Here is a 144,179-nt window from a genome sequence, read left to right as displayed (position 1 = left end):
TGAAGTCTAGCTAGTGCAAGCCTTAAACAGAACCAACACTCAAATAAATATCTAAATATTTAATCGACATAAAGAAACAAACATCGTCTCAACATGGAGTACGTATAATCTTTTTGCGGCTTTTCATGAAACCCAATCATGAATAATACATAGTGTGAAACACATCATGATTCACTATGGGGAAATGAAGTTGAAATTGTATCTGCTTGATTTCACTGCACAGCAAGTGAGGATTGCAAATGTGACCACAATTTGTTTTCCAACAGTATAATATCACTGCAGGCTTGCAACATTATTAAGTATTCCATTTTGATAGTTATGGGATATAAATGTAGTTTTCTCAAAGTTTGATGTTCACTGGCATAAAGTGATGTAGGACAACCCAACCTTAAATAACTTGCACCACCTTGTTCCAACATCTTGCTTCCAGTGCTGGCTTATTTCCTTTTGTCTGCATGGTGAAAATAACTTTCCTGTGAATATGTACTGTCACTCATTATAAAGGACATCACTAGCATTTCCAGGCAAGCTCAATACCTAAAACATTATGCTCTGAAAGCTGCAGTTTGGAGTCATTTTGTTGACTGCCAGAAAAGTTTGCACTACACTCAATAAAACATCTCCACTCTGATGTAACGTCTGATACAGCACTATCTCTTGCAAAGCAACTTTTGGGGGAGCCTGTAAATTTTTACAGTTCTATTCCTGTTGCTGTAATCAATGAAGTCAAATAATTCATTGCACCCAAATGACATAACTCATTGCATGATGGAGAAAAAGTTGTCAAAACATTATCTAAGGCTGACAATACCATTTTTGAAATGTCATTTTTTTTTTCTGTTGAATTATCCTCCATCTTCGGTCTCCCTTGGTGATTCAGATGCTGAAAACTCAAATAAATAGCCTGCTCTCCAGATCCCTGCCAATTCACGGGAAGCAGTAAGAATTAACCAGATGTGGTTCTCACCTATGATTCTGTTAGCCTGATATCAGTCATCAGGAAAATGATGGAATCCATTATTAAGTTGATAGCAGGGCACTTAGAAAATGATTGGACAGAGTCAAAATGGTTTTATGAAAGTGAAATCATTTTGAACAAATTTATTACAGTTTTTTGAGGATGTAATTCCTGTACCATGTGGGAAGTCCAGGAAGCTTTTCATGTCATGGAAAACCACATGTGCAGGAAGGGTGGTCAGCTGGAGGAGCTCGAGTTCTGGGTTTCAAAGCTTGAGCAGTGGCTGGTGTCACTGCAGTGCATCCGCGAGGCTGAGAGCTTCATGGATAGCACGTTTCAGGAGATGATCATCCCACAGCTTAAGTGTTTGCAGGCAGAGGGAATGGGTGACCGCCAGACAGAAAAGGAGGACCAGGTAATACAGGAGTCTCCTGAGTGTATCTCTCTCTCTAACTGGTATTTGAATACTGGCGAGGGAGATGGTTCATCTGGGGAGTACAGCCAGAGCCAAGGCCACAGCATCATGGATGGCTCAGCTGTATGGGGGAGGAGGGAAATCCGAAAAGCAATAGTGATAGGGGATTCAATAGTTAGGGGAACAGACAGGTATTTCTGTGATGCAGACGTGACTCTTGGATGGTATGTTGCCTCCCTGGTGCCAGGGTCAAGAATGTCACTGAGCAGCTGCAGGACATGGTCCATATCAGTACCAATAACATAGGTAGAAAGAGGGATGAGGTCATCCAGGCAGATTTTAGGGAGCTAGGAAAGAGATTAATAAACAGAATTTAAGAGCAGGGAGGTTATGCTTGAACTGTAGAAAACACTGGTTAGGCCACAGCTAGAGTACTGTGTAGCGTTCTGGTCACCACATTACAGGAAAGATGTGATTGCACTAGCGAGGGTACAGAGGAGATTTATGAGGATGTTGCCAGGACTGGAGAATTTTAGCTATAAGTACACAAGAACATGAGAACATAAGAAATAGGAGCAGGAATAGGCCATACGGCCCCTCGAGCCTGCTCCGTAATTTAATACGATCATGGCTGATCCGATCATGGACTCAGGTACACTCCCTGCCTGTTCCCCATAACCCCTTATTCCCTTATCGGTTAAGAAACTGTCTATCTCTGTCTTAAATTTATTCAATGACCCAGCTTCCACAGCTCTCTGAGGCAGTGAATTCCACAGATTTACAACCCTCTGAGAGAAGAAATTCCTCCTCATCTCAGTTTTAAATGGGCGGCCCCTTATTCTAAGATTATGCCCTCTAGTTCTAGTCTCCCCTATCAGTGGAAACTCCTGTCTGCATCCACCTTGTCAAGCCCCCTCATAATCTTATATGTTTCAATAAGGTCACCTCTCATTCTTCTGAATTCCAGAGTAGAGGCCCAACCTACTCAACCTTTCCTCATAAGTCAACCCCCTCATCTCCGGAAGCAACCTAGTGAACCTTCTCTGAACTGCCTCCAAAGCAAGTATATCCTTTCTTAAATATGGAAACCAAAACTGTACGCAGTATTCCAGGTATGGCCTCACCAATACCCAGTATAACTGTAGCAAGACTTCCCTGCTTTTATACTCCATCCCCTTTGCAATAAAGGCCAAGATTTCATTGGCCTTCCTGATCACTTGATGTACCTGCATACTAACCTTTTGTGTTTCATGCACCAGGACCCCCAGGTCCCGCTGTACTGCAACACTTTGCAATTTTTCTCCATTTAAATAATAACTTGCTCTTCGATTTTTTCTGCCAAAGTGCATGACCTCACACTTTCCAACATTATACTTCATCTGCCAAATTTTTGCCCACTCATTTAGCCTGTCTATGTCCTTTTGCAGGTTTTTTTGTCCTCCTCACACATTGCTTTTCCTCCCATCTTAGTATCATCAACAAACTTGATTACGTTACACTCGGTCCCTTCATCCAAGTCATTAATATAGATTGTAAATAGTTGGGGTCCCAGCACTGATCCCTGCGGCACCCGACTAGTTACTGATTGCCAACCTTAGAATGAACAATTTGTCCCAACTCTCTGTTTTCTGTTAGTTAGCCAATCCTCTATCCATGCTAATATATTTCCCCCAATTCCCTTGAACTTTTATCTTGTGTAGTAACCTTTTATGTTTCACCTTGTCAACTGACTTTTGCAAGTCCAAATGCACCACATCCACTGGTTCCCCTTTATCCACCCTGTTCGTTACTTCCTCAAAGAATTCCAGCAAATTTGTCAAACATGACTTCCCCTTCATAAATCCATGCTGACTGCCTGACTGAATTATGCTTTTCCAAATGTCCTGCTACTGTTTCTTTAATAATGAACTCCAACATTTTCCCAACCACAGATGTTAGGCTAACTGGTCTATAGTTTCCTGCTTTTTTTCTGCTTCCTTTTTTAAATAGGGGCGTTACACTTGCAGTTTTCCAATCTGCTGGGATCTCTCCAGAATCCAGGGAATTTTGATAAATAACAACCGCTATCCCTGCCGTTACTTCATTTAAGACCCTAGGATGCAAGCCAGCAGGTCCAGGGGATTTATCCACCTTGAGTCCCATTATCTTACTGAGTACCACCTCCCTAGTGATTGTGATTGTGTTAAGTTCCTCCCCCACCCCCCCCCCCCCACCCCATTCCCCCCCCCCCCCCCATAGCCCCTTGACTATGCACTGTTGGAATATTTTTAGTGTCCTCTACCGTAAAGCCTGATACAAAAAAATTTTTCAGAGTTTCTGCCATCTTCATGTTCCCCATCGCTAATTCCCTGGTCTCGTCCTCTAAGGGACCAACATTTACTTTAGCCTTTTTATATACCTGAAGAAACTCTAGCTATCTGTTTTTATATTTTGTGCTAGTTTACTTTCATAGTCTATCTTCTCTTTCTTAATCATTTTTTTTGTCATTCTTTGAGGAAAGATTGGATAGGCTGGGGTTGTTTTCTTTGGAACAGAGGTGGCTGAGGGGAGACTTAATTGAAGTGTATAAAATTATGAGGCGCCTAGTTGGAGTGGTTAGGAGGGATATTTCCCTCAGCAGAGAGGTCAATAACCAGCGGGCATAGATTTAAAGTAATTCGTAGAAGGATTAGGGGGGAGTTGAGGAGAATTTTTTTCATTCAGAGGTGGGTGGGGGTCTGGAACTCACTGCCTGAAAGAATGGTAGAGGCAGAAACCTTAATCACATTTAAAAAGTACTTGGATGTGCACTTGAAGTGCTGCAACCTACAAGGTTACAGACTAAGAGCTGGAAAGTGGGATTAGGCTGAATAACTCTTTTTTTGGCCAGCACAGACACAATGGGCCTAATGGCCTCCTTCTGTGCTGCAAATTTCTATGATCCTATGCTTTATATAATTCTACCTAGCTAGCAGGGTAGATAAAATGGAACCAGTGGATATAGTATGTTTGAATTTTCAAAAGGCGTTCGATAAGGTGCTATATAAAAGGTTGCCATGCAAGATAAGGGCTCATGGGATTGGGGGGAAATACATTAGCATGGACAGAGGATTGGTTAACAGACAGAAAACAGAGAGTAGGGAAAAACACGTCATTTTCCGGTTGGCAGTCTGTAACGAGAGAAGTGCCACATGGATCAGAGCTTGGGCCTCAGCAATTTACAATCTATATTAATGACTTAGATGAAGGGACCGAGTGCAATGTATCCAAGTTTGCTGATGATATAAAGCTAGGTGGGAAAGTAAGCTATGAGGAGGACACAAAGAGCCTGCAAAGGGATATAGACAGGTTAAGTGAGTGGGCAATCGGTGGCAGATGGGAGTATAATGTGGGGAAATATGAGGTCATTCACTTTGGTAGGAAGAATAGGAAAACAGAATATTTTTTAAATGGTGAGAAACTATTAAATGTTGGTGTTCAGAGAAATGTAGGTGTACTCGTACAGGAAGTACAGAGATTTAGCATTTAGGAAATGCAAGCAATTAGGAAAGCAAATGGCCTGTTGACCCTTATTGCAAGGGGGTTGGCGTGCAAGAATAAGGAAATCTTGCTACAATTGTACAGGGCTTTGGTGAGACCATACCTGGAGTACTGTGCATAGTTTTGGTCTCCTTATCTGAGGAAGGATATACTTGCCTTAGAGGTCATTATCATCATCATAGGCAGTCCCTCAAACCTTCGAGGCGGTGCAACAAAGATTCACTAGATTGATTCCTGGGATGAGAGAGTTGACCGATGAGGAGAGATCAAGCAGATTGGGCCGATACTCACTGGAGTTTAGAAGAATGAGAGGTGGTCTCATTGAAACATCTAAGATTCTGAGGGGGATTGACAGGGTAGATGCTGAGAGGTTGTTTCCCCTGGCTGAAGCATTTAAAACTCGGGGACACAGTTTCAAGATAAGGGGTCGGGCATTTAAGACCAAGATGAGAAAGTATTTCTTCACTCAAAGGGTTGTGAATCTTTGGAATTCTCTACCCCAGAGGGCTGTGGATGCTCAGTTGTTGAGTATATTCAAGGCTGAGATCGATAGATTTTTAGACTCGAGGGGAATCAAGGGATATGGAGAACAGACTGGATAATGGAGTTGAGGTCAAAGATCAGCCTTGATCTTATTGAATGGTGGAGCATGTAGGGGGTGGTCTCGGGGGTCAGGTTCACCTCTGACATTCTGAGCGGTTCGAATCGCTCCCACTCCCTGGGTTCTAGACTTTGGATTTATTTGGGAATGTGACAAAGTGCAAGAGACAACTGGTTTTGATGCAAAGAACTTCGATTTTATTAAGGGCAAGAAAGTACAATGTCAGAACTTGCAATCACAAGAATAAAGAACACTTCATCACACATTCAAAAGGGTTTACAGAAAATAATACACTACCCATCTCCCACCTCCTAATGCCTAACTCTAACTAGGTTGAAACTCCAGGGCAAACAGAGATCATGCTCACCAGTCCTCTTATTGTCAGTTGGCGGCGGTTCGCGATTTCGGGGTTCGCTGGACTCCGTAGGTTCTGCTTGCCGTACCCCGAACGTCGTAGAAGGCTTCTTGCTGCGTAGACTTTAGTTGGGTGGAGTCCGCTGATGCGGTAGGGCGCATATTGGACTTATAGGTGAGTACCCACTTTTATTTCCATCAGCAGTAGGTTTTAAAGTTCTTTAGGTAATGTTTCACCTGTTGGTAGCTAGGAACAGATTGTAGAGTGGAAACTTTCGAATCTTCGGTTTCTTCTTGAGGAGTTTTGTTCTTGGAGTTTATCGATCACGGTGGTTTCGATGTTACCACATTGGTTGTGGTCAGTTGCTGCCGCGATGGCGATGTCCAAAATTACTGGAACTACTTTTCTCTGCCTTGGTGATGTTTTTCCTTTTTCTTCGGTAGCAGAGCAGTGTAGCCCTGGAGTGTCGTCGAGGCTGAAGATGTTGATGCTCAGAAGAGCTGCATAGAAGGCTGTGTAGCCAGCTCTCTGGAAGGCTTGTTAAACTGCTGCATGGTCTCTCTCCTTTTCCCCTTCTTCCCCTCTCCTCACTCGTTAAAACCAGGGCCCCAGTTATACTTTGGGAGCCGTTCTAATTGGCGCGTCAAATCAGCCCCGATTCTTTGTCTTAATTTTGACGGGCTTGATATTTCTTTGCCATATTTTAGCGGGCTCATTAATGGTAATCTGTTTCGGATGTGTCGATCTGTCGAATTTGTTTCTTGATCGGGAAAATTAGTTTTGGCATTTGCGATGTCTGCCTAGGCCTGGGTTTTCCATGCGGCCAGTAACATTATGTATGCGCTGAATGGGTTTCCTGCTCAGAGCGATGGCTGGCTACCTCTGGGTTGATTGTTGCTATGTTAATGTCTCCCGGGGAGAAGAGTTTTTGAGTTTACACAATTCCCCAGACAATTTGTTTTAGCTTCAATACCCCAGACAGCTTCAATACCCAAAACTGGTTTCTTTGGAGAATAGTTATCCTTTAGTTTTCAGCCCTTTTCACACGGATCCAAAATGCCTTGTAAAATCCCAAATTCGATTAAAACTCATAAATTCTTCCATGTGCATTTTAGGACCCCAAACTTTCTGGCTGATAGTTCCAAATTGAATTTCCTTTCCAATGAGTCCAAACATTGGGGGGATTTCCCACAAATTTTGCAATCCTACAAGCAGGCTCGAGAGGCTGTATGACCTACTCCTGCTCCTAATTCTTTTGCTCTTACGTTCTCTCCAAGGAGATTCCCCAGGCTCCACTCAACAATTCTTGGTGAGCACCATGTTGTCCATCTCTGTGTGTACGCTGTGTGGTTCTGTGCATTAGTAGTCCGACACTCAGCACCCCAACACCAACAATAATTCTTCAAAGGAGAATAGTACTCTGGAGGACATAATCTCCTGGAGGCCAGAGAGGATTGATGGTCAGAGCCTTTGTGATTTCCCCTTTTGCTTCTCTTAACAGCCTGGGATACATTTCATCCGAGCCTAGGGATGTATCCACTTTCAAACCTGCTAAACCCCTGCTAACTTCCTCTCATGTTTATTTCATCTAATATTTCACACTCCTCCTCCCTGATTGTAATGTCTGCATCGTTCTTCTCTTTTGTGAAAATAGATTCAAATTATTCATTAAGAACCATACCCACGTCTTCTGCCTCCACACACAGATTATCTTTATGTTATCTTTCTCTAGTTATCCTCCTGCTCTTAATGTATTTATAAAACATCTTTGGGTTGTCCTTGATTTTACTTGCCAAATCATGCTCTCTCTTTGCTTTCCTAAGTTCCTTTTTAATTGCACCCCTGCACTTTCTATACTCCTCTAGAGTTTCCGCAGTATGAGCCCTCGGTATCTGTCATAAGCCCCCCTTCTTTTCTTTATCCTACCCTGCATATCCCTTGGCATCCAGGGGGCTCTAGATTTGTTAGTCCCACCTTTTTTCTGTAAGGGAACATACTTGCTCTCAACCCTCAGGATCTCCTCCTTGAATGCCTCCCACTGCTCTGACACTGATTTACCTTCAAGTAGCTGTTTCCAGTCCACTTTGGCGAAATCCCATCTCATAGCAAAATTGGTTTTTCCCCAATTGAGAACTTTTATTCCTGGTCTATCTTTGCCCTTTTCCATAATTACCCTAAATCTAACTGAATTATGATCACTAGCACCAAAATGCTCTCTCACTGATACCCCTTCCACCTGCCCAGCTTCATTCCCTAAAACTAAGTCCAGAAGTGCCCCCTCCCTTGTTGGGCTTGCTACATACTGGCTAAAAAAGTTCTCCTGAATGCATTTTAGGAATTCCGCACTATTATTGCCCTATAGATTTTGCGCCTCTCAGAAATGTGCCTACATATTTACTCTTCTATCTCCCTCGGACTGTTTGGGGTCTATAGTACACTCCCAGCAGTGTGATCGCCCCTTTTTTGTTCTTCAATTCAACTCATATGGCCTCATTTGATGATCCCTCCTCACAGCTGCAATTGTTTCTTTAATCAATACTGCGGCCCTTCATTTTTTACCCCCCTCTCTATTCCGTCTGAAAATCCTGTAACCAGGAATGTTGAGCTGACATATCTGCCCTTTCAGCCATGTATCAGTAATAGCTATAATATCATATTCCAAGTGTCTATCTGTGCTCTCAGCTCATCTGCCTTATTCCCTATACTCCTTGCATTGAAGGATATACCAGTTAGCACTCCCAAACGCCCTTATTGTCTATTTTCTAGCCCTTGTTTCCTCTGTCTTCCAAATTTACTTTCTACCTTTCTGCTTTCCAATTCTTGCTTTGCTTCTCTCCCTTCTGAATCTATTCTCAGGTTCCCACCCCCTTGCCAAGCTAGGTTAAACCCTCCCCAACAGCACTAGCAAACCCCCCTGCGAGGATATTGGTCCCGGCTCTGTTGAGGTGCAACCCGTCCAGTTTGTACAGATCCTACCTCGCCCAGAAAATGTCCCAATGCCTCAGGAATCTAAAGCCCTCCCTCCTGCACCATGCCTCCAGCCATGCATTCATCTGTTCTATCTTCCTATTTTTGTACTGACAAGCACGTGGCACTGGGTAATTTCATCCTTAATTAAAGAGTCTAAAATTTTCTTTATCAAAGATATTAAGGTAACTGGACTGCATTTACCCAGATTAGCTCCGCCTCCATTTAAAACAAATGGCTCCTACATTGGCCACTCACCAGTCCTCCAGCACACATCCACACTCAATAGAAACCTGAAATTAGGGCCAAAAAATTTGATATCGATAAAAATCTGCTGGTGCCACTGCAGGTAGGTGTTAACGGCTATTGAAATTGATGGCAGGACTGGTAAATTGGCGCTGGTGGCTAATTAACACACTGTGTAATGCTGTTCTGGCAGTGTTAGTCCTGGCGGGAGACCCTAATGTAGCATGGCTGTATTGTCATTGGCGCTAGAACAGCCTGCTCTGAAAGCGAGGCTGTCATTTCCAAATGCTGTTCGGACCCTTAAAGGGGTTTCTGAAATGAAAAAAAATTAAAATCACTTAAAAATAGGCAGTTTTTAGCCCTTACAGCCTTCTGAAAAAAACATTAAATAAAAAGAATTCCCAAATGGGTGTCTTCAGCTCTTAAATCTGAAATCACTTCTATTCCTAAAACAATGGAAGAAGTGCTTCAGCACCAACACAAATGGCTCAGCAAGCCAGGGAAGGGGCAGCACTCCAGCTTTGTGCAGGGGGTCAACACTGCAAGAGAGGTCCTCTACCCACAGGGGCCAGGAGGCCCTCCAGAGAGAACGATGTGGGACCACATCACCAAGTGTCGCCCCAACCACCTGCCTCCAGTGTCTAAAGAAGCTTCATGATCTCAGACCACTGGTCTAGGTCAGTGAATGAATCTTCAAAAGCCGCCTCCTACCAACTGCACCACTAGCCTCACACACTTTTCCATGCACAATTCCCCCCTACCGCCCCCTCCCCCACACCTCCTCCAATCACTCGCCTTCTGACAATCTATACCTAACACAAGGCACAACTCCCATTCCTAGCTTCACCGCACCTCCTTAGAGGAGATGATGCTGGCCATTCTTGGCAGCGGCATGGCTGAGCCCTTGGCCAGCGACAGGACTGAAAGGACACAAGATGTTGGTATCCTCATACGTTATCCTCCTTCTCACATGCACCTCTTGCTTTCCCGCCCTTCCCTCACCACAACTCCACCCTTGTGCGTCCTCATTTCACACACCAAAGAAATGCAGCCTGCCCAGCCAGTGGGTGACCAAGAAGAGGGAGAGGCGAGTGAAGAAGAAACACCATCACTCGATTTCACACTCCCAGCCACTAACTCCTCAAGATCGACCAAAAAGGCCATTTGCAGTGTCCCCCACTGAAAATCAGCAGCCTTCCACTAGCCATGCTGCAGCCACTGGGGTAGCACTGTATAGCATCAGTAGGATAGGCAAAGGCACTAAGGGAATGCATAAGGAGGATGAGTTGATTTATTGATGCCATATTGGATGGATGGATGTATAAAGTTGGATTGGAACATTTGCTTTGCAGTGGCTTTTATTTCAGCAATGTGGCTGAGGACGCTGTGATGGTCAGTAACAGAGGCAAGGTGAGGTGTGGGACAAATGCTGAAAGGGGAATTGGGGTTGTGGTCACTGGTACTGCAGACAGATGATTCCATCTGGATATCTCGGCCAAATAGGGGCTGTCTGGGTAGCATCCTTCCTTCTGCTTCCTCCTCTTCTGCATCTTCCTCTTCCCCATCTTCCTCTTCCCTCTGCGAGCAAATGCTGTAAAACTGAAACAAAAGCATAAAATGCTGGAAATACTCAGCAGTTCAGGCAGCATCTCAACCTGAGACATGAACTCTTGTTTCTCTCTACACAGCTGCTGCCTGACCTGATGAGTATTTCCAGCATTTTCTGTCTTCTGAGATGTCTTCCTTTACCATCCAAATCCATGCAAGCATCCAACACACTTAAAAAAAACTTTTAACATGTATTGAAGCCACATTTATTCAAGCCACTACTTCAATAAAATCAACAAATTCAATCCAAAAGCTTAATTGCAAACTTACCTGAAAGATGTGTGTGTCCGTTTAAGAAGTGCTGACAACGTCTCTGTCAGACTGCTGCACACTCACTTTTCAGAGCGAGCTTAGGACCCAGCACTAAACTCAGCGCTAAGGTCGAAGTTCACAGAGCGTGACGTTAAGTTGGCACTCTCCCCATTTGTATCTCCAGGGCCAGCACTGTTATCATCAGCAATGGCCCTCACCAAAATAGTGGCCAGCCAAGCCCTACACCAGAGAAGTACGTTAGAGTGGCTGCCACCATTTTTTGCCAGGATTCCAGTGCTAACAGGTGGCAGTAAATAGCCCAATTTTTGGGCCATAATTTCTGGGGCCTCTGCAATTTTCCTTTAACTCTTAGGATTCTATAACAAAAGCAAAATATACATGCTGGAAATCAAAAATAAAAACAGAAAATGCTGGAAATACTCAGCAGGTCAGACAGCATCTGTGGATAGAGCAACATAGTTAACGTTTCAGGTCTTTTTTTCGTCAGAACAGACAGAAGTTAGACTTCACTATCTCCATGTCTGGGGATCGGCTGCCAGCCAATATCTACTATAAGCCTACTGACAGCCATAGTTTTCTTGATTACACTTCCTCCCACCTTGCTTCCTGTAAGGACTCTGTTCCATTCTCCCAGCTTCTCCGTCTCCGTCGCATCTGTTCCGACGATGCCACTTTCCAATATGTCTTCCATTTTCCTCAACTAAGGATTCCCTCCAGCATGGTTGACAGGACCCGTGACCATGTCTGCCCTCATCCCTTCCCCTCCCATCAGAACCACGATAGTGTTCCTCTTGTTCTCACCTTCCACCTCACCAGCCTCCACATTCAGCGGATCTTCCTCCGTTATTTTTGTTGGCTCCAGCGTGATACCACAACTAAACACAACTTCCCCTCCCCTTTCAGCATTCCGAAAGGACCGTTCTCTCCACGACAACTCTAGTCCACTCTTCCATCACTGCAACACCCACTCCCTTTCCCATGCAAGCAGGAGATGTAACACTTTGTCTTTCACTTCCTCCCTACCCACCGTCCAGGACTCTAAACATTCCTTCCAGGTGAAACAGTGATTTACTTGTACTTCTTTCAATTTAGTATACTGAATTCGCTGCTCCCGATGTGGTCTTCTCTACACTGGGGAGACCAAATGCAGATTGGGTGATCGCTTTGTGGAACACCTCCATTCAGTCTGCAAGTGTGACCCTGAGCTTCTGGTCGCCTGTCACTTTAATTCCCCGCTCCACTCCCACTCTGATCTCTCTGTCCTCGGCCTCCTGCACTGTTCCAATGAAGCTCAATGCAAGCTCGAGGAACAGCACCTCATCTTTCAAACAGGCTCTTTACAACCTTCAGAACTCAACATTGAGTTCAACAATTTCAGATCATAACCACAGCTCCCATTTTTTCCAGTCAGCATGTGCTGTTAATGATGCTGCTGTTGTGGTTTTCAGCTCCTCTAGACCCATTTTTTTGTTTCTTCACTTGTCCCATGAACAGCACCTTTTACCTTGAACCATCATCCTTTTTATCATTTAATCGCTCCTTCCTTCCACCCTATCACAGACCTTCCTTTTTGTTCTTTCTTCCCCTTCCCCCTTTCCCTGCCTCTGTACTTGCTTAAAACCTGTAACTTTTGCCTGTCATCGACCTGAAACGTTAACTCTGTCTCTCTCTCCACCTACTGACCTGCTGACTGTTTCCAGCATTTTTTATTTTTTATCTGAGGAATATATGATGTATCCTGTCAGGCCCTGGTGCTTTGACTCTCCTTAACTTAAATAAGTTATCTAAAAATGTCCTTTTATCCATCATAATTATAAATCATCCCTCCTCTCAACCACTTCAGAATTCACCACCTGTCTGACATCCTTCTCTTTAGTAAAGACCGATGCAAAGTAAATATCTCTGTCATTTTTGATCACCATCGTCAAACATAGTCTTCTTCTCTCAGGGTTCCTATCTCACATTTAACAATTCTCTTTTTACTAATATATTTGTAAACCACCTTACTGTTCCTTTTGAGGTTTTATGCTGTTTTCTCTTCAGTCTCCCTCTAAGCTTTCCTTATCCCACTCTTAAGCTCTTCTTATTTTCTGATATTTTACTTTAGTTTTTTCATTATTATTATTAGTCCTCATCGTCCCTTGTCTTTTGTTTTAATTGGTTTTTCACCTCTTCATTTATCCATGACGTCATTAGACAACTAGTTCTCTTTTTATTGTAATATACATAGGGGGAGAAATTCAGGGCGTTTGCGCCTCTCATTAGCGCCGGGGATGCAAACGACTATTTGCCCGGGCACGGTGCCGCTAATGACTCCAGCGAAATGCTGGGCGATGCCAGCGACAGCTTCAGGGGGCGCGAACCCGGCTGTAGGCCGTTCCTGGGGCAAAATGTAAACGGGAGGAGGCGAATTGAAAATGAAAATATTGTCCAACTTAACGGTCGCGGCCTGCTGGATGTTGAATCGCGGGGTCCATGCCATGATCTTCCAGCCTGGCACTCCACTTGTGTGTTGGGCTGATGCCATGGAACCCTGCTCCCCGTGGCCCAGGTAGGTACCCATTTTTCCCCCACAGAGTCGGCAGCTTGGCCCTCCCCTGTCTATGTGGTAGCACCATGCGTCCCACCGTGTAGCGCTGCGCCTTTCACTGATCCCTTCTGCCCTGCTCATGCCCCAAGAGCAAGTAGCCCAAGATATTTAGTGCTCCACTTGCTCTCGGGGGTGGTAACCGAATTTAGGTAGCGGGGCGGGACTTCCGTGCCTGGCATAGGAAATCCCACCTCGCAGCTGTTACAGCCCCCAAACGGGGAGCTACGCAATTTCCTCCCCTTATTCTGTACCTTTAAGAACATAAGAATTCGGAACAGGAGTAGACCATTTGGCCCCTCAAGTCTGCTCCGCCATTCAATAAGATCATGGCTGATCTTCCATCTCAACTCCACTTTCTTGCACTATCTCCATATCCCTTGATTCCCGTAATATTCAAAAATCTATCGATCTCTGTCTTGAATATACTCAACGACTGAGCCTCCACAGCCCTCTGGGGTAGAGAATTCCAAAGATTCATAACCCTCTAAGTGAAGAAATGTCTCCTCATCTCAGTCCTAAATGGCCGACCCTTATTTTGAGACTGCGATCCCTGGTTCTAGACTCCCCAGCCAGAGGAAACATCCTCCCTGCATCTAACCCTGTCAAGCCCTGTAAGAATTTTGTACGTTTCAACTTGCAATCTCTTTTTAAAAAAAAAATCTCACCATGTGTGCCAATTTTCCCTTCTACCTCAACTCAGCTAGCTCACTCCGCATACTTCTTAATTCTGCGCTCATCCAGTCTGGTGTTCTAATCTTGAACTGAAAATTCCCCCATTGATAGTTGGATCTTAAACTATGTCATATTATGCTCATAATTGTGAAAGTGCTCATCCACATTTAGCTTAGCTGCCTGCTCTATTTCAGTACTTGTAACCGGATCTAGCAACACCCTCCCCTTGTAAGCGTACTAACATACTGCTTGAGGAAGTAGTGCTGTACACAGTTTAGGAAATCCAGTCCCTTTTCTCCATTTCCCCGTTCTCTGTCTCAATCAATAAGTGGATAATTAAAATCTTCCCCGGAACAATAATTTTGTTATTCTTACTCGCCTCTCTAATCTGACCTGACTACAAATCTCCTCTTTGATTGCTTTTCCACCATTTGTGTTCTATAGCATGCCCCTACTCACCGCTTTCTTTTATCTTTGAGCTCCAATCATATTGATTCTGTCTGTACCCTTTCCTTGTCTACATTAACTCTCTCTGGAGTATGTATTTCCTCTCTAACTAATATTGTCACTCCACCTCCCTTCCAACCTTTTCTATCCCTCTGAAATGTATTATAATGTTTATTTTCCATTCTTGTCTAGTTTGCAGTCAGGTTTCTGTCAGTGCTATTAAATCTAGATCTTGCTGTAAAATAATTGCTCCCCGTTCCTTCGGTTTATTTCGCAGACTTTGTGCATTGTAATACCTGTACATGCATTTTAATACTACCACTTTCCCCATGTTTTTTATTGTCTATGCTGCTCCTTCATTTCACTTCATTCTTTTACCTGTTTACTTGTAGTCAATTTGATTTTATTCTTCTACTCAAGAACCCTCTTGCTAAATTGTTTTCTGCATGAATATTATCCTCATCTATTTCTCCTATCTCTATTAGCTGACTCTGATTGTTCATATTTTCCCATCAGAGCTCCCCCTCCCTCCCCCACCCATTTAAAAACCTTCTCACTTCCCATAGAGTTGCTGGGATCGGGAAGCAAGGGACCAGGTGGTGGACTTCATGGGTGAGATGAGTGCACTGATGGGAAGATGGGCGAGAAGCTGCAGAGATCAGAAGGGATGATGACAGGAAATTAAGCTGGGCATTGACAGTCAAAGCAGCTTTGCAAATAGACTCAACTTTGGACACAAAGAAGTCATGATTTTCTTGCATTTGAATCCTAGGTAGAATGAGAGGTGTGGAGAACGCAGTTTGAGAAGTTTGTTTGTGGTGGAGATGGAGAATTTGGAGTTGCTTCTGCTTTCCAGGATGATTTTAAAGTAGTAAAAGCATATCTAACATTGCATCTGCTACCAGCTGCTGTCCTTGGCTGGAGATTTGCATAAATCCAACAACTCCTCAACCAGCACTTTCTGTTTTTATTTCAGATTCCAGCATCTGCTTTATTTTGCTTTTGAACTCTTGAACCATCATGTTCAACGGAGAATTTAATGAGACCTTTAACAGCATTTGATTACCAGATGATAATGTAATTAAGCTCACACCACTTGCTGCTGGGAAAACAAAGCTAATATGGGGGAGGTTTCTTATTTGGCGATTTCATATATTTTCCTTCTCACAATTAACCAGATACATCACCCAAACAGCAAAACTGTTGCTTCTCCCACCATGCAGGTCATTTTTAACCCAATGCCCTTTCTCATGTGAAAGTTAGCCCATTCCACTGCTTTCTCAATCCTCCGTTTCACAGCTCTAGCCTCTTTTACCACCCTCCTTAAGGCTCTCCACATCTAGCTCGCACAAATCGCAAAACCTAATTTCCTGCAACTCGTGCTTTCACCCTGCATCTCTGCACTCACAATATGGGAAAGCTCATCTTTGTGAGAACTAATGTCTATATATGCTCTAAAATGATCTATGTTTACTTCCAGCATCTGGTCATAAGAACATAAGAACATAAGAAATAGGAGCAGGAGTAGGCCATTTGGCCCCTCGAGCCTGCTCCGCCATTTAGTAAGATCATGGCTGATCTGATCCTGGACTCAACTCCACTTTCCTGCCCGCTCCCCCTAAACCTTTTTTCCCTGATAGCTCAAAAATCTGTCTGTCTCCGCCTTAAATATATTCAATGCTCATTCAAGGTCATTCAGGATCCCTTCAAGATAATTAATAGCAACTAACAATCCACCACTACCAACTATTTTTTTAAATTTCATTTAAGGGATGTGGACGTTGCTGACATTTAAGAACATAAGAACATAAGAAATAGGAGCAGGAGTAGGCCATACGGCCCCACGAGCCTGCTCCGTCATTTAATACTGTTAAGAATGGAAGAACTCAACAAGACTGAGTACTGTGAGCTAAAACTGATGTGACCTTAGTCTCTTTAATACAACTCCAGAGTGCCTAAGCAGCATGGCAGACAACCTTTTATATTCCCTTGCACGGGGTGTGCAGGTGACCCTTGGGCCTCCAACAGTTGTGCCCTCTGGTAGCAAGTCTTACACTGTTGCAATGTTTACATACATAACATCACTCCCTCCCCAAAGTCTTTGATACAAATTATTTACTAGTTGAGACGATCCGGGGCCCTACGCTCCCTGGTTGATCGTCTGAGTTCAAACTCTGGCATGGGTGAGTTGGTCGGACAGTTGCTGCACTGCATGTGGCTGGTCTGACAGGACTGTTGGGAATGGTGGGTTCATCCTCTTGATTGACAGCGAGGCCGATTGCAGGTTGGGTGTGTGTTGATGGGTCGATGATGGTGAAGTCCTCTTCAGGTTGTTCCTGGTTGTCGGTGAACAGCAGTTTAGTCTGATCCAAATGCTTTCTGCATGTTTGTCCATTCAATAGTTTGACTATAAACACTCTATTCCCCTCCTTGGCCAGTGCCAGCGACCCATTTAGAACCATGACCGTAATTAAGGGCAAACACAATGTCGTTAATGTCAATGTCACGCAATACAGCCGCGCGATCGTGGTACATGTTTTGCCGGTGACGCCGGGTTGCCACATGATCAGTTTAGATCTGGGTGGACTAGGGAGAGCCTGGTTTTGAGTGCTCTCTTCATTAACAATTTTGCAGGGGGAACCCCAGTGAGCGAATGGAGTCGCGTCCGGTTGCTGAGCAGTACCCGAGATAAGCGGGTCTGCAAGGAGCCTTCCGTCATGTGTTTTAAGCTCTGCTTGATTGTTTGGACAGCCCGTTCTGCTTGACCGTTGGATGTGGGCTTAAACGGGGCAGACCTGGCATGCTTGATGCCATTGCGGGTCATAAACTCGTTGAATTACGAGCTGGTGAAACATGATCCATTGTCACTGACAAGGACGTGGAAGAAACGATGGGTGGTGAACATAGCCCAGAGGCTTTCAATGGTGATATTGGATGTGCTGCATGACATGATTCATTACGCATTCAATTCATTTAGAGTAAGTGTTCACTACAACTAAAAACATCTTTCCGAGAAAGGGGCCAGCAAAATCTACGTGGATCCTGGACCACGGTTTGGAGGGCCATGACCACAGACTCAATGGAGCCTCCCTTGGTGCATTGCTCAATTGTGAGCACGTGTTGCACTGGTATATGCATGACTCTAAGTCCGAGTCAATGCCGGGCCACCAAACATGCGACCCGGCTATAGCCTTCATCATGACTATGTCTGGGTGGGTATTGTGTAGGTCGTGTATAAAAGTTTCCCTGCCTTATTTTGGCAAAACCACGCGATTGCCCCATAAGAGACAATCCGACTGGATGAACATTTCATCTTTGCATCGGTGAAACGGCTTAATTTCATCTTACATTTCCCCAGGAACGGTCGACCAGCTCCCATTGAGGACGCAACTTTTTACAAATGATAGCACAGGATCTTGGCTGGTCCAGGTCCTGATCTGGCGAGCAGTGATGGGTGACCTCTCACTCTCAAAAGCATCCATGACCAGAAGCAAGTCTGCGGGTTGCGCCAATTCCACCCCGGTAGTGGGCAATGGTAGCCGACTGAGAGCATCAGCGCAGTTCTCCGTGCCTGGTTGGTGGCGGATAACATAGTTATAGGCGGACAATGTTAGTGCCCATCTTTGGATGCGGGACGAAGCATTGGTGTTAATATCTTTGCTTTCTGAAAACAGCGAAATGAGCGGTTTGTGGTCAGTTTCAAGCTCAAACCGAAGTCCAAATAGGTATTGGTGCATTTTCTTAACCCCATATACACATGCTAACACCTCCTTTCTCGACCATACTTTAGGCTCTTTCAGCCTTAGACAGACTTCTAGACACGTATGCAACCAGTTGAAGTTTGCCCGATACATTGGTTTGCTGTAACACACAACCGACCCCGTACGAAGATGCATCACAAGCTAGTACTAATCATTTACACGGGTCATACAATACAAGCAACTTATTAGAACAAAGTAGGTTTCTGGCCTTCTCAAAGGCTGTCTCTTGAGATTTACCCCAAACCCAGTCGTCACCCTTACGTAGCAACATGTGCAACAATTCCAGCAAAGTGCTTAACCCGGGTAGAAAGTTACCAAATTAGTTGAGGAGTCCCAGGAACGAATGCAGCTCCATCGCATTCTGTGCTCTGGGTGCATTCTTGATGGCCTTTGTCTTTGAGTCTGTGGGTCTGATGCCGTCTGCCGCAATCTTTCTCCCTAAAAATTCGACCTCTAGCAGCAGGAAAACACACTTGGAGTGTTGCAGCCTGAGTCCCACTCTGTCTAGTCAACTTAGAACCTCTTCCAGGTTGTGCAGGTGTTCGGTGGTGTCACGACCGATGATTAGGATGTCGTATTGAAACACAACGGTGCACGGAACTGATTTCAGCAGACTCTCCATGTTCCTCTGGAAGGTGGCAGCAGCTGAGCGAATCCCAAAAGGGCACCTGTGGTATATAAACAGTGCTTTGTGCGTGTTGATGCACATCAATCTTTTCAAAGACTCAACCAGCTCCTGTGTCATGTAGGTGGAGGTTAGGTCCAACTTCCCCCCACCCCCGCTAATGTTGCGAGCAGATCATCCGCCTTGTAACGAGATTCGATTGATCGTTACCTTGTAGTCTCCGCAGATTCTGACCGTGCCATCGCTTTTCAACACCAGAACAATCGGACTGGCCCACTTGTTGAACTCGACTGGCGATATGATTCCCTCTCGTTGAAGTCTGTCCAGTTTGATCGCGAATTTCTCCCTCATTATATGTGGAACCGCTTGAGCCTTGTGATGAATGGGCCTTGCATCGGAGACTAGATGGATCTGCACCTTGGCACCTGTGAAGCTGCCGATGCCTGGTTCAAATAGCGATGGAAACTTGCTCAGCATTTGGGCGCACGAGGCATCATCCACTGAAGATAGTGCTTTGATGTCATCCCAGTTCCACCGAATCTTTCCCAGCCAGCTTCTGCCAAATAGCGTTGGGCCATCGCCTGATAAATCATGCACAGCTCCATTGTGCGTTACCTTAACTGCCGCACTGCCAATGACTGGTATGAGCTCTTTGGTGTAGGTGCGCAGCTTTGTCTGAATCGGATTCAGTTTGGGCCTTTGTGCCTTGTTGCCCCACAGTTTCTCAAAAGCCTTCTGGCTCATAATTGACTGACTCGCCCCCGAGTCCAACTCCATTGATACTGGAATACCGTTCAATTTGACTTTCAGCATGATAGGAGGGCTCTTGGTGGTAAAGGTATGTACCCCATACACTTCTTCCTCGGGTTGAGTTGCCTCTCTTGTTTGCTGTGCGTGATCCACGCCGGATCGATCATCCTCTGCCGACTCTGCCACATGGTGAGTCGCAACGCTCATGCACATTCGCTGAAGGTGCCCCATTGTTTCACAGCCTTTGCACACGTAGTGCTTGAATCGATATTGATGGGCTCGATGATTACTCCAGCAGTGCCAACATGGTGCTAATGGATTTGCATTCACAACCGATGGCGGACTCTGAGACATCTGCAGCTGCAGACGTGTAGGCCCTGCCATATGCAGTTCTGCCTGCTAGCGACGTTATTTTATGCACAGTACTTGCTGGTGAGCTTCGATGCTGGGAAGATACCTGTCTGTATTATCGTTCGTGGATATGAATGCCAAGGCTATTGTGATGGCCTTGCTCATGTCTCGGGATTCAGCGGACAGCAGCTTGTGAAGAATGACCTTGTGGCCGATGCCAAGCACAAAAAGGTCCCGCAGCATTTCCCCCAAAAATCCAGCCAATCCGCAAGTTCCCACAAGGCGTCTCAGGTCGGTGACATAACTCGCCATGTCCTGGCCCTCGGAGCGGTGGTGCAGGTAGAAGCGATACCTGGCCATTAAGATGCTCGCCTTTGGCTTGAGGTGGTTCCGAACCAGCATACAGAACTCTGTATATGTCTTCTGCGTTGGTTTCTCCGGTGCTAGCAGATTCTTGATGAGGCCGTATATTGTGGACCCACACACGGTGAGGAGAATCGCCCTGCGCTTGATCGCTTTATCGTCCCCATCCAGCTCGTTGGCCACGAATTATTGGTCGTGACGCTAAACGAAGGCTTCCCAATCATCACCCTCTACAAATCTCTCTAAAATACCAACGGCAGCCATGACCGCGTGAAAGTTCGTAATCTGTTATTCATCACCAATTGTTAAGTATGGAAGAACTCCACAAGACTGAGTACTGTGAGCTAAAAGTGATGCGACCTTAGTCTCTTTAATACAACTCCAGAGTGCCTAAGCAGTGTGGCAGACAATCTTTTACATTCCTTTGCACAAAGTTTGCAGGTGACCCTTGAGCCTCCAACAGTTGCGCCCTCTGGTGGCAAGTCTTACACAGTTACAATGTTTACATACATAACAAATATGATCATGGCTGATCTGATCATGGACTCAGGTCCACTTCCCTGTCCGTTCCCCATAACCTCTTATCGTTTAAGAAACTGTCTATTTCTGTCTTAAATTTATTCAATGTCCCAGCTTCCACAGCTCTCTGAGGCAGCGTATTCCACAGATTTACAACCCTCTAAGGGAAGAAATGTTTCCTTATCTCAGTTTTAAATGGGCGGCCCCTTATTCTAAGATTATTCCCTCTAGTTCTAGTCTCCCCTATCAGTGGAAACATCCTCTCTGCATCCACCTTGTCAAGCCCCTCATAATCCTATACGTTTCGATAAGATCACCTCTCATTCTTCTGAATTTCAATGAGTAGAGGCCCAACCTACTCAACCTTTCCTCATAAGTCAACCCCCTCATCTCCAGAATTAACCTAGTGAACCTTCTCTGAACTGCCTCCAAAGCAAGTGTATTCTTTCGTAAATATGGAAACCAATACTGCACGCAGTATTCCAGGTGTGGCCCCACCAATACCCTGTATAACTGTAGCAAGAGTTCCCTGCTTTTAAACTCCATCCTCTTTGCAATAAAGGCCAAGATACCATTGGCCTTCCTGATCACTTGCTGTACCTGCATACTATCCTTTTGTGTTTCATGCGCAAGTACCTCCAGGTCCTGCTGTACTGCAGCACTTTGCAATCTTTATCCATTTAAATAATAGCTTGTTCTTTGATTTTTTTTCTACCAAAGTGCATGACCTCGCACTTTCCAACATTATACTCCATCTGCCAAATTTTTGCCCACTCACTTAATCTGTCTATGTCCTTTTGCAGATTTTTTGTGTCCTCCTCACACATTGCTTTTCCTCCCATCTTTGTATCATCAGCAAACTTGGCTACATTACACTCAGTCCCTTCTTCCAAGTCATTAATATAGATTGTAAATAGTTGGGGTCCCAGCACTGATCCCTGCTAGTTACTGATTGCCAACCAGAGAATGAACCATTTATCCCGACTCTCTGTTCTCTGTTAGTTAGCCAATCCTCTATCCATGCTAATATATTACCCACAACCCTGTGAACTTTTATCTGGTGCAGTAACCTTTTATGTGGCACCTTGTCAAATGACTTCTGGAAGTCCAAATACACCACATCCACTGGTTTCCCTTTATCCACCCTGTTCATTACAGCCTCAAAGAGCTCCTGCAAATTTGTCAAACATGACTTCCCCTTCATAAATCCATGCTGACTCTGCCTGACCGAATTATGCTTTTCCAAATGTCCTGCTACTGCTTCTTTAATAATGGACTCCAACATTTTCCCAACCATAGATGTTAGGCTAACTGGTCTATAGTTTCCTGCTTTTTGTCTGCCTCCTTTTTTAAATAGGGGCATTACATTTGCAGTTTTCCAATCTGCTGGGACCTCCTCAGAATCCAGGGGATTTTGGTAAATTACAACCAATGCATCCACTATCCCTGCCGGTACTTCTCTTAAGACCTAGATGCAAGCCATCAGGTCCAAGGGTTTTATCTGCCTTTAGTCCCACTGTCTTACTAAGTACCACCTCAATGCCACATAGGTACAAATGGCAAAGTGTTCGTGTGCATTTTGGAAGCATTGTTGTGTGGAACAACAACAACAACGTGTATTTATATAGCGTCTTTAACATAGTTATTGTGTATGTAGTCACCTTGTAAATGACTCCACCAGGCAGGGATATGGTACTTGAACTGTGAAGACTGTAGTCCTTTATTGCAGCTCCAAGAGTGCGGACACTAAGAGGTGAGCTCCCTTTTATACTGGGTTACCTGCAGTGTGCAGGTGACCTTTAGGTCTCCCGCAGCAGCACCCTCTGGTGTACAGGCAAGGTGTGTACAGGATGAAGGAACATTCAGTGTTACAGTACATCATAACATTACATCATAACATTGTAGGCATACATACATAACAGTAGTGAAATGTCCCAAGGAGCTTCACAGTAGTATTATGAGACATAAAATTTGACACTGAGCCACATAAGGAGAAATTGGGGCAAGTGACCAAAAGCTTGGTCAAAGAGGTAGGTTTTAAGGAGCTTCTTAAAGGAGGAAAGAGAGGAACCAAGAACAAAAAAAACAGGTGATATGATTTTTTTGAATGCATTTCCAATTTTTCTCCCATCCTATCGTGAAAATCTTGAATTATATTGGGTTATTGCTCCACGATCCATGTCCACTTTTCATCTGTGAACAAAGATATTCAGGTTCTTCAGTGATGGGAATTATTGTACAGACCCTGATCCAGCACTGGCCCAGCATGCACAACCCCAACCCCAACCCTGCGACACCACACACTGAAGCTAAAATCCTCCTGCACGATTTAATTGCATACTGGTCAGTGCATTTACAAATCAAGCTATCTGGAGAACGTAAGGAATCATTAACTCAAGTCTAGCTACACACTTAAGAGTTGTAAATGTAGACAATAAAATAACACCATGAGTGGGATGCAGATTCAATGAATTATTTTAAGAAGGAAATTGAACAAGTTTCTTATACTGTAATCTCAGACCTGGGCAGAGTGGGGACTGAATGATCTATCTGGCACAGTGATCCTGAAAATTGGATTCAGTTGAGAGAATGTTGGATAATATGGTATTTGATAAAAGTATGTTAAGTATGACTATAGCCCTTCAACAAAATTATTTGACAAATTTGGAATTTGTCCACTTCCTTTATATGAAGAATTAATTTAATACATCCACATTTTTTTAACCTTGCCCTCCCCATTTTCTTGGTCTTTAGCACCCTGCCTCCTTTATACAGAACTGAAAAGTAGTGGTCAGTTTTAATCTGGAGCAGATTTCGGAGTTTGGGGTTGGGGAGTTGGGGGGGGGGGGGGAAGATGCGGTGGGGCAAAGTACACGGCCAAGTTTGCTGATGATACAAAGATGGGAGGAAAAGCAATGTGTGAGGAGGACACAGAAAATCTGCAAAAGGACATAGACAGGCTAAGTGAGTGGGCAAAAATTTGGCAGAAAAAATCAACGAGCAAGTTATTATTTAAATGGAGAAAGATTGCAAAGTGCCGCAGTACAGCGGGACCTGGAGGTACTTGTGCATGAAACACAAAAGGATAGTGTGCAGGTACAGCAAGTGATCAGGAAGGCAATGGCCTTTATTGCAAAGGGGATGGAGTATAAAAACAGGGAAGTCTTGCTATAGCTATTCAAGGTATTGGTGAGGCCACACCTGGAATACTGCGTGCAGTTTTGGTTTCCATATTTATGAAAGGATATACTTGCTTTGGGGGAAGTTCAGAGAAGGTTCACTAGGTTGATTTTGGGGATGAAGGGTTTGACTTATGAGGAAAGATTGATAAGATTGGGCCTCTACTTATTGGAGTTCAGAAGAATGAGAGGTGATCTTATCGAAACATTTAAGATTATGAGTGGACTTGACAAAGTGGATGCAGAGAGGATGTTTCTACTGATAGGGGAGACTAGAACTAGGGGGCATGATCTTAGAATAAGGTGCCGCCCATTTAAAACAGATATGAGGAGGAATTTCTTCTCTGAGGGTTGTAAATCTGTGGAATTTGCTGACTTGGAGAGCTGTGAAAGCTGGGACATTGAATACATTTAAGATAGAAATAGACAGTTTCTTGAGCGATAAGGGAATAAGGGGTTATGGGGAGCGGGCAGGGAAGTGGAGCTGAGCCCATGACCAGATCAGTCATGATCTTATTGAATGGTGGAGCAGGCTCGAGGGACCGTATGGCCGACTCCTGTTCCTATTTCTTATGTTTTTGTGTAACAGACTACATTCCAAAAGTGCTTCATTGGCTGTAAAGCATTTTCAGACATCTGGTGGTCATGAAAGGCGCTATATAAATGCAAGTCTTTCTTTCTTTTTCTTTTCACTGGCTTGCATTCAGGCCCGGGCGTTTTAAATCACTTAAATGCCGCCAATCCACTTCCCTCCCACTCCGGTCAAGAAGAAGGAACAGAGCGGCTACCAACAAGCAACGATCAGGCAGCCTTTGGCAGGAAAGTGACGGGGTGAGGGTTTCAAGAGAACTTGAGGGAAGGAAGCCTGCATCTTTCCTTCTGGCTCCTCCTGGCCACATAAAGGAAATTGCTTGGCTTACCTGGCGGGCCTCCTCATCCTTCCCAGCAGTTGCCAACATGCGCCAGCTTGCTGGAAAAACAACGGATGGATTCCCACTCAGGCTCCGGTTAAAATGCCACCAGGGTCCTACTGACGTAATAGGACACAATTTGCATAAAATCACAAGATGCCCCCGCCTGATTCAAGTAGGTTCCCCATTCGCCTGCAGAACCCTGCAGGTTAAAAGAGAAGATGGCGAGAAAGGATTGAGTACCGAGCGAGTAAAGTAGCCTGCAAATTTGTATCTGCCAACCCCTCCTGGTTTCCGTCGGGCAGGGTAGGGTTAAAACCGATCCCATATTCCTTTTGCTATTGCCAGCAATCCACCTCCTAATTTTCATCTCACATATCTAATTCTCATTTTAGTTTGTGCTCAAATGATTATTCTGGGATAATTCTCATTACTTTTTGATTTTCTGGTTTCTTCTATGCCAACTTTATCAATTTATGAGAGTTATTAAAGTCACTGCACTGACAATGATTAATCATTGACATATTCTTTAAGAGTCATTATGGTTTAATAATGGCCCAGTTGATCACATTAAGACTAGTTGTAAATGGAGTTCTGCACCTGGAGATTTCCTCTTAAGGTTATTACCACAAATGTAAAAGCAATCATTTGGGTCTCTTTTGATTCTTTTAATGGGCAGGGTACTGTGTTTTAGAATGTCAATGAATGGCACCACAGTGCTAACTCAATTCTCTTCCCCCGCCACCCCGCCCCCCCACCTATTCCGTCGCCCCCCCTCACCCGCTCCAGAATACCCTTCAGTTCCTGATCTCAATGACAGTGTTGCTACGAAGCACAGAAAGTATAATGGAGAACCCCTCTCAACCATCCCCAGCACCATTGACAGAGTCTAGAGAATAGATCATTTTGGTCCTCCTGCAATCACTCAGCAGTAGCTATTTGCAGCCCAAGGAGAAAATTAAGGAAACATTACACAAGAATGGAGCAGAGAGATCTTTGTTCTGCATTTACCCTGCACTATCTCTGATCCGCGAATACTTGATAATGACTCTGGCCATTCCAACCAACCACCATCCACTACCCAAAAAAAAGATGGATCAGGTAATGTAATTAGAATAGAATTAGAAATGCTAAATCCAGGGTGAAGAGAAAGTTGGTAGGTGGCTTCAATATACATAGAGAGAAAAAGTAGAATCTGCGTTTTTCTGTGACTTTTCTAATTATGTACAAAGTTCCACAAATTACAAAATCACCAGCAACTGAAGGTAATTATTTTCAGTGTTCTACCATCTCTCTTTATATATATATATATATATATTTCAAAACACATGTGTTATGTCTCGCATAAAGGAATGTGACTGAGTACTGTAGACATGTGTAAATTTGACCTTGGTCTCTTTATTCTAACTCCAGAGTACTGGTACAGTATGGGAGGCCGGCTTATATACAATGCTCCCAAAGGATGCTGGGATCCCTTGGGACTCCAACAGATATGCCCTCTGGTGGCGGTAGAATGCTGGTTACATAGTGTTGCATACATAATATCACTCCCCAAAGTCAATAGTACACTTATTTACAGGGTAAGACGATCTGAGGCTTTCCACTCCCTAGTCGATCGTCTCGGTACAAACACAGGTTTAGGTGAGTTGGTTGGGCCTTCACTGGGCTGCTGCACAGCTGGCCTTGCTGGGCTGCTGGGGGTGATAAGTTCAGCTTCGTGGTTAACCATGATGTCGATTGCCACTTGTGTGTATGTTGGAGGGTCGAAGTTGGTGGTGTCCTCTTCAGGTTGCTCGTGGCTGTCTGTGAACCGCAGTTTGGTTTGGTCCAACTGCTTTCTGCAAGTTAGTAAATTTGTGAGTTTTACCTGAAACAACCTACTCCCTTTGGCTATGACAGTGGCAGCAAGCCATTTGGGACCATGTCCATAGTTGAGTACAAATACAGGGTCATTGACTTCAATATTGCGTGACAAATTTGTGCGATCATGGTACATGCTTTGTTGATGCCGCCTGCCCTCGATATGATCATGGAGATCAGGGTGGACTACAGAGAACCTTGTTTTGTGTGCCCTTTTCATGAGCAGTTCGGCAGGGGGATCCCCGGTGAGCGAGTGAAGTCTAGTATGATAGCTGAGCAGGACTCTGGTCAGGCGGGTCTGCAGGGAGCCTTCCGACATGCATTTCAAGCTTTGCTTGATGGTTTAGACTGCCCGTTCAGCCTGGCCGTTGAATGTGGGCTTGAACGGGGCAGATGTGATGTGCTTGATCCCATTGTGGGTCATGAATTCCATGAATTCAGTGCTGGTGAAGCACGGCCCATTGTCGTTGACAAGGACATCAGGCAGGTTGTGCATGGCAAACATGGCTCATAGGTAATCGATGGTGGCAGTGGACGTATTTACAGACATTACATACTCAATCCATTTTGAATAAGCATCCACAATAACCAAGAACATTTTGCCTAGAAACGGGCCTGCAAAGTCAACATGGATCCTAGACCATGGTTTGGAGGGCCATGACCACAAAATTAGCGGTGCCTCAGTTGAGAGCAAGTGTTGCATTGGCGCACGCAAGACTCCAAATCTGAGTCGATGCCGGGCCACCACACATGGGATCTAGCTATAGCTTTCATCATTACTATGCCTGGGTGGGTACTGTGTAGGTCGCGTATGAACGGTTCCTGCCTTTCTTGGGCAAAACCTCGCGATTACTCCACAAATGACAGTCCGCCTGTATGGACATTTCGTCTTTGCTCTGCTGGAATGGCTTGATCTCTTCATGCATCTCCGCTGGGACGCTGGACCAGCTCCCATGGAGGACACAGTTTTTTTTACAAGGGACAGTTAAGGATCCTGGCTGGACCAGGTCCTGATCTGGTGGGCCATAACAGGTGACTTTTCGTTTTCAAATGTATCCATCAACAAGAGCAAGTCTGCAGGCTGTGCCATTTCCACCCCAGTGATGGTCAATGGTAGCCGACTGAGAGCATCAGTGCAGTTCTCTGTGCCTGGCCTGTGGCGAATTACATAGTTATATGCAGATAGCGTGAGTGCTCATCTTTGGATGCGAGCAGAGGCATTGGTGTTAATACCTTGGCTCTGAGAATAGCGACATGAGCGGCTTATGGTCAGTTTCTAACTCGAACTTAAGCCCAAACAGATACTGGTGCATTATTTTTACCCCATAAGCGCATGCCAGAGATTCTTTTTCAATCATGCTGTAGGCCCTTTCGGCCTTGGACCAACTCCTGGACGCATAAGTGACCGGTAGCAATGTTCCCGATTCGTTTGCTTGTTGTAACACACACCCGACCCCATGCAAAGATGCATCACAAGCTCGCACTAAATGTTTACATGGGTCATGTAGACATAGAAACATAGAAAATAGTGCAGGAGTAGGCCATTCGGTTCTTTGAGCCTGCGCCACCATTCAATAAGATCATGGCTGATCATTCACCTCAGTACCCCTTTCCTGTTTTCTCTCCATATCCCTTGATCCCTTTAGCCGTAAGGGCCATATCTAACTCCCTCTTGAATATATCCAATGAACAAGCAGTTTGTTGTAACATAACAGATTTCTGCCTTTCTCAAAAGCAGTCTCTTGTGATTTCCCCCATACCCAGTCATCTCCCTTGCGTAGCAACATGTGTAGAGGTTCTAGCAAGGTGCTTAACCCGGGTGGGAAATTAACAATTTGATTGAGGAGTCCCAGGAACAACTGCAGCTCCATCACGTTCTGTGGTCTCGTCACGTTCTTGATGGCCTTCGCCTTGGCGTTGGTGGGTCTGATGCCGTCTGCCGCGATTCTTCTCCCTAAGAACTCAACCTCTGGCACCAGGAAAACACACTTCGAGTGTTTCAACCTGAGTCCCACAGGATCTAGCCGACTTACAACCTCTTCCAGATTCTGCAAGTGCTCGATGGTGTCACGACCTGTGATCAATATGTCGTCCTGGAAAACCACGGTGCGCGGAACCGACTTTAGCAGGCTCTCCATGTTCCTTTGAAAAATAGCCGCAGCCGATCGAATCTCAAATGGGCATCTATTGTAGATGAACAGACCTTTGTGCATGTTGATGCAGGTGAGGCCTTTTGAAGATTCCGCCAGCTCCTGCGTCATGTAGGCCGAGGTCAGGTCCAACTTGGTGAATGTCTTCCCTCCTGCCATGGTCGCAAATAGGTCATCTGCCTTGGGTAGTGGGTACTGGTCCTGCAGCGAAAAACGGTTAATCATTATTTTATAGTTCCCACAAATTCTGACCGTGCCATCGCCCTTGAGAACCGGAACAATTGGACTGGCCCACTCGTTGAACTCCACCGGCGTGATGATGCCCTCTCGTTGCAGCCTGTCCAGCTCGATCTCCACTTTCTCTCACATCATGTATGGCACCACCCGTGCCTTGTGGTGGATGGGTCGTGTAATGGGAATCAAGTGGATCTGCACCTTCGCCCCAGAGAAATTTCCGATGCCTGGCTCAAACAACGACGGAAACTTGCTCAGAACCTGGGCACATGAGGCGTCGTCGACGGAGGAGAGCGCTTGGATGTCGTCCCAGTTCCAGCGAATTTTTCTCAGCCAGCTTCTGCCGAGCAATGTGGGGCCATCTCCTGATACAATCCATTGTGGGAGTTCGTGCACTGCTCCATCATAGGAGACTTTTACTGCTACACTGCCAATTACAGGGATCAGCTCTTTAGTGTAAGTTCTCAGCTTAGTATGAATAGGGCTCAGCTTGGGCCTGTGTGCCTTGTTGCACCATAGCTTGTCAAAGGCCTTTTTGCTCATGATGGACTGACTCGCGCCCATGTCCAATTCCATGGATACTGGAAGTCCGTTCAGTTCAACTTTTAACACAATCGGTGGACATTTCATGGTGAAGCCCGTACACTTCTGCCTCCTCGGTTTGAGTCTCTAGTTCAGTTTGATCCGCCATGGATCGGTCTTCCTCTGCAACATGGTGGTTTGCAGGGTTTGCAGCTCATCTGTACATTCGCTAGAGGTGTCCCATTGTTCCACAGCCGTTGCATGCATAGTGTTTGAAGCAGCATTGATGGGCTCGATGATCACCTTCGCTGCACCAACAAGGTGTCAATTGCCTCGCATTCACGCTTGATGGCGGACTCTGAGTCATCTGAGGTCGTGCAGCTGCAGGCGTGTACATTCTGCCATATGCATTCCTGCCTAAAAACGACGTTACTTTGCGTACACGCCGAAACCTCTTTATGCTGCGATATTTGTTTGGTGTTATCGCTAGTGGATGTAAATGCCTAGGCTATCATATGGCTTTGCTCAGGTTCGGTGTTTCAACAGTCAATAGTTTGCGAAGGATAACCTCATGGCCAATGCCAAGCATAAAAAAGTCTCTGAGCATTTGCTCAAGGAATCCATCGAATTCGCAATGTCCTGCAAGGCACCTTAGTTCAGCGACGTAGTTCGCCACTTCCTGGCCTTCAGACCGTTGACACGTGTAAAATCGAAACCTTGCCTTCAGAACGCTCTCCTTCGGATTTAGGTGCTCCCAGATCAGCATACATAGTTCTTCATACGATTTGGTTGTTGGTTTCACCGGAGCAAGAAGATTCTTCATGAGGCCATAGGTTGTTGCCCCACAGACGGTGAGGAGGATCACCATTCATTTGGCATAGTTCACACTCCCTTCCAGCTCGATGGCCACGAAGTATTGGTCGAATCGCTCCCCTTCTGAGAATTTCTCCAGGATACCAACAATTCTCTGCCTTTTCGCGTGATGGTTCGTTATCTCGTCGCCAGTTGCTATGTCTCAAATAAAGGAATGTGACTGAGTACTGTAGATGGGTGCAAGTGTGACCTTGGTCTCTTTATTCTAACTCCAGAGTACTAGTACAGCATGGGAGACCTGCTTATGTACAGTGCTCTCAAGGGATGCTGGGATCCCTTGGGACTCCAACAGATACACCCTCTGGTGGCGGTAGAATGCTGGTTACATAGTGTTGCATACATAACAGGTACTATAGTTTCAATCTTAATAACTCATCTCCCACTCGGTTGTGAACCCATTTCCACCTGTCCTCTAAGCAGCTCAGGTGACATAGGTTACGGTCCGCTCTGGAGGCATCCAAGCCAAGAAATGTTATAAATTGAATCATTAAGGTATCCTTTTCAGAGATAAAGCAAAACTTATTCTTACCAATTGTAAGAGGAAAGCCCACGACACACACCGATTATTTTAGCCAGTTTCACTGATTTGAAGAATCCCTATGAGATTTATGAATTGGATTCCCCTTGCATACTCTAATCTGTGTCTGCTAATGAGTACCTCTGAGGTATAAAGAAATCTTTCCTGGAAATAACTGATTAGCCTAATTTACACATAACCAAGTTTTCAGTTGGGATGAAGCTGTTTTACATTGGTGTACACAACCCAAACGAGATGTTGGCAGATTGTTGCAAATTGCAACCATAGAATTTCAAGTGTTGCAATGATAAAGCTGCAACCATCGCTAAGGCAAGTGGAAATGTCTGACTTCCACTGATGAGGCTGTGCAGCCTCACTGATTCAAGTCTTTACTTATCATTGTTTTCCTGATTCACTTTATCAGCTATCAATACCTGTGGAGTCAAGGGATATGTTTAGTGATTATTTTAAGTAGTTACTACCTGTTCTGATGGGTTACTCACAAACAAGGTATCTACTGATTTAAAATAGCGCTGCTAGTATAATTTTGGTCCTTCTACCCTTTGGTTGAATAATTTCTGATGCAGAAGAGTGATATCTGATTTTTTTTACTTCACACTCTTCGTCCCACCTATTTTCTCTGAAGGTATTAAGTCACACCTGGGCCTGGTTCGAAGGCTGTTGGATTTCCTCGGTACCTGTCCAAATCCCCAACCTTGAAATGGAAACATGGTTAGGGTTTTAGCAGACTACTTAACCATTGGGAGCATCGCAACAGAGTCCACTGCTGTCCTTATCCAATATCCAAACATATATACTTTCCAGGAGGTGTTACTGGATGGCAATCGGGAGCAGGAAACACAAGTCATTTTTTAAAACCCTCTCTCTAGTCCAAGGGGCACTCAGGAAAATTATACAACTGGCATCGCCTCGCTGGCTAAGCTCAGCTAACTCAGTACTGACCAGTGATCGAACCGAGGACTGTCACTATGTAAATGGCTCAGTTCCACAGTAAGTAGTGCATTTACAACCTGAGCCTTCTTGTACCTAACATCATGGGCACTGTCCATTTACAGACCAAGTTGTGCCGGAGAGTGGTTTCAATCTAAACTGTTAACAAGGCTGCTCCTGAATTCATTACAGTGATGCATAGTGTTCAGGAAAATGTTGCATGTAGCTGAACATAAACGATGCCACCTACATGTGCAAAAGCCTGAGATTAATATCCCTGTAGCACGCGTGAGCTGCTGTGTACTGATTCTGCAGGTGACAGCACCAGTGTGCTAGAAGTTCATGTTGATTTTGCTGCTGAATAAGAAGTTTTGAAGATCTGCCCAATGGAATGCGATGAGTGATTGAACTTTGGCAGGAATTACCCAGGTATCAGCTGCTAGACAACCAAGAAATCCGTGATTCTCTTTGCAATGTGACTGTCTGACAGGGATAATGAGGATGGTGGACGAGTTGGTAAGTCTGCAATCCTATAGTTGAGCTGAGAAGTGCTTTGCTCATGTGTCAGATCAGTGAAACAACAGCCAATTATACATCCCTGAGCTTGATGCTGAGGAAATTGGGTGTAAAGATACATAACTCAGAGCTCCATCTCGCACATTGCCAGTAATGAGAAAATTACAGTTCAGAATTTAGGCCACAGCACTTGTGGACAAGCTACATTCTGTACATTAACAGAACACTTTTTTATCAATTACATATATTGAAGAATTATAACACCACAGTATATGGTACATTGAATACCTGCACTGTGCAATGCTCGCTGTTTATGCCTAATGAAGCTGGCGGCAGTTGTCACGGCAAATTGGTCCGCTGGCCCACATGCGCAAGTATCATCATTAGAACCAACCAAATCGTTCTAATCTTGTGATCTATACAACACCTTTCTCACCTCATAATTCCCACACTGCACAAAAAAGAGATACTAGCATCTATTGGAGCCAAATCTGCATTGTAAGTGTTCCACTGGCGACCACTCATGGATCAGGATTGCACCCTTCTGAAAGACTTTCACTTTTTCTCACTCCTACATTTTTTTATTGCATGCCTATGAAAGAGAATGCAAAAGAATAGAAACAATGAATTGTTGTGGTCTTTTATGAAATTCAGTTGTTCCACTTTGCTGAGTTTCAGATACCTCATTAAACCAAAAGTACCTCTTGTGCATTTGATCCAATGTGTTGAAAATTGGTTTCACCTCAGTACAACCCCATGAAGGATGCATGTATCCTGCTTGTTCTGCTTCATGTACTCTCTAATATCCCAGTTTTTCACTCCAACCTAGTTAATGGGTTATTAATGAACCACCAATTCTCACAGTGATAATGTTAACAACAGTACGAGTGTTGTAGGAGTGAGACAGAAGTAAATAATGACATGCCCATCAGTATATTCCAATCGGGGTTGCTTTTTCCTCCAAAATGCTGAGGGTTATTTATTGTGCATAAGGAGGCATACAATTTGCACATGTGCAGTAGTGCAAAATCAGAGAGCTCAGTCTATGTATGTAGCCTGTTTTCTCCTGTTCTGTGTACCTGTTCAGTCTAGTTACTATTTCAGGTCTAGTGCGAGGAGGAGGAGGTGGGACTTGTTCTCATGCACAGGAAATTTTAAGCAGCATACAGGAATGCATGTGTTATTTGGGAGCCTTGATAGGCAAAGTGACAGAGGCTGACTGTTAAAAAATGAGAACAGCACGTAGTGCAGAGAGAGTCTGGGAAATTGTTAAAATACTACCACAAGATGAACGGGATTAAAGGATTAATTCTCAAGGTAAGGTTGTGTCTGTTAAAGGAGCAGGAAGTGTAAAATAAAAATAGCTCCATGAATGAATTTGGCTGATATCCAAGAAGAAATTAATTCTCGAATGAATTAGAGACAGGGATCAGTGGAAATGTATTTTTCTGATTACAATCATAATGCTTATGGTTTAAATTTTATTTTGCAAAAAGAAAAATCCTTTTTTACTGACAACGGTTCTGTGTCTAAGAGAATGATAGAAGTGTGTGGGCGAATGTCACCCTGGGTGCTATCTGAGAAACATTGTTGAATGTAATGTCTGAAATTTGTGCATATCTTTTTATAATCAAAAGGCTTGATCAGAGGTTTTTTTGGCATGATGTGGCGGGTAGGAATGCTCCCTTTCCCAAGTATAAAACCAGACAGCGTGAGTCAGGTGTGGGGCAGTAAGTGGGATCAAGGCTCAAATGCAAATGTTTGCTTTGCTGCTGATGAGCGTTTATTTGAAAATCTTGATATTAACAAGTGAGGTCTCCCCATCGCTAGACATGGAAGCTCGGAGGAAAGCATCATGTTGTCCATTTTATATTTGAGAAATTCTCACATTGTCTATTCTAATTAAACAAGAACTCTGTAGACAACATTGAGAAAGAAAATTGAAGCAATTTTACAGAGTAGGGAGCAAAATCCAGATATAGGGCAGTACATCTGTACAACACCTAGTTACCCAAATGGAGTTCACCAGGAAATCTTTTGCTCATCAACTATAGTGCTAAATTTTGAATTATATACTGGACCCTGACCTTTTAGACTTTAATGATGAGGTGCTGTGTCTACATGGTAAACCAAAATGGGGGAATAAATAGACTTCATTACCAAACATCTGAAGATTTAATGAGGCCACTGCCTCTGTATGCTAAACTAAAATTCCTTTCTCTTTTTACCCCCTCCAGGAAAACAAAAAGCAGGAGGGAAATCAAAGCCAGAACATCATGACTATTCAATAGTCGATACCATACTGTGTCTATCCTCCTGTGGTTAGTGTTACTGTTACTTATAATTCTTAGTATATAAAATGTATTTCTTCCTCATTATATCAATGTCACCTGAAGGACTAGTGGAGAAAAAAAGGACATTTTTCATTGCTGAAGAGATGACTAAGCGAGCTGCTCTTGCACTTAAGCCAGCCCAAGGGACCATGCTTTTATCTTGCAAAGAAAGTGCATCCAATTCCGATAAACATCTCATTTAAAGAGAGTGAGAAAAAAATTAAATCCTCAGCTTCATGTTTTGAACTGGTTTGAAGTTCGATTGAACGATGCACTAAGATTCTCTTCTCCCAGCAGGATAGAACATCACAGCCCCTGTACCATCAGCCTTTGTATGCAGCTCCAAGGGTATCATTGTTCAAGACACAGGACTTTCCATCTATTGTCTGAATGACTAAAAAGTAGAAACTTCAGTCAAAGGGCAAGAAAAAGTGTATCGATATTAACAAAATAACTGAGAATTATTGATTTTTAGGCTTTCTCAATATTTTGAGGAGCAGATTTTTTCTTGGTTATTACATATTACATAAGATTATATAGGATATATGTCACAGAAGCAGGCCATTCAGCCCAACCAGTCCATGATGGCATTTATGCTCCACTCGAGCCTCCTCCCCTCGTTCCTCATGTAAATCTATCCGCTTAACCCTCTATTCCCTTCTCCCTCGTATGCTTGTCTAGTCTCCCCTGAAATGCATCTATACTATTCACTTCAACCACTCACTGTAAATCTTCTCTGCACCCTCTCCAGTGATAATGATTAGGATGATGCCTGGCATAAGGAACTAGAAATATGAAGAAAGACTTGAAAAGTTGGAGCCGGCTTTGTTAGAACTGAGGATGATTTGATTGAGATGTTTAAAATTATGAAAGGATGGGAGAGAGCAGATAGAAATGGACTGTTTCCAGTGATTGAGGAGTCTAGAACAAAGGGTCATAGGTATGAGATGCAAATTAAAAGATTTGGACAGAGAACAGGTGAAATGTTTTTAGACAGAGGTTGTATGGCCGTGGAATGCAATGCTGGAGTTAGTGATTGAAGTAGAGACCGGCATGGGCCTGATTTTAACTCTGCCCAGCTGGCGGGAGCAGGGCGGGCTGGTAGTTAAATTGGTGGTCAGGCACTTTTCTCAGCATTCCCGACATGTTCATGCCCACCACCATTTTAACTTTGCCGCTTCTAGTTGCGGTGAAGGTGCCCGCTACAGACAGGCCTCTTCAATATTTATATTTTGGGGTCTGATGACGTAATTCGGACCACGACGTGATTCGTGCCATGGATCATGGCCGCAATGTCCAATGCCGGAGCTACCAGTGAAACCTGCTCAGACGATAGATTTTTAAAATGTTTTAAAGTTTTGCTTTTGAACAAGAGGGAGTATGAGTACTCCTCTGGGCCCCAACAAGGAAACCTTGGTCTTTCTCTGCCCCAGGCTCCCCTCACTTACCACGGGTTGTGATTTCCAACTGACCGCCCCCGACTTCTTACCTTATTGGCAGCCTTCAGCCACCAAAAACCTCGCTCCTGCCCGCTGGTCTTCATGTCAACGTACCAATATTTAAGTGGGACTCAAGACTTAAAATGGCCGGAGCCTCAAGCTGGCATGGCTGCATGAGCCTGTCGCTTGTTTGGGCCCCTGCACACCACACTTACAGTTAAAATGGGGGCTTTTGTCAACTTTTAAGAATATGTTAGACATGTGGTTAAAGGAAAGGGCAATAGAAGCTGCATGTAGAACTGTAATCATTGTACTCTAGCAGGGAACTGTTCCTTCAGATGAGAAAGAGAAACTTGCCAAACAAAAGCAACTTGTTCACATTTCAAGTTGTCAACTTATCATGTATTGATGCTTGGGGTCACTAGACACCAGAGGGCGCCACTGTCGGAGATCATCGGGCTGTACACGCATGTGCGTGGGCCCTGGTATATAAGTGCTGATACCATGTCTTGTCGTCACTTTGGGTGCAAATAAAGTGGGCCAGGTTTACACTTGAGTGAGTTTGCAGTAACAAGTCTTTTGAGTCATTATATACATAACATTTGGCGACGAGGTAATTAAGAACCTTTTTATAAAAATGAGAACAGCATGTAGTGCAGAGAGAGTCTGGGAAATTGTTAAAATATTACATAAGATGAACGGGATTAAAGGATTAATTCTCAAGGTAAGGTTGTGTCTGTTAAAGGAGCAGGAAGTGTAAAATAAAAATAGCTCCATGAATGAATTTGGCTGATATCCAAGAAGAAATTAATTCTTGAATGAATTAGAGACAAGGATCAGTGGAAATGTATCGACTGGACAAAGTGGGACTCAGGCTGAAATGTTCAAAGTGTGTCTTCATGGTACCTGAAGTTGAATTCCTGGGGAGGAAGATTGCTGCTGATGGCATCAGGCCTACGGATTCGAAAACCAAGGCCATCAAAAATGCACACACGCCTCAGAATGTGACGGAGCTGCATTCATTCCTTGGGCTACTCAACTACTTCGGTCATTTTTTATCCAGATTGAGCACTTTACTAGAGCCACTGCACATGCCGCACAGAAAAGGCAACGACTGGGCCTGGAGTGTATCTCAGGATAGAGCTTTAGAGAAAGCTAAGAATCTGCTCTGTTCAAACAAGCTGCTGGTTCACTATGATCCGCGTAAGCGTCTTGTATTGGCCTGTAATGCTTCATCATATGGGGTTGGCTGTGTACTCCAAAAAGCAAATGAGTCGAGTAAACTGCAACCTGTTGCGTATGCTCCGAGAAGTCAAAAGCAGAACGAGCTTACAGCATAGTAGAAAAAGAAGCTTTGGCCTGTGTGTATGGGGTAAAAAAAAATGCATCAGTACCTGTTTAGTCTTCACATTGAACTTGAAACGGATCACAAGCTACTCATTTAATTGTTTTCGGAAAACAAAGGTATCAATACCAATGCATCGTCCCGCATTCAGAGGTGGGCGTTGACGCTGTCTGCCTATGAATACGTTATTCATCACAGATCTGGCACTGAGAATTGTGCCGATGCACTGAGTCATCTGCCGTTGCCCACACCTGAGGTGGAGACACCTCAACCTGCATATCTACTGTTAGTAATGGAGGCTTTTGAGAGTGAAGCAACTCCTGTCAACAAGTTAGGATCTAGACCAGCCATGATTCTCTTTTATCGGTTGTAAAACATTGTGTCCTCAGTTGTGATTGGTCTGCAATACCCATGGAGATGTGTGATGAGACCAAACCTTACAAACCTTGCAAAGATGAACTGTCGATTCAGTCAGATTGTCTACTGTGAGGCAATTGTGTTGTTATGCCCAAGAAAGGCAGAGAAAAATTTGTACGTGAACTACATAGCACTCATCCTGGCATTGGCATGATGAAAGCCATTGCCAGGGCTCATGTTTGGTGGCCTGGAATTGACTCTGATCTGGAATCATGTGTGCATCAGTGCAATACTTGCATGCAGCTAAGTAAAGAACCAGCAGAATCTCCGCTGAGTCTTTGGTCGTGGCCATCTAAACCATGGTCGAGGATACACATCGATTTTGCGGGCCCTTTCCTGGGAAAGATGTTTTTTGTTGTGGTGGATACATATTCAAAGTGGATAGATTGTATTATTATGTCATCCAGTATGTCCACAGCTACCATTGAGAGCCTTCATGTCATGTTTGCTACTCACGGTTTGCCTGACATTGTTGTGAGCGACAACGGATCTTGCTTCACAAGTCTGGAGTTTCAAGAGTTCATGAAACTCAATGGTATTAAATATGTGAGATCAGCCCCATTCAAACTTGCTTCTAATGGTCAAGCAGAGCGTGCTGTTCAAACGATCATGCAGAGCATGAAATGTGTGATTCGGTTCACTGCAGACTCGTTTGTCACGCATATTACAAGACAAGACCTCGCATGCTTACTGGAGTCTCCCCTGCTGAACTACTGTTGAAACGAATCTCAGGACAAAGCTTTCTCTTCATCCCGATTTGAATGATCATGTTGAAAACAAACGTCAGAGTCAGCAATTGTATCATGATCGTGCTGCTGTGTCATGTGACATCTCTGTCAACGATCCGGTTTATGTATTGAACTATGGTCAAGGTCCAAAGTGGATCGCCGGTACTGTCACAGCCAAGGAGGGCAACAGAGTGTTTACTGTTGTGCTCAAGAATGGGCAAACATGCAGGAAACATGTTGATCAAGTGAAACTGCAGCACACGGATGAACTGGAACTGCTTGAGGAAGATGCCGTCAGTGACCAACCAACCAATGGTCATTCATCAAAGGACTTTGCTGTCATTGCCGAACCTGGACTTTCAGTCTCTGACATGGTCATTACCACTCCCATCAGATCGGTTACTCAGCCTCCAGTCATAACTGACTCAGAACGCTTGCCCAGAACTGGAGTTGAACTGATACGATCTTAATTTGTAAAGAGACTGATACTAAGATCTTGAAGGGGGATGTTGTCATGTATTGATGCTTGGGGTCACTAGACACCAGGGAGCGCCACTGTCGGAGGTCATCGGGCTGTACGCGCATGTGCGCGGGCCCTGGTATATAAGTGCTGGTACCATGTCTTGTAGTCACTTTAGGCACGAATAAAGTGGACCAAATTAACACCTGAGTGAGTTTACAGTAACAAGTCTTTTGAGTCATTATATACATAACACAACTTGTGAAGTAAACTGCCACCTATCTTTTCTCATTATTATTCTTGCCTCTGCCCTATTCACATGCTGTCTTGCTGTATTTCTTTTGTTCTGGGTTTACTATGTTTATAGTAAGAATATATTTGCTTTTGTTCACTAATTTTCCAGTGATTGAGGAGTCTAGAACAAAGGGTCATAGGTATGAGATGCAAATTAAAAGATTTGGACAGAGAACAGGTGAAATGTTTTTAGACAGAGGTTGTATGGCCGTGGAATGCAATGCTGGAGTTAGTGATTGAAGTAGAGACCGGCATGGGCCTGATTTTAACTCTGCCCAGCTGGCGGGAGCAGGGCGGGCTGGTAGTTAAATTGGTGGTCAGGCACTTTTCTCAGCATTCCCGACATGTTCATGCCCACCACCATTTTAACTTTGCCGCTTCTAGTTGCGGTGAAGGTGCCCGCTACAGACAGGCCTCTTCAATATTTATATTTTGGGGTCTGATGACGTAATTCGGACCACGACGTGATTCGTGCCATGGATCATGGCCGCAATGTCCAATGCCGGAGCTACCAGTGAAACCTGCTCAGACGATAGATTTTTAAAATGTTTTAAAGTTTTGCTTTTGAACAAGAGGGAGTATGAGTACTCCTCTGGGCCCCAACAAGGAAACCTTGGTCTTTCTCTGCCCCAGGCTCCCCTCACTTACCACGGGTTGTGATTTCCAACTGACCGCCCCCGACTTCTTACCTTATTGGCAGCCTTCAGCCACCAAAAACCTCGCTCCTGCCCGCTGGTCTTCATGTCAACGTACCAATATTTAAGTGGGACTCAAGACTTAAAATGGCCGGAGCCTCAAGCTGGCATGGCTGCATGAGCCTGTCGCTTGTTTGGGCCCCTGCACACCACACTTACAGTTAAAATGGGGGCTTTTGTCAACTTTTAAGAATATGTTAGACATGTGGTTAAAGGAAAGGGCAATAGAAGCTGCATGTAGAACTGTAATCATTGTACTCTAGCAGGGAACTGTTCCTTCAGATGAGAAAGAGAAACTTGCCAAACAAAAGCAACTTGTTCACATTTCAAGTTGTCAACTTATCATGTATTGATGCTTGGGGTCACTAGACACCAGAGGGCGCCACTGTCGGAGATCATCGGGCTGTACACGCATGTGCGTGGGCCCTGGTATATAAGTGCTGATACCATGTCTTGTCGTCACTTTGGGTGCAAATAAAGTGGGCCAGGTTTACACTTGAGTGAGTTTGCAGTAACAAGTCTTTTGAGTCATTATATACATAACATTTGGCGACGAGGTAATTAAGAACCTTTTTATAAAAATGAGAACAGCATGTAGTGCAGAGAGAGTCTGGGAAATTGTTAAAATATTACATAAGATGAACGGGATTAAAGGATTAATTCTCAAGGTAAGGTTGTGTCTGTTAAAGGAGCAGGAAGTGTAAAATAAAAATAGCTCCATGAATGAATTTGGCTGATATCCAAGAAGAAATTAATTCTTGAATGAATTAGAGACAAGGATCAGTGGAAATGTATCGACTGGACAAAGTGGGACTCAGGCTGAAATGTTCAAAGTGTGTCTTCATGGTACCTGAAGTTGAATTCCTGGGGAGGAAGATTGCTGCTGATGGCATCAGGCCTACGGATTCGAAAACCAAGGCCATCAAAAATGCACACACGCCTCAGAATGTGACGGAGCTGCATTCATTCCTTGGGCTACTCAACTACTTCGGTCATTTTTTATCCAGATTGAGCACTTTACTAGAGCCACTGCACATGCCGCACAGAAAAGGCAACGACTGGGCCTGGAGTGTATCTCAGGATAGAGCTTTAGAGAAAGCTAAGAATCTGCTCTGTTCAAACAAGCTGCTGGTTCACTATGATCCGCGTAAGCGTCTTGTATTGGCCTGTAATGCTTCATCATATGGGGTTGGCTGTGTACTCCAAAAAGCAAATGAGTCGAGTAAACTGCAACCTGTTGCGTATGCTCCGAGAAGTCAAAAGCAGAACGAGCTTACAGCATAGTAGAAAAAGAAGCTTTGGCCTGTGTGTATGGGGTAAAAAAAAATGCATCAGTACCTGTTTAGTCTTCACATTGAACTTGAAACGGATCACAAGCTACTCATTTAATTGTTTTCGGAAAACAAAGGTATCAATACCAATGCATCGTCCCGCATTCAGAGGTGGGCGTTGACGCTGTCTGCCTATGAATACGTTATTCATCACAGATCTGGCACTGAGAATTGTGCCGATGCACTGAGTCATCTGCCGTTGCCCACACCTGAGGTGGAGACACCTCAACCTGCATATCTACTGTTAGTAATGGAGGCTTTTGAGAGTGAAGCAACTCCTGTCAACAAGTTAGGATCTAGACCAGCCATGATTCTCTTTTATCGGTTGTAAAACATTGTGTCCTCAGTTGTGATTGGTCTGCAATACCCATGGAGATGTGTGATGAGACCAAACCTTACAAACCTTGCAAAGATGAACTGTCGATTCAGTCAGATTGTCTACTGTGAGGCAATTGTGTTGTTATGCCCAAGAAAGGCAGAGAAAAATTTGTACGTGAACTACATAGCACTCATCCTGGCATTGGCATGATGAAAGCCATTGCCAGGGCTCATGTTTGGTGGCCTGGAATTGACTCTGATCTGGAATCATGTGTGCATCAGTGCAATACTTGCATGCAGCTAAGTAAAGAACCAGCAGAATCTCCGCTGAGTCTTTGGTCGTGGCCATCTAAACCATGGTCGAGGATACACATCGATTTTGCGGGCCCTTTCCTGGGAAAGATGTTTTTTGTTGTGGTGGATACATATTCAAAGTGGATAGATTGTATTATTATGTCATCCAGTATGTCCACAGCTACCATTGAGAGCCTTCATGTCATGTTTGCTACTCACGGTTTGCCTGACATTGTTGTGAGCGACAACGGATCTTGCTTCACAAGTCTGGAGTTTCAAGAGTTCATGAAACTCAATGGTATTAAATATGTGAGATCAGCCCCATTCAAACTTGCTTCTAATGGTCAAGCAGAGCGTGCTGTTCAAACGATCATGCAGAGCATGAAATGTGTGATTCGGTTCACTGCAGACTCGTTTGTCACGCATATTACAAGACAAGACCTCGCATGCTTACTGGAGTCTCCCCTGCTGAACTACTGTTGAAACGAATCTCAGGACAAAGCTTTCTCTTCATCCCGATTTGAATGATCATGTTGAAAACAAACGTCAGAGTCAGCAATTGTATCATGATCGTGCTGCTGTGTCATGTGACATCTCTGTCAACGATCCGGTTTATGTATTGAACTATGGTCAAGGTCCAAAGTGGATCGCCGGTACTGTCACAGCCAAGGAGGGCAACAGAGTGTTTACTGTTGTGCTCAAGAATGGGCAAACATGCAGGAAACATGTTGATCAAGTGAAACTGCAGCACACGGATGAACTGGAACTGCTTGAGGAAGATGCCGTCAGTGACCAACCAACCAATGGTCATTCATCAAAGGACTTTGCTGTCATTGCCGAACCTGGACTTTCAGTCTCTGACATGGTCATTACCACTCCCATCAGATCGGTTACTCAGCCTCCAGTCATAACTGACTCAGAACGCTTGCCCAGAACTGGAGTTGAACTGATACGATCTTAATTTGTAAAGAGACTGATACTAAGATCTTGAAGGGGGATGTTGTCATGTATTGATGCTTGGGGTCACTAGACACCAGGGAGCGCCACTGTCGGAGGTCATCGGGCTGTACGCGCATGTGCGCGGGCCCTGGTATATAAGTGCTGGTACCATGTCTTGTAGTCACTTTAGGCACGAATAAAGTGGACCAAATTAACACCTGAGTGAGTTTACAGTAACAAGTCTTTTGAGTCATTATATACATAACACAACTTGTGAAGTAAACTGCCACCTATCTTTTCTCATTATTATTCTTGCCTCTGCCCTATTCACATGCTGTCTTGCTGTATTTCTTTTGTTCTGGGTTTACTATGTTTATAGTAAGAATATATTTGCTTTTGTTCACTAATTTTAGTGGCACAAGTAAACATGAGTACAAAGCAGGGAAAGTAGCTTTATACCTACGTCTACTTTTTCAGGTGAAAGTAGGAAAAGAGACCCCAAGATGTGCGATTTTCTCATTTATTTGCTACGATCCTTTACTGTTCATGTTGTTTTGTTGCTATTGCAAAATATATCTTTGATCACAGTTCTGTAATCTGTTTAATATATAGGTTCTGTTACATGATGCAATAGACATTGAGATCCCACATCAAAAAAATCTTTGTCCTGCATCATATGGCCCGACTTTAATCTTCAAACAGATTTGGAAACCAGTGACAGCAGATTACCACACTAAAACGGTAAGAATGTCTTCATTTGCCTTGAGGCAGTTTTGCATGATAATGCTGCTGCTTACAGTTATAGGAATGTCTCTGTTGGTTTTTGTTTCCCTCTGCTTTCTCCACCTCACACCTCACCTGTGTCTGAGATATAAGGCGTGCAGCTTCCTCTCAAGCCTCCAGCAGTATCATTCTAAACAGTCACGGAGATACAGGAGAGCAACTCCAGTAATGAATGTTCCTCTGACTTTCATACTCTTTTGTGGAGAGCTATTTAGCCTCAGCCAAAATTACTCCTCATAACTAAATTGGGAAATCAGCTGTGTGAGGGATCATGGGCATGAATCTACATTCCAACATTTCATGGCACTACATATTGGTGCTCCTTTACTCCTGCTAATATAATGTATTATGTTACAAACATACAAAAATAATGGACAAGAAAAGATCAACTGGTCCATTGAGCCAGTTGCATACTGTCATGGAGCAAGTTAACACCACATCTGTCTCCCATCCACTAACAGACAGATAATCTTCTGGGAGACGAAAAAAAATCACAAGAGAAAACACACTATGCCAATTCAGGCAACAAAATCTGGGAGATTCCCCTCTGAAACTCTAAGATGATCAAATCAGTTTTAGGGGACACATCATCCAATACCTCACCTGCTTCTTTTACACTGTGATGTCAGCTACACTTAGGAACTTGTCCAGATCCCTTTTAAATGCTTCTCGCTGAATTTTCAGCTTTGCCGTTTTCGGGTGAAAACGGAGGTGGGGAGGGACAGTTCCAGGCCGGGTAACGTTTGCACTGTGTGGAGAATTTTTTGCCAAATGGACCCTGTGCCAGGGGTGCAGTGCAAAGGGATGCATTGTATGACTTTCATGACGCAAAAATGGGAACCTTACCAACTAAAGTGCGGGGCCGGGAGCGCTCTGAGAGAGGCCTTGGGAGAAAAAAAATCACAAAAACATTCCAAAAACATTACCCACACCAGAACACAAATCACTACAAAAAATAAAAGAATAAACACTGGAACTTACCTTTTTGCAGTTTATCTACCTCACCGCCACCGGCAGGGCTGGACCGCTCTGTTTTCCCTGGCAGTCATTGTGGGACACACTTCGGCGCGTACGGATCGGGTGCGGGTCCAAACTACTGCCAGTGTCACAACAAGAGGCGTTGCACACCCAGTGCAGCTCTTCTCAGTGGTGCTTCTAAGCGCCGCCGCAAAACCCGACCGGAGGATCGTGACCGGACGCAAAAAACCTCACCGCCCCATTTCTCACCGCGGAGGGTCAAAATCCTGCGAAATCCGGGTCGCAAATGACCCAAAAATCTAGCCCTTGGAGTGAATCCACACTCAATGCATGACGGGCAATTTGTTATGGTACCCCTCCATTTTCTTCTATACTAAAAGCAGAGAAAGATTCTATGCTGGCATGGGTGATAAGAGAGATTAGTCACTTAATGCTTTAAATGGCTGCAGTTCCCAAATTCCAAAGAAGACTTGCGTGCTTAGTATTTGCTACAGTTTGGAGTGAAAAAGCCCTACAATATCCGTTTGGAAAACAAAATGATCTATTAGGATATAGATGATGTACTTACTGCAGCATAACCTTGAAAAATATTGTAGCGTTTTTGATTATATTCCTTTTTTATAAAAGAGTAGATGGAATTGTTGATGTAAGAATGAACATAGGGTAATAAATATTGAGCATTTTTGTGCTTGAATAATTTGTATTAAGTACTATGTGTTATGTATGCAGACAGCGTGAGCGCCCATCTTTGGATGCGAGCAGAGGCTTTGGTATTAAACATAGAAACATAGAAAATAAGTGCAGGAGTAGGCCATTCGGCCCTTCGAGCCTGCACCGCCATTCAATGAGTTCATGGCTGAACATGCAACTTCAGTACCCCATTCCTGCTTTCTCGCCATACCCCTTGATCCCCCTCGTAGTAAGGATGACATCTAACTCCTTTTTGAATATATTTAGTGAATTGCCCTCAACAACTTTCTGTGGCAGAGAATTCCACAGGTTCACCACTCTCTGGGTGAAGATGTTTCTCCTCATCTTGGTCCTAAATGGCTTACCCCTTATCCTTAGACTGTGACCCCTGGTTCTGGACTTCCCCAACATTGGGAAATTTTTCCTGCATCTAACCTGTCTAAACCCGTCAGAATTTTAAATGTTTCTATGAGATCCCCTCTCATTCTTCTGAACTCCAGTGAATACAAGCCCAGTTGATCCAGTCTTTCTTGATAGGTCAGTCCCACCAACCCGGGAATCAGTCTGGTGAACCTTCGCTGCACTCCCTCAATAGCAAGAACGTCCTTCCTCAAGTTAGGAGACCAAAACTGTACACAATACTCCAGGTGTGGCCTCACCAAGGCCCTGTACAACTGTAGTAACACCTCCCTGCCTCTGTACTCAAATCCCCTCGCTATGAAGGCCAACGTGCCATTTGCTTTCTTAACCGCCTGCTGTACCTGCATGCCAACCTTCAATGACTGATGTACCATGACACCCAGGTCTCGTTGCACCTCCCCTTTTCCTAATCTGTCACCATTCAGATAATAGTCTGTCTCTCTGTTTTTACCACCAAAGTGGATAACCTCACATTTATCCACATTATTCTTCATCTGCCATGCATTTGCCCACTCATCTAACCTATCCAAGTCACTCTGCAGCCTCATAGCATCCTCCTCGCAGCTCACACTGCCACCCAACTTAGTGTCGTCCGCCTACATTTGGAGATACTACATTTAATCCCCTTGTCTAAATCATTAATGTACAATGTAAACAGCTGGGGCCCCAGCACAGAACCTTGCGGTACCCCACTAGTCATTGCCTGCCATTCTGAAAAGTACCCATTTACTCCTACTTTTTGCTTCCTGTCTGACAACTAGTTCTCAATCCACGTCAGCACACTACCCCCAATCCCATGTGCTTTAACTTTGCACATTAATCTCTTGTGTGGGACCTTGTCGAAAGCCTTCTGAAAGTCCAAATACACCACATCAACTGGTTCTCCCTTGTCCACTCTACTGGAAACATCCTCAAAAAATTCCAGAAGATTTGTCAAGCATGATTTCCCTTTCACAAATCCATGCTGACTTGGACCTATCATGTCACCTCTTTCCAAATGCGCTGCTATGACATCCTTAATAATTGATTCCATCATTTTACCCACTACCGATGTCAGGCTGACCGGTCTATAATTCCCTGTTTTCTCTCTCCCTCCTTTTTTAAAAAGTGGGGTTCCATTGGCTACCCTCCACTCCATAGGAACTGATCCAGAGTCTATGGAATGTTGGAAAATGACTGTCAATGCATCCGCTATTTCCAAGGCCACCTCAAGTACTCTGGGATGCAGTCCATCAGGCCCTGGGGATTTATCGGCCTTCAATCACATCAATTTCCCCGACACAATTTCCTGACTAATAAGGATTTCCCTCAGTTCCTCCTCCTTACTCGACCCTCTGACCCCTTTTATATCCGGAAGGTTGTTTGTGTCCTCCTTAGTGACTACCGAACCAAAGTACTTGTTCAATTGGTCTGCCATTTCTTTGTTCCCGTTATGACTTCCCCTGATTCTGACTGCAGGGGACCTACGTTTGTCTTTAATAATCTTTTTCTCTTTACATATCTATAGAAGCTTTTGCAGTCCGTCTTAATGTTCCCTACAAGCTTCCTCTCGTACTCTATTTTCCCTGCCCTAATCAAACCCTTTGGCCTCCTCTGCTGAGTTCTACATTTCTCCCAGTCCCCGGGTTCGCTGCTATTTCTGGCCAATTTGTATGCCACTTCCTTGGCTTTAATACTATCCCAGATTTCCCTTGATAGCCACGGTTGAGCCACCTTCCCTTTTTTATTTTTACTCCAGACAGGGATGTTCAATTGTTGGAGTTCATCCATGCAGTCTCGAAATGTCTGCCATTGCCCATCCACAGTCAACCCCTTAAGTATCATTCGCCAATCTATCCTAGCCAATTCACGCCTCATTACTTCAAAGTTACCCTTCTTTAAGTTCTGGACTATGGTCTCTGAATTAACTGTTTCATTCTCCATCCTAATGTAGAATTCCACCATATTATGGTCACTCTTTCCCAAGGGGCCTCGCACAACGAGATTGATAATTAATCCTCTCTCATTATACAACACCCAGTCTAAGAGGGCCTCCACCCTAGTTGGTTCCTCGACATATTGGTCTAAAAAACCATCCCTTATATACTCCAGGAAATCCTTCTCCACCATATTGCTTCCAGTTTGGTTAGCCCAATCTATGTGCATATTAAAGTCACCCATGATAACTGCTGCACCTTTATTGCATGCACCCCTAATTTCCTGTTTGATGCCCTCCCCAACATCACTACTACTGTTTGGAGGTCTGTACACAACTCCTACTAACGTTTTTTGCCCTTTGGTGTTCTGCAGCTCTACCCATATAGATTCCACATCATCCAAGCTAATGTCCTTCCCAACTATTGCATTAATCTCCTCTTTAACCAGCAATGCTACCCCACCTCCTTTTCCTTTTATTCTATCCTTCCTGAATGTTGAATACCCTTGGATGTTGAGTTCCCAGCCCTGATCATCCTAGAGCCACGTCTCTGTAATCCCAATCACATCATATCTTTTAACATCTATTTGCACAGTTAATTCATCCACCTTATTACGGATACTCCTTGCATTAAGACACAAAGCCTTCAGGCTTGTTTTTTTTAACACCCTTTGTCCTTTTAGAATTATGATGTAGTGTGGCCCTTTTTGTTTCTTGCCTTTGTTTACTCAGCCTTCCATTATTGATTTTTACTTTTCTACCATCTGTTTCTGACTCCATATTACTTCGCCCTGTCTCGCTGCATAGGTTCCCATCCCCCTGCCATATTAGTTTAAACACTCCCGAACTGCATTAGCAAATGTTACCCCTAGGACATCAGTTCCAGTCCTGCCCAAGTGCAGACCGTCCCTTTTGTACAGGTCCCACTTCCCCCAGAACTGGTTCCAATGTCCCAGGAATTTGAATCCCTCCCTCTTGCACCACTGCTCAAGTCACGTATTTATTCTAACTATCCTACTCCCTCTACTCTGATTAGCACGTGGCACTGGTAGCAATCCAGAGATTACTACCTTTGAGGTCCTACTTTTTAATTTAACTCCTAACTCCCTAAATTCAGCTTGTAGGACTTCTTCCCGCTTCTTACCTATATCGTTGGTACCTACATGTACCACGACAACTGGCTGTTCACCCTCCCTCTCCAGAATGCTCTGCAGCTGCTCCGAGACATCCTTGACCCTTGCACCAGGGAAGCAACATACCATCCTGGAGTCTCTGTTGCGGCTGCAGAAACTCCTATCTATTCCCCTTACAATGGAGTCCCCTATCACTATAGCTCTCCCACTCTTTTCCCCGCCCTTCTGTGCAGCAGAGCCACCCATGGTGCCATGAACCTGGATGCTGGTGCCTTCCCCTGGTAAGTCATCTCCCCCAACAGTATCCAAAACGGTATATTTGTTTTGGAGGGAGATGACTGCAGGGGACTCCTACACTACCTTCCTGCTCTTGCCTTGTCTCTTGGTCACCCATTCAATATCTGTCCTAACCCTTACCTGCGGTGTGACCAACTCACTAAATGTGCTATCCACAACATTCTCAGCATCGCACATGCTCCAGAGTGAGTCCATCCGCAGCTCCAGTGCCGTCATGCGGTCTGTCAGGAGCTGCAGCTGGACACACTTCCTGCACACATCGTAGTCAGGGACACTGGAAGCATTCCTGATTTCCCACATAGCACAGGAGGAGCATGACACGGGTCCGAGCTCTCCTGCCATGACTTAACCCTTAAGTTAATTTACTTACTAAAATTTACTTAAACACCAAACAGCTACTTAGTAGTTCGCTGCCAATTAAACCAATCTAACAGTCAGTCTGAAAGAGAGTTGTACTTACCAGTCGAACAGCCAACCACTTACCAGCTTGGCTGTGATGTCAGTTCTCGATTTTGCACCCCTCTATCTTTGGCTGCAGCTGGTTGGGCTGGTCTCTGGGCCTCCGTCTCCTACTCTCGCACTCCTTATCAGCTGCTCTAGTGTCAGCACTGGTAGGAAAAACAAGACAAAACAGCACCTGCCACCCCCGCTTGCCCGAACTCACCCACTTAATCCCTTTGCTCTTTGAAAATAGCGATATGAGCGGCTTATGGTCAATTTCTAACTCAAACTTGAGACCAAACAGATACTGGTGCATTTTTTTCACCCCGTAAACGCATGCCAGAGCTTCTTTTTCAATCATGCTGTAGGCCCTTTCAGCATTGGACAAACTCCTGGTTGCAATGTTCCCGAATCGTTTGCTTGTTGTAACACACACCCGACCCCTAAGAAAACGCATCGCAAGCTAGCACTAAACGTTTACATGGGTTATACAGAACAAGCAGTTTGTTGGAACATAACAGATTTTTGGCTTTCTCAAAAGCAGCCTCTTGTGATTTCCCCCATACCCAGTCATCTCCCTTGTGTAGCAGCACATGTAGGGGTTCTAGCAAGGTGCTTAACCGGGTAGGAAATTACCAAAATATTTGAGGAGTCCCAGGAACGACTGCAACTCCCTCACGTTCTGTGGTCTCGGCGCGTTCTTGATGGCCTCCGTTTTGGTGTCGGTGGGTCTGATGCTGTCTGCCATGACTCTTCTCCCTAAGAACTTGACCTCTGGCACCAGGAAAACACACTTCAAGCATTTCAACCTGAGTCCCACGTGATGTAGCCGACTTAGAACCTCTTCCAGGTTCTTCAAGTGTTCGATGATATCCCGACCTGTGACCAGTATGTCATCCTGGAAAACCACGGTGCGCGGAACTGACTTTAGCAGGCTTTCCATGTTTCTTTGAAAAATTGCCGCGGCCGACCGAATCCCAAACGGGCATTGATTGTAGATGAACAGACCTTTGTGCATGTTGATGCAGGTGAGGCCTTTTGAAGATTCCGTCAGCTCCTGTTCATGTAGGCCGAGATCAGATCCAACTTGGTGAACATCTTTCCTCCAGCCAGTGTCGCAAATAGGTCATCTGCCTTGGGTAGCGGGTACTGGTCCCGTAGCGAAAAACGGTTAATCGTTACTTTATAGTCCCCACAAATTCTGACCGTGCCATCGCCTTTGAGAACCAGAAAAATTGGACTGGCCCACTCGTTGAACTCCACCGGCGTGATGGTGCCTTCTTGTTGCAGCCTGTCCAGCTCAATTTCTACTTTCTCTCGCATCATATATGGCACCGCCCGTGCCTTGTGGTGGATGGGTCATGTGCTGGGAACCAAGTGGATCTGCATCTTTGACCCCGTGAAACTTCTGATGCCTGGCTCAAACAATGACGGGAACTTGCTCAGAACCTGGGCACATGAGGCGTCGTAGACAGACGAAAGCGCTCGGATGTCGTCCCAGTTCCAGCGGATTTTTCCCAGCCAGCTTCTGCCGAACAGTGTGGGGCCATCTCCTGGTACAATCCATAGTGGGAGTTTGTGCACTGCTCCATAATAGGAGACTTTTACTGCTGCGCCGCCAAAAGCCGGGATCAGCTGTTTGATATAAGTTCTTAGCTTGGTTTGAATGGGGCTAAGCTTGGGCCTGTGTGTCTTGTTGCACCACAGCCTTTCGAAGGCCTTTTTGCTCATGATAGGCTGAATCGCACACGTTACATGGATACTGGAATTCCATCCAGTTCAACTTTTAGCATGATTAGTGGACATTTCGTGGTGAAGGTGTGTACCCCGTACATTTCTGCCTCCTCGCTTCGAGTTTCTAGTTCAGACTGATCCGCCATGGATCGATCCTCCCCTGCAACGTGGTGGTTTGCAGGGTTTGCAGCTCGTCTGCACATTCGCTGTAGGTGTCCCATTGTTCCACAGCCTTTGCACACATAGGGGTCAAGTTACGGCCTGAGTTGCTCCTATTTTTTTGGAGCAACTAGTTTAGAAGGGAGTATCTTAGAAATTGCATTTCTCGGCATTTAGTTTGCTCCAGTTCTAGTCAGTTAGAACAGTTTCATTTTAGAACAGATTTTTTTTTTCAAAAGAGGGTGTGTCCGGCCACTTACGCCTGTTTTGTAAGTTTAGGCAGCGAAAACTTTCTCCAAACTAACTTAGAATGGAGTAAGTGTAGATTTTTGTACGCTCAGAAGAACCTTGCCTATACTTATAAATCAGGCGTAAGGAACGAGAGGTTGGAGGGGGGGAGGGAAGTTTACAAACATGAAACACATAATTTTTTACAAATAAAGAGCCATCACCAATAATAAATGATAAATAAATCAATAAATCAACCAATTAATCAATCAAAAAAAATTTAAAAAATTTAAAATTTAAAAATAATTTAAAAATCAATAAATAAAAAAATAAGTTTCTACTCACCGATTGCAGCACCGGAAGCCCTCCAACAGCGTGCTGGGATAGGGCCCCACCAGTGTCTCTCTCTCTCTGTCTCTGTCAGTGTCTCTCTCTCTGTCTGTCAGTGTCTGTGTTTATGACAGCGAGGAAGGGGGGGAGGGTGGGGAGGAAGGGGGGGAAAGGAGAGGGAGAGGGGGGAGGGGAGAGGGAGAGGGGAGAAGAGAGGGAGGGGGGGGAGGGGAGAGGGAGAGGGGAGAAGAGAGGGAGGGGGGGAAGAAGAGAGGGAGGGAGGGGGAGGAGGGAAGAGGATAGGGGGCTGGAGAGGAGAGAGAGAAAGGAGAGGGGGGGGAGAGGAGAGAAAAGGCTGGAGGGGGGGAGAGGAGAGGAGAGACGGGGAGGGAGGGGGGAGAGGAGGTGGGGGGAGAGGCGAGAAAGGGATGGAGGGAGGGAGAGGAGAGGGAGGGAGGAGGGAGGAGGGAGGCTGAACGGGCCCGGCCGGCGACAGGAAGCCAGGCCGAAGACTTCGGGTGGGGCCCGCCCCCGACAAGATGCCCCGCTGAAGACATGGAGGGAGCAGGAGCTGAAAGGGGCGGGAGTGGAGGGGCGGGAGCGGGAGCTGAACGGGGTGGGGGGGGGGGGGCGGGCGGGAGAGAGCCGGAGGGAGCAGGAGCTGAAGGGGCGGGGGCGGGGAGGGGGTGGGGGGGTGGGAGCCGGAGCAGGAGCTCAAGAGGAGGGAGGTCCAGTTCGATCTTTGGCACCCCAGTGAGCCCATTCGGCCAGGGCTAGGGGTGGCGTGATTCGGGCCCTCTCACACAGCCTCGGGCGCCTGGAGCGCATGTGCAGAAGTCCCGGCACTGTTTTCAGTACCGGCACCTGGCTCCGCCTCCCACAGCTTGTGCTGCACTGCGCCAAGGGCCTGGAACATTCCAGCAGCGGAGAGTATACCGAGGTAAGTTTTAGGCGCGGTTTTGAGCGCAGAAATCAGGCGTGGCTCGCGGGGCTGCGCCGTTTTAGGCGCGGTCCGAAACTTGACCCCATAGTGTTTGAAGCGGCATTGATGGGCTCGATGATCACCTCCGCAGCGTCAACAAGGTGTTAATTGCCTCGCATTAACGTTTGATGGCGGACTCTGGATCATCTGAGATCGTGCAGCTGCAGGCGTGTATGTTCTGCATTCCTGCCTAAAAATGACATTACTTTGTGTACAGTACTTGCCGAAACTTCTTTATGCTGCGAAATTTGTTTGGTGTTATCGCTGGTGGACATAAATGCCTGGGCTATCGTTATGGCTTTGCTCAGGATCGGTGTTTCAACAGTCAATAGTTTGCGAATGATAACCTCGTGGCCAATGCCAAGCACAAAAAAGTCTCTTAGCATTTGCTCAAGGAATCCATTGAATTCGCAATGTCCTGCAAAGCGCCTTAGTTCGGCGACATAGCTCGCCACTTCCTGGCCTTCAGACCGTTGACACATGTAAAATCGATACCTTGCCATCAGAACGCTTTCCTTCAGATTTAGGTGCTCCCGGACCAGCGTACACAGTTCTTCATACGATTTAGTTGTTGGTTTCACTGGAGCTAGAAGATTCTTTGAGGCCATAGGTTGTTGCCCCACAGACGGTGAGGAGGATCGCCCTTCTTTTGGCAGTGTTCTTGTCCCCTTCCAGCTCGTTGGCCATGAAGTATTGGTCGAATCACTCCATGAAGACCTCCCAATCATCCCCTTCTGAGTGGTAGGTTTTAAGGAGCGCCTTAAGGGAAGAAAGGGAGGGAGCGCCTTAAGGGAGTCAGTGGGGGGGTCAGTGTGGAGTGAGTGGGGTCAGTGGGGGGTCAGTGGGGAGTGAGTGGGGTCAGTGGGGAGTCAGTGGGGGGTCAGTGGGGAGTCAGTGGGGGGTCAGTGGGGAGTGAGTGGGGTCAGTGGGGAGTCAGTGGGGGGTCAGTGGGGAGTCAGTGGGGGGTCAGTGGGGAGTCAGTGTGGAGTGAGTGGGGTCAGTGGGGGGTCAGTGGGGAGTGAGTGGGGTCAGTGGGGAGTCAGTGGGGAGTCAGTGGGGGATCAGTGGGGAGTGAGTGGTGTCAATGGGGAGTCAGTGGGGGGTCAGTGGGGAGTCAGTGGGGAGTGAGTGGAGAGTGAGTGGGGTCAATGGGGAGTGGAGAGGTTTAGGGAGGGATTCCAGAATTTAGGGCCTAGGCAGCTGAAAGCACGGCCACTGATGGTTGAGCGATTATAATCAGGGATGCTCAAGAGTGCAAGATTTGAGGATGCAGGTATCTCGGCGGGGGGGGTTGTGAAGCTGAAGGAGATTACTAACCTAGTATCATAAACCACTACTCTACCTTGCCCCTCCAGTGTTTTGCCATCTAATGGTAATAAATAAATATGGGCTTGAGATTCTATATAATGAGATTGAATGGGAAGGCGCTTGACTACTCTATGTTTGACGCAGGTAGCTGTTTATCTGCTGTTGCCTTTAGCATTGACTATTAGCTGCTGAATAGTCTCAGACACCCAGCTAGGCTGTCCACCCACCCAAACCCTACTTGAACATTCAAATTTCAGACTTGGCAGACTTGCTGTTGCAGTTCTGGATCAAACTTACCCCACATCTCAGTGTTAAAAATGGGAATTACTGCAGTTTGGTATCTCCCGGTATCTCTATTAATCTTCCTTTGTGCAGGCGGTGGCTGGTTGGAATTATGGAGCTCAGCAATGTGATGGAACTAAATTAAGATCAATAAAAATAAGGGAGACTCCAAACTATAGTAATAAGGATGGCAAGTTTTATTCATTGTAGTGATCTTCATTAATGCAGGAGGTGACAAGTTGGAATTATGGAGCCCAGCAATGTTAGAACTAAATTAAGATCAATAGAGATAAGGGAAATTGTTTTTGTCTGTGTTCTAAAAGTCTGAAACAGCTTAGCTTTAAAAGCTTATCTAAAGATGTTGTGCTCATGTTTAGAGAGTTCGTAAGTTGTTTATTTTTTTCTTCGCTAAGGAGCATGGGGAAATTGATTGTTTTCATTGTGAAAACTGTATACTGTTAATTCAACTGTTTTATGCAAATAAACCAACTCTTGGTCTGACGATCTTGATAAGAATGCTTTTTAGTCCCCTTTCTGTAAAGAGAGAAGAATTTGCGTGTCGCCACTTGTCATATTTTAGTAACCAGTGTATGGAGTAAGGATCTTTATTATGATTCTTGGGTCATGTTATCATCCCGCTAGATTTTGCAGAGAACGGGATGCACTCTGGATTATGGGGCACAAGGCCAGTTTACGGGAGTAGCTGCTGACATTGAACCGGGTGAATATCTAGCGTAAATTATAACTTCCCATGGTAAGTTATTCGAAATACTGACGACCCTCTCAGTGCAGTAATAGTTTCTTACATCCACCATTAAATCAAATGTCCCTGACTGATCCATTACATCCCTGAGCCTTATTCATTTGAATACTTCCATCATATCCCCCTCAGCCTTATCTCCAATACCCAGTTCGGTGAGTCTATCCTTGTATATTTTGTCTGGTCACCATCATTTTCCAATCCTCTCTGGTTACAGGTGAGGTGCCGGAGGACTGGAGGACTGCAATCGTGTTACCTTTGTTCAAAAAGGGAGAAAGGGATAGACCGAGTAATTACAGGCCAGTCAGCCTAACATGGAGGTGGGAAAATTATTGGTAAAAATTCTGAGGTACAGATAAATCTGCATTTAGAAAGACACGGATTAATCAAAGACAGTCAACATGGATTTGTTATGGGAAGGTCGTGTCTGACTAACTTGATTGAATTTTTTGAGGAGGTAACAAGGAGGTTTGATGAGGGTAGTGCATTTGATGTAGTGTATATGGATTTTAGCAAGGCTTTTGATAAGGACCCACATGGCAGACTGGTCACGAAAGTTCAATCCGGAGAAGTGTGAGGTAATGCATTTGGGGAGGTCTAACAAGGAAAGGGAATACACATTAAATGGTAGGACACTGAGAAGCATAGAGGAACAAAGGGATCTTGGAATGCATGCCCACAGATCCCTGAAGATAGCAGGTCAGTTAGATAAGGTGGTTAAGAAGGCATACGGAATACTTGCTTTTATTAGTCGAGGCATGGAATATAAGAGCTGGGCAGTTATGCTTGAACTGTATAAAACAGTAGTTAGGCCACAGCTAGAGTACTGCGTGCAGTTCTGGTTAGCACATTACAGGAAATATGTGATTGCACTAGAGAGGATACAGAGGAGATTTATGAGGATGTTGCCTGGACAAAAGAATATTAGCTATGAGGAAAGATTGGATAGGCTATATTTGTTTTCTTTGGAACAGAGGAAGCTGAGGGGAGACTTTATTGAGGTGTATAAAATTATAAGTGGTCTCGATAGAGTGGATAGGATGGACCTATTTCCCTTAGCAGTGTGGGTCAACAACCAGGAGGTACAGATTTAAAGTAATTGGGGGGAGGTTTAAAGGGGTTTTGCGGGAAAATTTCTTCACCAGAGGGTTGTGGGGGTCTCTCCCAGCATCCACATGTGCACAAGTTGCTAAGCAGCAATCCGGAACAGGAATCATGGCAGATTTTTTTTCTCTCTCCTCCCGACCACAGTTAGTTGTTGCATCTCTACCACTGTCTCAGCTGAGACTGGCTAACTCAGCACATATAAGGAATTGAACCAATTCTTGGTCTATATGGCTCAGTATCACAGAGGTGGTGCTTTTCATCTTGATGTCTCTGCACAATTTAGGTCAACGTTGAGGTTAATCCAGCCCATTACACCTGCCACATTCCTTCCGCAGAAAAAAAATTACCTTTGCTTATAAGAATACACCAAATATGTAATCAAAAATGCAGATTCTGGTATTGCTGCAACTGATTTTTCATTTCAAAACTATGGGCTCAAATTTCCCGGGTCATTTGTGCCATTCTTTTGGCGCGCGCCGTTTTTTCTGGCCTAATTATTTCATTCAAAGTTTCTCCCTGGAATCCGCGCCAGTGTAACTGCTTTAGTAATGACTTTTCTAGGTTAGGTTTTTTTGTCATCATGTCTGCGCCAGTTTTTAGCATTTTCCGCAGTTTGCCCAAAAATGTTTTATCCTAGGTCAGCGTATCTGGCCACTCCCGAAAAACCTTCTGGTGAGTTAACAGAAAGCAGCGCACATTGAAAAATCGATGCTGAAAGACGCCATTGCTTTTCATCGAAGTTTTTGGAGGGAGTCTCTAACACTTGAAATATCCATAATAAAGTTCAACTTTTTTATCTTTCAATGGAGTACATGGAAGTTTCTTGGATTTCTGAAGTTTTCTTTTTTGGTTTTACTTACACATCACAACCGAATGCCTTCAAGCAGGGCTGGAGGGGAGTCATAGCGAGGCCATCAGAATCGGCCCCGCGCCCGTACACGGGGGCTTGGACCTCGGCTGCAAAACAAGCCCGGGGGAGGGAGATGGCGATTGGAGGGCTTCTGCACTGAGCCCGGGGGGGGAGGTGCCGATCGGAGGGCTGCTGCACTAGGCACAAGACTGCAATGAGTTTGGGGGAGCGGGGGAGAAGAGGAGAAGTCACAAGACCTGGGTGTGGTCCATCCATACAGACCTTGGGGAAAGAGAACAAAGAACCTGTCCTGTCTGCCTTCCTGCCGTTTTGAGCTTCTTGCAAAGGTAAAATGTAACTATGGGGGCAATACTGACAATACCCTACTTTGTGCGAGCCTTCTGCATGATGGTGCTATGTAGGAGACAATTGATTCGACATCTTCGCATGACGAACATCAGAACCCATAGGGCGCTGGGCAGGAGATCTTACCCACATTGGGCATATCAAGACAGGCGTTCATATCTGCACCTAAGTGATGCAGACTGTGTCAGAAGGCTGCGTTTCTACAAAGAAGTTATAACTGAGATCTGTGAATTGCTGAAAGCAGAGCTGCAACCTTGAAGTGTCAGGAGGACTGCTTTGTCAGTTGAAGTGAAGGTTACACCTGCACTTTCATTCTATGCTTCTGGATCATTTCAAGCTACAACTGGGGATGTGTGTGCCATCTCTCAACATGCAACACATGTCTGCATTTGGCAGATGACAGCTGCAGTAAATGCACGGAGGAATGACTACATTAAGTTCCCCATGTTCTCCCAAGCAATGCGTGACAGGGTTGTGGGCTTCTCCAGGATTTCTGGCTTCTCAAAGATACAGAGAGCACTTTTGGAGGATTCCGAGATGTACAAGAACAGAAAAGGCTTCCACTCCATTAATGTACAGCTTGTGTGTGACGACATGCATCGCATCATGTCACTCAATGCAAGATAACCTGGCAACACCCATGATGCGTTCATCCTACGCGAGAGCATTATATCTGCCATATTTCAGCAGTAGCAGAAGGGCAGAGCTGGCTACTGGGAGACAAAGGGTATGGCCTCGCCACCTGGCTTCTGAAGCCCCTAAGCATAATCCGGACGGAAGCTGACCGGGAATACAACATGTCGCATATTGCGACGGGCAGCATCATAGAGAGGACCATTGGCATCTTGAAACAGCGTTTCCGATGCCTTGACCATTCCGGAGGCTACTTGCTATACTTCCCTGAGATTGTCGGTCAGTTCACTGTTGTGTACTGCATAACTTAGCCATCATGAGCCAGCAGCAGCTGGTAGGAGAAGACCCACCTGCGGTGAGAGTGGCTGATGCTAATTGTGAGGAAGATGCAAATGACGAGCAGGACGAGTAGGACGAGGACGAGGAAGCCATGCAACCACCTGAACCTGGAGCATGACGGCAGAGGAGGGCGGACCATCATGCCCCTTTAGCGATCCTGTCTTCCAAGGGTGTCAGTGGCTGCAGATTTACCGGGCCTCCTCCTGTTCGAGTTCTTTCTCTTTTATTATGTGCCACCTTCCTCTGCAAAGATGAAAATGCAACTTTTAGAGAGGGTGTCTTTCTGCTGGGTGGGACATATACAGCTGGTCACATTTACAATTGCAATTCCATTGAATAAATGAAAATATTACTTATATTAACTACCTGACCAAGGTCCTGCCATTTCTTTTTACACTAGCCTCCAGATCTCGTGGTGGTCACCATTGCGCAGTAATTTTCTGCAACTTGGTTCCAGCGTTTCTTCATTTCTTTGGGTGGAACTTTTATGTGACTTCTGCTGGTGTCCAGCTCCTGCCATCTGGTCTCAATCACAGTAACTAGTGCCTCCACTTCATCCTGTAAGAAATTCTTGGTCCTTGCATCGCGTTACATCTTGTATTGCTGCAGATCCAATTTTTCCAATGCTCTCACACAGCACTCCTTCTCACACAACTGGCTCTGTAACAATGGCCGGTTGCCAACCCGGAGCTGTGCTGCGCATGCGTGTCCATTGAAATAACGTCAAATACGTCACTTTATTTGTTGTACATGCGCAGAAGGTGCGGCATCGGTATTTCGGCACAGACTGTAGGCTCCACCGCGCCCCCCCCCCCTCGAGGTGACTGGACACGCTGCACGGCATCAAATTTGAATTATACATCGGGCAAACTTTGGCAAAATATTTCTGCCGCATTTCTGGCCTAAAAAAACGGGCATAATTCTGGCAATGCACCAGAAAACGGGCTTGGGCAAAATTGAGCCCTATAACAGGTTAGTTATCTTGGCAAATTTTAATCAGCTAATTTAAATACTTGTAACTAATTAAGCCAGTAATTGCTTCACAATGGTTCTTTGTGCCACTCGAATGTACTTTGAAAGAGTTGCTATGGAGACGATTAGTGAAACAAAATTACTGTCAAACTGTACCAAATAGGCCTCGTATGAAAACTATTTCTTCATACATTTAATTAGCATCTATCTCTATGGCAACTGTGTTTGTATGCTCCCAGTGATATTGCCTCTACTCAATTTGAATCTCAAGTTAATGTATAAAAGATAAGGTATTGCAGTACATACAGTCACTCACAGAAATGCTGCAGGGTTGGGATTAACTTGCGACCTTTGTGATAAATTGAGGGGTAGAAAATTGCAGGGATCGATCGCTGTGCCCGAACGAGTAGGCCCAAAGCTCACTGAGGTCCACTATCAGGTGAGGCCTCATTTAAATTACACTAGTGAGCTGCAGACACCTCCTACTGAGCATTTCCTACCGCGAGGGACAGGGGGAGTCAACTGGGAGGATTGGCGGGGGAGATTGGGAGAGGTTAGCGGGGCGATTAGGGGAAGGGCGAGCAGTGGGCGGTAGCAGCCGTGGATTTAACATGGAGCTAGGGTGGTCAATTGGGTTTTGTATAATGGGAGGGATTTGGAAGTGGCCTGATCCATATAACTTCCTTGCAATGGAAGCAAATAGGAAGACAACTTGGAGTTCTATGTTTGACATATTTAGTTAGATTCAACTGCACCAATACGGTAACTATTGTTTGAGAAAACATCTAAGTTATTTAATACTAAAATTAAATGGGGCCATTTTTCTGTGCCTGTCACGCCACAGGTGCACCAGACTGGACATAATGGAGCAGAAATAGTGATGGAGGGCTGTTACGCCCCTGTTTTCATGTTGTGCTTGTTTCTGGCTGCATGAGAAACAGGAGCAGGACAATGTCCACTTAACTCAGACATTCTTTCTGGACCCACCTTCATGCTTGCCACAATTTGCCTCTTTCCAACTAACTGCCAACTTGAAATCGATTGCAAGATAGTTCTGCTACAACAAGAGCAGTTTACTGAAACTTCTTTCACTTTGGTGTAGGGATCTGGGAACAGTAGATGCTGCCATTCATTCAGATTTACCAGGCGAGCCATCGGTTAATGCATGCATTCAGGACTGTTTGGGCTCCATTCCTTCTTTGCCATTCCTTTCTTCTAATTACACGTAACCTCAACATCCTATTTTTAAATGTTTACAGATACCCTAGTTGTTAGTCATCCACCTTCTCAGACCTGAGATCTAGACTGTTGACTGAAGGCCTCAGATAGCTGGGAGAGAAAAGACTGAAGATATCAAATAAGAAAATGAGAGATTTTTGAAATGCACTTGCAATTGCATCATGATTTTCTCCCAGTAGGCTAGAAATGAAGATGGAGTACATCACAGTTTGTCTCCTCTGGAAATCTCCGATAAGCCCATTTGCATTGCTTGCATCTCTGCATCACTGGACTTTCTAGTATTTTTAAACTATGATATGGGAACCATTGGGGATCACATGACATACTTGAGGCAATCACGATAAACTAGGTCATTACTTGCTGCAATAATTTCTATATATTTTTAATTACCTTCAATTGTTGCATTTGTGAAAAGAATAGTGTTCTGGATAAGAATAAACCTTTTTAAAAACAGATTTCAGCTTGTGGATTCTCTCATGCAGTTGTTTATCAAAAGTCTTTTGGAAATCTATGTATGCAAAATGATTTAGCTTCCCCCATCCTCAAAATAAGTTTGTGAGGTTGGTCAGGTGCAATCTTACCCCTTCTGAAAACGTTAACTTGACAAATTACATTTTGTCTCTAATCCATTAATTTTCCAATTATTGAGGTCAATTAATTGGTAGTTGCCAGGCATATTTCTGTTGCCAATTTTTGACTATTTTGAGTCAACATGACTGTCAGTGTTTCATCCTTATATTCCTATGTTCTAAAGTCTATCTAGAATTTCAGCTTCACTGATATCAAAATCTCGGAATGCACATATTGCTTGATGTTCAATGCCATATTAGTATTCTCCCTGCTTATAAACCTCCAAGAAGTAGTAACTTAGCACATTTACTACCTTTTGCTCATACTCATAATCATGAAATGTGAGCACTTCAAAGCTTTAACTTCCACCCTGACTGTTTCTGGCTGTTACGATATTGGAATAATTACTTGATGTTACTGTCAGAATTTGGTGAAAACTGGCAGAATTAGGGTTAATTCAAGCATCTGAAACATTTCAATATTTTGTAACATACGCCTTACAACTTATAGGCTGTGTAGACTGTTGTATTAATATATCATGTCAACTTGAAAATGTATTTTATGAGGACCGGGTACCACAAGGGGCCAAATCTGTGTCCTGGGATGAAATCTAATCCAAGGCTTTATGTGGAAATCAAAGAGTAGAAATTCTGGTTGGCAAGTTTCAATACAAATGCTAAATGTGGACATACAATATTCAGGTGTGGATTATTTTTACACAAGCTTAACTCATTTAAATGGTCAGGAATTCATTATTCAGAATTTCTACCCTCATAAGTGAAATTATTTTGGGGGATCCAGTTATTAGTGGAATTGAGACCACATCATGAAGCTTCTCCCAATTCAAAACAATGTATTTCCAAGTTTGAAATCTCACTCAAAAGTCATAAAGATCGATCTTATTTGCAAACACAATGGGGGAGTTTTAAACCCCAAGGATGAGTGATTTGAGGCAAGATAGAAGGTCAAAATTGCTAGATTCTCAAACTCGGCCCCAACCTGCCTCCAACATGCCCATTTTAACAGAGGCGCATTTGGCTGTATGCAAGTAACTTGCTCGTGGAGGCGGGTCAATCAGTGTCACAGGATCACCGATCATTATTATGAGGGGGTGTGGGGGGTGGAGGGTGGAGAGTCAATCATTATCACAGGCTAATGAGACACATTTGAAGAGATTTCAATAGGGATTTTAATTTAATGGGTATGGCAGCACAGTGGTTACTTTACGAGGCTAGTAATCCAGAGGCCTGGACAAATGATCCAAAGACGTGAGTTTAAATCCCATCATGGGAGCTGGAGAATTTAAATTCAATGAAGTAAATCTGGAATAAAAAGCTAGTATCAGTAACGGTGAACATGAAACTAAGGGATTGTTGTAAAATCCCATCTGGTTCACTAATGTTCTTTAGGTAAGGAAATTTGCTGTCCTTACCCGGTCTGGCTTATATGTGACTCCAGACCCACAGCAATATTTTTCATGCAGAGGGTGGTGGGGGTCTGGAACTCACTGCCTGAATGGGTGGTAGAGGCAGAAACCCTCATCACATATCAAAAGTACTTGTATATGCATTTGAAGTGCTGTAACTTGCAAGGCTACGGACCAAGAGCTGGAAAGTGGGATTAGGCTGGATAGTTCTTTTTTGACCGGTGCAGACACGATGGGCTGACTGGCTTCCTTCTGTGCCATAAATTTCTATGATTCTATGGGCTAGATTTTCCACTTTTTTTGCATACTTAATGCCCACTTAACGTCCATTTTACCGCTGAAATAATGTATAATACATGTCCAGATATCGCCCATTTAGCCACAAAATGGAAATTGATGGCCATTTTTCGGAAACTTATTGGGGAGCGTTACTTTCCCCATGTGCGTAACACAGGGAATAATAATACCGCCCGCTTATTTTTCATCAGAATGGGCGAAATCAACGCCCATAATATCGGCCAATGTTAGTTTCCGCACGGAATTAACGCGAGATTTAATAATACCGCCCACATTTATTTGTCATAAAGATCACATTTATCGAAACTTAAGGCCATGAGATCGCCTAGTGTCACTTTCACCACCTCGCACACATAGCGGCCACAATATCGCTCACCCAAAAAAACGCCCAGAAAAAGTGGAACTAACCGGAGCTAATCACAGAGTTATGGAAGCCATGTTCTACATCACATGTCACATCTTTAAAAGACTGCTCTGCTTCAACCTCTGGGGAGTTCGGATGTACTCTGGAGGTCTTTGGAAGTGAAATGAACATCTGTACAAACATCTTGACTATACTTGGAACAATTGGAATTTAATAGGTGACTTCATCGGGACATTCATTCTTCATGATCAATCGGTGGAAAACAGAGAGCTATTGCAATGGGGCCTGCCCTTTCTCACCCTCTCTTGATGGCCAATTACATGCTGCAGACTCGAGATGGCCGAAGGTACGCTCCACAACCTTATGTGCCCAATGTAAGATGTGCCAGACTGATGAGGAGGACCAGATGTTACACCCCCCACAAGTACAAGGAGAAGCAGTTTTACCTCAACTTGCCTGACACCACCTGCCTTCAGAGACTGCGCTTCCACAAAAAGGTTATCACTGAGGTATGCCAGCTCATAAAGGGAAATCTGCAGCCTGCCAACACCATCAGGACTGCACTGTGCGTCAAAGTCAAAGTCACCGCAGCACTGTCGTTCTATGCTTCGGGTTCTTTTCAGGCCTCAGCTGGCGACATTTGCGGTCTGTCTCAGCATGCCTCACATTGCTGCATTAGGCAGGTCACTAAAGCCCTGTACACATGCAGGAGGGACTTGATCAGCTTCTCTATGACTAGGGAGACACAGACTGAGAGGGCTCAAGGATTCTCCAAAATTGCAAACTTCCCCAAGGTGCAGGGAACAATAGGCTGTACGCACATCGCGATGCGGGCGCCTTTTCAGAATGCAAAGGTTTTCAAGAATCACAAGGGATTCCACTCCCTGAATGTCCAACTCATTGTCGACCACCAGCAAATTATAATGGCAGTGAATGCTAAATTTCCGGGCAGCATTCATGATGCTCACATCCTGCGTGAGAGCACTATCTGCCTTGTTTAACAATTAGCCACAAGGTCAATCCTGGATGCTTGGTGTCAAAGGATATAGCCTCGCCACCTGGCTGATGACCCCCCCCCCCCCCCCCACTGTGTGACACCCACACCGAAGCTGAGAGGCGATACGAGAGCCACAAATCCACTCGCAATATCATGGAGAAAACCAGTGGAGTACTTAAGCAGCGCTTTAGATGCCTGGACCACTCAGGAGGCGACCTCCAATACCATCCTGAGCAGGTAGCTCAATTCATGGTGGTGTGCTCCATGCTGCACAACTTGGCTATCAGGAGGGGACAAGAATTGCCTGAAGAGCCTGACAGTCCACCTCACCGAAGAGGAGGACGAGGAGGCAGACGCTGACATTGGCCCAGAAAACCAGGCTGACACTGAAGCCATGCCCCCGCCCCCCCTTTAGACTGCATGAAAGCACCTGTGGTGGCATGATAGCTGCAAGAGCCTTGCGTCAGGAGCTCATCAATGAGTGCTTTGCCTGAAAGAACATTTGTGTTATTTACAAGGCTGACACACTGCTGGGTGTGCAGCTCATATATCAATGGTGTGCATCACCTTGGTGACAGTTAAAGTTTAAGTTGATTGAAGTTAAGTGTCATTATACCCTTTGATATTAAGGAATCACCAGCGTGTAACGGTGCAGCTATCTGAGCCAATGCGCAACAAGGTTTAAATAAAAAACATTTAAACCAAACATTTGTCTGAAATCATCAGTATTTCTGTATAAACCAACCCTTGCCCCCACCCCCCCACTTCTCATCCCCACCTCTACCCCTTCCCCTCCTGACTCCAAGTCGCCTGGCCGAGGAGGTCCTCAGGTGATGCTTCATGGGGAGGGCGGGGTGACAGCCGAACAGCTGCTTGGATGGATACGGGAGAGGACGGTCCCGAGGTGGGAACGTGCTCCGAGCCAGAAACAAGATGTTGCTCCTGGCTCTCATGTGTCGTTGGCAATGGGGGTGCAGCACCTTGGGGTGCAGTGCCGCGCTCCGGGACCATTGGGAGCCCTCTGCCACCAGTGTTCCTGGCTACCAGCTCCAGGGCCTCCTCCAGCCCTTCCATGTTATATCTTATTTGTTGGACAAAAACTCGGTGCCAACTATGTTCTTGGTGCTTAGTAAGCTTTTTGCTGCTGGTGAATCTCCCTCGTGCCTCCCACAACAGCTAGACAAGCACACACCACAGCGAAACACGCTTTCAATCCCTCTTAGCTCCCTCGCTCTCTGTCTCCATTTCTGCGCATGTCATGATGACCCTTGACCTCCTGAATCACGGGAATCAAGCGTTGCCATGCTGTTGCTAAGGACGGCAACATTTTACGGCAGAAGGTCAGAGAGATTTAACGTTACCGCCCATTTCAGATCGCTCGCGGTAACGCTCAATTTCAAAAATGGAGACGAGGTGCTTTGAGAATGGGCGAGAAGCCGGCGATCTGAAAACCCATTTTTACCACCCACACCGGAAATAATACCCATTTTTGGGCGATATGCACAAAAGTATAAAATCTAGCCCTATGATTCAATGTGGTTGACTCCTAGCTGCCCTCTGAAATGGCCAAGCAAGCCACTCAGTTGTATTCAAGAAGGCGATTCATCATCACCTTCTCGAGGGCAATTGGAAATGGGCAATAAATGCTAGCCTTACTGGCGACACCCACATCTCATGAATGAATAAAAAACAAAATTATCGCGTCCATCACCAAACTCGGGAAACTCACCAATACAACGGAGGGGTAATTGAGTGGCATTTCAAGGGGGTGTTTAAATTTCTGATTGTCTGATATGAATAAATCATCATCATCATCATAGGCAGTCCCTTTAAGTCAAGGAAGACTTGCTTCCACTCTAAAAGTGATTTCTCAGGCGACTGTACAGTCTGTGTCACAGTCGTTGAAGGAAAGGGTGGGTGGGGAGTCTTGTTTGCCACATGCTCCTTCCGCTGTCTGCGTTTGGTTTCTGCATGCTCTCAGCGATGAGACTCGAGGTGCTCAGCACCCTTCTGGATGCTCTTCCTCCACTTTGGGGAGTCTTGGGCCAGGGATTCCCAGGTGCCAGTGGAGATGTTGTACTTAATCAAGGAGGCTTTGAGAGAGTCCTTGAAATGTTACCTCTGCCCACCTGGAGCTCGCTTGCCGTGTAGAAGTCCCGAGTACAGCGCTTGCTTTGGGAGTCTCATGTCGGGCATGCGGACGATGTGGCCCACCCAACGGAGCTGGTCGAGTGTGGTCAGTGCTTCAATGTTGGGGATGTTGGCCTGATCGAGAACACTGACATTGGTGTGTCCATCCTCCCAGGGGATTTACCTCTGCAAGATATGAATAAAGGCTCAGTGCTCACAGCTGCTTTCTCAGTTCACTCAGGCAAACATTTCATGATCATTTTATTCCATCAATGTACTGCTGGTATGCAAGCACAAGAAGAGATTCATTCAAGTGTGCACTAGATTCCCTGGGAACTACCATGATGCTTTTATACAGTGGCGGTCCAGCATTCCAAATCTCTTTGTACCAGGAAATGGAATTAAGGGCTGCCTCATAGGGATACCCCATTCAAACGTGGCTCATGACACCTGTCAGGACCCCCACCAATGGGGCACGAGTGCTACAAGGAGAGCCACATGACCACCAGGTATGTCATAGAGCAAGCCATCAGCATGTTGAAGGTGCGATTCAGGTGCCGAGATAAATCTGGAGATGTCCTTCAGTACTCGCCAGCCAGAGTGTCTACAATCATAGTCCTGCACAACATTGCACAGCAGAGAGGATTAGAAGTGGAGGATGACCAAGGGGAAGATCAATTATCTCCTGATAAGAATATTAAAGAGGAGGAGGAGGAAGATGACCAACCACATACATTGCTACCCAGGATGCCCTAATAGCTCGAAGGTTCAGCTACTGACTTGCATTGGAAATTGTTTTTTTTTAAATTAGTCTATCTCTATTACTGGTCTATGGAGGGAATTAGCCTCATGGAGCAGATGGCTAATCCTAATTTTACACTTCCATATGTTCGTATCCTGCACTGGTCCAGTTTTATGTCTGACCGCAGGAGTTGGTGGTTCTAAATTAAAATGGTTTGTGGTTTGCGCCTGATTCAAGCCAGCCTTCGTAAAAAATCTTCGATTTGTGTGTGCAAATGTACATTTACAGAGAAAACTTTGGATGCTGCCAGCAGGAGAAGTAATGTCCCTGATATGAATTTTGTATTTTTTTTATAGATTTTTTTATTACCAGATTTAAAGATGTCACTCCCAGTTCGAGCAACAGGAGTGCGGGGCGTTGGAGGCCTATAAAAGGCCCAACAGTCGAGGAGGCGGGAGTTCGAGCAGCAGGAGTCCGGGGAGTCGGAGGCCGATAAAAGGCCCAACAGTCGAGGAGGCGGGAGTTTGAGCAGCGGGAGTCCGGGGAGTTGGAGGCCGATAAAAGGCCCAACAGTCGAGGAGGTGGGAGTTCGAGGAGCGGGAGTTTGGGGAGTCGGAGGCCTATAAAAGGCCCAACAGTCGAGGAGGCGGGAGTTCGAGCAGCGGGAGTCCGGGGAGTCGGAGGCCTATAAAAGGCCCAACAGTTGAGGAGGCGGGATTTCGAGCAGCAGGCGTCCAGGGAGTCGGAGGCCTATAAAAGGCCCAACAGTCGAGGAGGCCATCTGGTGCAGCTGCAACAGGGGCAGAAGGTAAACAAAAAAGTAGAAAGAAATCAAAAGGTGACGTCGCAGCCAAGGGGGTAAGTGATTGGCTGGTGATTGGTGAGTAGTTTTTCTTTATCCGTAGGTAACCTTTATCATTGTTTTTGCCAAATTAAGTTAATCTAGGGGTTAAGTCATGGCAGGAGAGCTCGGATACATGTCATACTCCTCCTGTGCTATGTGTGAACTCAGGGACGTTTCCAGTGTCCCTGACAACTACATGTGCGGGAAGTGTATCCTGCTGCAGCTCCTGACAGATCGCATTGCGGCACTGAAGCTGCGGGTGGATTCACTTTGGAGTATCTGCGATGTTGAGAATGCCGTGAATAGCATGTTTAGTGAGTTGGTCATACCACAGGTAAAGGTTACACAGACAGATAGGGAATGGGTGACCAACAGGAAGAGCAGTAGAAGGAAGGTAGTCTAGAGGTCCCCTGCGGTCATCCTCCTTTAAAACAGATACACCATTTTGGGTACTGCTGGGGGGGGGGCATGACTCATTAGGGGAGGGCAGCAGCAGCCAAGTCCATGGCACCGTAGGTGGCTTAGCTGCACAGGAGGGCAGGAAAATGAGTGGGAGAGCTATAGTGGTAGGGGATTCTATTGTAAGGAGAATAGATAGACATTTTTGCGGCCACAATCGAGACTCCAGGATGGTACGTTGCCTCCCTGGTGAAAGGGTCAAGGATGTCTCAGAGCGGTTGCAGGACATTTTGGAGGGGAAGGGTGAACAGCTAGTTGTCGTGGTGGATATAGATACCAATGATATAGGTACAAAACGAGATGCGGTCCTACAAGTTGAATTTAGGGAGCTCGGAGTTAAATTAAAAAGTAGGACCTCAAAGGTAGTAATCTCAGGATTGCTACCAGTGCCACGTGCTAGTCAGAGTAGGAAGTGCAGGATAGTTCAGATGAATATGTGGCTTGAGGAGTGGTGCAGAAGGGAGGGATTCAAATTCCTGGGACATTGGAACCAGTTCTGGGAGAGGTGGGACCAGTACAAACCGGACGGTCTGCACCTGGGCAGGACCGGAACCAATGTCCTAGGGAGAGTGTTTGCTAGTGCTGTTGGGGAGGTGTTAAACTATTATGGCAGGGGGATGGGAATCTATGCAGGGAGACAGAGGGAAGTAGAATGGGGGCAGAAGCAAAAGATAGAAAGAAGAAAAGTAAAAGTGGAGAGCAGAGAAACCCAAGGCAAAAATCAAAAAGGGCCACATTACAGCAAAATTCTAAAGGGGCAAAGTGTGTTAAAAAGACAAGCCTGAAGGCTCTATGCCTCAATGCGAGGAGTATTCGTAATAAAGTGGAAGAATTAACTGCACATGCAGCAATTAATGATTATGATGTAATTGGCATCATGGAGACATGGCCCCAGGATGACCAAGGCTGGGAACTCAACATCCAGGGGTATTCAAAATTCAGGAAGGATCGACAGAAAGGAAAAGGTGGTGGGGTAGCGTTGATGGTTAAAGAGGAAATTAATGCAATAGTAAGGAAGGACATTAGCTTGGATGATGTGAAATCTGTATGGGTAGAGCTGCGGAATACCAAAGGACAGAAAACGCAGGTGGGAGTTGTGTACAGACCACCAAGCAGTAGTAGTGAGGTTGGGGACAGCATCAAACAAGAAATTAGGGATGCATGCAATAAAAATACAGCAGTTATGGGTGACTTTAATCTACATATAGATCGGGCTAAACAAACGATAGCAATACGGTGGAGGAGGATTTCCTGGAGTGTATAAGGGATGGTTTTCTAGACCAATATGTCGAGGAATCAACCAGAGGGCTGGCCATCCTAGACTGGGTGATGTGTAATGAGAAAGGACTAATTAGCAATCTTGTTGTGCGAGGCCCCTTGGGGAAGAGTGACCATAATATTGCAGAATTCTTTATTAAGATGGAAAGTGACACAGTTAATTCAGAGACTAGCGTCCTGAACTTAAGGAAAGGTAACATCGATGGTATGAGATGTGAATTGGCTAGAATAGACTGGCAAATTATACTTAAAGGGTTGACGGTGGATAGGCAATGGCAAACATTTAAAGATCACATGGATGAACTCCAACAATTGTACACCCTGTCTAGAGTAAAAATAAAACGGGGAAGGTGGCTCAACCGTGGCTAACAAGGGAAATTAAGGATAGTGTTAAATCCAAGGAAGAAGCATATAAATTGGCCAGAAAAAGAGCAAACTTGAGGACTGGGAGAAATTTAGAATTCAGCAGAGGAGGACAAAGGGTTTAATTAGGAGGGGGAAAATAGAGTATGAGAGGAAGCTTGCTGGGAACATAAAAACTGACTGCAAAAGCTTCTATAGATATGTGAAGAGAAAAAGATTAGTGAAGACAAATGTAGGTCCCTTGTAGTCAGATTCAGGTGAATTTATAATGGGGCACAAAGAAATGGCAGACCAGTTGAACAAATACTTTGGTTCTGTCTTCATGAAGGAAGACACAAATAACCACCTGGAAATATTAGGGGACCGAGGGTCTAGTTAGAAGGAGGAACTGAAGGAAATCCTTATTAGGCGGGAAATTGTGTTAGGGAAATTGATGGCATTGAAGGCCAATAAATCCTCGGGGCCTGATAGCCTGCATCCCAGAGTACTTAAGGAAGTGGCCCTAGAAATAGTGGATGCATTGATGATCATTTTCCAACAGTCTATCGACTTTGGATCAGTTCCTATGGACTGGAGGGTAGCTAATGTAACACCACTTTTTAAAAAAGGAGGGAGAGAGAAAACGGGTAATTATAGACCGGTTAGCCTGACATCAGTCCTGGGGAAAATGTTGGAATCAATAATTAAGGATGAAATAGCAGCGCATTTGGAAAGCAGTAATAGGATCAGTCTAAGTCAGCATGGATTTATGAAAGGGAAATCATGCTTGACAAATCTAGAATTTTTTGAGGATGTAACTAGTAGAGTGAACAAGGGAGAACCAGTGGATGTGGTGTATTTGGACTATCAAAAGGCTTTTGACAAGGTCCCACACGAGATTGTTGTGCAAAAATAAAGCACATGGTACTGGGGGTAATGTACCGATGTGGATAGAGAACTGGTTGGCAGACAGGAAGCAGAGAGTCGGGATAAACGGGTCCTTTTAAGAATGGCAGGCAGTGACTAGTGGGGTACCGCAGGGCTCAGTGCTGGGACCCCAGCTATTTACAATATACATTAATGATTTAGATGAAGGAAATGAGTGTAATATCTCCAAATTTGCAGATGACACGAAACTGGGTGGCAGTGTGAGCTGTGAGGAGGATGCTAAAAGACTGCAGTGTGAATTGGACAGGTTAGGTGAATGGGCAAATGCATGGCAGATGCAGGGGTCAATCATTATCATAGGGAGGGGGTCAATCATTATCACAGGGAGGGGTTCAATCATTATCACAGGGAGGGGGTCAATCATTATCACAGGGGGTTCAATCATTATCACAGGGGGATCAATCATTATCACAGGGGGGTCAATCATTATCACAGGGGGTCAATCATTATCACGGGGGAGTCAATTATTATCACAGGGGGGTCAATCATTATCACAGGGGGGTCAATCATTATCACAGGGAGGTCAATCATTATCACAGGGGGGTCAATCATTATCACAGGGTGGGGATCAATCATTATCACAGGGGGGTCAATCATTATCACAGGGGGGTCAATCATTATCACAGGGAGGGGATCAATCATTATCACAGGGGGGTCAATCATTATCACAGGGAGGGGTTCAATCATTATCACAGAGGGGTCAATCATTATCACAGGGAGGGGGTCAATCATTATCACGGGGGGGTCAATCATTATCACGGGGGTCAATCATTATCACGGGGGTCAATCATTATCACAGGGGGGTCAATCATTATCACAGGGAGGGGGTCAATCATTATCACAGGGAGGGGGGTCAATCATTATCACAGGGGGGTCAATCATTATCACAGGGAGGGGGTCAATCATTATCACAGGGAGGGGGGTCAATCATTATCACAGGGAGGGGGTCAATCATTATCACAGGGGGTCGATCATTATCGCGGTGGGGGGGGGTCGATCATTATCAATTGCCCAACAACAAGCCTTAACCATAACTTCAGAAGATCTCTTCCTCTTGCACAGGTGTGACATTTCCATCTCTCTAAAAGTCATACTTGTAACATTGCCAGTTTTGACATGAAATATGAGCAGCTTTGTCTTGGGAGCGCATGCTCACTATGAGCTGGTGAAATGAGATTTTGAACACTGGAAATGTGACTGCCTCGAAATGATAGGTGTGCTCCTGAGAGTTTTCTATTGGAGTTACTCAGGTTTAATTACTTGAGCAATGATACTAAGGTCTGAAGGGTTGGTTACAGGCCTGTTATGTTATGATTCTTGTGCGTGGTTCTTATCAGGAGCTGAACCAAAACTCTGACTCATTACTACAAGGTCAGCAGAGTGCTTGGTGGAAGCTACGGAGGTTAAAAGTAAAAAAGTAGGAATACTGGAAATCTGAAATCAAAACAGAGAATTCTGGAAATGTACTGCAGCTCAGATAGCATTTGAAAGGCAGAAGATTTTGAGTGATACCATTTATCAGAACAGTCCCACCCAAAACCTTAACCTATCCTCTTTATTTTAAATGGATCTCCAGATTCCAGTTCTTAAAGCCTTGGAATGTTAATGAAAAATGCATTTAAAGAAAAATGCGTGCAAAGTTTCAAACAAACAAAAATTGCAGCTTAGTACAGCAATTGTTGTCCTACTCAGACAGGGTGATTTGTGCTCTGCACTATGCAGTATTTAGCTAGGCAGAAAACAATTTTCTTTAAAGTTTACTTTGGTATCTAGCAAGTAGCATCTCTGAAACATTAGTAATCCACTGACCTCATGGCCAATGTTATAATTACCACAGCAAGCCTATTGATTACATAAATTACATGGGATAGGAAAGAGCTAAAAGCTTTTTAAAAATTTGATATGATCAAGCTAAGTGCACTAAAGCGGTAATCTCAAGGTGCCCACTGCATCTAACAGTGAGGTTCCTGATGATTTGGCAACAGTTTTGTATTTTTTTATGACTTGGTAAATGTCATTTGAAAATTAGTTTCAACAAACAATATTGAACCAGAGTTAAGATGGAAACTGACTTCCTGGGTGTAATGCTTGTAGCGCCACACTGTGGATGTGGACATATTGTGTACTGCAGCTGCATAGTTAATCATTAAAAAACAGGCAGTTTTCCGGAGAGTTCCGAGAGAGCAGCCTGCATGTTAGGAAGCTGTGTGTGCTGTGCTCTGTGAAGATATCACATTTGGCGGCGAGATGACATATTTTTCGGATGTTTAAAGCTTTAATTTTGTTGGTGAAGGATTCAGCCAGCCGACAGAAGATTTTGGAAGTTTCTGTCTTTGAAAAAAAAGCTACAAGATCCGAGGTAAAAAAACAGCACACGGTATGAACAGCTAGAGATAAAAAAAATGGCAGGTGTAATCGGATATTTGGGTGAATATAGACACGACCAGGAATGTTTTAAAGCGTATGTGGATCGGCTAGAAATGTATTTCACTGCAAATAACATAATCGAAGTTCCAGACAATGCAGTCCAGAACCAGGCTGTGTTGGAACGTGGCAGGTCCGGAATGATACGAAACCCTTGTAAATCTGCTTGTGCCTAACGAGCCAAAGGACACAATGCTTAAAGAGATTTTAATGAAGCTGGAGCAGCACTATAGCCCCAAACCGTTAGAAATTGCTGAAAGCTATCATTTTGGGATTCGGCAGACAGCGAGGTCGATGGGCATGGCCGAACAATATTCTCGAGAATTAAATAATGATTCCAGACGTCAGTCAACCGAGGTAAATCACCTGCAGGTTCAAAGTAAAAGACGGCCATGGCCGAAAGTCTCAGAAACTGGAAATTCTACCAGAGCGTCGAAGTCGTGCTATAGGTGCCTGGGACAACACGTTGCTCAAAGTTGTCCATACGTGAAGGCAGAGTGTTTCTTCTGCAGAAAGACTGGGCATCTTGCGAATGCATGCCGACTGAAGGGTAAACCAGTTTTTAAAGCTATGAGTCGAAATCCAAAGATTTCATAGCATAGAAGAACAACAACAGGACGAGGAGATGTTAGAGTTACACATCATCAGGAGCACGGGGTTAACAGACAGCGATTCGGAAAGCATCAAAATCCACATAGATGTTGCGGGATTCAAGATACCAATGGAAATTGACACAGGTGCCTCCGTGAGTGTAGTACCAGAGTCACTGTACCGCGACAAATTGCGTGATTTCCAACTGGAGAAATCCAAGATAGAGCTGCGAGGCTACTCGGGAGAGAAAATTCCTGTAATAGGCCGTATCACCGTACTGGTGAAATATAAAGATCAATTTCAGAACTTGCCTCTAATAGTAGTGAAAGGAGACAAGTCTGCCTTACTAGGAAGAAATTGGTTGAGCTCATTGAAGCTGGATTGGAGTAAGATTTTCTCTGTGGAAGCGAGATTTTCATCAACGGATGAGGTTATCAAGCAGTATCCGAAGGTGTTCTGCAAAATGGGCAGTCCGATCCAAGGCTTCAAGGCGAGTGTCAGGGTACAGAAGGACGCTAGATCGGTTTACTGCAAGCCACGTTCCGTACCATATGCACTCAAGGAGAAAGTTGAGCACGAACTCAAAAGACTAGAGACTGAGAACATTATTTGTAAGATAGAGCAATGTAATTGGGCTACACCCATTGTTGTACTTAAGTCTGATGGTAAAGTAAGATTGTGTGGTGATTATAAGGTAACCGTAAACTAGATTCTAGAAGGTAATGTCCCCAATACATTGCCGAATATAGAAGATTTGTTCACAACACTGACAGGTGGTCAGATCTTCTCAAAACTGGATCTTACGAATGCCTACTTACAGCTTGAACTAGATGAGGAGTCTGACTATAAATACTCATCTCGGCCTCTATCAGTATAATAGGCTCCCGTTTGGAGTGTCTTCCGCCCCTGCTATATTCCAAGGGGTGATGAACCAGGTTTTGCAAGGTATTGAAGGGGTAGTATGTTATTTGGATGACATATTAATTTCAGCACCAAATAGGCAAATTCATAATAAAATATTGAATGAAATCCTCAAACGGCTAGAGAAGCACAGGGTACGAGTGTCTGCTCGTAAGTGTGAGTTATTTAAAAACTCAGTGGCATACTGAGGGTACAGAGTAGACAAAGATGGTTTACATCCAACCATGGAAAAATTGGATGCAATTAGAAATGCACCCACTCCCAGGAATGTCACTGAACTTCGTTCATTCTTGGGTCTTTTGAACTATTATGGGAAGTTCCTACCAAATTTGGCTACAGTATTACATCCACTGAAAGAACTTTTGAAAAAACAGGTCCAGTGGAAGTGGTCAAAAGAATGCGAAATAGCATTCAAAGAGTGTAAAAACAAATTGGTAGAGAGCACCGTGTTAGTTCACTACGACATATCTAAGGAGATTAAGCTAGCATGTGATGCCTCTCCATATGGAGTAGGGGCAGTAATCTCATGTATCAAGTAGTGGGGAGGAGAGACCAATTGCTTTTGCTTCACACACTCTCAGTGCCAATGAGAGAAATTATGCGCAAATTGAAAGAGAAGCTTTGGCATTCATTTTTGGGGTCAAGAAGTTTCACAAATAATTGTATGGTCATAAGTTTACCATCGTTACGGACCATAAGCCCCAAAAAGCAATCCTCCATCCAAAGTCCCCAGTTCCGACAGTAGCTCCAGCCCGAATGCAGAGATGGGCTTTAATTTTGTCAGCACATACATATGATATTGAATACAGACGATCAGCTGATCACAGTAATGCTGATGCAATGTCTAGATTGCCCTCCCCATCACAGGTTACACCCGATAGGGAAGAAGTGTTTTATTTTTCATATATTGATGAACTGCCAGTCACAGCTGAAGAGATTGGTAGAGCAACCAAACGTGACCCAGTGATGTCAAGGTGTATGAGTATATTGCAAATGGATGGCCAAACCAGGTAACAGACAAAGATACACATCCATTCTTCATTCGAAGGAATGAATTATCAGTCGATAAAGATTGTATCATGTGGGGTGCAAGAGTTGTTATTACAAATAAATTCAGGTCCAAATTATTAGGAGACCTCCATGACCAGCACCTGGGAATGTGCTTGACCAAGAGTTTTGCACGCAATTATTTATGGTGCCCAGGTCTTGATAAAGATATAGAGTACATCGTGAGTCGGTGTACGACATGTCAATCGGTAAGCAAGCAACCACCACCAGTACCATTACAGCCATGGAAATGGCCTCCCAGGGTGTGGCAAAGGCTACATATTGATTTTGCTGAGTTAGATGGACAACAATTGTTCATTGTAATTGATAGCCATTCGAAATGAGTTGAGGTGTTTCCAATATGGAAAATAACAAGTAAAACATTGGACATTTTACGAAAATTATTTTCTTCATTTGGCCTCCCTGAAGAAATTGTTTCGGATAATGGACCACAATTTCATTCAGAAGAATTTGCACAATTCACGAGCAAAAATGATGTGAAACATACCAAGGTTCCGCCATACCACCCTGCTTCGAATGGTGCAGCAGAGCGCACTGTACAAATTGTCAAACGTGCCCTCATAAAACAAATGTTAGATCCAAATCCAAGAAAACGACAATTGTCATTGGATCACAAATTGGCTAATTTTCTGATTACATATCGAAATACTCCTCATACAACTACTGGTAGAACACCAGCAGAGTTGTTTCTCAAACGACAGCCACGAACCAGATTCTCGTTGTTAAAGCCAAATTTGGCACAGTCTGTAAAGGAGAAGAGTGAAATTAAACCAGAAGGTGAGAGTGAAGAACCATCACCATAAATGGTTATAGTGGTTACCCGGAAGAGTGGTGAAGATATGTGGTCCTCGCACATATTTGGTGAAGATGTTTGATAATGGACAGGTTAGGTTTGTCCATATTGATCATATTTTACCTACAGACATGGAAGGAGTTGAAGGTGGGAATGATTCAATTATTTCTGACTCATCAGATAGTTTTGATATACCAGTAGAAAATCCTAAATCCAATGTACTGGAAACAAATCCAGGAGAGAATCAGAATGAAAGTCTGAGTCCGAGTCAGGGAAACCAAGAGCCTCAAGTTAGAGTGAGTGCAAATGAAAATCAAGGAAATTCCATGGAGGAAAATGTTCCTCAGGATGAGCCTCAAATGAGTGTGAAATCAACACCATGTTTGGAAGGTTCTGTTCGAGAGCGAAGGTATCCTCTTCGAAACAGAAAACAAGTGGTAAAGTTACATTTTTAATTATGTATAAAAATGAAAGTTATTTATGATGTTTGTTATAATGGCTTTTTCATTAAGGAGGGAGAAGTGTAATGTCTGTAAGCTTGTAATGCTTGTAGCTCCACACTGTGGATGTGGACGTATTGTGTACTGCAGCTGCATAGTTAATCATTAAACAACAGGCAGCTTTCCGGAGAGTTCCGAGAGAGCAGCCTGCCATCTTCAGAAGCTGTGTGTGCTGTGCTCTGTGAAGATATCACACTGGGTTATAAATATGTATTGGGCAGAAGTGGAAATCGACAGGATCTGTCACACTGCATCCAATTTTCTTTTACATTGACATCAGTGGCAGAGAAATTTGAGCGGAGTGTACTGCCCAAGATGGATTTATACCCCTTGCCTTTGTCCAGCTTCATTCGCACAGACTGGTATATTACTGAGGGTGCTACAAATCAAACGATCCTATTCGTGGTATACTCCATTGTGTCTTTCAACTGGATTGATCATTGACAGCTCTTTATTGCGAGGTGCTTGAACCAGGATATATACTGGAGATTTCCCTCATGTCTTCAATTCAGGTCATTTACTGAACAGCTGGGCTCCACGTGGTGGCCAGGAATTTTGCATCACCTCAGTGTAAACCATCCCATTATCACCATTACAAAGTATTCAAGAAATATGCTCTACAAGTGGTATTTTACCACTTGGGCTGATTCTACTTTGTCTTCTAAGGAGATTTTCCAGTCCTTTGCGTTCCGTTTTTCATCCCAGAGCGGCGGCAATGGCGGCAGTGAGGTTTTCCGGGCGGCGGTCAGCCTCCAGCACCCTGTCGGGATTTTCGGGTTGGGTTTTGCGGCGGCGCGGAGCAGTACCTCCCAGAAGAGCTGCGCCGGTGTGCAACGCCCCTGATTGCGACGCGGGCGAGCTTTTTGACTCCCGCCCGACCAATACGCCCCTCAGTGCGCCCCACAAAGACCGCCTGGGAAATCGGACGGTCCAGTATATTAACGACTGCAAACAGGTAAGTAATGGCGTCCTAAGGTAAGTGTGATTGTTTTCTCTTTTAATTTTTTTTTCGATTTATGTTGTGGTGGTGTAGGCTATGTATTGGGAATGTTTTTGTGCTTTTTCTTGCAGGTTTTCTTTTTTCTCCCCAGGCGCCTCTCGGAGCTCTCCCGGCCCGTCTCTTTAGCTGGGATTGTCCCATGCTAACGCGCTAAGGGAGGTGTACAGCGCCTCCTTTAGCGCTGCGCCCCAGACTCGGGCCTCAGCTGCCCAATTTTGATGACTGAAACGCAAACTAATCTCAGGCACAAACTTTACCGCCCCGCTGCATTACTGCCCCGAAATCATCAAAGCCGAAAATCCAGCCCTAAGTATTTGTACCATGAATATCTTCCTGCAGCCGATAATGTGGCCTGGGGGTCTAATGTGAAGAATTGTTATTACTGGTCTGGAGATCTTAAGCCTTTAGTGCCAGCCGCCTGGAACTATCTCGGGGGAGAAATTGGCCTCCTTTGCACCTCCTGTTAGTGCTGCCGGGGGCGATAACGGGGCGCTAATGGCTTTCCGACCGGGTGCAACGAAAGTACCGATGCCTGCGAACTTCCCTTGCAGGTTAGCACTGGCGGTAAACCTTAACACCACGATTTCCTGCGCCCCGGAGATCGTGACGTTATCCGGTGCACAGCGCCCCGTTACCGCCCCGGATCCTAAACTCGCTTCGGTCCCCTGCAGCATTGCCGGGCATCAACAATGTCAGCTGCACGAGACGTTGTGAACTCGGCCGGCCTCATGGGGAGCAGTAATTAAAGGCACTGGTGGTCAGGTTGCCAAAAAAAAATGTCACCCCTCTCTGCTCATTTTTTAATTTTCCAATGCCACAATTGATCAGCCCTGCACTCTTTTAGAGTGCTTGGGGCTAAACGTTGCGGATCGTAGGTGCCATCAGAATAGTTACCTAGCAACGCCCTCAGCAACGACCCTTCTCTTTAAGGGAGGGAAGGAGCCTGTGAGTCCGGTAGTGCTGCACGGGACATTGTGCAGTGCTCTGCCGCTACCACTGCTCTTGCCTCGTTTAGTGCTCCAAGGGAAGTGGTAGTGCTTGATGTAGCTCCACTTCCCTCTTGGAGCACTAAACCGGAAGTTCACGTCTGCTGGAATTGGGTAGTGCTCGGCGATACTTTTGCGCTCCCGCAAAGGTTTATCACCCCAAACGGGTCGCTGCACAATTTGTAGCCCCTCGTGCCTACCTGCAGTCTAAGGCTTAAATAAAACAACTGAAATCAGACAAATATTACATTTAAAACAAGGTCATGTTTTCAACCATTAGTAAGCAAGCAAATGTTGTGGTCTTTATTAAATAGCCTCATCAGGTCAAGCAATACAACTTGTATAGTAAACCTCACATGGTGAACAATGTCTCCAAGCATTTTACTGAAATAAGTGGACATTGTGCAGGAGGGAAGGAAAACAGGAGTTTTGGAGGACAGGTGAAAGTATAAAGATAGGAGTTTTAAGGAGACTTTTCAAAGCAGCACAAAAGGGTGAGAAGGGTGAGGGATATTGACAGAAAGCTCCAGCCATTGTAGCTGAAGGAATGGCCACCAGTGATGGAGCTGAGAGAGTTATGAAGCTGCGTGCAGAGATATGCAGCTGGAGGAGGTTGCAAAGATAGGACAGGACAAGGGATTTTTACATGAGGACAAGCATTTTGTAATTACATAGGATTACATAGGATTACATACAGCACAGAAACAGGTCATTAGGCCCAACCAGTCCATGCTGGTGTTTATGCTCCACTCGAGTCTCCTCCCGTCTTTCCTCATCTAACTCTATCAGTTTTATTTTAATGAGGCTCAATCACTATAATTGATCGGACCTCTCATTGGTGACATCGACAGGCGGTTTGATCGTCCCGCTTGATGTCCATCCAAATCTAAAATTGCCCCCATGATCTCTGTGCATTGCTCTCCCCTGTTTGATATTTGGTGCTTCCATTCTAGTTGAGCTCCATTAAAAGGTAGAGACCCACAACAGTCAGTGGCAAAAAAGAAAGGACCCATGTGTACTTCTACATTAAGTGACAACCTGACAGCAGCTCAGGAACCTTAAAACAATACAGAACTCCAGAGTATCACTGTTATATATGTAAACTTGTATTTACTTTGTACAGCCACCAGAGGGCTCATCCCCTGGAGTCCCAAGGGATCCCATAATCCCTTGGGAACACAGGTATTTAAGGAGGCCTCACAGGTTGGAGAGGCACTCTGGAGACCTGCAAATAAAAGACTAAGGTCACACGTTACTTTGAGCTCACAGTGTTCAGTCTGACACTTTCTCCATACATAACAACTGGCGATGAGATACAGATAGCGAACCCAAAGACACAGAGAACAGTGGGCATCCAAGAGAAATTCTCGGAGGGAGATGATTGAGAAACTTTTGTGGAGCAACTCAACCAATACTTGGCCAACGAGCTAGATGGGGAAGAGAGCGCTGCCAAACAAAGGGCGATCCTCCTCACCATCTGTGGGGCACCAACGTATGGCCTCATGAAGAATCTGCTCACTCCAGCGAAACCCACGGAGAAATCATATGATGATTTGTGCACACTGGTTCAACAGCATTTGAACCCGAAGGAAAGTGTTCTGATGGCGAGGTACCGGTTTTACACTTACAAAAGGTCTGAAGATTAGGAAGTGGTGAGTTATAACGTCAAGCTAAGACACCTTGCAGGACATTGCGAATTTGAAGGACATTTGGAGCACATGCTCAGAGACTTTTTTGTACTTGGCATTGGCCACGAAACCATACTTCGCAAACTTTTGACTGTAGAGACCCCAACCTTGAGTAAAGCCATTGCGATAGCCCAGGCGTTCATTGCCGCCAGTGAAAATACAAAGCAAATATCTCAGCACACAAGTGCTGCTACAAGTACTGTGAACAAAGTGATGTTGTTTTCGAATCGTAACGTACAGGGCAAGTCACACATGCCTGCAGCTGCACGGCCGCAGATGGTCTCAGAGGGTGAGACATCAAGGATGATGAATGCAAGGCCATTAACACCTTGTTGGTGCTGCGGGGGTGATCATCATTTCCATTCATGCCAATTCAAAGGGTACCTGTGCAAGGGCTGTGGAACAATGGGACACCTCCAACGTATGTGCAGGCGAGTTGTAAAAGCTGCTAAACCTGCAAACCATCATGTTGCAGAGGAGGACAGATCCACGGAGGATCACGACGAACCAGAGGCTCAGACCGAGGAGGCAGAGGTACATGGGGTGCACGCATTCACCACAAATTGTCCACCGATAATTCTGAATGTTGAACTAAATAGACTCCTGGTGTCAATGGAGCTGGACACGGGCGCGAGCCAGTCCATCATGGGCAAAAAGACTTTCGAAAGATTGTGGTGCAACAATGCCTCAAGGCCAATCTTAACTCCAGCTCGCATGAAACGAAGAACTTACACGAAAGAACTGATTCCTGTAATCGGCAGTGCTACCGTAAAGGTCTCCTACGATGGAGCAGTGCACATGCTACCACTCTGGGTGGTACCGGGTGATGGTCCCATGCTGCTCGGCAGGAGCTGGCTGGGAAAGATACGCTGGAACTGGGATGACATCCGAGTGCTATCACCCGCTGACGACACTTCGTGTGCCCAGGTCTTAAACAAATTTCCTACGCTGTTCGAACCAGGCATCGGGAAATTCCAAGGAGCAAATGTGCACATCCATCTAATTCCGGGGGCGCGACCCATCCATTACAAGGCGAGAGCAGTACCATACATGATGAGAGAAAGGGTAGAGATCGAGCTAGACCAGCTGCAAAGAGAGAGCATCATTTCAGCGATTAAGTTCAACGAGTGGGCCAGTCCTATCATCCCAGTCCTCAAGGGAGACGGCACCATCAGAATCTGTGGCGTTTACAAAGTAACTATCAATCGTTTCTCCCTGCAGGACCAATACCCACTGCCAAAGACCTCTTTGCAACACTGGCAGGAGAAAATACATTCAAGAAGCTGGATCTGACTTCAGCCTACATGACGCAGGAGCTGGAGGAATCTTCGAAGATACTCACCCGCATCAACACGCACAAATGTCTTTTTATTTATAACAGATGCCCGTTTGGAATCCAATCAGCAGTGGCGATATTCCAGAGAAACAGGGAAAGCTTACTGAAGTCGGTCCCGCATACCGTGGTCTTCCAGGGCGACATCTTGGTCACAGGTCGGAACACAGTTCTGCATCTGCAGAACTTGGAGGAGGTTCTTAGTCGACTCAACCGCATGGGGCTCAAGTGCGTTTTCCTGGCGCGTGAAGTGGAGTTCTTGGGAAGGAAGATTGAAGACGGAGGCAATCGAGAACGCACCAAGGCCACAGAATGTGACGGAGCTGCGGTCGTTTCTGGGACACCTGAACTACTTTGGTAACTACTTACCTGGTCTCAGCACACTGTTAGAAACACTGCATGTCTTACTATGAAAAGGGGACAAATGGGTATGGGGCAAAAGCTAAGAAAATGCCTTTGTAAAAGCGAGAAAATTGTTATGCTCCAACAAATTGCTTGTATTGTATGATCCATGTAAGCGTTTGGTACTAGCATGTGGTGCGTCATCATATGGCGTCGGGTGTGTATTGCAACAAGCTAATGATTTCGGGAAACTGCAACCGGTTGCCTATGCATCTAGGAGTCTGTCTAAGGCCGAGAGAGCCTACAGCATGATTGAGAAAGAAGCGTTAGCATGTGTCTATGGGGTAAAGAAAATGCATCAATACCTGTTTGGGATAAAATTCGAATTGGAAACTGACCATAAGCCACTAATATCCCTGTTTTCCAAGAGTAAAGGGAGAAATACCAACGCTTCGGCACACATCCAGAGATGGGTGCTCATGTTGTCCGCATACAACTACGCCATCCGTCACAGGTCAGGCACAGAAAACTGCGGCGATGCTCTCAGTAGGCTGCCATTGCCCACCAGGGGGGTGGAAATGGCGCAGCCCGCAGATCTAGCCATGGTTATGAAAGCATTTGAGAGTGAGCAATCACCCGTCACTGCCCGGCAGATCAAAACCTGGACGACCAGATCCCCTTATTATCCCTAGTCAAAAGCTGTGTGCTTCACGGGAGCTGGTCCAGTGTCCCAGTGGAAATGCAGGAAGAGATAAAGCTGTTCCAGCGGCACAAAATGAAATGTCGATACAGACAGACTGCCTTCTGAGGGGCAATCATGTAGTGGTTCCCAAGAAGGGCAGAGATAACTTCACCAATGACCTCCACAGTACCCACCCAGGCATCGTAATGATGAAAGCGATAGCGAGATCCCACGTGTGGTGGCCCGGTATCGATGCGGACTTAAGAGTCCTGCGTTCACAGATGTAATACATGCTTGCAGTTAAGCAATGTACCCAGGGAGGCGCCGCTAAGTTTATGGTCTTGGCCCTCCAAACCGTGGTCCAGGGTACACGTCGACTATGCAGGCCCGTTCTTGGGTAAAATGTTCCTTGTTGTTGTATACACGTACTCCAAGTGGATTGAATGTGAAATAATGTTGGCTAGCACGTCCGCTGCCACTACTGAAAGCCTGCGGGTCATGTTTGCCACACACGACCTACCCGATGTCCTGGTAAGCGACAATGGGCCATGTTTTACCAGTACTGAGTTCAAAGAATTCATGACCCATCACGGGATCAAACATGTCACATCAGCCCTGTTTAAGCCAGCATCCAATGGTCAGGCAGAGAGAGCAGTGCAAACCATCAAGCAAGGCTTGTAGAAGGTAACGGAAGGCTCACTGCAGACTCACCTATCCCGAATCCTGCTTAGTTACCGCACGATACCCCACCCGCTCACTGGGATTGCACCTGCTGAACTGTTCATGAAAAGAGCACTTAAGACAAGGCTCTCGTTAGTTCACCCTGATCTACATGAACAGGTAGAAAGCAGGCGGCTTCAACAAAGTACATACCATGATAGCGCAAATGTGTCACGCGAAATTGAAATCAATGATCCTGTATTTGTATTGAATTATGGACAAGATCCCAAGTGGCTTCCAGGCACTGTCGTGGCCAAAGAGAGGAGCAGGGTGTTTCGGGTCAAACTTTCAAATGGACTCATTCACCGGAAACACTTGGACCAAATCAAACTCAGATTCACGGACTATCCTGAGCAACCCACCTTGGACCCTACCTTTTTTGATTTCCCAACATACACACCAGTGGCAACCGGCACCACGGTTGACCATGAAGCAGGACCCATCATCCACAGCAGCCCAGCAGGACCCAACACACCAGGCAGCCCAGCAAGGCCAGCTGCACAGCAGCCCAGCGAGGGCCCAACAAATGATTCAACAATACACCTTTCACACCGAGACGATCAACCAGGGCAGGAAGGGCCCCAGATCGACTCACATTGTAAATAGTTACACTATTGACTTTGGCGGGGGGAGTGTTGTTATATATGTAAACTTGTATTTATTCTGTACAGCCACCAGAGGGCTGTGCTCCCATAATCCCTTGGGAGCACAGATATTTAAGGAGGCTTCACAGGTTGGAGAGGCACTCTGGAGACTTGCAAATAAAAGACTAAGGTCACACGTTACTTTGAGCTCATAGTGTTCAGTCTGACTCTTTCTCCATACATAACAGTAACCAATTTATATTAGAGTGTCATTGACTCCGTGAGTATTCCATGTATAAAATTGATGGCAATTGGCTTACATAAAAGTGCCTCATAGCTCTCTAAGCACTGGGGAAGGTAGAGTGTTTTTAAGCTATTAATAATATTATACAGTATTTGTCCCTGTGTGATTCTTACAAAACAAAATCCGGGTAATGTAACTAATTCCTCACAGTCATGTTATCTGCTCCATCTTAACAATGTTGAGTGAAACAAATGTGTCAGTGTGTTGTTGCATGAAGATATATAACATAGAAACATAGAAACATAGAAAATAGGTGCAGGAGTAGGCCATCCGGCCTTTCAAGCCTGCACCACCATTCAATAAGATCATGGCTGATCATTCCTTCAGTACCCCGTTCCTGCTTTCTCTCCATACCCCTTGATCCCTTTAGCTGCAAGGGCCATATCTAACTCCCTCTTGAATATATCCAATGAACTGGCATCAACAACTCTCTGCGGTAGGGAATTCCACAGGTTAACAACTCTGAGTGAAGAAGTTTCTCCTCATCTCAGTCCTAAATGGCTTACCCCTTTTCTTTAGACTGTAAACCCTGGTTCTGGATTTCCCCAACATCGGGAACATTCTTCCTGTACTTAACCTGTCCAATCCCGTCAGAATTTTATATGTTTCTATGAGATCCCCTTTCATTCTTCAAATTCTAGTGAATATAAGCCGAGTCGATCCAGTCTTTCTTCACATGTCAGTCCTGCCATCCCGGCAAACAGTCTGGTGAATCTTCGCTGCACTCCCTCAATAGCAAGAATGTCCTTCCTCAGATTAGACCAAAACTGAACACAATGTTCAAGGTGTGGCCTCACCAAGGCCCTATACAACTGCAGTAAGACCTCCCTGTTCCTATACTCAAATCCTCTCGCTATGAAGGCCAATATGCCATTTGCCTTCTTCACCACCTGCTGTATCTGCATGGCAACTTTCAATGACTGATGTACCATGACACCCAGGTCTCGTTGCACTTTCCCTTTTCCTAATCTGTCACCATTCAGATAATGTTTTGCCTCCCTGTTTTTGCCACCAAAGTGGATAACCTCACATTTATCTACATTATACTGCATCTGCCATGCCTTTGCCCACTCACCTAACCTGTCCAAGTCACCCTCTTAGCATCCTCCTCACAGCTCACACCGCCACCCAGCTTTGTGTCATCTGCAAACTTGGAGATATTACATTCAACCCCTTCGTCTAAATCATTATGTACATTGTAAATAGCTGGGGTCCCAGCACTGAACATTGCGGTACCCCACGAGTCATTGTCTGCCATTCTGAAAAGGACCCATTTATTCCTACTCCTTGCTTCCTGTCTACTAACCAGTTCTCTATCCACGTCAATACATTATCCCCAATACCATGTGCTTCAATTTTGCACACTAATCTCTTGTATGGGAACTTGTCAAAAGCCTTTTGAAAGTCCAAATACACCACATCCACTGGTTGTCCCTTGTCCACTCTACTAGTTACATCCTCAAAAAATTCTAGAAGATTTGTCAACCATGATTTGTCTTTCATAAATCTATGCTGACTTGGACCGATCCTGTCATTGTTTTCCAAATGCGCTGCTATTTCATCTTTAATAATTGATTCCAACATTTTCCCCTGTACTGATGTCATGCTAACCGATCTATAATTCCATGTTTTCACTCTCGTCCTTTTTTAAAAAGTGGGGTTACATTAGCTACTCTCGAATCCATAGGAACTGATCCAGAGTCTATAGAATGTTGGAAAATGACCACTAATGCATCCACTATTTCTAGGGCCACTTCTTTAAGTACTCTGGGGTGCAGACTATTAAGCTTTGAGGATTTATCGGCCTCCAATCCCATCAATTTACCTAATTCAATTTCCTGACTAATTAGGATTGCCTTCAGTTCCTCCTTCTCGCTAGACCCTCGGACCCCTAGTATATCCGGAAGGTTATTTGTGGCTTCCTTAGTGAAGACAGAACCAAAGTATTTGTTCAATTGGTCTGCCATTTCTTTGTTCACCATTATAAATTCACCTGATTCTGACTGCAAAGGACCTACATTTGTCTTCACTAATCTTTTTCTCTTCACGTATCTATAGAAGATTTTGCAGTCAGTTTTTATGTTTCCTGCAAGCTTATTCTAATACCCTATTTTCCCCCTCCTAATTAAATCCTTTGTCCTCCTCTGCTGAATTCTAAATTTCCCCCAGTGCTCAATTTGTTGCTTTTTCTGGCCAATTTATATGCCTCTTCCTTGGATTTAACACTATCCCGAATTTCCCTTGTTAGCCACGGTTGAGCCACTTTCCATGGCAGGACACCTGTCATGGCAGGACAGCTCGGACACGTGTTATGCTCCTCCTGTACCATGTGCGAAATCAGTGTCCCTGATGACTACATGTGCCGTAAGTGTATCCGCCTCCAGTTCCTGACAGACCGCTTTGCAGAACTGGAGCTGCGGGTGGATTCACTCTGGAGCATGCACAATGCTGAGAATGATATAAATAGCACACTTAGTGAGTTGGTCTGACTGCAGGTAAAGGGTCCACAGTGAGATAGGGAATGGAAGACTAACAGGAAGAGCAGTGCAAGGAAGGTAGTGCAAGGATTCCCTGCGGTCATCCCCCTGTAAAACAGATACACCGCTTTGGGTACTGTTGAGGGGGATGACTCATTAGGGGAGAGCAGCAGCAGCCAGGTTCATGGCACCGTGGCTGGCTCTGCTGCACAAGAGGGCAGGAAAAAGAGTGGGAGAGCAATAGTGACAGGGGATTCGATTGTAAGGGGAATAGATAGGCGTTTCTGCGGCCGCAACCAAGACTCCAGGATGGTATGTTGCCTCCCTAGTGCAAGGGTCAAGGATGTCTCGGAACAGGTGCAGGGCATTCTGAAAAAGGCGGGTGAACAGCCAGTTGTCGTGGTGCATATAGGTACCAACGGTATAGGTAAAAAACGGGATGAGGTACTACAAGACGAATTTAGGGAGCTAGGAGTTAAATTAAAAAGTAGGACCTCAAAAGTAGTAATCTCAGGATTGCTACCAGTACCACGTGCTGGTCAGAGTAGGAATCACAGGATAGCTCAGATGAATACGTGGCTTGAGCAGTGGTGCAGAAGGGAGGGTTTCAAATTCCTGGGACATTGGAACCGGTTCTGAGGGAGGTGGGACCAGTACAAACCAGACGGTCTGCACCTGGAACCAATGTCCTAGGGGGAGTGTTTGCTAGTGCTGTTTGGGAGGAGTTAAACTAATATGGCAGGGGGATGGGAACCTATGCAGGGAGACAGAGGGGAATAAAATGTAGACCGAAGCAAAAGATAGAAAGGAGAATAGTAAAAGTGGAGGGCAGAGAAACCCAAGGCAAAAAACAAAAAGAGCCACTTTGCAGCAGAATTCTAAGTGTGTTAAAAGGACAAGCCTGAAGGCCCTGTGCCTCAATGCGAGGAGTATTCAGAATAAGGTGGACAAATTAACTGCGCAGATAGCAGTTAACGGATACGATGTGATTGGCATCACGGAGACATGGCTCCAGGGTGACCAAGGCTAGGAACTCAACATCCAGGGGTATTCAGCATTTAGGAAGGATAGACAGAAAGGAAAAGGAGGTGGAGTGGCGTTGCTGGTTAAGGAGGAAATTAATGCAATAGTAAGGAAGGACATTAGCTTGGATGATGTGGAATCGGTATGAGTGGAGCTACGGAATACCAAAGGGCAGAAAACGCTAGTGGGAGTTGTGTACAGGCCACCAAATAGTAGTAGCGAGGTTGGAGACAACATCAAACAAGAAATAAGGGATGTGTGCAATAAAGGTACAGCAGTAATCATGGGCGACTTTAATCTACATATTGATTGGGCTAACCTAACTGGTAGCAATACGGTGGAGGAGGATTTCCTGGAGTGTATTAGGGATGGTTTTCTAAACCAACATGTTGAGGAACCAACCAGAGAGCTGGCCATCCTAGACTGGGTGATGTGTAATGAGAAGGGACTAATTAGTAATCTTGTTGTGCGAGGCCCTTTGGGGGATAGTGATCATAATATGGTAGAATTCTTTATTAAGATGGAGAGTGACAAAGTTAATTCAGAAACTAGGGTCCTGAACTTAAGGAAAGGTAACTTTGGTGGTATGCAGCGCGAATTGGCTAGATTAGACTGGCAAATGATACTTAAAGGGTTGATGGTGGATAGGCAATGGCAAACCTTTAAAGATCGTATGGATGGACTTCAACAATTGTACATCCCTGTCTGGAGTAGAAATAAAACGGGGAAGGTGGCTCAACCGTGGCTAACAAGGGAAATTAAGGATCATGTTAAATCCAAGGAAGAGGCATACAAATTAGCCAGAAAAAGTAGTAAGCCGGAGGACTGGGAGAAATTTAGAATTCAGCAGAGGAGGACAAAGGGTTTAATTAAGAGGGGGAAAATAGAGTACGAGAGGAAGCTTGCCAGAAACATAAAAACTGACTGCAAAAGCTTCTATAGATATGTGAAGAGAAAAAGATTAGTGAAGACAAACGTAGGTCCCTTGCAGTCGGATTTGGGTAAATTTATAATGGGGAACAAAGAAATGGCAGACCAATTGAACAAGTACTTTGATTCTGTCTTCACAATGGAAGACACAAATAACCTTTCGGATGTACTAGGGGACCGAAGGTCAAGTGAGAAGGAGGAACTGAAGGATATCCTTATTAGGAGGGAAATTGTGTTAGGGAAATTGACAGGTTTGAAGTCCGATTAATCCCCAGGGCCTGATAGTATACATCCCAGAGTACTTAAGGAAGTGGCCCTAGAAATAGTGGATGCATTGGTGATAATTTTCCAACATTCTATCGACTCTGGATCAGTTCCTATGGACTGGAGGGTAACATCACTTTTTTAATAAGGAGGGAGAGAGAAAATGGGTAATTATAGACCGGTTAGCCTGACATTAGTAGTGGGAAAATGTTAGAATCAATCATTAAGGATGAAATAGCAGCACATTTGGAAAGCAGTGACAGGATTGGTCCAACTCAGCGTGGATTTATGAAGGGGAAATCATGCTTGACAAATCTTGTGGAATTTTTTGAGGATGTAACTAGTAGAGTGGACAGGGGAGAACCAGTGGATGTGGTGTATTTGGACTTTCAAAAGGCTTTTGACAAGGTCCCACACAAGAGATTAGCATGCAAAATTAAAGCACATGGTATTGAGGGTAATGTACTGACGTGGATAGAGAACTGGTTGGCAGACAGGAAGCAGAGAGTCGGGATTAACGGGTCCTTTTCAGAATGGCAGGCAGTGACTAGTGGAGTGCCGCAGGGCTCAGTGCTGGGTCCCCAGCTCTTTACAATATATATTAATGATTTAGATGATGGGATTGAGTGTAATATCTCCAAGTTTGCAGATGACACTAAACTGGGTAGCGGTATGAATGGTGAGGAGGACGCTAAGAGGCTGCAGGGTGATTTGGATAGGTTAGGCGAGTGGGCAAATACATGGCAGATGCAGTATAATGTGGATAAATGTAAGGTTATCCACTTTGGGGGCAAAAACACGAAGGCAGAATATTATCTGAATGGTGGCAGATTAGGAAAAGGGGAGGTGCAGCGAGACCTTGGTGTCGTGGTTCATCAGTCATTGAAGGTTGGCATGCAGGTACAGCAGGCGGTGAAGAAGGCAAATGGTATGTTGGCCTTCATAGCAAGGGGATTTGAGTACAGGAGCAGGGAAGCCTTGCTGCAGTTGTACAGGGCCTTGGTGAGGCCCCACCTGGAATATTGTGTTCAGTTTTGATCTCCTAATCTGAGGAAGGACGTTCTTGCTTTTGAGGGAGTGCAGCGAATTTTGAGGGAGTTCACCAGTCTGATTACCGGGATGGCAGGACTGACATATGAGGAGAGACTGGATCGACTGGGCCTGTATTCACTGGAGTTTAGAAGGATGAGAGGAGATCTCATAGAAACATATAAAATTCTGACGGGATTGGACAGGTTAGATGCAGGAAGAATGTTCCCGATGTTGGGGAAGTCCAGAACCAGGGGACACAGTCTAAGGATAAGGGGTAAGCCATTTAGGACTGAGATGAGGAGAAACTTCTTCACTCAGAGAGTTGTTAACCTGTGGAATTCCCTACCGCAGAGAGTTGTTGATGCCAGTTCATTGGATATATTCAAGAGGGAGTTAGATATGGCCCTTGCAGCTAAAGGGATCAAGGGGTATGGAGAGAAAGCAGGAACGGGGTACTGAAGGAATGATCAGCCATGATCTTATTAAATGGTGGTGCAGGCTCGAAAGGCCGGATGGCCTACTCCTGCACCTATTTTCTATGTTTCTATGTTTCTATGCTTCTATGTTTCCCCGTTTTATTTTTACGCCAGGCAGGGATGTACAATTGTTGAAGTTCATCCATGTGATCTTTAAATGTCTGCCATTGCCTATCCACCATCAACCCTTTAAGTCTCATTCACCAGGCTATTCTAGCCAATTCATGTCTCATACCATCGAAGTTACCTTTCTTTAAGTTCAGGACCCTAGTCTCTGAATTAACTGTGTCACTCTCCATCTTAATGAAGAATTCTACCATATTATGGTCACTCTTCCCCAAGGGGCCTCGCACAACAAGATTGCTAATTAATCCTCACTCATTACACAACACCCAGTCTCGGATGGCCAGCTCTTTAGCTGGTTCCTCGACATATTGGTCTAGAAAACCATCCCTTATACATTCCAGGAAATCCTCCTCCACTGCATTGCTACCAGTTTGGTGAGCCCAATCTATATGTAGATTAAAGTCACCCATGATAACTGCTGTAACTTCATTGCACGCATCCCTAATTTCCTGTTTGATGCCATCTCTGACTTCACTACTACTGTTTGGTGGTCTGTGCACAACTCCCACGAGCGTTTTCTGCCCTTTGGTGTTCCCAACTCTATCCATACAGATTCCACGTCATCCAAGATAATATCTTTCCTTACTATTGCATTTATCTCCTCTTTAATCAGCAACGCTACCGCACCTCCTTTTCCTTTCTGTCTATCCTTCCTGAATGTTGAATACCCAGGATGTTGTGTTCCCAGCCTTCGTCACCCTGGAGCCATGTCTGCGTAATCCCAATTATATCATATCTGTTAACAGCTATCTGCGCAGTTAATTCATCCACCTTATTACGAATGCTCCTTGCATTGAGACATGGAGCCTTCAGGCTTGTTTTTTTAACACTCTTTGTCTTTTTAGAATTATGTTGTAATGTGGCCCTTTTTGATTTTTGCTTTTGATTTCTCTGCCCTCCTCTTTTCCTTATCACCTTTCTACCTTTTGCTTCTGCCCCCATTTTACTTCCCTCTGTCTCCCTGCATAGATTCCCATCCCCCTGCCATATTAGTATAAATATCTGTGAGATCCAAAACCCTGGTTCGGCTGTAAGTGCATTGAACAAACCTTCCTGAAAAGCTGCCCTGCTGTGCTACCTACTATAAACATGATGAGCTTTAAGCCCTATGCTTGGAGAATACACCATCTTCTTCATGTAGCCTGAGTTGAGTGAGCAGTGAATCGAGTTTTAGTGAGGCCTCTTGCTTTCTGCACTGTGTGATGGAAACATAATGGTGGGAATTTGCAAAGCTTCTCCATATCATAGAAGTACAGGTTACTGTTAAAAATTTTAGGACTGCGTTAGATATTCACTGAGGTTCTCCGGCACTGGTCACTCCTGTAAATGAACCTCATGCCCCTTACATTCAGGAATTTGTCTGTACTGTCCAATCTCTAATTATACAATGGTGTAACTCAGTGGTGTTTAGATGGAGCTCCACTAATCAACCCCTGGTTGGAGGAGGGATTTATGGAACAATCTGCATCATCATCATCGGCAGTCCCTCGGAATCGAGGAAGACTTGCTTCCACTCTAAAATTGAGTCCTTAGGTGGCTGAACAATCCAATACGAGAACCACAGTCCCTGTCACAGGTGTGACAGATAGTCGTTGAGGGAAAAGGTGGGTGGGACTGGTTTGCCACACGCCCTTTCTGCTGCCTGCGCTTGATTTCTGCATGCTATCGGCGATGAGATTCGAGGTGCTCAGCACCCTCCATGGTACACTTCCTCCACTTAGGGCAGTCTTTTGTCAGTGGGGATGTTGCACTTTATCAAGGAGGCCGTTTGCCGTGAAGGAGTTCCAAGTAGAGCGCTTGCTTTGGGAATCTGCTGTCTGGCCTGAGAACAATGTGGCCTGCCCAGCGGAACTGATCAAGTGTGGTTAGTGCTTCAATGCTGGGGATGTTGGCCTGGTCAAGGATGCTAACGTCGGTGCATCTGTCCTCCCAGGGGATTTGTAGTATCTTGCAGAGACATTGTTGCATAGAGAGGCAATAGCAACAGATAGTGCCAATTCATTTATTCATTAATTCAAAAGCAAATTATATCAATTTCTTTCAGAAAATAATATTTTGGGATACAGTATACAAGTAATGTGAGACATAACATATGGTGAGTGTAGCTTTGGAAGAACAAGTGACTTTGGACCAATGGTTCCTAAAGCTTTCTACCACTGGGAGTTTTCCTTGCCTCTTGTCTGGGTCAGTTAATAGAGATTGATTGCCATAATTAGTCAATAATTCCATTATTGTTGTATCATGTGACTACCAGGATGGTAGAACGTGAACTAGGTACTTGGGATTTTCTCATCCAGCATTTCCTATGTCCCTATGGGCATAAAGCTTGACAGGGACAGTAAACCATTGAAATGTAAAGCATAACAAATACTGAAAGCGTGGGGGTCTCCTTTAAAGAAGCGTTGGCATTTAAAGTGGGAGAGTAGGGAAAGCTTAAGATGAACAGTGATGGCCAACCATTCGTCAGCAATAGTCTTTCTATAAAAACTGTTCCTGAGCAATAGAAAAAACAAATGTTATTCAAAGGGATGTTCATCCTTCATAATGATAGGATATATCTCTACCTTGTACCACTTCATTATATCTTGTTGTGCTTTATGTTTAACTTTGCTGCTTAGATGTAGTTCAAGTAAACATTCTGTGCATAAATCTCTGATGTGAAATCGTAAAGAAGTTCAATTTCAGTCATTTCATAGATAGGGAACACTACACACAGATCAATTTCACATCCATATTATGGAACTTAATGATCTCACGTAAGCGGAGTTTCTCTTAAATGTCTACCCCCAGGATATCTCTGAGGCAGAGAACAAAGTACCACAGATGCTGGAGATTTCTAACTCCCTTTGCTGGAGAATGGTGCAACTTTCAAGCACAACAATGGCGTAACAATGGCATAACTGATATAGAGGAAATTCAGGGCCTTAGTATTTTTTTCTAGTAATGTTAGCAAGAAAGTATATCAACTGGCACTTCAATGGGTGATAACATCTCAGATTAATGTTGTAATTCATAGAAAGACGAGCTTTCGAAAGACTGATTGTCCAGGTTTCCTGTGTTTTTCAGTATGGTTTCTTTACAGCAGAACACTGCACGTGTTGTTCATTCACAGTTCATAAAGACCATTAGAGTCTCATTAATACTTCTGCAACAGTCGTGACAATGCAACTCACCAGTGCTGCAAATGGTTGCAAAGCTGGCTATGACCATACACAGCCTAGCAAGAGTGTGGCTAACTAATGCCATTAAAGACAAGTTCTATCAGAACAGTGATTCAATGACAATGACACTTTTCTAACTTGCTGCAAACTGATGGGAATGTTCAACATTTTCCAATCTCATGATGGAGCATATTACATTAGACAGAAAATGGTTATGACATATTCACACTATTATGTATGTAGGCACCTTGGTAATGACTCCGCGAGGCAGGGTTACGGCACTTAAACTGTGTAGACTGTCGTCTTTTATTTGGAGCTCCTCGAGTGAGGACACCAAGCTGTGAGCTCCCTTTTATACTGGATTACCTGCAGTGTGCAGGTAACCCTTAGGTCTCCAGCAGCAGCACCCTCTGGTGTACAGGTAAGATGTGTACAGTGTAAGGTACATTCGGTGATACAGACATCATATAACAATACAAGCATACATACATAACAACACTCCTCCCTAAGCATTTTTCAAGTTCTTATTGTCATGACCTGGGGAGGTGATCAATGGTGGGCTATGGGAGATTATGGTGAGGGTTGTGTGGTTGCCAGGTGTGATCCCTGTACTTGAGGCTGGCCTCATACATCCCCCGCACCCCCCCCCCCCACCCCTCACACAAACCATGTGGGTGTCACTGCTGTGGGATCCCTCAGTGGGGTAGCCAGTGTAGCAGTGGATAGGGTCCATACTCTGTGGTGTGGGTGAGTGTGTGGTGATGGGCAGGGCCACAGGACTGTGTGGGCTCCTTGTCCTCCATTTGTGATGAGTGTCTAGTTTTCCCAGGGTTTGCCAGGAAAGCTGAAGGGTACTGGCCTCTCAATCCTGGTGCTGGCCCTGGTGGCTAGGGAGTGTACGGCCAGTCTTGAGCAGTTTGCCAGTGGTGGTGACTGTTCTGCCCATTGACCACTGTCCCTGTAGTGGGTCTGTATGTGAGCCCTTCCTGGGGCATCACATTAGTTCCAAAGGTCCAGGCTACATGGTCAGGTAGCCTGCTGGACCTGGGGGTCTCCCACGGGGGGAATCCTCTAGTATTTACATTGTCCCTGTAAAACCCAGTGTCCTTTAACAGTCTCCTACCTGTATACATGACACCTTGGCTCCTATCATACATAGTCGAGTCTACATTATTAACTACCATTGCATTGTTAATTACAGCATTTACATCACTTTCTTGTATCATGGTCTCCCCATACATGGTTACATTAGACATTTTGAATTTACTACCATAATCATTAGACCTTACAAGCTTGTTCTTACCCTTACTTACATAGGCATTCATTCCATTTTTCACATCAGTTACACCAGCATCACAATTCCTCGTTACATTGTCATACCTGCACCCGTTTACTGCATTTTTAGCTTTAAAGCCTGTCATCTTTTAGTTGAAACTGTCCCTTTAAATTTTTTTTGTTACCAGTCTCCTTTAAGGGAGCCTTCCAATCTGATTTGTCTCTCGGTGTCACGTGTCGCTCCTCCAACGCTGCCCCTCGTGGTCTGGTCGTGGCCATTTTGATTGTAGGTTCTTCTCCTCGTGGTGCTGCAGCCACCTTCTGGCTCTCCTCCAGGTAGGCTGTGGTGGTCTTTTCTTCAGGTGCTGAATTCAAAGAATTCATGAAACGTAACGGGATCAAACATGTCACATCTGCCCTGTTTAAACCAGCGTCCAATGGTCAGGCAGAGAGAGCAGTGCAAACCATCAAGCAAGGCTTGAAGAGGTTAACTGAAGGCTCACTGCAGACTCACCTATCCTGAGTCCTGCTTAGCTACCGCACGAGACCCCACTCACTCACTGGGATCCCACCTGCTGAACTGCTCATGAAACGAGTACTTAAGACAACACTCTCGTTAGTTCACCCTGATCTACATGAACAGGTAGAGAGCAGGCGGCTTCAACAAAGTACATACCACGATAGCGCAAATGTGTCACGTAAAATTGAAATCAATGATCCTGTATTTGTAATGAATTATGGACAAGGTCCCAAGTGGCTTCCTGGCACTGTTTTGGCCAAAGAGGGGGGCAGGTTGTTTTGGTTCAAACTTTCAAATGGACTCATTCACCAGAAACACTTGGACCAAATCAAACTCAGATTCACGGACTATCCTGAGCAGCCCACTTTGGACCCTACCTTCTTTGACCCCCAACACACACACCAGTGGCAACCAGCACTGCGGTTGGCCACGAAGCAGAACCCACCATCCGCAGCAGCCCAGCAGGGCTCACCACACCAGGCAGCCCAGCAAGACCAGCTGCACAGCAGCCCAGCGAGGGCCCAACAGATGGTTCACCAAAACCAGCATCTGCACCGAGACGATCAACCAGGGAAAGAGTGGCCCCAGTTCGATTCACCTTGTAAATAGTTACACTGTTGACTTTGGGGGGGGGGGGGGAGTGTCGTTATATATGCAAACTTGTATTTACCATGTACACCCACCAGAGGGCTCATCTCCTGGAGTCCCAAGGGATCCCATAATCTTTGGGAGCACAGGTACTTAAGAAGGCCTCACAGGTTGGAGAGACACTCTGGAGACCTGCAATAAAAGACTAAGGTCACACTTTACTTTGAGCTCACAGTATCCAGTCAGACTCTTTCTTCTTACATAACACCCTCGGAATCAAGAAAGACTTGCTTCCACTCTTAACATGAGTTCTTAGGTGGCTGTACAGTCCAATACGAGAAACACAGTCTCTCTCACAGGTGGGGCAGATAGTCGTTGAGGGAAGGGGTGGGTGGGACTGGTTTGTCACACTCTCTTTCCGCTGCCTGCGCTTGATTTCTGCATGCTCTCAGCGACAAGACTCGAGATGATCAGTGCCCTCCTGGATGCACTTCCTCCACTTAGGGCAGTCTTTGGTCAGGGTCTCCCAGATGTCAGTGGGGATGTTGCACTTTATCAGGGAGGCTTTGAGGGTGTCCTTGTAATGGTTCTGCTGCCCACCTTTGGCTCGTTTGCCGTGAAGGAGTTCCGAGAAGAACGCTTGCTTTTGGAGTCTCATGTCAGGCATGCGAACTATGTTTCTTGCCCAGCGGAGCTAATCAAGTGTGGTCAGTGTTTCGATGCTGGGGATGTTGGCCTGGTCGAGGACGCTAACGTTGCTGCATCTGTTCTCCCAGGGGATTTGTAGGCTCTTGCAGAGACATAGTTGGTGATATTTCTCCAGCGACTTGAGGTATCTACTGTACATGGTCCATGTTTCTGAGCCATACAGGAGGGCGGGTATTACTACAGCCCTGTAGACCATGAGCTTGGTGGCAGTTTTGAGGGCCTGATCTTCAAACACTCTTTTCCTCAGGCAGCCGAAGATTGCACTGGCACACTGGACGTGGTGTTGGATCTCGTCGACAATGCCTGCGCTTGTTGATAGGAGGCTCCCGAGGAATGGGAAATGGTCCACATTGTTGAGGGCTGCACCGTGGATCTTATGACTGGGGGACAGTGCTGTGCAGTGCAGTAAGAACATGCTGGAGGAGGATGTTTAACCTAAGGCCCATGCTTTCGTATGCCTCAGCAAATACATCAACTATGTCCTGGAGTTCAGCCTCTGTATATGTGCAGACGCAGATGCGTCCACGTACGGTAGCTTAACGACAGACGTTGGGGTGGTCTTGGACCTGGCCTGGAGACGGCGTAGCTTGAACAGCTTCCCACTGGTTCTGTAGTTTAGGTCCACTCCAGCAGGGAGCTCGTCAACTGTGACGTGGAGCATGGCAGTGAGGAAGCCAGCCCTGTTTGACCCCAGTCCGGACGTGGATTGGATCTTTAATGGATCCGTTGGTAAGGATCACGGCTTGCATGTCATCATGGAGCAGGCGGAGGATGGTGATGAACTTTTGGGGGCATCCGAAACGGAGAAGGACGCTCCATAGACCTTCGCTGCTGATAGTGTCAAAGGCCTTTGTAAGGTCGAAGAAGGGCATGTAGAAGGACTGGTGCTTTCCCTGCATTTTTCCTGCAGCTGTCGCGCTGCAAAAACCATGTCTGTTGTGCTCCGTAGGGGCGAAATCCACACTATGACTCCAGGAGGAGCTCCTCAGCCACAGGAAGAAGATGGGAGAAGTTCTAATACAATCATACCAACTGACAACACACAAGGAGGCAACTTGGCATTGCCACCCCACTCCATCATAGTCACCCATTGCTGATGTAACCCATTCATTCTTTACACTCATTACATCACTCTCACTCAACCTCCGCTTCTTTCCCTCCTTGTAGGAAAAGAGAGTCCACAATAAGAGGGGAGGAGCTGGAGGTGGACCTCCATCATTGGCCACCCTAACATCAGCAGAGGAGGTTGCCTTGGAAGTCTCTGGAGTCGCTGAGCAGCTAGAAGTGGGGGACGGAGAGAAGGTGAAATCTCAGCAATCTGGTGCAGAATTACTTTACATAACTAGCTACATGGCATACAGAAGTCACTCATATGGCGACTGATGTCAGCAGCCAGTGAATGTTCATCATGTGCGTAATGGTATTTGTACCCATTCTTCATATGACATATCTAATTCATCTTTTTATTCTCCAACAGGTCCATCAAGAGCGCCCCCCCCCACTGTACAGGAGGAAGAGGAAGATCACTCCTCTGAGGGCGTAGCATCACCAGACATAAGCCCACCCAGCATCAACACAGATACTCACACCTGGGTGGGTTCCACGTGAGATAGAGTAGTGTTTTCAACTGGTGTCTCACAACTCACAAGTGAGCAAGAGCAGATGGTTGAGATACGGACAGCAGTGAAGCTTCCTCGCCGAAGAGCTAAGGACGCTTCCAGCTCTGCTCAGCTGCATGCAGACGCTGAGCCTCGGAGGCCATCCAGAAAGAGGGCGATCCTGGAGTTGCAGGACGAATTGCAGGAGGCTCTGACAGGTTTTGCGACCACGATGTCTGCAACTGTTCAAAGAATGGAGGAGTCTATGTCCAATATGAGCACCACCGTGTTGCAGGTGATGGTGATAGTAGGCTCTTCCATGGATAGGATGGCCACCTGCATGGAGCAGCGAATGCGCCACTCACAGGAGAACATGGTCTCTATGGAGAATAGATGGCAGAGGCTCAGACGTCCTCTCTAGGAGGGATGTCATGGCCCCACTGATGTGCAGCAAGTTGCTCTCCAACGCCTTGCTAGCAGGGAAGTGTGGGTGGCCCATGAGAGGGATGACGGTGAGAGGGGCCATACAAGTGGGGGCTCCTCTCAAAGCGCTCACACTTCTCCCCCATTGGCACCCCCTCAGTCAGAGACCCAGATGGCCCCTGGTCAGAGCAGGAGGAGCAGACTTTGGCGGGGCCCTCACAGGCTCCAAAACCCAGAAGGGTCAGTGCAGTTGCAGCACGGGAGTGAGCAGGTTGCCTCTACCTCTGCTGAAGCCACAGGGAAGCACGAGTAAAAGAAAGATGAAACACTAGTAGATTCACAAGGGTAGACACTTGGGTGTTTTATTAAATGTTTCTGTAATGTTTCAGTTACTGTGATGTCAGAGATAAAAAAAATCTTTATTTTCACTACTTTCAAGACTTGGTGTGCATCTTTGGTGAGTTGGAATGAATGATGAGACATAACGTTACCTCCAGCAATGGTGGTCATTGTGAAAGAAATGGCTTGGTCATTGTCGGGATGCTTTATGATGTTGCTGTGGGGTGGTGCCAACCTGTCGCATCATGTGGCAGCCATATGGGTGTAATGTGTCAAGTTAAGTAAATCTGGCCATGATAAGGCCATCCCTGGCCTCCCAGGCAGCAAAGTGCTTGGGTGCTGGCGGGATCTGGACCACAGGTTCCTCTTGCTCCTCCTCCTCCCTGTCTTCCAGCTGATGCTCCTCATCTGAAGAGGCTGTGCGCTCAGAGCCTTGCTCCTCATGCAGCGCTATTCCTTGCTACTGTGCTATGTTGTGCAGGGCGCAGCAGACCATGATGATTCTGGAGACTCTGGCTGGTGCATACTGAAGGGCTCCTCCAGATCTGTCAAGGCAACTGAAGTGCTTGTTTCAGATGCCTATTGTCTGCAGATGCCACCGATCCCTGGAAGGAGCCTGAGGCGAAGAATTTAAGGGCGCTGGTGACTTTGACAGCCACTGGTAAGGCATGTCCATCTGCTATAGGTCTTGCTCCAGCAATGTGCAAATGTCTACGACAACCTGGCGCGATAGCCTGAGCCTCTTTTGGCTCAGTCATGTTGAGGAAGCTTATCCTCTGCCTGTATACCCTGTGTTGTGGGTATCGCTTCCAGCATGGTACAGCCAGGCACTGATGCCCTCTCCTGTGCAGCATCAGGTGGTTGAGGAGAAGGTTATTGGTGTTGTTGGTGCTGCTGGTGTTGGGGAGCATCATGGTCCAATTCTGAGGACCAAGGTGAGACAGTATAAATGGCACCTATGCTGATGGCATAGATGGCAGGTCAAGGTAACCAGGAGAGTCAATGAGGGCAGTGCTTATGATGTAGTGTAATGGATTTTAGTAACGTTTTTGATAAGGTCCCACATGGCAGACTGGTCACGAAAGTAACAGTCCATGGGATCCAGGGCAAAGTGACAAGTTGGATCCAAAATTGGCTTAGAGGCAAGAAGCAAAGGGTAATGGTTGATGGGTGTTTTTATGACTGGAAGGCTGTATCCAGTGAGGTTCTGCAGGGCTCAGTGCTGGGTTCTCTGTTTTTTGTGGTATATATCACTGACCTGGACTTCAATGTTGGGGGCATGATTCAGAAGTTTGCAGATGACACTAAAATAGGCTGTGTGGTTGATAATGAAGAAGAAAGTTGCAGACTGCAGAAAGATATCAATGTACTGGTCAGGTGGGCAGAACAGTGGCAAATGGAATTCAATCCAGAATTGTGAGGTAATGCATTTGGGGAGGTCTAACAAGGCAAGGGAATAAACATTAAATGGTATGACACTGAAAAGTGTAGAGGAACAAAGGGACCTTGGAGTGCAGGTCCACAGATCCCTGAAGGTAGCAGGCCAGGTAAATAAGGTGATTAAGAAGGCATATGGAATACTTGTCTTTTTATTAGTCGAAGCATGGAATACAAGAGCAAGGAGGTTATGCTTGAACTGTATACAACACTGGTTAGGCCACAGCTGGAGTACTGTGTGCAGTTCTGGTCACCACATTACAGGAAAGATGTGATTGCACTGGAAAGGGTGCAGAGGGGATTTACAAGAACTTTGCCTGGACTTGAGAATTTTGGCTATGAGGAAAGATTGGAGATGCTGGGTGTGTTTTCTTTGGAAAAGAGGAGACTGAGGGGAGACCTGATTGAGATGTATAAAATTATGAGGGGCCTGGATAGAATGGATAGGAAGGACTTGTTTCCCTTGGCAGAGGGGTCAACAACCAGGGGCCATAGATTTAAAGTAATGGGGGGGAGGTTTAGAGGAGATATGAGGGGAAATTTCTTCACCCAGAGGGTGGTGGGGGTCTGGAACTCACAGCCTGAAAGGGTGGTAGAGGCAGGAACCCTCATAACATTTAAAAAATACTTGGATGTGCACTTAAAGTGCCATAACCTACAGGGCTACAGACCAAGAGCTGGAAAATGGGATTGGGCTAGATAGCTCTTGGTCGGTCGGTGCGGACACGATAGGTCGAAGTGGCCTCCTTCCATGCTGTAAATTTCTATGATTCTATGATTCTATGAGCAGGAGCAGCAACAGCTGTGACGGAGAAGGCAGCGACTCCATTGCGATCCTGCAAGGGAGGTCTGCGACTGTCTCATCAGAGCTCGTTTCCACTGATTTCCATCTCTCTTCCATACCAAATCCCCAACACTGAAATGAGAGACAACAGCAAACATTAAATGTTCCAATCACCATTTATGAAACAACAATAAAATCTATAACTGTGTATTTATTCATCATCCTTGTGCATTTCCTTATAGCCCCTTTTTTGACAACCTATTCTACAACTTTTCCACAGTGTCTCCCCTGTGGCTGCAGCATAACTAGTGGAAGGCTGCTGTGTGTCAGTGCCAGAGACTACAGCTGGCCTTGTAGGATGCCCTTAACCATTTCTGGGCCTAGAAGGTCCAGTTGCAGACTACACCACCTCAGGCTGGACAGCGGCAGTCTGGGCTGGCTGGGTGACAAGACAGTGACAGGTGCAATGGTGGAGTAGCAATGGTGGGATCAGAAATGCTGTCATCCTCAGAGAGGACAGCAGGTTCTTGCTCCACTGACCCAGTGACCCACAACCATTCCCACTCAACAATCTACCAATCTGCTGGAGCACAGATTACTGGGCTGCTGCGACACCATGTGATCCTCAGTCGACTGTGGTGGACCCAGCGGCGATGGCAGCAGTCAGAGCTCGTGTCACATCCAGCTGAGACTGCATGACATCACCAAGACATTGCGTGGCATCAAGCTGAGAGTGCATGAGAGCAGTCTGAGCATTGATGCAAGCAGCCATTGACTATTGCAGCACCAAGACATTACATTGCTTCCGCCTGTGCCGCAATGGAAGCTGCCTCATCGCCCATGACACGCATCATGAGGTGTGGATCTACATGGTCTGTCTTCAACTACACCATCAACAACAACAACAGCATTTATTTATATAGCATCTTTAACGTGGTAAAATGTCCTAAGGCGCTTCACAGGAGTGTTATAAGTCAAAACAACTACATTTGCCACTGCTCCACATAAGCAGAAATTGCGGTCGATGACCAAAAGCTTGGTCAAAGAGGTCGGTTTTAAGGAACGTCTTAAAGGAGTAACGAGAGGTAGAGAGGCAGAGAGGTTTTGGTAAGGAGTTTCAGAGCTTGGGGCCCAAGCAGCTGAAGGCACGGCCACCAATGATTTAGCGATTATAATCAGCATTGCTCAAGAGGGCAGAATTTGAGGAGCGATTACAGAAATAGGGAGGGGTGAGGCCATGGTGGGATTTGTAAACCAGGATTATGTAATGTCCTTACACACTACTATAAATTCACACGAGGCACATTCTGCAGACAAGGTCACTCTGTGACCGGAACCTTTATTCACAGGACCAACAAGTGATGACCCTGCGTGGGACCTCCCTTTATATACCTGGATGACCAGGTGAGGAGTGTCTCCCACAAGTTCACCCCTTGTGGTCAAGGTGTGCATTTCTTAGGTGTATACAGTATGCAGTGTTGTTACATGAAGGTTATAGTTACATAAAGGTTACATACATGACATCACCTCCCCCCCCCTCAACGTCTAATGGGGTCAAAGATTAAGTCTTTCAGGCGGTCGACGCTCTCTCGTGGAGCGCCGCAGTTGGGGCTCTGGTTGTTGAGCCTTGCCATGTGTCTCTGTCACCTGTGGTGATTCCGGCTTGTCCGGGCTGGCTGCAGGACTGTGCATGCTGCTGAATGTTCCTGTTGCTCGTTCACTGGCAGTGGTGTGGGCAACATCTCATGATCTTCCTCAGGTTCCTCCGTGTCCATGCTGAACCTTTTTTTTTACTTGGTCCAGATACTTGCAGCATATCTGTCCATTGTTAAGTCTGACCACTATGACCCTATTCCCCTCTTTGCCAATTACAGTATCCTCAAACCACTTGGGCCCAAAAGCGTGATTCAGAACAAATACAGAGTCATCGATTTCTATACATCTCCCATTTGAGTTACGGTCATGGCACTCATTTGGGACTGGCGCCTGCCCTCAACAATGTTTGACAGTACTGGATGAATGAGGGACAGCCGAGTTTTAAGTGTACATTTCATGAGTAGCTCCGCGGGCGGGACTCCCGTGAGCGAATGCGGTCGGGACCTATAGGCCAGCAGGAGGTGCGATAGGCGGCATTGAAGTGAGGGTCCTTGAATCCGGAGCATGCCGTGTTTTATGATTTGGACCGCACGTTTCGCCTGGCCATTGGAAGCCGGCTTGAACAGTGCTGTCCTGACATGTTTGATGCCATTACCTGACATGAACTCCTAGAATTCATAGCTAGTGAAACACGGGCCGTTGTCGCTAACCAGGATGTCTGGCAAGCCGTGGGTCGCAAAGACGCACGCAGACTCTCCACAGTGGTGGATGTCGTGCACAAAATCAATATGATGCACTCGATCCATTTCGAGTACGCATTAACAACAATGAGGAACATTTTTCCCATGAACGGGCCCGCATAGTCTACGTGAATACGTGACCATGGCCTAGTGGGGCCTCCCTGGGGGCATTGCCCAGCTGGGCACACGTCGTGCACCTGCGAACACAGTGTTCCAGGTCTGAGTCAACTCCCGGCCACCATACATGTGACCAGGCAATGGCCTTCATTAGCACGATGCCTGGGTGCTCGCTGTGGAGTTCCCTGATGAATGCTTCCCTGCCCCTCTGGGGCATGAGTACCCGGCTGCCCCATAGTAGGCAGTCGGCTTGGATGGAGAGCTCATCCATCCGTCTGTGAAATGGTCTGACCTCCTCAGGGCATGCTCCGTGTACGGGGGCCCAATCCCCAGTCAGGACACATTTCTTAATCAAGGATAGGAGATCTCTGTTGGTCCAGATTTTGATCTGGCGGGCTGTGATGGGGGAGCCTGCGCTGTCAAAGGCATCAACGGCCATGACCATCTCAGTGCTTTGCTCCACTGCCACCTCAGTGGTAGCCAGTGGAAGCCTGCTGAGCACGTCAGCGCAATTTTCGGTGCCTGGCCGGTGCCGTATGGTGTAGTCATACGCAGCCAGCGTGAGAGCCCATCGCTGTATCCGAGCTGACGCATTCGCATTCGAACATAAGAACATAAGAATTAGGAACAGGCGTAGGCCATCTCGCCCCTCGAGCCTGCCCCGCCATTCAACAAGATCATGGCTGATCTGGCCGTGGACTCAGCTCCACTTACCCGCCCGCTCCCCGTAACCCTTAATTCCCTTATTGGTTAAAATCTATCTATCTGTGACTTGAATACATTCAATTAGCTAGCCTCAACTGCTACCTTGGGCAGAGAATTCCACAGATTCATAACCCTCTGGGAGAAGAAATTCCTTCTCAACTCGGTTTTAAATTGGCTCCCCGTATTTTGAGGCTGTGCCCCCTAGTTCTAGTCTCCCCGACAAGTGGAAACGACCTCTCTGCCTCTATCTTGTCTATCCCTTTCATTATTTTAAATGTTTCTGTAAGATCACCCCTCATCCTTCTGAACTCCAACGAGTAAAGACCCAGTCTACTCAATCTCTCATCATAAGGTAACCCCCTCATCTCCGGAATCAGCCTAGTGAATCATCTCTGTACCCCCTCCAAAGCTCGTATATCCTTCCTTAAGTAAGGTAACCAAAATTGCACGCAGTACTCCAGGTGCGGCCTCACCAATACCCTATACAGTTGCAGAAGGACCTCCCTGCTTTTGTACTCCATCTCTCTCGCAATGAAGGCCAACATTCCATTTGCCTTCCTGATTACCTGCTGCACCTGCAAACTAACTTTTTGGGATTCATGCAACCAAATTTTAATTTGATTTTACGTTTTAAAGTTAATTTGTTTTAATTGCCGGTGCTTTTAGTGTCCCCTTCCCTTTTATAGGGGGCACTGGGGAAAAATTGTGAATTTAGTGCCCAAAAAAAAAAAAAGGGGGGGGAAAAAAAGGGCCTTGTAAATGTCTGGAGTGTCACCCAGGTCGGGTGGCACCGTTTAATGTTTTATGTTTTGCAGGTGAACTCCAAAAAGAGTTTCATGCACAAGGACCCCCAGGTCCCTCTGCACTGCAGCATGTTGTGATTTCCCCCCATTCAAATAATATTCCCTTTTACTGTTTTTTTCCCCAAGGTGGATGACCTCACACTTTCCGACATTCTATTCCATCTGCCAAACATTAGCCCATTCGCTTAATCTATCTAAATCTCTTTGCAGCCTCTCTGTGTCCTCTACACAACCCGCTTTCCCACTAATCTTTGTGGCATCTGCAAATTTTGTTACACTACACTTTCAGGTAATCTATGTATATTGTAAACAGTTGTGGTCCCAGCATCGATCCCTGTGGCACACCACTAACCACCGATTTCCAACCCGAAAAGGACCCATTTATCCTGATTCTCTGCTTTCTGTTAGCCAGCCAATTCTCTATCCATGCTAATATATTTCCACTGACTCTGTGTACCTTTATCTTCTGCAGTAACCTTTTGTGTGGTTCCTTATCGAATGCCTTTTGAAAATCTAAATACACCACATCCATCGGTACATCTCTATCCACCATGCTCAAAGAATTCCAGTAAATTAGTTAAACATGATTTCCCCTTCATGAATCCATGCTGCGTCTGCTTGATTGCACTATTCCTATCTAGATGTCCCGCTATTTTTTCCTTAATGATAGTTTCAAGCATTTTCCCAACTACAGATGTTAAACTAACCAGCCTATAGTTACCTGTCTTTTGTCTGCCCCCTTTTTTAAACAGAGGCATAACATTAGCTGCATTCCAATCTGCTGGTACCTGCCCAGAGTCCAGAGAATTTTGGTAGATTATAACGAATGCATCTGCTATAACTTCCGCCATCTCTTTTAATACCCTGGAATGCATTTCATCAGGACCAGGGGACTTGTCTACCTTGAGTCGCATTAGCCTGTCCAGCACTACCCCCCTAGTGATAGTGATTGTCTCAAGGTCCTCCCTTCCCACATTCCTGTGACCAGCAATTTCTGGCATGGTTTCTGTGTCTTCCACTGTGAAGATCGAAGCAAAATAATTGTTTAAGGTCTCAGCCATTTCCACATTTCCCATTATTAAATCCCCCTTCTCATCTTCTAAGGGACCAACATTTACTTTAGTCACTCTCTTCCGTTTTATATATCTGTAAAAGCTTTTACTATCCGTTTTTATGTTTTGCGCAAGTTTACCTTCGTAATCTATCTTTCCTTTCTTTATTGCTTTCTTAGTCACTCTTTGCTGTCGTTTAAATTTTTCCCAATCTTATATTTTCCCACTAACCTTGGCCACCTTATACGCATTGGTTTTTAATTTGATACTCTCCTTTATTTCCTTGGTTATCCATGGCTGGTTATCCCTTCTCTTACCGCCCTTCTTTTTCACTGGAATATATTTTTGTTGAGCACTATGAAAGAGCTCCTTAAAAGTCCTCCACTGTTCCTCAATTGTGCCACCGTTTAGTCTGTGTTCCCAGTCTACTTTAGCCTACTCTGCCCTCATCCCACTGTAGTCCCCTTTGTTTAAGCATAGTATGCTCGTTTGAGACACTACTTCCTCACCCTCAATCTGTATTACAAATTCAACCTTACTCTGATCACTCATTCCGAGAGGATCTTTTACTAGGAGATCGCTTATTATTCCTGTCTCATTACACAGGACCAGATCTAAGATAGCTTGCTCCCTTGTAGGTTCTGTAACATACTGTTCTAAGAAACAGGGATGTTTTGCTGTCTGACAACAGGGATGTTAACGGCTTGTGGTCCGTTTCTAACTCAAACCTTCTGCCAAAAGGGTACTGGTGCATCTTTTTCACTCCGTAGACACATGCGAGTGCTTCCTTTTCAACCATCCCATATCCCTGTTCTGCTTGGGAGAGCGAACTGGAGGCATAAGCCACAGGTTGGAGTTGGCCCTCATCATTACTCTGCTGCAACACACATCCAGCCCCATAGGATGATGCATCACATGTGAAAACCAATTTCTTACAGGGGTTGTACAGGGTCTGCAGCTTATTAGAACAAAGCAGGTTCTGCGCCCGATTGAAAGCCCATTCCTGACAGTCCCCCCAAAACCCTGGCGCAGGAGCACGTGTAGCAGCTCCAACAATGTTCTTAAGTTCGGCAGAAAGTTCCCGAAATAGTTCAAGAGTCCCAGAAGTGAACGCAACTCCAATGTGTTGCCGGGCCTGGGCGCATGACGAATCGCCTCCGTTTTGGATTCGGTAGACCGGATCCCGTCTGCGGCAACCCTCCTGCCCAAAAACTCGACCTCTCAGGCCAAAAACACACACTTGGACTTCTTTAGTCGCAGGCCTACCTGGTCCAGTCGACGTAGCACCTCCTCCAGGTTGTGGAGGTGTTCCTTGGTGTTTCCACCCGTGATAAGGATGTCATCCTGAAATACGATTGTTCCAGGGATGGATTTGAGCAGGCTTTCCATGTTCCTTTGAAAGATAGCGGCCGCTGATCGAATGCCAAACGGACACCTGTTGTCAACAAATAGTCCCTTGTGTGTTGTGATGGTGGTCAGTAGCTTGGATTCCTCGGCCAGTTCCTAGGTCATGTAGGCTGAAATGAGGTCCAACTTGGTGAACACCTTGCCGCCTGCCAGTGTGGCAAAAAGATCCTCCGCTCTCGAAAGCGGGTATTGGTCTTGTAGTGACACTCGGTTGATAGTGGCCTTGTAGTCGCCACAGATCCTGATCGAACCATCCATTTTTAGGACAGGGACGATGGGGCTTGCCCAGTCGCTGAATTCAACGGGCGAAATTATGCCCTCTCTTAGCAACCTGTCCAACTCACACTCAATTTTCTCCTGCATCACATACAGCACAGCTCTGGCTTTGTGGTGCACTGGTCTGGCGTCCGGGGTGATGCGTATCACTACTTTGGTACCCTTGAAAGTCCCGACACCAGGTTGAAATAGTGACTCAAATTTCTGTAGGACCTGTGAGTATGAACTTTGCTCTACAGATGAAATGGCGTGCACAGCCCCCCATTTCCAGTTCATCTTGGCTAGCCAGCTCCTCCCCAAAAGCGCGGGACCATTTCCCGGGGCAATCCAGAGTGGCAGCCGGTTCTCTGATCCATTATGTGTGACCACCAACATTGCACTGTCTTGCACTGGGATGATCTCTTTGGTGTACGTCCGTAATTGCATGTCAATGCATTCTAGTTTGGGTCTGCTAGCTCTGAGTGGCCATAGTTTCTCAAATTGTTGGACACTCATAAGTGACTGGTTGGCCCCTGTGTCCAGCTCCATGCGTACCGGGATGCCGTTTAATAGGACTTTCATCATCATAGGTGGCATTTTGGTATATGAGCTGTGGATGTTTGCCACATGAACCTGCTGAACTTCAGCATCCATTACTTTGTCCCAAGCATCAACCTGCCTTGCAGACCCCTCTTCTGGTTCATCTGCCTCCTAAATTAGCCTCGCTGCGGGCTTCCTGCACATTCTGGCTAAATGTCTACTGAAGTTACAATTTCTACAGATAAATTTTTGAAACCTACAGGATTTTGCAGCATGTCTGCCCCTGCACCTCCAGCATGAACTGAGATTGTTGTGAACAAAAGGGCTGTTACCAGGCATTCCTCTCTGATTGTCTCTTTGATTACTCTTGAGCACTCTTGTTAGTAGGTGTCAATGGCCCCATCCCGGGATGCATTGTCCACCGTAATGGTGTAAATGTCCGTTCAACCTGCCATTGTCTCTGTTGAGGACCCACTCTAGAGTCTGTTGCTGCGTGGGTGGTGTCGAATTGCCCTTGCCTGCCTGCGGGGCTCTGAGTCGCATCTACAATGTTAACTCCCTGATCCATTGCCACGTTAGAAGCAGAGTTGCGTGCGTATATGATCTTGGTTTCCTCCTCCCCCGCCATGAAGGTCTGAGCCATCAACGCCGCTGCTTCCAAGGTCAAGTCCTTGGTCTCAACTAGCTTTCTGAAAATCCCGGCATGACCAATGCCCTCAATAAAGAAATCCCTTAACATCTCCCCCCTGCAGGCGTCTGTGAACTTACAGAGGCTGGCCAAGCGCCAAAGGTCCGCAACAAAGTCCGGTATGCTCTGTCCTTCCTGACGTCGGTGTGTATAGAATCGGTGTCGGGCCATGTGTATACTGCTCGCCGGTTTGAGATGCTCACCAATCAGTTTGCTGAGCTCCTCAAAGGTTTTGTCCACCGGCTTCTCAGGTATGAGCAGATCTTTCATCAGCGCGTACGTCTTAGGTCCACAGCTGGTCAGTAGATGCGCCCTTCGCTTGTCAGCCGCTGCCGCTCCCAGCCAGTCCTTCGTGACAAAGCTCTGCTGGAGCCTCTCAATGAAATCGTCCCAGTCCTCACCAACACAGTACCGTTCCTCTGTGCTACCAGTGGCCATTCTCGTGAGTCGTTGATTCCTGTTTCTCGTCGCCAAATGTAATGTCCTTACACACTACTATAAATTCACACGAGGAATATTCTGCAGACAAGGTCACTCTGTGATCTGAACCTTTATTCACAGGACCAACAAGTGATGACCCTGCGTGGGACCTCTCTTTATATACCTGGATGACCAGGTGAGGAGTATCTCCCACAAGTTCACCCTCTGTGGTCAAGGTGTGCATTTCTTAGGTGTATACTGTATGCAGTGTTGTTACATGAAGGTTATAGTTACATGAAGGTTACATACATGACAGATGAGAATTTTGAAATTGAGGCTTTGCTTAATCGCCAATGTAGGTCGGGGAGCACAGGGGTGATGGGTGAACGGGACATGGTGTGAGTTAGGACACGGGCTGACGAGTTTTGGATGACCTCAAGTTTACATGGGGTAGAATGAGGGAAGCCAGTAAGGAGTGCATTGGGAGTAGTCAAGTTAGAGTAGTTAGAGTAGTCGTCTGCACACTGGCAATGGTGAGCTCCATGGTGTGTGCAGAGCTGTCTACAATGCGGGAGACGGATTCTTCCATGCTCTTTAACACTTGCGACAGGCCCCTGCTATTGCACCTATCATGTTAGAGTGCATGGCCAGCACTCTTTGTGTGAATGATTCCCCATCGAGGTCTTCATCTGGGTCCTATGCAGCAGAACTCGCGTGCGAACTTGCCCTCTGGGGAGATGGCTCCCGAGCTTTCCTTTCCCCTTGACTGTGCTGCAGCTCGCTAGGCCCTGGTGCATCACCCATGTCCTAAACTATCCTCTAATGACCGTGTAATGCCAGTATCTGAGCTGGTGCCTGCGGCTGAGGGAAGCAGTGATGCAGTGCTTAGCTCTTCCTCCTCCCCCTCCTCCTCCTGTTCTTCTCCCTCGTGACTGGGTTGCGGGGGGCGGGGGGCTGCTCAGGCACAGGCTGCTTATCTGCTGGCTCATTATCTGAAAGCATAAATGGCACAAGAGTTGCGATAAGGTGAGGGCAGGAATGGAGCAAAGAAGGCAGACAGAATGAGGAGGTGGAAAGTGATAAGGCCTTCTGGTTTAAGGGAGAAGTGGGATGAGAAGAGGGGATTAAGATACCATTGGTGCCCCCAGCAGGCTCAATGTCTCCAGCGGCCACGGGGTCCACCACATCCGGGCCAATGAGCCACAGCACTCGCTCCTCCAGGCCGGAAAACTGCCGCAGTTCAGCTTCCCCCCTCCAGTCTGCTGCTGCTGCATCCTGTTGCGTGCCACCTTGGCGTGCAAAAGAAAGGAAGCTGTGTGAGTAAGAGTCCAGTTATGTATGTGGAAGATAGGCCTGCCATGGGTAAATAGCTGTGAATGTAGGCAAGGTGTGAAATGAGACTGACTGTGAGTAGGCCCAGATGGTTAGTAGTTGCCTGCTGGGTTAAGTGTTGGTTTACAGAGTGTGCACAGACAGAGGCTCAGAGGCTGATATATAAGTGTTGTGGAAACATGTACTTACTTTGACCATCCGATTAAGGTTGTTGAATTTCTTGTGGCAATAGGGCTTCTATCTACCGCCATGCTGCCTAACACCTCCGCAGCCACCTCTGCCACATGGTCCTAAACACCTATGGTGTTAGCCTTTTCCCAGATGGAGGGAACAGTACCTTCCTCCTTCCCTTGACTGCCTCCACCGATGTCTCCAACGCCAGGTCGCTGAACCAAGTGCTCCTTGCATAATGCCTTGCAACAGTCATCTCACACCTTCCTTGCAGCTCAGTCAACTGAACAAATGATGAGATTGACTAGGTGCTGCCTGAACTGACATCCCCTTTCAGAACTGGAATGAACAGCAGCCTCATTATCAGTGAATGAAATTCAGGTGAAATCTGGTGCCGGTAATAGTGCCCCTGCAGCTCCCCAGTGACGCCATTAATGTCTCCGATACCACCTCGCTTCATTTCTGAGGGAAAAGTGACCAATATCCCACAATTTTTTCAGGCCATCTCACTGGGCGCTAAATCGTCAATCTTTCAAAACTTAGCGCCCCAAACACAACGCTACTGAATTTCGGCACCTTTAAGTGCTCATTCTCAATACTGAAAGAACGGATGGGTTGGGGTCATGAGGGAAGATGTTAGGAAGTGTTAAAAATCTGAATCCCGAACAGAACCTGCCTCCAACTGGCCCACTCCGGGTTTTAACAGAGGCGGGACGGGGAGCGAGCAGCCAACCCGCTCCAAGGAGGTGAGTTGTCTACTTAAATATAATGGTCCGAAAATTCCGGCCTCGCCGGCTCCGTACAAAGTGCGCCGGACCCGGCAAAGACTCGCAAAAGCCGGTTTTCGGGATGAGATGCGCATGCGCCGAAAACCAGCTTTTCCAAACTTTCAGCATTTCTCTTGACAGATCTATCCCCAGGAGAAGGACATCCGCACAGGAGAGATTGGGCTATTTGCCCAAATCATGCCCTGCGAATGTCCTTCAAACTTTTACGCCTGATAAAAGCAGTTGTATAGCTTACTTTTGCCAGCGTAAGAGTTTTAAAACATGTAAAAATTAAATGTAATCATTCATTTTTATGTTAAAAACTGTCCATTAAGGTAAATTTATTTTTAACCCTACTAAAACACGTTTAAAAAAAATTCCAAAACTTTTTTTTTTCTAAAACACTTAATTACATTTAATTTCAATTCATTTTAAATATGTGAGTTTTTAAAAATTTATTATGCTCTGTGTCTTGTTTTAGGAGGGTTTTCTCATTGATAGTAATGGGAGTCCATACAAACAGAGCTCCCATTTTTATCAATGAGAATACTACCTAGTGATTGGTGGTCCAGGCCCACGTGACTCCAGCATTTCTCTACGTACAGGGAAGTCACCTCACCGTACACTGCACATCGAATGAAGGCCCCTGACTGCAATGGAAGGTGCCTCCGTGACCACCAGGTATTTTTGTAACATTTTTCGGGTCGGAGGTGTTCATCCGAAGGACGCCTCTGACCGCAATTTTCCCCCCATCGAGGCTGAAAGCCTCTGATTTAACCTCCATTTTGAATTTAATTTTAGCTGGTCGGGTTTTGCAGGCCTTGTGAAACCCGCCACCTAAAGTAAGGTGAGGACTGTTGGATCCAGGAGATAAGTGCCTTTCCACTTACCTCCCGGATCCGCATCTCTACCTAGCCAACTCCTTAGATTAGAGACACCCTCACGAGGCCTAAGAACATAAGATACAGGAGCAAGAGTAGGGCCTACAGCCCCTTGAGCCTGCTCCATTCAATTAGATCATGGTTGCTCATCGACCTCAACTCCACTTTCCCACCCGATCTCCATATCCCTTGATGCCCCGAGACTCCAAAAATCAATCAATCTCAGCCTTGAATATACTCAAAGACTCAGCATCCACAGCTCTCTGGGGCAGAGAATTCCAAAGCTTCACAACCCTCTAAGTGAAGAAATTCCTCCTCATCTCGATCTTAAATGGCCTACCCATTATCGTGAGACTATGCCCCATAGTTCAAGACACTCCAGCCAGGGGAAACAACCTCTCAGCATCTACCCTGTTTATCCCCTTCAGAATCTTGTATGTTTTAATGAGATCACCTCTCATTCTTCTAAACTCCAGAGTGTAGGTCAATTCTACACAATCTCCCATCATAGGACAGCCCCCTCATCCCAGGAATCAATCTAGTGAACCTTCGTTGCACCGCCTCCAAGGCAAGTGTATCCTTCCTTAGATAAGGAGACCAAAACTGTGCACAGTACTCCAGGTGTGGTCTCACCAAGGTCCTGTACAATTGTAGCAAGACTTCCTCACTCTTATTCTCCAACACCCTTGCAATAAAGGCCAACATGCCATTTGTCTTCCTTACTGCTTGCTGTACCTGCATACTAGCTTTCTGTGTTTCTTGCACAAGGACACCCAAATCACTTTGAACACAACACTTAAAAGCATCTCACCATCTAAAAAATATTCTGTTTTTCTATTCTTCCTACCAAGTTGAATAACCTCACATTATATTCTACCTACCTACAATATACTCCACCTGCCACCTTACTGCCTATTCACTTAGTCTATCTTTGGCCCCGATATCGGTGGCCTTACTGTCCACTACTTCCTGCTGCTGCCGACTGCCGCCGAGTTTTGCCGCCGGTCTCCCCTCTGTGCCAGTTTCCACTCGGGCTGCAGCGGGCGGAAGGGGAATACCGCCGGGAACCACCCGCTGACAGCTGCTGGAAGCCAAGTAGCGCAAGTGTCCTCCCGCCCGCCGAGCTGCCAGATTGGTGCAGGCGGGAGTCGGCGCCAGCAGGGGGAAGGACCGCTGCGTGGAGGTAGGTCTAACCCCAATGGTAAGTACGAAGACCTGCAAAAAAAGGTTAGTGAACATCTTTTTAAAAACTTTTACGGTGTCTTACCTGGATGGGGGTCCCCTCAAGGTGCTCCGGTGGGTTTTTTGGTCATGGTTTTTATTTTCAGCTCCTCCACCGTCCCTGGGCCCAACTCCACCCTCGGCAGCACTTGGGCGGCAAGCGCATTTGCCGCCGACATTGAGAGCTTCCGCCCGTTGCCGCCCAGATTCATGGTGTAAGCCGTTATTTTGCTGTCAGGCAGTACAGCCACCTCTTTTAGAGGGATCGTCCTGGCAAAGTACCGCCCGGTCTCTCGGCGGCCATCCGCAGTCCTTTGGGCGGCACTTGGGCAGGCCTTAGCTTCGACCAAGTTTGGGCCCTATATCCCTTTGCAGACTCTTTATATTCTCCTCACAGCTTACTGCCCCACCAGCTTTGTATTGTCAGCAAACTTGGATAGATTACACTCAGTCCCTTCATATAGGTTATTAATATAGATTGTAAATAGCTGAGGCCCCAGCACTGATCCTTGCGGCACCCCACTAGTTACAGCCTGCCAACCCCATGAGCCCTTATCTTGTGTAATAATCTTTTACGTGGTACCTATTGAATGCCTTTTGGAAATCCAAATTACTACAGCCACTGGTTCCCCTTTATCTACCCTGCTAGTTACATCCTCAAAAAACTCTAATACATTTTTCAAACACAATTTCCCTTTCATAAAACCAAGTTGACTGTCTAATCATGTTATGATTTTCTAAATGCCCTGATACCACTTCCTTAACATAGGATTTCAGCATTTTCTCATTATGCTAACTGGCCTGTAGTTCCCTGTTTTCTCTCTCCCACCTATCTTGCTATCTTCCAATCCGTTGGGACCGTTCTATAATTTAGGGAATTTTAGAAAATCAGAACCAATGCATCCATTATCTCTGCAGCCACCTCATTTAGAACCCGAGGATGTAGGCTGTCAGGTCCAGGGTATTTGTCGGCTTTTAATCCCATTAGTTTCTCTCGTACTTTTTCTCTACATAAATGAATTATGTTAAGTTCCTCACCCTCATTAGACTCTTGGTTCCCCAATATTTTTGCTATGCTTCTTGTGTCTTCTACTGTGAAGACAGATACAAAATATTTGTCCTTCGTTCTGCCATTTCTTTGTTACCCCATAATAATTTCTCCTGTCTCTGCTTCTAAGGGATCAATGTTTACTTTTGCTACTCTCTTCCTTTTTACATACTTGTATAAGCTCTTACAATCTGCTTTTACGTTTCTTGCTAGTTTTCTTTAAAATTCTATTTTTTCCCTTTTTATCAACTTTTTGGTCATCTTTTGCTGGTTTCTGAAAGTCTCCCAATCCTTAGGCTTACTATTATTCTTCGCAATATTATAAGCTTCTTCTTTCAATCTAATGCTATCCTTAACTTTGTGAATTAGCCACTATTCCCGTGGAATTTTTGTTTCTCAATGGATGTTGTTGAGAATTATGAAATATTTCTTTAAATGCTAGCCACTGCTCAACTATGAAGACAGATACAAAGGGGCTGAAATTGTCCCTTTTCGCTCAGAGGCGAGCGGCAGTAGCACCTCGAGCAAAATTTCCCCAGAGATTTTGGTACGATTTGCCGGTTGTGCCATGCCCACGGTATTTACGCCCCGCGTCAACCCCTGCAGGGGAAATTGCCCCGTGGGCCGTGAGGCTGGCATGGGCCAATGTCAACGCCAGCTCCGCGGGATGCTGACATCCACCCTTGGCGCCCCTTAAAGGGGAGGTCGTTTGCGCTCCGGGACGCCATTTCATTTTGTAGGTCGACTCTTTGGTTGGTCCGACAATGGCAGCCCTTGCCTTGACCGGGCACTCACTTTTGGGTGCCAGCCCGCTGACCTGGTCAAGCATGTCCCTGGTGGCCCAGTGATGGCCACCACAGGGCCATGCAGAGTGTGCAGCAGCCCTCCCCTTTAACTGAAAGAGAGGGTGTTGTAGTGATAGCGCTACACGGAGCTTTTACGTAACGCTGGCCTTTTCGGCACCACGCTGGACTCCGCCTAGTTTGAGGCCACAAAGGCAAATTCCCCGCTGGGGTCAGGACTTCCGGCTCAGGCAATAAAAGTCCTGGGCCCAGAAGGTTACCTCCCCCAAACGGGGCACGGGGCAATTTCAGCTCCAAATTATTTGTTTAACATTTCTCCCATTTTCTTATGCCCCATAATAATTTCTCCTGTCTCAGCCTCTAAGGGACCAACATTTACTTTTGCTACTCCCTTCCTTTTTACAAACTTGTAGAAGCTCTTTCATTCTGTTTTTATATTCTTTGCTAGTTTTCTCTCATCTTCTATTTTTTCCTTTTTAATCAATTTTTTGGTCATCATTTACCTCCAAGATTCCCTTCTCCCAGCCTTCGATTCCCCCCCGCCGGCAAGGCATCCAATTCCCCCTATGAGGCCCCGAGCCATTAGGCCACAGAGAGGAGAGAGGGAGGCATCACTTAGGTCCAGGGGGGCAGCTGGAGGAGTGGTGGAGGGGGAAGGCTGCCCCCCGAACCTAAGTGATTCCTCCCTCTCTCCTCTCTGCGGCCTAATGCCTCAGGTCTACCCACCCACAGCCAGCACTCTCTGATTTCTCATGCAAATCAGGCATTTTTTTTTTGGCAGGGCCTGCGGAGATCCTGTTCTCCTTGATTTCCCAACCTCTTCATAGTCCCCTGCTCTCAACCTGACACACCATTAAAATTCAGGCCTCTGTTTCTGATGTAATGCTTTAACCTCAATAGGAAAGTTTCTTACCGAGATTTTATATATTTGTTTCAGTACTTTTAATTCAGAAATAATGAGAAGATTGAAACTCCATTCAGAAAGGAGTCCAACAGTATTTGTTACAGTTTAGAGAACCAAATCATCACAGAACTAGGTTCCATCCTGTGTCATGTTTTAAAAAGATATGTAATTTAGAAATCTGTTATGAATTTTTAACTAGGCTTAGAATGGGAAATTTAAACTGGGTTCTGTTGCTTTCATTCTGAAATAAATTTCTCATGTGTGTGAATTGTTGTGCGTGCGTTGTGGGTGTGTGTGCGCACTCACTACTTGCTAAATTGCAAGAGAGACTCTCTCCTGCCTGTCAACCTTTGGTAGGCTCAGTGGTTTCTGAACTACAGTTAACTAAATGTTTTGAAGGACAATAGTGATTTTATTTGTAGTGTGCAGTCAGACAAGCATCACAGAATATGAATTTACAAATATTGTTGCTATCTCTAATGGATGAGCCATCGAAAATAAGATTTATTTTCCAAAAGTTGGTTGGGTACACATTAATCTGGCTTGACTCATAGTTCAGGGATGCATACAGCAGAATTTTGGTCATATCTCTAGTTCAGTTGTTTCAACGATTGAGCAATGAGGTGGAACTCCATGCAGCTAAGCACGCAGCTATAATCATTGGGGTAGATTTTGGCTTTGTGCGATAATGTAAAATGGGTAATAATGAATTGGCAGCCTAGTTTACATCACTCCCAATTTTTATTTTCATTGAGTTTGGGAGAGATGAAAAACAGGCAGCCCATTAGCTATCACTCGTTTTACACTATCACATCAAGTCAAAATTACCCGAGTCTGAAGTAAACAATTTAATGTATCAGTTAAAGTTAAGTACTACATTCTTTTTACCTCCTAATTTATTTTGCTTCTTCATAAATTTAGGTCTTATAAAAAAAATTGACCTCAAAAATCTGTGGGGGTTTTGCTGATCTCCAATGGGATACTGGTTTAAATCACCAGAAAATTGCAGTGATCCGGTTGCGTCCTGTCCCTGACATTTCTGGGAACTTTCCAACATGTCTACCCCTTAAAAGGCAAATGTTGTCAGTGGAGTGGAGCCAGTGGTGGGGACTCTCTACATCAGGAGTCCTGCTTCCTTGGTTCACTTGGGTTCCAGCCCAGTACTGGAGATTGGTATAGTGAGATTGGTATAGTGAGACTGGTATAGCGAGACTGGTATAGCGAGACTGGTATAGTGAGAGCTATAGCGAGACTGGTATAGCGAGAGCTATAGTGAAACTGGTATAGCGAGAGCTATAGTGAGACTGCTATAGCGAGACTGGTATAGTGAGACTGGTATAGTGAGAGCTATAGTGAGACTGGTATAGCGAGACTGGTATAGTGAGACTGGTATAGTGAGAGCTATAGTGAGACTGGTATAGCGAGACTGGTATACCGAGACTGGTATAATGAGACTGGTATAGTGAGAGCTATAGTGAGACTGGTATAGCGAGACTGGTATAGTGAGACTGGTATAGTAAGACTGGTATAGTGAGAGATATAGTGAGACTGGTACAGCAAGACTGGTATAGCGAGACTGGTATAGTGAGAGCTATAGTGAGACTGGTATAGCGAGACTGGTATAGCGAGACTGGTATAGTGAGAGCTATAGTGAGACTGATATAGTGAGACTGGTATAGTGAGAGCTATAGTGAGGCTGGTATAGCGAGACTGGTATAGCGAGACTGGTATACTGAGACTGGTATAGTGAGAGCTATAGTGAGACTGGTATAGCGAGACTGGTATAGTGAGACTGGTATAGTAAGACTGGTATAGTTAGAGCTATAGTGAGACTGGTACAGCAAGACTGGTATAGCGAGACTGGTATAGTGAGACTATAGTGAGACTGGTATAGCGAGACTGGTATAGCGAGCACTGGTATAGTGAGAGCTATAGTGAGACTGGTACAGCAAGACTGGTATAGCGAGACTGGTATAGTGAGAGCTCTAGTGAGACTGGTATAGCGAGACTGGTATAGCGAGACTGGTATATGAGAGCTATAGTGAGACTGGTATAGTGAGACTGGTATAGCGATAATGGTATAGCGAGACCGGCATAGCGAGACCGGTATAGCGAGACCGGTATAGTGAGACTGGTATAGTGAGACTGGTATAGCGAGACTGGTATAGTGAGAGCTATAGTGAGACTGGTATAGCGAGACTGGTATAGTGAGACTGGTATAGTGAGAGCTATAGTGAGACCGGTATAGCGAGACCGGTATAGTGAGACTGGTATAGTGAGACTGGTATAGTGAGAGCTATAGTGAGACTGGTACAGCAAGACTGGTATAGCGAGACTGGTATAGTGAGAGCTATAGTGAGACTGGTATAGTGAGACTGGTATAGTGAGACTGGTATAGTGAGAGCTATAGTGAGACTGGTATAGCGAGACTGGTACAGCAAGACTGGTATAGCGAGACTGGTATAGTGAGAGCTATAGTGAGACTGGTATAGTGAGACTGGTATAGTGAGACCGGTATAGTGAGACTGGTATAACGAGACTGGTATATGAGAGCTATAGTGAGACTGGTATAGCGAGACTGGTATAGCGAGACTGGTATAGAGTGACTGGTATAGCGAGACTGGTATAGCGTGACTGGTATAGCGAGATTGATATAGCGAGATTGGTATAGCGAGAGCTATAGTGAGACTGGTATAGTGAGACCGGTATAGTGAGACTGGCATAGCGAGACTGGTATAGCGAGATTGGTATAGTGAGAGCTATAGTGAGACTGGTATAGTGAGACTGGTATAGCGAGCACTGATATAGTGAGAGCTATAGTGAGACTGGTATAGTGAAACTGGTATAGCGATACTGGTGTAGTGAGACCGGTAGAGTGAGACCGGTATAGTGAGACTGGTATAGTGAGAGCTATAGTGAGACTGGTACAGCAAGACTGGTATCGCGAGACTGGTATAGTGAGAGCAATAGTGAGACCGGTATAGTGAGACTGGTATAGTGAGATTGGAATAGTGAGAGCTATAGTGAGACTGGTACAGCAAGACTGGTATAGCGAGACTGGTATAGTGAGAGCTATAGTGAGACTGGTATAGCGAGACTGGTATAGCGAGACTGGTATATGAGAGCTATAGTGAGACTGGTATAGTGAGACTGGTATAGCGAGACCGGAATAGCGAGACCGGTATAGCGAGACTGGTATAGTGAGACTGGTATAGTGAGACTGGTATAGCGAGACTGGTATAGTGAGACTGGTATAGCGAGACTGGTATAGCGAGACTGGTATAGCGAGACTGGTATAGTGAGACTGGTATAGTGAGAGCTATAGTGAGACCGGTATAGCGAGACCGGTATAGTGAGACCGGTATAGTGAGACTGGTATAGTGAGACTGGTATAGTGAGAGCTATAGTGAGACTGGTACAGCAAGACTGGTATAGCGAGACTGGTATAGTGAGAGCTATAGTGAGACTGGTATAGTGAGACTGGTATAGTGAGAGCTATAGTGAGACTGGTATAGCGAGACTGGTACAGCAAGACTGGTATAGCGAGACTGGTATAGTGAGAGCTATAGTGAGACTGGTATAGTGAGACTGGTATAGTGACACCGGTATAGTGAGACTGGTATAACGAGACTGGTATATGAGAGCTATAGCGAGACTGGTATAGCGAGACTGGTATAGTGAGACTGGTATAGTGAGACTGGTATGGCGAGACTGGTAAAGTGAGACGGGTATAGTGAGACTGGCATTGCGAGACTGGTATAGCGAGATTGGTATAGTGAGAGCTATAGTGAGACTGGTATAGTGAGACTGGTATAGTGAGAGCTACAGTGAGACTGGTATAGTGAGACTGGTATAGTGAAACTGGTATTGTGAGAGCTATAGTGAGACTGGTATAGCGAGACTGGTATAGCGAGACTGGTATAGTGAGACTGGTATAGTGAGACTGGTATAGTGAGACTGGTATAGTGAGAGCTATAGTGAGACTGGTATAGTGAGACTGGTATAGTGAGATTGGTATAGTGAGACTGATATTGTGAGAGCTATAGTGAGACTGCTATAGCGAGACTGGTATAGCGAGACTGGTATAGTGAGACTGGTATAGTGAGACTGGTATAGTGAGAGCTATAGTGAGACTGGTATAGTGAGACTGGTATAGTGAAAGCTATAGTGAGACTGGTACAGCAAGACTGGTATAGCGAGACTGGTATAGTGAGAGCTATAGTGAGACTGGTATAGTGAGACTGGTATAGCGATACTGGTATAGTGAGACCGGTATAGTGAGACCGGTATAGTGAGACTGGTATAGTGAGAGCTATAGTGAGACTGGTACAGCAAGACTGGTATCGCGAGATTGGTATAGTGAGAGCAATAGTGAGACCGGTATAGTGAGACTGGTATAGTGAGACTGGTATAGTGAGAGCTATAGTGAGACTGGTACAGCAAGACTGGTATAGCGAGACTGGTATAGTGAGAGCTATAGTGAGACTGGTATAGCGAGACTGGTATAGCGAGACTGGTATATGAGAGCTATAGTGAGACTGGTATAGTGAGAGCTATAGTGAGACTGGTACAGCAAGACTGGTATAGCGAGACTGGTATAGTGAGAGCTATAGTGAGACTGGTATAGTGAGACTGGTATAGTGAGACTGGTATAGTGAGAGCTATAGTGAGACTGGTATAGCGAGACTGGTACAGCAAGACTGGTATAGCGAGACTGGTATAGTGAGAGCTATAGTGAGACTGGTATAGTGAGACTGGTATAGTGAGACCGGTATAGTGAGACTGGTATAACGAGACTGGTATATGAGAGCTATAGCGAGACTGGTATAGCGAGACTGGTATGGCGAGACTGGTATAGTGAGACGGGTATAGTGAGACTGGCATAGCGAGACTGGTATAGCGACATTGGTATAGTGAGAGCTATAGTGAGACTGGTATAGTGAGACTGGTATAGTGTGAGCTATAGTGAGACTGGTATAGTGAGACTGGTATAGTGAAACTGGTATTGTGAGAGCTATAGTGAGACTGGTACAGCGAGACTGGTATAGCGAGACTGGTATAGCGAGACTGGTATAGTGAGACTGGTATAGTGAGACTGGTATAGTGAGAGCTATAGTGAGACTGGTATAGTGAGACTGGTATAGTGAGATTGGTATAGTGAGACTGATATTGTGAGAGCTATAGTGAGACTGCTATAGCGAGACTGGTATAGCGAGTCTGGTATAGTGAGACTGGTATAGTGAGACTGGTATAGTGAGAGCTATAGTGAGACTGGTATAGTGAGACTGGTATTGTGAGAGCTAGAGTGAGACTGGTATAGCGAGACTGGTATACTGAGACTGGTATAGCGAGATTGGTATAGTGAGAGCTATAGTGAGACTGGTATAGTGAGACTGGTATAGTGAGAGCTATAGTGAGACTGGTATAGCAAGACTGGTATAGTGAGAGCTATAGTGAGACTGGTATAGCGAAACTGGTATAGCGAGACTGGTATAGTGAGACTGGTATAGTGAGAGCTATAGTGAGACTGGTATAGCGAGACTGGTATAGCGAGACTGGTATAGCGAGACTGGTTTAGTGAGACTGGTATAGTGAGAGCTATAGCGAGACTGGTATAGCGAGAGCTATAGTGAGACTGGCATAGCGAGACTGGTATAGTGAGACTGGTATAGTGAGAGCTATAGTGAGACTGGTATAGCGAGACTGGTATAGCGAGACTGGTATAGTGAGAGCTATAGTGAGACTGGTATAGCGAGACTGGTATAGCGAGACTGGTATAGTTAGACTGGTATAGTGAGAGCTATAGTGAGACTGGTATAGCGAGACTGGTATAGTGAGACTGGTATAGTAAGACTGGTATAGTGAGAGCTAAAGTGAGACTGGTACAGCAAGACCGGTACAGCGAGACTGGTATAGTGAGAGCTATAGTGAGACTGGTATAGCGAGACTGGTATAGCGAGACTGGTATAGTGAGAGCTATAGTGAGACTGATATAGTGAGACTGGTATAGCGAGACTGGTATAGCGAGACTGGTATACTGAGAGCTATAGTGAGGCTGGTATAGCGAGATCTATGGTGAGACTGGTATAGCGAGACTGGTATAGTGAGAGCTATAGTGAGACTGGTATAGCGAGACTGGTATAGTGAGAGCTATAGTGAGACTGGTATAGTGAGACTGGTATAGCGATACTGGTATAGTGAGACCGGTATAGTGAGACCGGTATAGTGAGACTGGTATAGTGAGAGCTATAGTGAGACTGGTATAGTGAGACTGGTATAGCGATACTGGTATAGTGAGACCGGTATAGTGAGACTGGTATAGTGAAACTGGTATAGCGATACTGGTGTAGTGAGACCGGTAGAGTGAGACCGGTATAGTGAGACTGGTATAGTGAGAGCTATAGTGAGACTGGTACAGCAAGACTGGTATCGCGAGACTGGTATAGTGAGAGCAATAGTGAGACCGGTATAGTGAGACTGGTATAGTGAGATTGGAATAGTGAGAGCTATAGTGAGACTGGTATAGTGAGACTGGTATAGTGAAACTGGTATTGTGAGAGCTATAGTGAGACTGGTATAGCGAGACTGGTATAGCGAGACTGGTATAGTGAGACTGGTATAGTGAGACTGGTATAGTGAGACTGGTATAGTGAGAGCTACAGTGAGACTGGTATAGTGAGACTGGTATAGTGAAACTGGTATTGTGAGAGCTATAGTGAGACTGGTATAGCGAGACTGGTATAGCGAGACTGGTATAGTGAGACTGGTATAGTGAGACTGGTATAGTGAGACTGGTATAGTGAGAGCTATAGTGAGACTGGTATAGTGAGACTGGTATAGTGAGATTGGTATAGTGAGACTGATATTGTGAGAGCTATAGTGAGACTGCTATAGCGAGACTGGTATAGCGAGACTGGTATAGTGAGACTGGTATAGTGAGACTGGTATAGTGAGAGCTATAGTGAGACTGGTATAGTGAGACTGGTATAGTGAGAGCTATAGTGAGACTGGTACAGCAAGACTGGTATAGCGAGACTGGTATAGTGAGAGCTATAGTGAGACTGGTATAGTGAGACTGGTATAGCGATACTGGTATAGTGAGACCGGTATAGTGAGACCGGTATAGTGAGACTGGTATAGTGAGAGCTATAGTGAGACTGGTACAGCAAGACTGGTATCGCGAGATTGGTATAGTGAGAGCAATAGTGAGACCGGTATAGTGAGACTGGTATAGTGAGACTGGTATAGTGAGAGCTATAGTGAGACTGGTACAGCAAGACTGGTATAGCGAGACTGGTATAGTGAGAGCTATAGTGAGACTGGTATAGCGAGACTGGTATAGCGAGACTGGTATATGAGAGCTATAGTGAGACTGGTATAGTGAGAGCTATAGTGAGACTGGTACAGTAAGACTGGTATAGCGAGACTGGTATAGTGAGAGCTATAGTGAGACTGGTATAGTGAGACTGGTATAGTGAGACTGGTATAGTGAGAGCTATAGTGAGACTGGTATAGCGAGACTGGTACAGCAAGACTGGTATAGCGAGACTGGTATAGTGAGAGCTATAGTGAGACTGGTATAGTGAGACTGGTATAGTGAGACCGGTATAGTGAGACTGGTATAACGAGACTGGTATATGAGAGCTATAGCGAGACTGGTATAGCGAGACTGGTATGGCGAGACTGGTATAGTGAGACGGGTATAGTGAGACTGGCATAGCGAGACTGGTATAGCGACATTGGTATAGTGAGAGCTATAGTGAGACTGGTATAGTGAGACTGGTATAGTGTGAGCTATAGTGAGACTGGTATAGTGAGACTGGTATAGTGAAACTGGTATTGTGTGAGCTATAGTGAGACTGGTACAGCGAGACTGGTATAGCGAGACTGGTATAGCGAGACTGGTATAGTGAGACTGGTATAGTGAGACTGGTATAGTGAGAGCTATAGTGAGACTGGTATAGTGAGACTGGTATAGTGAGATTGGTATAGTGAGACTGATATTGTGAGAGCTATAGTGAGACTGCTATAGCGAGACTGGTATAGCGAGTCTGGTATAGTGAGACTGGTATAGTGAGACTGGTATAGTGAGAGCTATAGTGAGACTGGTATAATGAGACTGGTATTGTGAGAGCTAGAGTGAGACTGGTATAGCGAGACTGGTATACTGAGACTGGTATAGCGAGATTGGTATAGTGAGAGCTATAGTGAGACTGGTATAGTGAGACTGGTATAGTGAGAGCTATAGTGAGACTGGTATAGCAAGACTGGTATAGTGAGAGCTATAGTGAGACTGGTATAGCGAAACTGGTATAGCGAGACTGGTATAGTGAGACTGGTATAGTGAGAACTATAGTGAGACTTGTATAGCGAGACTGGTATAGCGAGACTGGTATAGCGAGACTGGTTTAGTGAGACTGGTATAGTGAGAGCTATAGCGAGACTGGTATAGCGAGAGCTATAGTGAGACTGGCATAGCGAGACTGGTATAGTGAGACTGGTATAGTGAGAGCTATAGTGAGACTGGTATAGCGAGACTGGTATAGCGAGACTGGTATAGTGAGAGCTATAGTGAGACTGGTATAGCGAGACTGGTATAGCGAGACTGGTATAGTGAGACTGGTATAGTGAGAGCTATAGTGAGACTGGTATAGCGAGACTGGTATAGTGAGACTGGTATAGTAAGACTGGTATAGTGAGAGCTAAAGTGAGACTGGTACAGCAAGACCGGTACAGCGAGACTGGTATAGTGAGAGCTATAGTGAGACTGGTATAGCGAGACTGGTATAGCGAGACTGGTATAGTGAGAGCTATAGTGAGACTGATATAGTGAGACTGGTATAGCGAGACTGGTATAGCGAGACTGGTATACTGAGAGCTATAGTGAGGCTGGTATAGCGAGATCTATGGTGAGACTGGTATAGCGAGACTGGTATAGTGAGAGCTATAGTGAGACTGGTATAGCGAGACTGGTATAGTGAGAGCTATAGTGAGACTGGTATAGTGAGACTGGTATAGCGATACTGGTATAGTGAGACCGGTATAGTGAGACCGGTATAGTGAGACTGGTATAGTGAGAGCTATAGTGAGACTGGTATAGTGAGACTGGTATAGCGATACTGGTATAGTGAGACCGGTATAGTGAGACTGGTATAGTGAAACTGGTATAGCGATACTGGTGTAGTGAGACCGGTAGAGTGAGACCGGTATAGTGAGACTGGTATAGTGAGAGCTATAGTGAGACTGGTACAGCAAGACTGGTATCGCGAGACTGGTATAGTGAGAGCAATAGTGAGACCGGTATAGTGAGACTGGTATAGTGAGATTGGAATAGTGAGAGCTATAGTGAGACTGGTACAGCAAGACTGGTATAGTGAGACTGGTATAGTGAGAGCTATAGTGAGACTGGTACAGCAAGACTGGTATCGCGAGATTGGTATAGTGAGAGCAATAGTGAGACCGGTATAGTGAGACTGGTATAGTGAGAGCTATAGTGAGACTGGTACAGCAAGACTGGTATAGCGAGACTGGTATAGTGAGAGCTATAGTGAGACTGGTATAGTGAGACTGGTATAGCGAGACTGGTATATGAGAGCTATAGTGAGACTGGTATAGTGAGACTAGTATAGCGAGACCGGAATAGCGAGACCGGTATAGCGAGACTGGTATAGTGAGACTGGTATAGTGAGACTGGTATAGCGAGACTGGTATAGTGAGACTGGTATAGCGAGACTGGTATAGCGAGACTGGTATAGTGAGAGCTATAGTGAGACTGGTATAGCGAGACTGGTATAGTGAGACTGGTATAGTGAGAGCTATAGTGAGACCGGTATAGCGAGACCGGTATAGTGAGACCGGTATAGTGAGACTTGTATAGTGAGACTGGTATAGTGAGAGCTATAGTGAGACTGGTACAGCAAGACTGGTATAGCGAGACTGGTATAGTGAGAGCTATAGTGAGACTGGTATAGTGAGACTGGTATAGTGAGACTGGTATAGTGAGAGCTATAGTGAGACTGGTATAGCGAGACTGGTACAGCAAGACTGGTATAGCGAGACTGGTATAGTGAGAGCTATAGTGAGACTGGTATAGTGAGACTGGTATAGTGAGACCGGTATAGTGAGACTGGTATAACGAGACTGGTATATGAGAGCTATAGCGAGACTGGTATAGCGAGACTGGTATGGCGAGACTGGTATAGTGAGTCGGGTATAGTGAGACTGGCATAGCGAGACTGGTATAGCGACATTGGTATAGTGAGAGCTATAGTGAGACTGGTATAGTGAGACTGGTATAGTGTGAGCTATAGTGAGACTGGTATAGTGAAACTGGTATTGTGAGAGCTATAGTGAGACTGGTACAGCGAGACTGGTATAGCGAGACTGGTATAGCGAGACTGGTATAGTGAGACTGGTATAGTGAGACTGGTATAGTGAGAGCTATAGTGAGACTGGTATAGTGAGACTGGTATAGTGAGATTGGTATAGTGAGACTGATATTGTGAGAGCTATAGTGAGACTGCTATAGCGAGACTGGTATAGCGAGACTGGTATAGTGAGACTGGTATAGTGAGAGCTTTCGTGAGACTGGTATAGTGAGACTGGTATTGTGAGAGCTAGAGTGAGACTGGTATAGCGAGACTGGTATACTGAGACTGGTATAGCGAGATTGGTATAGTGAGAGCTATAGTGAGACTGGTATAGTGAGACTGGTATAGTGAGAGCTATAGTGAGACTGGTATAGCAAGACTGGTATAGTGAGAGCTATAGTGAGACTGGTATAGCGAAACTGGTATAGCGAGACTGGTATAGTGAGACTGGTATAGTGAGAGCTATAGTGAGACTGGTATAGCGAGACTGGTATAGCGAGACTGGTACAGCGAGACTGGTTTAGTGAGACTGGTATAGTGAGAGCTATAGCGAGACTGGTATAGCGAGAGCTATAGTGAGACTGGTATAGCGAGAGCTATAGTGAGACTGGTATGGCGAGACTGGTATAGTGAGACTGGTGTAGTGAGACTGGTATAGCGAGACTGGTATAGTGAGAGCTATAGCGAGACTGGTGTAGCGAGAGCTATAGTGAGACTTGTATAGCGAGACTGGTATAGCGAGAGCTATAGCGAGACTGGTATAGCGAGAGCTATAGTGAGACTGGTATAGCGAGAGCTATAGTGAGACTGCATAGCGAGACTGGTATAGTGAGACTGGTATAGTGAGAGCTATAGTGAGACTGGTATAGCGAGACTGGTATAGCGAGACTGGTATAGTGAGAGCTATAGTGAGACTGGTATAGCGAGACTGGTATAGCGAGACTGGTATAGTGAGACTGGTATAGTGAGAGCTATAGTGAGACTGGTATAGCGAGACTGGTATAGTGAGACTGGTATAGTAAGACTGGTATAGTGAGAGCTATAGTGAGACTGGTACAGCAAGACCGGTACAGCGAGACTGGTATAGTGAGAGCTATAGTGAGACTGGTATAGCGAGACTGGTATAGCGAGACTGGTATAGCGAGAGCTATAGTGAGACTGATATAGTGAGACTGGTATAGCGAGACTGGTATAGCGAGACTGGTATACTGAGAGCTATAGTGAGGCTGGTATAGCGAGAGCTATAGTGAGACTGGTATAGCGAGAGCTATGGTGAGACTGGTATAGCGAGACTGGTATAGTGAGAGCTATAGTGAGACTGGTATAGCGAGACTGGTATAGTGAGAGCTATAGTGAGACTGGTACAGCAAGACTGGTATCGCGAGATTGGTATGGTGAGAGCAATAGTGAGACCGGTATAGTGAGACTGGTATAGTGAGACTGGTATAGTGAGAGCTATAGTGAGACTGGTACAGCAAGACTGGTATAGCGAGACTGCTATAGTGAGAGCTATCGTGAGACTGGTATAGCGACTGGTATAGCGAGACTGGTATATGAGAGCTATAGTGAGACTGGTATAGTGAGACTGGTATAGCGAGACCGGAATAGCGAGACCGGTATAGCGAGACTGGTATAGTGAGACTGGTATAGTGAGACTGGTATTGTGAGCGCTATAGTGAGACTGCTATAGCGAGACTGGTATAGCGAGACTGGTATAGTGAGACTGGTATAGTGAGACTGGTATAGTGAGAGCTATAGTGAGACTGGTATAGCGAGACTGGTATACTGAGACTGGTATAGCGAGATTGGTATAGTGAGAGCTATAGTGAGACTGGTATAGTGAGACTGGTATAGTGAGAGCTATAGTGAGACTGGTATAGCAAGACTGGTATAGTGAGAGCTATAGTGAGACTGGAATAGCGAAACTGGTATAGCGAGACTGGTATAGTGAGACTGGTATAGTGAGAGCTATAGTGAGACTGGTATAGCAAGACTGGTATAGCGAGACTGGTATAGTGAGACTGGTATAGTGAGAGCTATAGCGAGACTGGTATAGCGAGAGCTATAGTGAGACTGGTATAGCGAGAGCTATAGTGAGACTGGTATGGCGAGACTGGTATAGTGAGACTGGTATAGTGAGACTGGTATAGCGAGACTGGTATAGTGAGAGCTATAGCGAGACTGGTATAGCGAGAGCTATAGTGAGACTGGTATAGCGAGACTGGTATAGCGAGACTGGTATAGTGAGAGCTATAGCGAGAGTGGTATAGCGAGAGCTATAGTGAGACTGGTATAGCGAGAGCTATAGTGAGACTGGCATAGCGAGACTGGTACAGGAGACTGGTATAGTGAGAGCTATAGTGAGACTGGTATAGCGAGACTGGTATAGTGAGACTGGTATAGTGAGAGCTATAGTGAGACTGGTATAGCGAGACTGGTATAGAGAGACTGGTATAGTGAGACTGGTATAGTGAGACTGGTATAGTGAGAGCTATAGTGAGACTGGTATAGCGAGACTGGTATAGTGAGACTGGTATAGTAAGACTGGTATAGTGAGAGCTATAGTGAGACTGGTACAGCAAGACCGGTATAGCGAGACTGGTATAGTGAGAGCTATAGTGAGACTGGTATAGCGAGACAGGTATAGCGAGACTGATATAGTGAGAGCTATAGTGAGACTGATATAGTGAGACTGGTATAGCGAGCACTGGTATAGTGAGAGCTATAGTGAGACTGGTATAGCGAGACTGGTATAGCGAGACTGGTATAGTGAGAGCTATAGTGAGACTGGTATAGCGAGATTGGTATAGTGAGACTGGTATAGTGAGAGCTATAGTGAGACCGGTATAGCGAGACCGGTATAGTGAGACCGGTATAGTGAGACTGGTAGAGTGAGAGCTTTGGTGAGACTGGTACAGCAAGACTGGTATAGCGATACTGGTATAGTGAGAGCTATAGTGAGACTGGTATTGTGAGACTGGTATAGTGAGACTGGTATAGTGAGAGCTATAGTGAGACTGGTATAGCGAGACTGGTACAGCAAGACTGGTATAGCGAGACTGGTATATGAGAGCTATAGTGAGACTGGTATAGTGAGACTGGTATAGCGAGACTGGTATAGTGAGACTGGTATAGCGAGACTGGTATAGCGAGACTGGTATAGTGAGAGCTATCGTGAGACTGGTATAGCGAGACTGGTATAGTGAGACTGGTATAGTGAGAGCTATAGTGAGACCGGTATAGCGAGACAGGTCTAGTGAGACCGGTATAGTGAGACTGGTATAACGAGACTGGTATATGAGAGCTATAGCGAGACTGGTATAGCGAGACTGGTATGGCGAGACTGGTATAGTGAGACGGGTATAGTGAGACTGGCATAGCGAGACTGGTATAGCGACATTGGTATAGTGAGAGCTATAGTGAGACTGGTATAGTGAGACTGGTATAGTGTGAGCTATAGTGAGACTGGTATAGCGAGACTGGTATAGCGAAACTGGTATTGTGAGACTGGTATAGTGAGACTGGTATAGTGAGAGCTATAGTGAGACTGGTATAGTGAGACTGGTATAGTGAGATTGGTATAGTGAGACTGATATTGTGAGAGCTATAGTGAGACTGCTATAGCGAGACTGGTATAGCGAGACTGGTATAGTGAGACTGGTATAGTGAGACTGGTATAGTGAGAGCTATAGTGAGACTGGTATAGTGAGACTGGTATTGTGAGAGCTAGAGTGAGACTGGTATAGCGAGACTGGTATACTGAGACTGGTATAGCGAGATTGGTATAGTGAGAGCTATAGTGAGACTGGTATAGTGAGACTGGTATAGTGAGAGCTATAGTGAGACTGGTATAGCAAGACTGGTATAGTGAGAGCTATAGTGAGACTGGTATAGCGAAACTGGTATAGCGAGACTGGTATAGTGAGAGCTATAGTGAGACTGGTATAGCGAGACTGGTATAGCGAGACTGGTATAGCGAGACTGGTTTAGTGAGACTGGTATAGTGAGAGCTATAGCGAGACTGGTATAGCGAGAGCTATAGTGAGACTGGTATAGCGAGAGCTATAGTGAGACTGGTATGGCGAGACTGGTATAGTGAGACTGGTGTAGTGAGACTGGTATAGCGAGACTGGTATAGTGAGAGCTATAGCGAGACTGGTATAGCGAGAGCTATAGTGAGACTTGTATAGCGAGACTGGTATAGCGAGACTGGTATAGTGAGAGCTATAGCGAGACTGGTATAGCGAGAGCTATAGTGAGACTGGTATAGCGAGAGCTATAGTGAGACTGGCATAGCGAGACTGGTATAGTGAGACTGGTATAGTGAGAGCTATAGTGAGACTGGTATAGCGAGACTGGTATAGCGAGACTGGTATAGTGAGAGCTATAGTGAGACTGGTATAGCGAGACTGGTATAGCGAGACTGGTATAGTGAGACTGGTATAGTGAGAGCTATAGTGAGACTGGTATAGCGAGACTGGTATAGTGAGACTGGTATAGTAAGACTGGTATAGTGAGAGCTATAGTGAGACTGGTACAGCAAGACCGGTACAGCGAGACTGGTATAGTGAGAGCTATAGTGAGACTGGTATAGCGAGACTGGTATAGCGAGACTGGTATAGTGAGAGCTATAGTGAGACTGATATAGTGAGACTGGTATAGCGAGACTGGTATAGCGAGACTGGTATAGTGAGACTGGTATGGCGAGAGCTATAGTGAGACTGGTATAGCGAGAGCTATAGTGAGACTGGTATGTCGAGACTGGTATAGTGAGACTGGTATAGTGAGACTGGTATAGCGAGACTGGTATAGTGAGAGCTATAGCGAGACTGGTATAGCGAGAGCTATAGTGAGACTGGTATAGCGAGACTGGTATAGCGAGACTGGTATAGTGAGAGCTATAGCGAGAGTGGTATAGCGAGAGCTATAGTGAGACTGGTATAGCGAGAGCTATAGTGAGACTGGCATAGCGAGACTGGTACAGTGAGACTGGTATAGTGAGAGCTATAGTGAGACTGGTATAGCGAGACTGGTATAGTGAGACTGGTATAGTGAGAGCTATAGTGAGACTGGTACAGCAAGACTGGTATAGTGAGAGCTATAGTGAGACTGGTACAGCAAGACCGGTACAGCGAGACTGGTATAGTGAGAGCTATAGTGAGACTGGTATAGCGAGACTGGTATAGTGAGAGCTATAGTGAGACTGGTATAGTGAGACTGGTATAGTGAGACCGGTATAGTGAGACTGGTATAACGAGACTGGTATATGAGAGCTATAGCGAGACTGGTATAGCGAGACTGGTATGGCGAGACTGGTATAGTGAGACGGGTATAGTGAGACTCGCATAGCGAGACTGGTATAGCGACATTGGTATAGTGAGAGCTATAGTGAGACTGGTATAGTGAGACTGGTATAGTGTGAGCTATAGTGAGACTGGTATAGCGAGACTGGTATAGCGAAACTGGTATTGTGAGACTGGTATAGTGAGACTGGTATAGTGAGAGCTATAGTGAGACTGGTATAGTGAGACTGGTATAGTGAGATTGGTATAGTGAGACTGATATTGTGAGAGCTATAGTGAGACTGCTATAGCGAGACTGGTATAGCGAGACTGGTATAGTGAGACTGGTATAGTGAGACTGGTATAGTGAGAGCTATAGTGAGACTGGTATAGTGAGACTGGTATTGTGAGAGCTAGAGTGAGACTGGTATAGCGAGACTGGTATACTGAGACTGGTATAGCGAGATTGGTATAGTGAGAGCTATAGTGAGACTGGTATAGTGAGACTGGTATAGTGAGAGCTATAGTGAGACTGGTATAGCAAGACTGGTATAGTGAGAGCTATAGTGAGACTGGTATAGCGAAACTGGTATAGCGAGACTGGTATAGTGAGAGCTATAGTGAGACTGGTATAGCGAGACTGGTATAGCGAGACTGGTATAGCGAGACTGGTTTAGTGAGACTGGTATAGTGAGAGCTATAGCGAGACTGGTATAGCGAGAGCTATAGTGAGACTGGTATAGCGAGAGCTATAGTGAGACTGGTATGGCGAGACTGGTATAGTGAGACTGGTGTAGTGAGACTGGTATAGCGAGACTGGTATAGTGAGAGCTATAGCGAGACTGGTATAGCGAGAGCTACAGTGAGACTTGTATAGCGAGACTGGTATAGCGAGACTGGTATAGTGAGAGCTATAGCGAGACTGGTATAGCGAGAGCTATAGTGAGACTGGTATAGCGAGAGCTATAGTGAGACTGGCATAGCGAGACTGGTATAGTGAGACTGGTATAGTGAGAGCTATAGTGAGACTGGTATAGCGAGACTGGTATAGCGAGACTGGTATAGTGAGAGCTATAGTGAGACTGGTATAGCGAGACTGGTATAGCGAGACTGGTAGAGTGAGACTGGTATAGTGAGAGCTATAGTGAGACTGGTATAGCGAGACTGGTATAGTGAGACTGGTATAGTAAGACTGGTATTGTGAGAGCTATAGTGAGACTGGTACAGCAAGACCGGTACAGCGAGACTGGTATAGTGAGACTGGTATGGCGAGAGCTATAGTGAGACTGGTATAGCGAGAGCTATAGTGAGACTGGTATGTCGAGACTGGTATAGTGAGACTGGTATAGTGAGACTGGTATAGCGAGACTGGTATAGTGAGAGCTATAGCGAGACTGGTATAGCGAGAGCTATAGTGAGACTGGTATAGCGAGACTGGTATAGCGAGACTGGTATAGTGAGAGCTATAGCGAGAGTGGTATAGCGAGAGCTATAGTGAGACTGGTATAGCGAGAGCTATAGTGAGACAGGCATAGCGAGACTGGTACAGTGAGACTGGTATAGTGAGAGCTATAGTGAGACTGGTATAGCGAGACTGGTATAGTGAGACTGGTATAGTGAGAGCTATAGTGAGACTGGTATAGCGAGACTGGTATAGAGAGACTGGTATAGTGAGACTGGTATAGTGAGACTGGTATAGTGAGAGCTATAGTGAGACTGGTATAGCGAGACTGGTATAGTGAGACTGGTATAGTAAGACTGGTATAGTGAGAGCTATAGTGAGACTGGTACAGCAAGACCGGTATAGCGAGACTGGTATAGTGAGAGCTATAGTGAGACTGGTATAGCGAGACTGGTATAGCGAGACTGGTATAGCGAGACTGGTTTAGTGAGACTGGTATAGTGAGAGCTATAGCGAGACTGGTATAGCGAGAGCTATAGTGAGACTGGTATAGCGAGAGCTATAGTGAGACTGGTATGGCGAGACTGGTATAGTGAGACTGGTGTAGTGAGACTGGTATAGCGAGACTGGTATAGTGAGAGCTATAGCGAGACTGGTATAGCGAGAGCTATAGTGAGACTTGTATAGCGAGACTGGTATAGCGAGACTGGTATAGTGAGAGCTATAGCGAGACTGGTATAGCGAGAGCTATAGTGAGACTGGTATAGCGAGAGCTATAGTGAGACTGGCATAGCGAGACTGGTATAGTGAGACTGGTATAGTGAGAGCTATAGTGAGACTGGTATAGCGAGACTGGTATAGCGAGACTGGTATAGTGAGAGCTATAGTGAGACTGGTATAGCGAGACTGGTATAGCGAGACTGGTATAGTGAGACTGGTATAGTGAGAGCTATAGTGAGACTGGTATAGCGAGACTGGTATAGTGAGACTGGTATAGTAAGACTGGTATAGTGAGAGCTATAGTGAGACTGGTACAGCAAGACCGGTACAGCGAGACTGGTATAGTGAGAGCTATAGTGAGACTGGTATAGCGAGACTGGTATAGCGAGACTGGTATAGTGAGAGCTATAGTGAGACTGATATAGTGAGACTGGTATAGCGAGACTGGTATAGCGAGACTGGTATAGTGAGACTGGTATGGCGAGAGCTATAGTGAGACTGGTATAGCGAGAGCTATAGTGAGACTGGTATGGCGAGACTGGTATAGTGAGACTGGTATAGTGAGACTGGTATAGCGAGACTGGTATAGTGAGAGCTATAGCGAGACTGGTATAGCGAGAGCTATAGTGAGACTGGTATAGCGAGACTGGTATAGCGAGACTGGTATAGTGAGAGCTATAGCGAGAGTGGTATAGCGAGAGCTATAGTGAGACTGGTATAGCGAGAGCTATAGTGAGACTGGCATAGCGAGACTGGTACAGTGAGACTGGTATAGCGAGAGCTATAGTGAGACTGGTATAGCGAGACTGGTATAGTGAGACTGGTATAGTGAGAGCTATAGTGAGACTGGTATAGCGAGACTGGTATAGAGAGACTGGTATAGTGAGAGCTATAGCGAGACTGGTATAGCGAGAGCTATAGTGAGACTGGTATAGCGAGACTGGTATAGCGAGACTGGTATAGTGAGAGCTATAGCGAGAGTGGTATAGCGAGAGCTATAGTGAGACTGGTATAGCGAGAGCTATAGTGAGACTGGCATAGCGAGACTGGTACAGTGAGACTGGTATAGTGAGAGCTATAGTGAGACTGGTATAGCGAGACTGGTATAGTGAGACTGGTATAGTGAGAGCTATAGTGAGACTGGTATAGCGAGACTGGTATAGAGAGACTGGTATAGTGAGACTGGTATAGTGAGACTGGTATAGTGAGAGCTATAGTGAGACTGGTATAGCGAGACTGGTATAGTGAGACTGGTAAAATAAGACTGGTATAGTGAGAGCTATAGTGAGACTGGTACAGCAAGACCGGTATAGCGAGACTGGTATAGTGAGAGCTATAGTGAGACTGGTATAGCGAGACTGGTATAGCGAGACTGGTATAGTGAGAGCTATAGTGAGACTGATATAGTGAGACTGGTATAGCGAGCACTGGTATAGTGAGAGCTATAGTGAGACTGGTATAGCGAGACTGGTATAGCGAGACTGGTATAGTGAGAGCTATAGTGAGACTCGTATAGCGAGATTGGTATAGTGAGACTGGTATAGTGAGAGCTATAGTGAGACCGGTATAGCGAGACCGGTATAGTGAGACCGGTATAGTGAGACTGGTAGAGTGAGAGCTTTGGTGAGACTGGTACAGCAAGACTGGTATAGCGATACTGGTATAGTGAGAGCTATAGTGAGACTGGTATAGTGAGACTGGTATAGTGAGACTGGTATAGTGAGAGCTATAGTGAGACTGGTATAGCGAGACTGGTACAGCAAGACTGGTATAGCGAGACTGGTATATGAGAGCTATAGTGAGACTGGTATAGTGAGACTGGTATAGCGAGACTGGTATAGTGAGACTGGTATAGCGAGACTGGTATAGCGAGACTGGTATAGTGAGAGCTATCGTGAGACTGGTATAGCGAGACTGGTATAGTGAGACTGGTATAGTGAGAGCTATAGTGAGACCGGTATAGCGAGACCGGTCTAGTGAGACCGGTATAGTGAGACTGGTATAGTGAGAGCTATAGTGAGACTGGTACAGCAAGACTGGTATAGTGAGAGCTATAGTGAGACTGGTACAGCAAGACCGGTACAGCGAGACTGGTATAGTGAGAGCTATAGTGAGACTGGTATAGCGAGACTGGTATAGTGAGAGCTATAGTGAGACTGGTATAGTGAGACTGGTATAGTGAGACCGGTATAGTGAGACTGGTATAACGAGACTGGTATATGAGAGCTATAGCGAGACTGGTATAGCGAGACTGGTATGGCGAGACTGGTATAGTGAGACGGGTATAGTGAGACTGGCATAGCGAGACTGGTATAGCGACATTGGTATAGTGAGAGCTATAGTGAGACTGGTATAGTGAGACTGGTATAGTGTGAGCTATAGTGAGACTGGTATAGCGAGACTGGTATAGCGAAACTGGTATTGTGAGACTGGTATAGTGAGACTGGTATAGTGAGAGCTATAGTGAGACTGGTATAGTGAGACTGGTATAGTGAGATTGGTATAGTGAGACTGATATTGTGAGAGCTATAGTGAGACTGCTATAGCGAGACTGGTATAGCGAGACTGGTATAGTGAGACTGGTATAGTGAGACTGGTATAGTGAGAGCTATAGTGAGACTGGTATAGTGAGACTGGTATTGTGAGAGCTAGAGTGAGACTGGTATAGCGAGACTGGTATACTGAGACTGGTATAGCGAGATTGGTATAGTGAGAGCTATAGTGAGACTGGTATAGTGAGACTGGTATAGTGAGAGCTATAGTGAGACTGGTATAGCAAGACTGGTATAGTGAGAGCTATAGTGAGACTGGTATAGCGAAACTGGTATAGCGAGACTGGTATAGTGAGACTGGTATAGTGAGAGCTATAGTGAGACTGGTATAGCGAGACTGGTATAGCGAGACTGGTATAGCGAGACTGGTTTAGTGAGACTGGTGCAGTGAGACTGGTATAGCGAGACTGGTATAGTGAGAGCTATAGTGAGACTGGTATAGCGAGAGCTATAGTGAGACTTGTATAGCGAGACTGGTATAGCGAGACTGGTATAGTGAGAGCTATAGCGAGACTGGTATAGCGAGAGCTATAGTGAGACTGGTATAGCGAGAGCTATAGTGAGACTGGCATAGCGAGACTGGTATAGTGAGACTGGTATAGTGAGAGCTATAGTGAGACTGGTATAGCGAGACTGGTATAGCGAGACTGGTATAGTGAGAGCTATAGTGAGACTGGTATAGCGAGACTGGTATAGCGAGACTGGTATAGTGAGACTGGTATAGTGAGAGCTATAGTGAGACTGGTATAGCGAGACTGGTATAGTGAGACTGGTATAGTAAGACTGGTATAGTGAGAGCTATAGTGAGACTGGTACAGCAAGACCGGTACAGCGAGACTGGTATAGTGAGAGCTATAGTGAGACTGGTATAGCGAGACTGGTATAGCGAGACTGGTATAGTGAGAGCTATAGTGAGACTGATATAGTGAGACTGGTATAGCGAGACTGGTATAGCGAGACTGGTATACTGAGAGCTATAGTGAGGCTGGTATAGCGAGAGCTATAGTGAGACTGGTATAGCGAGAGCTATGGTGAGACTGGTATAGTGAGAGCTATAGTGAGACTGGTATAGCGAGACTGGTATAGTGAGAGCTATAGTGAGACTGGTATAGTGAGACTGGTATAGCGATACTGGTATAGTGAGACCGGTATAGTGACACCGGTATAGTGAGACTGGTATAGTGAGAGCTATAGTGAGACTGGTACAGCAAGACTGGTATCGCGAGATTGGTATAGTGAGAGCAATAGTGAGACCGGTATAGTGAGACTGGTATAGTGAGACTGGTATAGTGAGAGCTATAGTGAGACTGGTACAGCAAGACTGGTATAGCGAGACTGGTATAGTGAGAGCTATCGTGAGACTGGTATAGCGAGACTGGTATAGCGAGACTGGTATATGAGAGCTATAGTGAGACTGGTATAGTGAGACTGGTATAGCGAGACCGGAATAGCGAGACCGGTATAGCGAGACTGGTATAGTGAGACTGGTATAGTGAAACTGGTCTTGTGAGAGCTATAGTGAGACTGCTATAGCGAGACTGGTATAGCGAGACTGGTATAGTGAGACTGGTATAGTGAGACTGGTATCGTGAGAGCTATAGTGAGACTGGTATAGCAAGACTGGTGTAGTGAGAGCTATAGTGAGACTGGAATAGCGAAACTGGTATAGCGAGACTGGTATATTGAGACTGGTATAGTGAGAGCTATAGTGAGACTGGTATAGCGAGACTGGTATAGCGAGACTGGTATAGTGAGACTGGTATAGTGAGAGCTATAGCGAGACTGGTATAGCGAGAGCTATAGTGAGACTGGTATAGCGAGAGCTATAGTGAGACTGGTATGGCGAGACTGGTATAGTGAGACTGGTATAGTGAGACTGGTATAGCGAGACTGGTATAGTGAGAGCTATAGCGAGACTGGTATAGCGAGAGCTATAGTGAGACTGGTATAGCGAGACTGGTATAGCGAGACTGGTATAGTGAGAGCTATAGCGAGAGTGGTATAGCGAGAGCTATAGTGAGACTGGTATAGCGAGAGCTATAGTGAGACAGGCATAGCGAGACTGGTACAGTGAGACTGGTATAGTGAGAGCTATAGTGAGACTGGTATAGCGAGACTGGTATAGTGAGACTGGTATAGTGAGAGCTATAGTGAGACTGGTATAGCGAGACTGGTATAGAGAGACTGGTATAGTGAGACTGGTATAGTGAGACTGGTATAGTGAGAGCTATAGTGAGACTGGTATAGCGAGACTGATATAGTGAGACTGGTATAGTAAGACTGGTACAGTGAGAGCTATAGTGAGACTGGTACAGCAAGACCGGTATAGCGAGACTGGTATAGTGAGAGCTATAGTGAGACTGGTATAGCGAGACTGGTATAGCGAGACTGGTATAGTGAGAGCTATAGTGAGACTGATATAGTGAGACTGGTATAGCGAGCACTGGTATAGTGAGAGCTATAGTGAGACTGGTATAGCGAGACTGGTATAGCGAGACTGGTATAGTGAGAGCTATAGTGAGACTGGTATAGCGAGATTGGTATAGTGAGACTGGTATAGTGAGAGCTATAGTGAGACCGGTATAGCGAGACCGGTATAGTGAGACCGGTATAGTGAGACTGGTAGAGTGAGAGCTTTGGTGAGACTGGTACAGCAAGACTGGTATAGCGATACTGGTATAGTGAGAGCTATAGTGAGACTGGTATAGTGAGACTGGTATAGTGAGACTGGTATAGTGAGAGCTATAGTGAGACTGGTATAGCGAGACTGGTACAGCAAGACTGGTATAGCGAGACTGGTATATGAGAGCTATAGTGAGACTGGTATAGTGAGACTGGTATAGCGAGACTGGTATAGTGAGACTGGTATAGCGAGACTGGTATAGCGAGACTGGTATAGTGAGAGCTATCGTGAGACTGGTATAGCGAGACTGGTATAGTGAGACTGGTATAGTGAGAGCTATAGTGAGACCGGTATAGCGAGACCGGTCTCGTGAGACCGGTATAGTGAGACTGGTATAGTGAGACTGGTATAGTGAGAGCTATAGTGAGACTGGTATAGTGAGACTGGTATAGTGAGACCGGTATAGTGAGACTGGAATAACGAGACTGGTATAGTGAGACCGGTATAGTGAGACTGGAATAACGAGACTGGTATATGAGAGCTATAGTGAGACTGGTATAGCGAGACTGGTACAGCAAGATTGGTATAGCGAGACTGGTATAGTGAGAGCTATAGTGAGACTGGTATAGTGAGACTGGTATAGTGAGACCGGTATAGTGAGACTGGAATAACGAGACTGGTATATGAGAGCTATAGTGAGACTGGTATAGCGAGACTGGTATAGCGAGACTGGTATAGAGTGACTGGTATAGCGAGACTGGTATAGAGTGACTGGTATAGCGAGACTGGTATAGCGAGATTGGTATAGCGAGATTGGTATAGCGAGAGCTATAGTGAAACTGGTACAGTGAGACCGGTATAGTGAGACTGGCATAGCGAGACTGGTATAGCGAGATTGGTACAGTGAGAGCTATAGTGAGACTGGTATAGTGAGACTGGTATAGTGAGAGCTATAGTGAGACTGGTATCGTGAGACTGGTATAGTGAGACTGGTATTGTGAGAGCTATAGTAAGACTGGTACAGCGATACTGGTATAGCGAGACTGGTATAGCGAGACTGGTATAGTGAGACTGGTATAGTGAGAGCTATAGCGAGACTGGTATAGCGAGACTGGTATAGCGAGACTGGTATAGTGAGACTGGTATAGTGAGAGCTATAGTGAGCCTGGTATAGTGAGACTGGTATTGTGAGAGCTATAGTGAGACTGCTATAGCGAGACTGGTATAGCGAGACTGGTATAGTGAGACTGGTATAGTGAGACTGGTATAGTGAGAGCTATAGTGAGACTGGTATAGTGAGAGCTATAGTGAAACTGGTATAGCGAGACTGGTGTAGCGAGACTGGTATCGTGAGAGCTATAGCGAGACTGGTATAGCGAGAGCTATAGTGAGACTGCTATCGCGAGAGCTATGGTGAGACTGGTATAGCGAGACTGGTATAGTGAGAGCTATAGTGAGACTGGTATAGCGAGACTGGTATAGTGAGACTGGTATAGTGAGAGCTATAGTGAGACTGGTATAGCGAGACTGGTATAGCGAGACTGGTATAGCAAGACCGGTATAGCGAGACTGGTATAGTGAGAGCTATAGTGAGACTGGTATAGCGAGACTGGTATAGCGAGACTGGTATAGTGAGAGCTATAGTGAGACTGATATAGTGAGACTGGTATAGCGAGCACTGGTATAGTGAGAGCTATAGTGAGACTGGTATAGCGAGACTGGTATAGCGAGACTGGTATAGTGAGAGCTATAGTGAGACTGGTATAGCGAGATTGGTATAGTGAGACTGGTATAGTGAGAGCTATAGTGAGACCGGTATAGCGAGACCGGTATAGTGAGACCGGTATAGTGAGACTGGTAGAGTGAGAGCTTTGGTGAGACTGGTACAGCAAGACTGGTATAGCGATACTGGTATAGTGAGAGCTATAGTGAGACTGGTATAGTGAGACTGGTATAGTGAGACTGGTATAGTGAGAGCTATAGTGAGACTGGTATAGCGAGACTGGTACAGCAAGACTGGTATAGCGAGACTGGTATATGAGAGCTATAGTGAGACTGGTATAGTGAGACTGGTATAGCGAGACTGGTATAGTGAGACTGGTATAGCGAGACTGGTATAGCGAGACTGGTATAGTGAGAGCTATCGTGAGACTGGTATAGCGAGACTGGTATAGTGAGACTGGTATAGTGAGAGCTATAGTGAGACCGGTATAGCGAGACCGGTCTCGTGAGACCGGTATAGTGAGACTGGTATAGTGAGACTGGTATAGTGAGAGCTATAGTGAGACTGGTATAGTGAGACTGGTATAGTGAGACCGGTATAGTGAGACTGGAATAACGAGACTGGTATAGTGAGACCGGTATAGTGAGACTGGAATAACGAGACTGGTATATGAGAGCTATAGTGAGACTGGTATAGCGAGACTGGTACAGCAAGATTGGTATAGCGAGACTGGTATAGTGAGAGCTATAGTGAGACTGGTATAGTGAGACTGGTATAGTGAGACCGGTATAGTGAGACTGGAATAACGAGACTGGTATATGAGAGCTATAGTGAGACTGGTATAGCGAGACTGGTATAGCGAGACTGGTATAGAGTGACTGGTATAGCGAGACTGGTATAGAGTGACTGGTATAGCGAGACTGGTATAGCGAGATTGGTATAGCGAGATTGGTATAGCGAGAGCTATAGTGAAACTGGTACAGTGAGACCGGTATAGTGAGACTGGCATAGCGAGACTGGTATAGCGAGATTGGTACAGTGAGAGCTATAGTGAGACTGGTATAGTGAGACTGGTATAGTGAGAGCTATAGTGAGACTGGTATCGTGAGACTGGTATAGTGAGACTGGTATTGTGAGAGCTATAGTAAGACTGGTACAGCGATACTGGTATAGCGAGACTGGTATAGCGAGACTGGTATAGTGAGACTGGTATAGTGAGAGCTATAGCGAGACTGGTATAGCGAGACTGGTATAGCGAGACTGGTATAGTGAGACTGGTATAGTGAGAGCT

This window comes from Pristiophorus japonicus, chromosome 6 (assembly GCF_044704955.1).
Source record: "Pristiophorus japonicus isolate sPriJap1 chromosome 6, sPriJap1.hap1, whole genome shotgun sequence".
Classification (NCBI taxonomy): domain Eukaryota; kingdom Metazoa; phylum Chordata; class Chondrichthyes; family Pristiophoridae; genus Pristiophorus; species Pristiophorus japonicus.
The sequence above is the reverse complement of the archived record's forward strand: the minus strand, read 5'-3'. Positions refer to the sequence as shown.